This window comes from Periplaneta americana, chromosome 3 (genome assembly GCF_040183065.1).
Source record: "Periplaneta americana isolate PAMFEO1 chromosome 3, P.americana_PAMFEO1_priV1, whole genome shotgun sequence".
Classification (NCBI taxonomy): Eukaryota; Metazoa; Arthropoda; class Insecta; order Blattodea; family Blattidae; genus Periplaneta; species Periplaneta americana.
The window spans coordinates 86688055-86825573 of NC_091119.1; the positions used below are offsets into that span (position 1 = coordinate 86688055).

General features: G+C 36.1%; 1 protein-coding gene and 1 long non-coding RNA gene across 4 annotated transcripts; both read right to left on the minus strand.

Annotated features, from left to right (window-relative positions):
* Positions 1-15096: 15096 nt before the first annotated feature.
* Positions 15097-114936, minus strand: LOC138696234 (uncharacterized). 3 transcript variants are annotated; one of them, XM_069820908.1, is made up of 5 exons: positions 114740-114928; positions 51571-51810; positions 37592-37723; positions 21256-21343; positions 15097-21215 (listed from the first exon to the last, which is right to left on the minus strand). In XM_069820908.1, the coding sequence occupies exons 1-4, from the start codon at positions 114851-114853 to the stop codon at positions 21266-21268; spliced, it is 564 nt and encodes a 187-aa protein (XP_069677009.1). In that variant the 5' UTR covers positions 114854-114928; the 3' UTR covers positions 15097-21215; positions 21256-21265. The 3 variants fall into 3 exon arrangements, with proteins under 3 accessions (XP_069677009.1, XP_069677010.1, XP_069677011.1); XM_069820909.1 differs by having other exon boundaries at positions 114729-114853; XM_069820910.1 differs by lacking the exon at positions 37592-37723 and having other exon boundaries at positions 114740-114936.
* On the minus strand, positions 70731-77046 carry LOC138696236 (uncharacterized). Its single transcript, XR_011331292.1, has 3 exons — positions 76928-77046; positions 74737-76820; positions 70731-72667 (listed from the first exon to the last, which is right to left on the minus strand). It is a non-coding gene; the product is annotated as an uncharacterized lncRNA (long non-coding RNA).
* Positions 114937-137519: the final 22583 nt, after the last annotated feature.

Genomic DNA, 137519 nt, shown 5'->3' on the forward strand with positions numbered 1-137519 from the left:
TTCTAATATACAATTTTATCTCTAATATATCAACGATATTATTGGATTACGGTTTTCATATTCACTTCTGTACAACTACCTTCACTCGTAGGTTTATATTGCCACAGGCCAGAGTGATAGAACATAGAATCCTGGACTTCTGGGTAGGTATAAGCTTGAGGATTAAATTAAATTAGATAGGCTTAATTTAATAAAGTAAAAGAAAGTAATCTTCAGTTTAAATATGAGTACTGAATTAGGCCTACATATGAATAGATATGCTTATATTCTTATAGCCGGATTCTTAGCCAGAATATGGAACACTGGACCTCTAGATATGTAAAAATTAGATGATAAAATAAAATTAGATGGACGTAGTTTATCAGAGAAAAATAAAATAATCTACAGTTTCAGTATGAGTACTGAATTATATATGAACACACATTATGATTACGTTGCATTATAGCCAGATTCGTAACCAGAATGTAGAACCCTGGACCCCTAGGTATGTATAAGCTAGAGAATTAAATTAAATTATACAGGCTTCATTTAACGGAGGTCCAACTTCAATACTAAATTACGTATCTACAGATATGTTTTCGTTTTGTTATCGCTAGATTCTTAGGCTGCCCCTACAAACAAACTGTACCTCATCTTTCCTCTGGAGAAATAAACAATAATAAATTCAGCTTTGCTGTACAAGGAAGTCTGAGTAAGAATTAAAACATTCTTTCTCAGACATTAGCGAAGGAAATTTCTACATATCTATCACTTTATTTCGCAAGTCAGTGACTCCAAGAGCTACTGATCTATGAAGCGAAGAAGTAATAAAATTGAGATGAGAATTACTTCAGTAAAAGTAATTATATTTAAACATTACACACAATGAAGAATCGGGTCTCGACCCGCTCGCTCAGCGAGAGGGCTGCAACTGATATGTTCTGTTCTTATCTGTTGTCTCTGTCTTCCAAGTCTCGTGCACCGTGCACCGTGTGACAACGTCGAACTGTTGCTAGCACTCAATTGGCTTAGGCCATATGCCTTCTTATTCTGAAACCGCTATAGTGATCAAAATGTGGTGAATCTAGCTTCGTAAGTATGGTAGTTTTGTGAACTCCTAAAACTAATGAACTTCGAGAAATTTCAGTACAGTGTCCACGTATATGCGGAAGTCGGAGAGTTTGCACGAGGAATGCAGTTGGAAATTTTTAGATTTATTGTTATTTTATTTGCAACATTGTTGTTTTCATTTGTTACTTGTAATTTATTAAATTCATGTTGCTGTAATACCTATAACTGTGACGTTTATGAAGGAGCGTATTGAACACTTAAATGTATATTTATGCTGTAATAATTATTAAATAAAGTTTTTATACATTAGTATGTTGACTGACAATAATGTTCTAAAATGTAAGAAGATCCTTTAGAAGTTTTTGCCCTTCAAATTAAAAATATCTGAGTTTTACTTTAAATAGGACACTGTTACTAATTACTATTCTTCTACAATTTCTTAAATACATCTGTAATAAATCTGTGAAATTCCGATATGAATAATATTCACGTTTTTTATATTGTTATCGTTCTTTAGCGATATAAATAATATTCAAATTATCATTTATATTGTTTTCCTTCATTAGTATTATAAAATAATATTCAAGTTATTTATATTGTTATTCTTCTATCTGTATTTTATGTAAGTAATTATTATAACACAAACATCTTTCTTTGTAAAATAGGTTATTTTATTTAGATAATTAAATACGTATTATATAATATCTTATATTAATTAAACAAACCGATATTTATCATTTATATTGTGTTATCGTTCTTTAGTGATACTGTATAAATAATATTCAAGTTATTTATATTGTAATCGTTCTTTAGCGATATAAATAACATAAATTTAATATTAGGTTTGGAAAAATCCAGTTGCATAATACTGCTATTAGTTTTTCTTTTTGTATTATTACATTATACTATCTTGAACCACAATAAAATGGAAAGGAGTAACGAGGAATTGAACCTGAGACGTTGACATCTAAATTCAGACGTTCGTCCGCTGAGCTACGAGGCAAAAGTGTGGAAACATTTTCGGAAAAATTGGCCCAATCACACTCTAAGATTTTCTGATGATTCGTAGAAGCTAGTCCAGGATGCGGGGAGCAAAGGCTAATTGAGATTTCCCGATCTCTGATCGGGTCGAACATCCTGATAGAATTAATATTTAACCCTTGCCGTGACTTTCGGTGAAGTCCGGAGGGCCCAATTAGTCAAATCCACTCTCCTCATCTCCACGCTTGGACCCCCTGGAATTTAATAAGATGCGAAAGAGATAGTGGTGTGCGGAAAGCAAGGGGATGTTACCGCATTTAAGCCTATCCTTCCCAAGAAAAACTGCAAACATGAAAAAAAGGAAGCTTTTAATAGAAGAAGAAGGATCTTCTGCGGACCTCTGGAAAAAGAACTAAGAAAGAGACTAGTGAAGTGCTTTGTGTGGAGTGTGGCATTGTATGGGGAAGGAACATGGACATTACGACGAAATGAAGAGAAACGAATTGAAGCATTTGAAATGTGGATGTGGAGAAGAACGGTGCGTGTGAAGTGGACAGATAGAATAAGAAATAAAATTGTTTTTGAAAAAGTGAGTGAAGAAAGAATGATGCTGAAATTGATTAGAAAGATAAAAAGTAATTGGTTGGGTCTCTGGTTGAAAAGAATAATAGACGACATTAGGATATGTGGATCATATGCGGAGACTAAGAGGAAGGCAGAAAATAGGAAAGATTGGAGATTGCTGGGTTTGCAATGAAAGACCTGCCCATGGACAGAACACTTATGTATGTTCAGAATGCCTGGAATATCGTATCTAAAAACAGTCGCTATTTGCAAAGACTAGTCAATTCCATGCCCACTCGACTGCAAGATGATCGAGATAAGAGGAAGATAGACTAAATACTGAATTGTGGCTTTTTGTTTTGTTTTTTGAACGCTTAATTGTTTGAATGTTTTAAGGCCGACGCCAGTAAATTTGTTTTGTTTATACCACGAAAGATATTTTTATTGAGAATAAAATCTTTTTTCTTTCCATTTGCAGCCGCAATATCATAATGATAAAGTCATGGCGTAATATATTAATGAACCTGATGTTAATTACTAAAATAATCGTAAAAGAGAAAGGAGCCATTATGTATAGTTTGTCTCTCTCAAAAACAGAACAAAAAAGAACATAAAAAGCACGTGGTTGTAGTCGAACGCAGGACCTAATGAATAAGAGGCCTGAACGCTACCATTATGCTATCGATAACACACAGAATACTTCAATTATAACTGTAGATATCAGGCAACGTGGTCCAACAACATGTAACATCGCCTGTCTCCGAATTGTAGCGAAGATACCCGAAGGACACTTTGTTTCAGGAGAGCGGCCACTTTTTCTTTTGACAGCTGTACAGTGACATCAACATTATACACTGGATACACAAATCCTGTAGACAAATACTGAAAAAACCGTGACGTGTAACTTCCGTACTATTGGCACATCTGAACCGTAATCTCCAACGAGTTAGAAAGAGAAAGATATTCTTCTCTTTCTAACTCGTTGGTAATCTATCTCTCTCTCTCTCTCTCTCTCTCTCTAACTCACAAGAGAATGGTTGTTTTGTTGAAAGAAGTGTATCTTTTAATTATATTTCTTTAATTTTGCCGTTATGATGGTGAAATACTGTGCAGCACACGGCTGTAAACAGTTACAAACACAAAGAGGTGAAATTCAGTTTCACAGATAAGCTATTTGCATCAAAATCGAAATTATTGTATTGGCCACCTATCTAGTCAAAGATCTGACCACGATGTGATATTATATCATTATTACATTGCGGTATATTATATTATATTGTTTATAGGTGGAACTTCGACATTTCCCCACGCTACATACTGTAGATAACAGTGCAAATATTATCAAAAGTCTTCACACAATGAGTCCACTCTTTGTTAAATGAATCTGAATGAGAATCAACATCAAACTTTTCTGGTAGGCAGTTAACAGAGTAGGATTATTCAACGTAGTTTGAATTTAGAAAATAGACAGAGTTAGAAATGAAGTAGACAAATACCAACTATACTTTTTTATATTTATAATTACAAGATTACCTCTGATTGAGGTTCTGGTTGATACCCCTGATCACAAATACGTACTGTGCTTCAACCACGAGAAAATCTTTGCGGAATGAAACGGAGCGGGGTAATGCTGTGAATGAATGTTGATGTCATAAGGTCACACACGTGGGTACTCGTATCTCTATTGGCTCGCTCTCACAGCACAAACAATAATATTGTTACACACATCTTTATTTATATAGATTTTTACGTTATTTATTTTTAAAAAACATCACTTGTCATTTTATGACAAGCAAATTTCATATAATCAGTTACTTTTTGAATTTAATTATAAAACTTTAAAATCTCGACGATTAATAAATAGCCAAATTTTACTCTATAAGACTGTTAACGGTATATTGTGATTTTCTTAAATTCCTTCAGTTCAATGTAAAAAGAACAGAATTACGTCATAAGCAACCTTTTATTATTCCTATTCCTAGAACTGTTTTCTTCAAGAACTCTCCAGTGTTTGTTATGTGCAATACTTACAACTCTCTGTCTTTGAACTGTGATTCTCAATTGGATTTCAGTTTAACAATTGAAAAATTTCATACAATATTAAAAAGAATTGTATTTCCTTAGATATTTAAATTATGAAGAAGTGTATTATAATGTTTTTACTCTAGTTTTTAAATAATTTTGCATCATTATGTTGACATTTGGCACTATATTAACTGTAATATTATATTCTAGCATCTATTATCATTATGTATTTTCTTTCTTTCGTTTGTGTTGTTTGTTTTGTTGTTTTTTTTCTCTTATTATGTATTTTGTGTATATATCTATGTAAGCCACCTGTAATTGGAAGCCTGCTTCTGTTGGTGGTGTATTTAAAATAAAATAAAATAAAAAAAATATTAGATCACTGTCAATCTCCTGGTCTTTTAATCTCTCCATATAGGAAATAACATATGCAGGAGTGCGCATGGTTTTTAAACTGACGTTATAACGATAATATTATCTATATACTTCGCTCCAATAGATGACGAACTAGTAAGCACATTCCTTTCACGGTTGATCTCCTGGTTGGAGAACAATAATCAGGATTGATACGTGTATATATATATATATATATATATATATATATATATATATATATATATATATTGTGAATTTTATTAGTAACAACAATGTAATTTATTCGTCACAACAATGATTTCTTTCTACAATTCGCCTTGAACGCTCTCGTCAACAATTGGATCTTCACTCAACACAGTATTCGTTATAGCACTCCACCGACGACAATGACAATTTACTTGGACTATTACGCACAACAATGAACTGTTAATCTTAACTAATATTTACAAAGCACTATTTACAAATCAGAACTATCAGTTCTCAGTTCACAGTTCTTCTAGCTCAGTCACTCGAGTTCACAGTATCTCGAACCACAGACCTCCAGAGACAGTTCACTGTACTCGAACTCAGGTCCCTCCAACTGCGGTCCACAGCACTCGAACTCAGGCCTTCGGATGCTGACGCAGATGCGGACGCACACTCGAGTCGAACTCCGGTACACAAGACTGGCTTGCTTGCTCTGGCTTTCTCACTGACTGGCTGACTAATCAACTGAAAACTGGAAAACTCTGCCGTTCCTTCGCGTCCGTAATTTATAACCACAGCGACGTAGCCTCGAAGGTTCCACGCGTCTCTAGAGATGGCACTCCAGAAAAAGCCAGAGCCCTCTCCTCTCTACCAGCACCAGATGCGCGCGCACTCTCGCTCCACTCTCTCGCCGCGTTGGCCCTTTCCCCTCTTCGCCGCAAGCCTGCTTTCTTGCGGGACGCTGGTCGTGAGTTCGAATCTCACGTCGCTGTCACAATATATATATATATATATATATATATATATAATTCGGTAGTACATTCCACTTGATAACTTATAATGTCAGAGTCCACACCTGTGGAGTAACGGTCAGCGCGTTTGGCCGCGAAACCAGGTGCCCCGGGTTCGAATCCCGGTCGGGGCAAGTTATCTGGGGCTCATTTCACCGGCATTATCACCTTCATATCATTCAGACGCTAAATAACCTAGGTGTTGATACAGCGTCGTAAAATAACCCAGTATATGTCAGATGAAGAACAATTCTGCAGTGCTTGGGAAAAGTGACGTAAGTCAGTTTCCACAAACATTTTAAAATAATTTATTGACAATTTACGGAACATCTGCTCGCTTGGGAAAAGAGACATAAGTATTTCTCCCATTACAATAATTCCTACAGAAGAAAATCAAATCAACATAAACCAGTGTGAAAACAGTTTTTCTCCTTCTCCTGTAAAATTAACATTTTTGACTTGTGCCACTTTTCCCGAGCACTACAAAATTGTTTGTCTACATCTGAAGTCTGATTAGTGAAATATGTTACTAATCAGCGATGTATGCAAAGGAGAGGGAAAGGAGATTGCCATCCTATCCCGTTATCTCCTGGCTTACTTGCTTCATGAGTGATGCCTCATTGGTGTCACTTATGAGGTACAAACCTGTCTTTGGACTAAACAATTTATTAGAAAATTATATTGCCACGCGAAAGCTTTACTGTCCAACAAATACCACTATTATTATTATTATTATTATTATTATTATTATTATTATTATTATTATTATTATTATTATTATTATTATTATTATTATTATTATTATTTTCCCTGGCTCGGGCCCCCTCCGAAGTTGGGGCCTAAGCAGCTGCTAGTTTGCTTAGGCAGAAATTCGCCGCTGTACTTACATAACGTTTCTACATATATTTCGTATTTTTCAAGTATACCCTTTTAACTATTGACCTTTTGGTGCAATAGCGATATGATGTAATATTTCGTGTGTATTGTTATTGTGATAAATTTGAATTTTTCTTCTAGTGCTTATGTACTGTTATTTTGTATTTGTTATGTTTATGCCTGGCTTTTTTTACTGATACATATTTCTGTTAACAAGAGAATAAATTTTAACAGGAAACTCAGCTCTTATATCGCATACAATTAAATATAACAGGTTTTTATATTGTAAGGTCAAAATATAGATACCGATATGTACAGAACCTATAAAAAACGGTAAATTTAGTTGCATTATTTATAGCAATTAAACTCGCGACAAAGCCAAAAATTATAGAATTTTAATGGCAAATAAATCTTTATACTTCAAAATGTAACTTTCGGTTTACTACCAGTACTACAGTATATGTTTAAAAACTCTATGAATATAATTGTGTGCTTTTCTTGTACCGTATTTAACTTTTATTTTAACTTAATCTTCACTATTCTTAACCCATAATTATCCTTCTGATCGGGAATAGTGCATGTAAATATGTGGCCTAGAAGAGGTAAGAGATTTCTTTTATATATTGGCTTTGGTTTTGATATGTTTACATTGGTATGTATTTTTTTAGTTAGAAATAATGTAGAGCACTTTATAGGCTTACTTAATTTCATTTATGATGTTTACGTTCAAATTTAGAGAATTCATAGCCCATATTAAATTGATTGGCAGTTCATGATAACCCACAATATAAATAATTTCAATATACATACATGAATTTGAGCGGTAAAAGATATTTTATAATATTCCCTCACCAACATGGCGATGCGCGAACTCAGTAGCACGATATTTTAACATACAGTGTTTACTCCATTTTAGTATAGACAGAGTTCAGTTCTGCGTATGATGATGCACCAGCAGGGTTACCAGATTGGGCAATTTATCGCAATTTAGGCTACATAGAAGGGGCAATCGGCGAGTAATAAAACTGACAAGTCGCCGAGTCGCCCTTTAGGCTATTTAAAAAATCGGAACGGTGAAGTTAACCCTTAGCTGGTAAGGTGGGGTTTGTGGAAACCCAACGAAATTACAAACCGCCACTGCTTCTTAAATATTGAGGTGAGGGCTACGACAGACTAGGTAGCTTTCAGTCGGTCTGTTGGCAGTCTGCGAAAAGAGTGGACGTGTTATACTGCAGCTGGTGTAAGAATTTTCGTCATTGTTGTGCATCAGCGGTTCACCAAACCCCATCTCACCAGGTACGTAACTATTGTAGGTCTCAGCATTTAGATGCATTTTTGCTTATTGTACGGGAATGGTACTTCAGTTTGCAAATGTAATTAGCAGACATCGGATTCTAGGGCAAATGCCTATTTTGTTTCTTTAGGAGAAAAGTAAAAATAATTATTAATATTTGTGTTTCATGGAAATTGAAAGGTATTTAAAGAGATTTATAGTGCCCTAAAATGCCCTAAAACGGTTATTAGAGCCTAATTTGTTAATATTCGCCTAAAAATGCCTAACTCACTGTAAAGTTTCGCATTTTACTCTTACTTTTTATAATTTATACATGCATTCACTGCGAAATTTAAGGCATTTAAAAAGTGGAAAGTTTGCTTCACACCGGCCATGAAACCATTGATAAAGGAAACAAAATGTTTTGAATCTCACGACACTCGCAATAGATTTCACCGAATTTAACATGTTTCGAGGCATAAATGCCGACAAAGAACCAACCTTAGTTTTGAAGCAGGCATCAATCACAACATGTGCTGCTACCGATTCAGAGATATACTATACTATAAAAATGACTGTTTTCGGTCTGAAACCGATTAGCTGTACTGCCCTTCAGAGTGTCATAAAATCACAATTTTTGGAGAAAGAGTGTTTTTGAAATATTTATGAAAAGTCGTAAAACTGCGAATTAATAGGGTAAACCGTTACAAAATATTTAAAAGAATGGCCCTCCTAGTGTTAACACTACCAGGAAATGCAACAATAAGTGGAACTTTGTATTTTTGTCCAATTGAATCTCAATAACAACGGTTGATTTGAATGCTCGTTAACAGTTGCTCTTTCCCTCACCTTATTTGTGTTGAGAAGTTTTGAGCGGCAGGACGTTTTCCTGTGAAGTTTTCCTGTGAAGTTTAAAGCGATAATGCCGAAAAATATAAGTGCAAAATCTACATTGATCCGGCAATGGCTAACAGAATATTCAGAATTCACTTATGATGGAAAAATAATATTCTGCAAGATTTGTAGCAAACAGGTATGTAACAATAGTTGAAATATATAAATTCCATTAATTTTAATGAGTAGGCCTATAATATTTATACATTTACTGAGCTATCCTGAGGTATAATTCTTTTTAAGACCACTACACTTTAACCTTTTAAATTCCGATAGTTAAAGTATTTGCAGGTCATTCAAATTTTGATTGTTCCAACCCACTAACTTTGTGATAGAAATACGGTAATACAACAATTAGGATTTTATTTTAATTCAGTTTAGTTTACATTTTTAGATTTCGCAAGAAAAGAAGTGCCACCTAAAGCAGCATGTGCAAGGAGCGGCTCATAAGGCTAAAGCTCAGCAGAAAAATCAACTGCAACAAACTTTACTAACACAGCCTACTTCATCCAATCTCAGCAGCAATTTCTATGCTGATTTAACCAGAGCGTTTGTTGCTGCTAACATTCCCTGGAATGCAATTGAAAATCCGGTTTTAAGACAGTTTTTTACAAAAATACTGCAAACAAAATATCCCATCTGAGTCGACCCTAAGAAAAAATTACTTGGACAGAATATACAATGAAACTTTAGCTTCCATTCGGGAGGATATAGGTGATTCTTACATATGGGTCTCTGTGGATGAAACCTCAGATCCTATGAATAGGTATATAGCAAATATGGTAGTAGGAAAACTTAGTCCTGATGGACCTTCGATTCCACATCTCGTATGTGTTAAGGAACTTTCGAAAGTGAATAGCCAAGCCATTGCTTATTTTGTAAATAAAGGTCTACAGTCTTTATACTCAGGTAATATAGACGATTCTAAAGTTCTGTTGTTTTGTACTGATGCTGCCTCATACATGGTTGCTGCAGCTCCACTTCTTAAAACATTTTATCCTAACCTCACGCATGTAACCTGTCTAGCACATGGCCTTCACAGGGTTTCTGAAACAATCCGGAATGAATTTCCTCTTGTCAATTCGTTTATTTCTAACACAAAAAAAAATGTTTTTGTAAAGCCCCATCCAGGATTTCAATATTCAGAGAGAACTTTCCAGATATCCCACTCCCACCTCAGCCGGTTGTTACACGATGGGGAACCTGGATTCAGTCAGTGGTGTATTATTCTAAGTATTTTAAAGAAGTGGTCACAGTTATTGATAAATTACCTGAAACTGATAGTGCAGCGTGTGTGAAAGCAGTGAAAGATTGTCTGAATGACTCACGAGTGAAAAACGATATTGCCTACATAACATCAAACTTTTCTTTCATACCTGCAAGCATTGAACAATTAGAACGTGAAAAACAATCTCTTTGTAGCCAAATAGCAATAGTAAAGGAAGCTAAAGTGAACATACATTCTGCTTTGGGCGAAACTGGGAAAAAAGTTAAAAATTAGTGGGACAACGTATTAAATAAGAATGTAGGATTTTCATTGTTGGAAAAAGTATCAAGAGTGATATCGGGGGAAAGTGTAAATGTTCCAGTAAGTATTGGTGTTTCTATTGTACCTAATTTAAAATGTGCGCCTCTCACATCAGTTTCGGTTGAAAGAAGTTTTTCTGCTTTCAAAATGATTCTCAGTGACAAAAGGCAAAGGTTAACTGTGGAGAATTTAGAAAAAATTCTGGTGGTGTACTGTGCAGATAATTATAATAAAGTCTGAGCATGGAACTGAATTTCAGTAACTTAAAATGAGTAATCTTGATATCAATAATCATTATTTCATTAGTTTCAATATATTAAATTTGTGCAGCTCTGTTTATAAATATAATATAGTATTCTTTTTTAATGTTTAAACATACTTTTTTGTGCGTATTTTAGTGTATAACTAAAAATTTCAGTGAAAGAAATAAGTATGATATCTTGATGTGCCTAAAATGCCTATTTTCATTAAAATAGAGCCTAATTTTACAAATTTTGAGCTTATTTTAGGCGCCTAAAACTGGCATTTTTATTGCCTAAAAATCCGATGTCTAGTAATTAGCGCCGACGTTTCTTCGTGTTTCGTTAATGACGTCCTCAAAAGCAACTGTGAATGTGAATGATCCTGGGTTCGAGGACTGGGCAAATCATATTGTTCACAATGACGAGAGTGATCATAGCGGTGATGAAAGTGATAAAGTTGCTCCAGATTTTCAAAGTGATCATGACAGTGAGACAGAACAAGAAATCTCTGATACAGAGAATAAATCAGGGGAGAAATCATCAGTTGCCGAAAGTAGATCACCTCAGCTGAAAAGGACTAAAAAGGATCTGAAATTCTACCAGGGGAAAAACAAATTCAAATGGTGAGCGGAATCTCCTAAGGAAAACGTACGCACAAGAAAACGCAACATAGTTACACATCTCCCCGGCATAATTGGACCTGCTAAGCAGCTTGGAACATAATGCACTCATCGTTCATCTGGGGGGCTCTTGTTCAATGAAGAATTATTTGAAGAAGTGATTCTACGGACAAATGAAAAGCTGGCACAAGTCAGACAGAAATTATCTGATCAAAATCGATACGATTACAGAGATATTGATATTATTGAACTCAAAGCTTTCCTAGGAATATTGATGTTTACATCAATCTTCATATATAACAATGAGGACCTCTAAGCATTGTTTGCCACAGACAGTACAGTACGGGACATTTTCCGTTGCACATGTCTTTGAAGCATGTCTACGTTATTTTATTGTTCCTCCGATTTGACAATGATTGTGACAGGGAAGAAAGAAAGAAAACAGATCCCTTTTCTCCCGACAGTCTTCTACAACTTGACCGGCAGGTGAGATGTGGCAAATGTCCCAGGACAAGTGACAGGAAAACAAGGTTCAAGTGCTCTTATTGTAAAACACCAATCTGTGGTAAATGTACAGTGAAATATTGTACTGATTGCGCTCTGTAAATTTGCCTTCATATAAAACATTGGCGTTCTCTTTCACTAAGATACTACACAGATGTTCGTTACTTGTTCAAAAACAGACAGAATATTAGAATGTATTATAATAATGTGAAAAAGTGTTATATTTATAGACAGAAAGTCATTTTTCTGTCAATTTTGTAAATAGATATGTAACATTATGTTTATGATTACTGAGATTAATTTTGTAATTGTTTTTGTGATAGATATGAGCATTAAATAATACATTAACTATAAATGCCAGTTTGTAAATTTTTATTACTGTCACTTTTCTTAATAAGCGCAATTTCCATTGGGGTGTACCAAACCCCACCTCACCAGATACGTCACAAAAATATCACCTCACCAGTTAAAGGTTAAGCTACATTTTATTTCCTCTTACTACTCTTAGTGTTTACACAATAAAATGCCCATTTTCTGTAGCAGACTGCTGAAAATAATGAAGCTCTAGTCGTTCTTCCCGAGAAAATTTTCGCTAGATTTATATTTACATATTGCCCGGTAGTTTTTGATATTTTTTTTATAGTTTTTTCTACAACAGATTTTCCTTTCTGATGTGATTTCTTCCGCATATTACATTTCCACGATGCTGGTTTGGCCATAACCTTCTTTGGTGCATTTTGAGGTGATTCAAGATTAGTCTTAGTTTCAAAATTCTAACGGTACCACTTTCTTCTACTTTATTTTCAACAGCATACATGTTAAAAAGTTTGTAATGTTACTTTTATCTTTTGCTGTTTTTGTCGCAATTCATGTTCCATGGTCCAGAATAGAATCTTCACATGGTATAGAAAATTTTAGTTTTTTTTTTTTTTCGGCATAAAGTCTTTTTTTCCTTTCTTTCTCTTATATCTGAAACAACATTATAGGTTACTTCATAGGCCCACAGACTTTCTGGGTTTTATATATCTGTCAGTCAATAAGTAACATAAAATAATATTAAAATAATTTATTCAATACTCTGTTTATACAAAATTTTAAATAACATCATAATATTATGTGATATGATAAAAAGGGCTTATTAAGGTTACTCTAAAAAGAAAATTAATTCCGGAATGTGGTATGTGGCAACAATGTCTAAGGAGGTAACTATGACACTCATGAAAATTTAATTCTTGCGTATATTAAATGGTTCGATTTTTTGGAAATAGTGTAGTTACAGAAATAATTAAATTTATTACTGAATACTAGAATTATTTAATGACCTATCATTCACAGTATTTTCATCACTACAGGTGGTCTCGAAAGAAGTACTAGGTAGGACGAGATCATCTGAATCACTGTTCGAGAAAATATTATATTGCTCGGATTTATTTTCACTCATGATTCATAAGATTCAACTAACAGAACACAAACTCACTTCAGTAAGCCATTTAAGCCACCGGCGTGGCTCAGTCGGTTAAGGCACTTGCCTGCCGGTCTGAAGTTGCGTTCGAGTGCGGGTTCGATTCCCGCTTGGGCTGATTGCCTGGTTGGGTTTTTCCGAGGTTTTCCCCCCAACCGTAATGTAAATGCAAGGTAATCTATGGCGAATCCTCGGCCTCATCTCGCCAAATATCATCTCGCTATCACCAATCTCATCGACGCTAAATAACCTAGTATAATAGTTGATACAGCGGCGTTAAATAACCGACTAAAATAAAAAAAAATAAGTCATTTATACAAGTATTCGACAATGAACAGACAACCAAGACTGTTTCGTTAACAGGCATGCGCTGTTAAACCACCAAGGTGCCAACACTGCAGAACAAAAGAGTGAGCTGTGATTTTGTAGTTATAACCTTGTCAAAATTAAAAATAGAACTATGGTACAGTACTAATTTCTTTGTTTGTCAACAGATAGCAGCAAAAGTCAGTTTCCTATAAATAAATGATTGAATGGTCTCCTCCCATTTCCCCTCTCTTTCAATTTAATAGTCAATAGAAGTTATGAGCACACAACCTCAATTTCGCTGATTTTGTCAGTTAGAACCTTGTCAAGCCAAACTAGCGATTTTTAGAGCTTATTTACAACTGGACTTAAGCATTTTCAATAAGCTTTTTTCCATTCTCTGTGCCATGCATTTCTGATGAACGTCTCTTTTTAAATGTTTAGAAAATATCATATTCACCATTGTATTCGCTCTCACAAACCTTACAATTGCCAAAATATTAGATTTTTTCTCCAATTTGCAAACCTACATTGTTAATTTAAATTTAATGTAATTATTTAGACCTAGAAAAAAATATAGTTAACTCGGTAACGATACAATTATACAAATGATGTCAATTTTCTAAAATAAAAAAAAAATATATACGAAAATCGAGATATGTTCCGCCAAATCGGGACATCTGGCAACCCTAGTTGAGCGATGAACATGTATGTATACAATCGAAGAGTTCAATATTCCTCGTTTGTGACACTGTTAACAGCAAACAGAATCAATTTGAGGCGTGTCAAAGGGCATTTCGGACTACTTACATGGTATAAGAAGTGCACTTTGAAAAAGTTGTATAAGAAATTGGTAAGGAAGAGATAATCTGAAACTTTGTCAATCAGCCTTTAGGAAAACGGAGACCCTGAAAAGACGATACACTGAGGATATAAAGATCGATTACATCACCATCAACATAATTACGCACACTTTTGAAAGATACTAATCTTTAATATTCTGCATGTCAAAGAGCAGCCAAAAAGTTGACACTTTGAGAAAATTAGTCCGAAATTTAGGGGGAGGAATGAGTAGAAAAGTGCTTGGATGCCGGTGGAAGTTATTCTCAGCAACAGCTGTCAGCAAGTCGAATTTTATATAATTCAAAGTAGGTAGGCCTAATAAATTTTTCTGAACTACAAATAGGGATTGTGTTAACAAAACATTGAGAATTCTAGCAAGCAAAATACATTGTTTTACCTAACCAGATTTCTCTCATATCAACATTTATTACTCTAATATTAATGCCAAATGCATATTAGCCTATATGAATATTGATGAAAATGGTATTAATGAACATGCAATTAGAGGAAACCTAGAAATTGGTGCCTAAGAGTAGGGATAACTGTGACCATCTGTTGTTAAAATAAATTAACAGATACAGTAATAAAAAGTTTTATTAAGTCCACTTTTTAGTACACGATAAATTACAAGACGACAGGAAGCAAAACTTATTGATTATTACTTTTATCGAGGAAGAAACATTGATATCGTATTCAAGAAAAATTCAATCTTCGAAACGTCGCGACGTGTGTTATGTATTTCACTGGCAATGAAAAAAAGTCAAATCTTAACTTCACTGAATATTATTGTATTCGAAAAATGTTACATGATCAATAAAATTTGAAATTGCAGTACTGTACATATCCATGTCCATTATTCCGATAATAAAACGGATAGTTCTTAACAACTCAGCTATAATCTAACTCATCTCTGTTGTAATTGGGTACCGGTATATCGTAAAGTTTATTGTTTATTACGTACTCGAGAGACCGAGAGAGCTACATGGAAGACGAGGCTAACGAGTGATTTTGTTAAGCCAGATTCACATTAAATTTATCAAGTACGGTAGCTTGAATCAAGTCCGTTGAATTTAAGCTTTAAAAGAATCTTATAATAAGGGCCGATTTCACGAACATGTTATTAATCCACAATTAACTGTAATTTAACTTAAAATATGGAAGTTAAATCATATTTAATTCGTCCGCATTTCATCAAATTAATACAAATTTAAATTAAAGCCAATTAATTTAATTCCCAATTAAGTTATCATGGCCTTCGGAATCATGTTAAAATCATAATTTCGAAGGCCATGTGCCTTGTTAATACAAGCAATGATCTTTATAGCGAGTTTCATTTGTTATATTACAACTATAAAATGCAATCATAAACAGAGGCAACCTGGGGGACAACCTCAAAACACAATTATTAAAATCATCGTAAACAAAGACACGGATGGGCAGATTTCAGAAAAAAAGAATAAAGGTTGGAAATAAGTACAAAGAAATTTCAGTGCAAAAATCCTCATCCCAATGTCTTCAGCAATATTGAAGACAAAAAGGGATAATATGAAAATAGATGTAAGGGAATATGCAACAAGCAAAATCGAAAGACTTCGTGGATTTTCGCTATTCCAATGCCTTCAAATGCAATATTAGGCTTACAAGATAAATTTGTCATATTACTTTAGTTGCCGTATTTTAGGCAATCGAAAATTGATTAAATGTTTCTTCAATAAATGTATAATTTAAATAATTAGGAAGTACTTACCTATCAGTTGAAAATTCTAAATCACCTTCTATACTATTCAAAATATACAATGCTGATGTTTTGCTTAGCCTAAACCGTATTTTTCGCCCATTGTATTAAAATAATCTTCTCTTTCGGAAAATACTCGTATCTTCGCCCGTATTGTTAAGAAATCGACATATTCAAATATCAAGTCAATCATTGTCCTCACCATGATGAAAATTATCGTCGATAATGCAGAATTAATTATTTAAATGATCAAATATTGACCAATTAGCTTAAATGTAGTTTAATGAGAGCTTAAAGCCCAATTTTTGTTGGTGAAATGCATTGTCCCTTTACGTGTCAATTGAAAAGAATTTAAGTAATAATTAAAGTTAAATAATATGTTTGGTGAAACCGGCCCTCAATTCAGTATCATATAGTGTAAAGTTACAATAATTTCTAGTTTTTGCTTGATTTGATACAGTACCTGAAACTACTTTAACAGTTTGAATTGCACTTGAATTCAATCTCAAATGGCGCAAATTCGAAAACCAGCTGTCTTCAGACGGGATATGTTACACTGTGCTATAAAGTATTAGATTAGAAGTCTCAAGGACTAAAAAAGTATCTCATTAAAATTAGTAAAAATTGGAATAACGAAACAATATGTTTCTGAATATATATCAAGGTAATGACACGACGTTATATAATGTAGTTTATATCCGGATAGAAATGCTCAAGATATTACAACGAGGAAACTTATCTGAGTGTTAAATTAGAACGGGGTATAAGTTTTCAATATTTTCCGTAGTTCACTAGCAATAAGCATTACTGGAACTGAAATTACAGCAAGCTAACTTCTATCGAGTCAGTTTTCCTAACTTGATACAAATATGACTTGACAAATTAAGAACCAACCAAAACCTCACTAGAGGATTTATGAAAAGTGGTAAGCTCCGTCTTGTGAGCGAGGAAAACGGATTCTACCACAGGGGCGATGAGAGTGAGGCTTTCCTGTTCTGCGTAGGTCTCAGGTGGAGAACAGTAGCTTATGTGTTGACGGATTATACTTAGAAATGTCCGTTTGTTTATCTGATCGTTATCCGATAGCATACGATTCGCGAGCGCATCTCTTCTGTAAGGTTGTTGTCAAGTGACATCTCGACCAGTCAAATAATTAAATGACTGTACATAATAAATTACCCTCCTCTATTAACCCTTTCCAGCCCAATGATTCCATATGGCATCATACACTTTACCTGCTCTGAGAATGCATGTAAAATGCCAAATGACTCCATATGTTATCATAGCCATATTCTTAGTTATTTTTAAGAAATCCCGAAACAAAACACTATCGGGCAGCGTTTCTCCTTCATGTCAAAATATTTTTTTTTTAATTTTCAATTTAATTTGGGCTGGAAAGGGTTAAGAGTTTGATAAGATTTAGCCCATCACAGACGACAACGAATTTAATGGCAAATATTATTTTCAATCTTTTATATGATCTTTTCCTACTGTTGATCTAGAGAGCATTGACTGCTATCAGAATCGGGTAGGGTGAAGAGTTGCCTTGAGTTGTCCAGTGTTTTCAAGAGATGAAACAACATTTTTGGGAGGTATCTTACTATGGACGAAACATGCCTTAACCACTTCGATCCAAAAATGTTTCCGGCGCAGAAATTAGTTGGAAATATTATAGTTTCAGTTTGCTGGATGCAGGAAGAAACAATATGGTTGATTTCTTGCTTAAAATTCATTATTGTTTTCTTGCAAAAATGGAGTCAATCTCCATTAGAGATTAAACTTCTAAGACATTTCGAACAGAAGCTCACAGGACGAAAGAAGTTGAGATAAGAAGTCAGTCTTCAACAAAGTGTTTGCAACTGGACTGATATTGTAAAATTGTGGGTTTGAACTGTTGTGTCATCCGCCATATAAACCAAATTTGGCTCCTTCAGATTATTTACTGTTTCCGAACTTCAAACCGAACTTAAGAAAAGGAAATTCGATCGCGTTAGTAATATGATTTCAGTCATACGTTAAAGAATTTTATTTCAGGGGAATAACATTTTTCTGGATCGTGCCAATAAATGTGCGTTAAAAAGGAATTATGTTGAAAAACAAATACTGTCAATGAAATCTTACCAATTTTCTGTTGCGCACTAAAATTTATCAACATTCCACTCTACTAGTGTATAGTAAACTCATCATCCATTCATAGTTTTCTGTCTAAGAGAAAATCTTTCACTGTAAACTCACAAGCAAACCTTCTCATGGGGGCAGATAAAGTTATTTTTTTCCACCATGTTAATGATGTCAAAACAAGTGTTTATACAAATTTTGGCCACTCGAGCGCAATTACGAAAGCCGTAAAAATAAATTTCCCTGGGGCCGTTTACAGAAAAAAACAAAAGTTCATGAACAATTTATTGGAACAGATACAACTGTTCAACTATTTTTCAACATATTCTCCGCTGAAATTGAGACATTTGTCATACCACGGGATCGAAAGAGAGGTGCAGACTGGTTCCGAACCCAGGCGACAGATTTCTACGACACAGAGATTCAAACGTTGATCCCACGGTATAACAAATGTCTCAATTCCGTTGGAAAATATGTCGAAAAATAGCTCAACAATTGCAGTATCTGTTACAATAAGGCTTTCCATGAAATTGTGTTTTCTTTCTGTAAACGGATCCAGAGAAACTTATTTTTACGTCCCTCGTAATTATGCTCGAGTGGCCAAAATTTGTATAAGCACTTATTTTGACATTACTAATATGGTGAAAGAAAAAAAAAAACTTTTTTATCTTTGGGTTAAAGTATTGTGAAAGATTAATTTGGTAAAGTATTAGTCGCCGTGCAATATGAATATGGTTGTATTGATAATCGTTGAGGATAATATGTTATTATGAAGGTTAATTTGGTAATGTAATACCGGTAGTCGTCGTGGAATAATATGAAAATACTGTGAAGTATATATTGCATGAAATTAATCGTCGTCGGTTTGTATTGGAAGAATATACTGAGGATCATAGTGTCGGTATATTGATGATTATTGTCGTCGGGTTTATATAGTGTGGAATAATTGAGCATTGACGATTGAGTGAATACAGCGCCGCGTGTAGAATTAGAGTGCAGATAGAATGCTACATAGTTTGGCAATAGGCGGAAGTTTCGTGAGTGTTGTCAGTCATAATAGAGACAATTCTAGAGCTCAAAGAAGTCATTGTACTTGAATTGAGTTAGTTAAATAGGAACAGATTGACTGGCTGATTTTAAAGTATGGGTATTCTTTCCTCCTCTTATTACGATACGCCAGAGTTTTAAATCTTTATTGTATAGATGTATAGATGTGTGTTCATAGTCTATGAATGGTCGTGGTTAAATAAATTGTATGAGCGGTATTATAAGGAATATTGAAGAGTGGCGGTCATTGAGTATATCATATTCAGTATTATTATTATATGTTAACATTGCATCATATGCATCTTTCCTCTTTCATCGATCAACTCATTGTACATTATTATTGTACTTGTTATACATTCAGTCAGATTATATATCATGTTGTTTGAACTATTGTATTTATTAATTCTATTGCTTCCACTGCGCTAACTGACCAACCAGTTCACCATTAGCAGCCATAGGAAGTACGACGTATTTATATGGTAATCGATTAAAATAAGTGGTAGAATAGGAGAAAGCGGTATTCGTTTCATATGAGGCCATTTCGTTTATTAAAAATTCCTCGGGTAATGCTGACCACTTATTTTAATTTAGTTCAATGTTAAGGAAGCACAGAATTATATCTCCTTTCCCATTATTTACTTGTATTCTCTGCCATGTATAGTTGCAACTTTTGAAAGTATGAAAGTAATGTCTTAAGATTCACCTATCTAACTTACTTCATCTCTTGAATCTTTATAAATACATGTAGGCCTATTATATTTCATCATTATGAAATTTCTCGAATCTTTGTTAAATTTGCTGTTCACATTATTAAGGTGTGTTGGGCAGGGAACAGCATTTCTACACATTATTCTCATTTAGGTTGTTAGTCTGCTTTCAGTTAATGAAGGGCAGATCGGAATGAAGTTTGAATGTCTCTGTGTAACATTTGAGCAATTAAAGAAGCTTTCAATTTTTTAAGTAATTTGTTTCTGTTAAAAAACTATGAGTCACAATTATACAATCAAATTCATATAGCATTCTGTATTTCACTACTCATTCTAAATATCTTCAGTAAACTGCTTGGCTTTAACAAAGAATCACTTGAAACTTCAGTCGTTATTTTATTAAATTCAAGTACAGGTCTCTCAACTGAAAGTTCACAAATGTCTAAGATTATGTAAATTGCATACGAATTGCTCAGCCAAATCAACTTAAGCTTCATTAAGTGACATTTGTACTCTCACATTATCACAGATGTAAAATGGTGAACATTCAGTATGTTTTCAGTTGAAATAATTTTTGAAAAAAATTCAGTCAGTCATTCTTTAAAAAGTGGAAACTTTAAAAGGAAGCATAGGCACGATATTTTAACCTTCGGTAAATATAGCTTAAAGTTTCTTGTTTATGCTGTAACCTTAAAAGGAATACGAGAGGACTCTGAAACATCTATTTAAAAATTGTTGAGCAATGAACGGTTATTACGAAACGACACTATATGTTGAAAAAGATTTTGAAAAAGCAAATTCTTTTGGAAGTCTTTGAAGCAAATAGTCACTTAAGCCACTTTATAAAACCAGTAAGTTACTAATAAATGCTAAAGACAATAATTCTTCTCTTGACATGGTGCAGATACCGGAATCAATCTGACCACTGGTTGATCTCGCTTCAATTCTCTTCTGTTGATGCTCGGTTGAAACCAGAATTCTTCAGGTGTTGTTTCTGTAGCATATATTTATAAAGCCTTCTTTCTTTACAACCGAAGAAAAAACTTTACCATCATGTCAGCTTCTCGTTTGTTTTTCCATTGTTTCCTTATATATATATATATATATATATATATATATATATATATATATATATATATTATAAAGTCCCTCTGTAAGATCTGTAGGACAGGATCGTGCCCAGGAAGTAGAGAACTGAAATGATGGTCCCAAGGATCTGGAAATAATAAAAACCAAAAGATACAAAGTAAATGCCACATTCTTCCTTTAAACAAATATAGCCTACTGGGTTTCTATTGAACAAACAATACTGCATTGCACTAGAAACAATAAACTTTAAGTCACTCTGATCCCTGCTAAACACTGAATATTGCTTGTGCCGGCGTATGTGATGAGTAGGGCCCGGATATATATGCACTGAAAATACCTAAAATATGCATGCAAATATGCACTAAAAATGTTGAAAATATGCACTAAAACAAAACAATTTGCACTAACCAAATCTTGCAACTGTACTGTGGTTGCTTTTTCCAACACTTTGCATGAAAGTAAATGAGGTTTGCTGGGTTCTTTTGGACATAATTTACCCACTATGAAGTTCGCTATGTATCTGCCACACGAATCTGTTGATTCATCAACCAAAATCCATACGCAGTTCCCTACTATGTCAGACTGTTGGATTCATCTGGTGTCCTCTCATTAAGACAATATTTTTGAAGAAATGATCGTAGATGTGGATTATTTAATTTATGCAGCGGAATGTTCTGCATACAAAAGTTTTACAAAGGTCAGCGGAAAATATACTAACTTCAGACCGTGATTTCGCCTCAGTTAAAAGTACTTGTTGCGTGTTCTTACCGGTACCCTTTTGTTTTGACCTGAGATGTGCAGTTGTTTTCGAATGCTGTTCTAGTTACTTAAAACGTTTTCTCGCATTTCACAGTTTTCGCACATACTTGACAATACACTACATCGCCATCACTTGAATAGTCACTATTGCCTGAAAGCTACTGTTTAATTAAAAATTATTTAGTGGACTTAGCTTTAGGCATTTTTAGTTTAATCTCACAGAACACCGCATAAACTATTAGTAGATGAAAAACAAGTCAACAGATGAACACCTGCGGTCCTGTCGACACAAACTTTGAGAGGATACTGCATTGAGAAAGGAATGGAAGAAATAACTTTTGTGAAAAAGGTCTGCAACGTCCATCTACCTGCATGTATTGTGAAACTGGAAGTATGGTCCCGTTAACATTTCACTTGAAATAGGAAGGTTATTGTGGCGCCAAGAGATGTTCGACATAGAAATTCATTACTAGATTTACAGTTTGTTTGTTCAGAAATGTCAGATAATTGATCATACATAAACTAAATAAATGCCTAAACATGCACTAACCCTCAAAATATGCATTTGCATATGCGCATATATGCATTTTCGAAAAATCCGGGCCCTAGTGATGAGTGATCACGTTTACAGACGACGCAAGCGACGTTATCACCACGCTTCACTTTGTAAGCAGGCATTCTGTATTTATGCACCTTCTGTGCCTGTCACTAAATGTTTTGCACGATGAAAATTTTCATCACAAAATACTACCGGCACCACATATTACAGAAAAGGAAAATAAACTGTTTCAGTGAGATGATCATTTGGGTCTCCACGCTTATGATTTATATTTTCCTATACCGATTCTTCTGAGCAATGAATTTCTAAAAATGTGAACAAAAATAAATAACGCCCAAATGATTTTTTTTAACTTACTGATAATAATATTCCTAATCGTTTTGTTTACGGAATAAGATAATGTATAATAGTGTGCAAGACTATACTAAGTTTGCACCCGGTCTACACAAAATTTATGGTTGCCAGGTTTTGAAAACAAAAATAGGATACTATCAAACAAAACAATGCTTTCATTAATAAATTCAGTTCTATACTTTCCCTTGTATTCATGCGCTTAAAAAAAACACTCTCCGAACACATATAATCGACTCTATAATAATTATGACAAAGCACAAAAGAATTTGCAAATTCATTCTTTAGCTGTAGGTTCAGAAAACATCCCAACCCATTCTTAAAAATTACCATCAAAATAAACTTTACAATATAATCTTCCACACATCGAAACTCATTGCATAAATTATCCCCCTTTAATTTTAGTTCAAGCAACTCAATAATATCTATTATTTCATTAATAGTGTATTATGAAACAAGTTTATAATGTAATAATTGTATAACATTATAAATGAGTTTCATACGCTATTTTTGTACGACAGCATTATAAAACAATTAATCAAGAAATTACATCAGATTTGTAATGATGCCGTCGTAATAGAAGTCATGACTAGGGCCCGGATTTTTCGAAAATGCATATGCGCATATGCAAATGCATATTTTGAGGGTTAGTGCATGTTTCGACATTTATTAATTTGTATATGATCAATTATCTGACATTTCTGAACGAACTGTAAATATAGTAATGAATTTGTATGTTGGACATCCCTTGGTACCACAATTGCCTTCCTATTTCAAGTGAAATGGTAACGGGGACATACTTCCAGTTTCACTTCCAGTTGCACCAACGGATCTATGCCCCTTCAGCGCTGTCGTCGTTCTTGGAAAAGTTAACGCCTCTACTCACCCCATTCTACCCGTTTCTCTCCCACTACGTCAAACAGCAGGCCACGATCCTTGCCGAATAGGGATGTTGCCAAACTTCCGTCAAACAGTGTCATATCCCTTGTATATTGCTTGTAATAATGTAATGTTAATTATTACTTATTCATAATTTAATTTAAGTAAGTCTAATGACGCTGATTGACTTACGATTGTTTGCAGATAATTATATTATTACAGTGGATATTTATTGGTTAAATGGAAAGTACGCGAAGGGAATCTATTTCGTTTTTAAAGAGAAGTGTTTTCGTCATAAATATTTCTCCTTCACCTCATTATCTTATTTTGTTAGGTTTGGAACGTGATCTTGAAGTCCTAATGAAATTGTAAAATTTTTGGGAATGAATGAACACATAGTCATGTACCCTCCTTCTTTCTCATCCGGGCTAGGGACCGGCCATGGCGAAGTTACTACATCAGTGGTTCCCAAACTTTTTCAGCCACGGAGCCCTTTTTGAAGGAAAAGTTTCTCGTGGAGCCCCAAGAAATGTTTAGTGTTTAGTTCTATCTGTATATGTTCTATGAAGCATAATACATACGATATGTATACGAAAGTATACTTATATGTATATACATATACATATACATATACATATACATATACATACAAGGAAATAATAGTAAAAAAAGAACTGGAGACAATATTATTTAAAATTACAAAATGATAATTATAAGTAGTACCGGTAGTTAAGGTATGTAAAAAATGTTACAATGTTACATTTACACCCGAATTAATGTGAAGAATGTACTGTTTGTTGCGACAGAGTTTGTCAATGTCCGGTGTCACACAAGTCAGTTGAAGACGCATATCGTCTTCTGCATCCAAACGAGCTCGATATTATGTTTTTATAGCCGTGTACTTCGAAAAGGCCGTTTCACAGAGGTATGTAGTACCAAAAGGCAGTAAGAGCAATTTATCTTTTGATCTTAATATCGAAAGATCCTCCCCTAACTGAACCCAAAATTCGGGAAGTGGTTTGCTTTTATATGATGCCTGACAGTGGCTGTAAGCCATGTCTATAAGGACCTCATATTTGCCGCAGTGAAGGCTGCTGGTTTTGAATTCACTGACAATGGATCTACAATCCACTCATATTTCTTTCGAATCGATTCCTGAGTTTCGCTTGGAAAGTATGAATTCATATTTTTAAGCAAATTATCATGGTGCTCTTTTATTATTGCTATGGATGAGTTATTCATTGTTATGTTATTTTCTTCTGTAAAGTTTGAAGTCAATGAGAAACATGTCAGATCCTTATTCTAGACTCTTTCTATGTAGAACGTTATTTTTTTTTTCTTCATTGCGGCAATTTTGTCATTAGCATTGAATACAGTCTTCTGTTTCCCTTGTATGGATGTGCTGAATTCGTTATTTTTTACAAAATGTGTGCTAAATAACATAATTTGCACAACAATTCCAGATCATTCAAATTAATCTGCTAGCAAACTCTTTTGGTCATTCAAAACTCAAGACAACGCTTATCAAGCGACAACCATGTGTAATAAATAATTAATAAGAATGACTTATGTATACTTTCCTATCTTAATACAGAATTTTGAGTAGCCTATACTGCAAAGGTCGTGCCTTAACAAAGTTGATAATTTAGACGACGTTGTCTAGTACATGCCTTAATAACGCTGGTATTTTTTTTTTCGTTGCGAGGGTGTGTCGGTGTAGTACACAATGACTACTTGTGCAGTTTTTTTAAACTTTCTTGATCCTTATAACACCGCCAGCAACAGGACCTACCACGGTCTTTGCGCCATCTGTGCATCCATTAATGCAATTGTTCCATGGTATCGATGAAGGATGGATAGAACAGAGAAAAATTCTCTCCGGCACCAGGACTCGAACCCGGGTTTTCAGCTCTACATGCTGACACTTTATCCACTAAGCCACACCGGATTCCAGTTCCGATGCAAGAACGAATCCGCTCAATTTAAGTTCTACCGCTCAGTTTTCCCTTTGGTGGCCTACCCTCATGTACTGTGTCACAGAATATGTGACAGTGGCACAATGTCCAACGCACTATGTACAGAGGTGCACTCATTACGAGTGACTAAGTTGCCGGGATCCGACACGATGAGCGCCGTCTTGAATGACTAAGTGATTATTCACGCATATCATAATATTATTATGATGTACTTCGGTACATCTTAATAATACCATGGTACCGGTATCAAGTTTTCAATGAAGACATCTATCAGGGAAAAAAAATTCAGAACCGCTTGTAGAGGATGGCAATGGCTTGCAGTACAAAATATCTTCATGAAAAGAATCTGAAAATTCGTACTGCACAAATGTCATTAGCACAGCTAATCCGGCAACGTCCGTGGATTCGTCAAGTTGTAGCAAAAATTGCGTTTCTTTGATACAGGAAATTATGATATTTTTAACATTTTTTATAGATCCTGGATCCCATTATGCACAGTGTTATTTGATAAGGGCACACTGGAGATCAACTTTGCAATTCTTTCGTCCACCATGCACTTCATTGCCTTCACTAATAGTGGTTTTATAAGAATTCCGGCAAAGGTGTGAGGTTTACCAGTAAGACCCAGATCATGACTAACCAAATACGACGTTTCCAGTGCTTTATAGTTATTTGTCTTTACATGAGATAAAATTTTTGTCTGAACTGCATGGAGTTCGTCATATTTTCTTTTGATGTAGTCTGCAGTTTCATTTGTGAAGTCAGGATGAGTTTCGAAAAGCTGCCTAAGCTTGGCAGGGAGCATAGAATGCAGTTTTATTTGTGAAATCAGGACGAGTTTCGAAATGCTGCCTAAGCTTGGCAGGGAGCATAGAATGCAGTTTTATTTGTGAAGTCAGGTTGAGTTTCGAAATGCTGCCTAAGCTTGGCAGGGAGCATAGAATACAGTTCTATTTGTGCAATCAGGTTGAGTTTCGAAATGCTGCCTAAGCTTGGCAGGGAGCATAGAATGCAGTTTTATTTGTGAAGTCAGAATGAGTTTCGAAATGCTGCCTAAGCTTGGCAGGGAGCATAGAATGCAGTTTTATTTGTGAAGTCAGGATGAGTTTCGAAACGCTGCCTAAGCTTGACAGGGAGCATAGAATGCAGTTTTATTTGTGAAGTCAGGATGAGTTTCGAAATGCTGCCTAAGCTTGGTAGGGAGCATAGAATGCAGTTTTATTTGTGAATTCAGGATGAGTTTCGAAATGCTGCCTAAGCTTGGCAGGAAGCATAGAATGCAGTTTTATTTGTGAAGTCAGGATGAGTTTCGAAATGAAGGAGCATAGAATGCAGTTTTATTTGTGAAGTCAGGATGAGTTTCGAAATGCTGCCTAAGCTTGGCAGGGAGCATAGAATGCAGTTTTATTTGTGAAGTTTTTTTATTGGGTTATTTTACGACGCTGTATCAACATCTAGGTTATTTAGCGTCTGAATGATATGAAGGTGATAATGCCGGTGAAATGAGTCCGGGGTCCAGCACCGAAAGTTACCCAGCATTTGCTCGTATTGGGTTGAGGGAAAACCCCGGAAAAAACCTCAACCAGGTAACTTGCCCCGACCGGGATTCGAACCCGGGCCACCTGGTTTCGCAACCAGACGCGCTGACCGTTACTCCACAGGTGTGGACTTGTGAAGTCAGAATGAGTTTCGAAATGCTGCCTAAGCTTGGCAAGGAGCATAGAAATATTGGGCAAAACTTTGTTACATATCACACACTGTGGACGACGTCTATCAGCAAACTTAGTGAATCCCGTATCCAAATATGAATCACAATATTTTCGTTTTTTACTTCTTTTTCTGTACCCCTACACTAGGCATCGTAAATTCTGAACCAGGATCATGTGTAGCATATTCTGAACTCAATCCAAAGAATTCGCACTATCTTCTTCGAAAGTAAGGTTGCAGCTGTTGTTATCCTCCTTTGACCGAGCACTGGGTGATGACTGTTGACTAAGGAGCGGATTCCTATGTAATTAAATATTTTTCTTGCGTGTGATAAAACACAATTAACAAAGTTAAAAATTCCGAATGTCAAGTTTCAAGTTTAAAACCCGAATTTTATTTCGCATAAAAACACATATTTTCACAAAAAATTATGTAAATACATATTTTCAGGAAATCTATTATAAACACATAAATCTTGGAGTTTTTTTTTTACTTAAACAATTTTTTTACAAGAACTTTTAAATATTTTAAAACTAAATCAATTATATCACTCAGAAATACGTTATCTTTTTTAAGAATTCTTGGTTGCTTCGTGTTTCTATGGGCTGTGTGGTGTATCCGTGATCCATTTTTGTAATAGTATCGCCTCAAGTTCTGAGGAACTGCTAGGTAGCATATCAAGTGTTATTTATTATATGAGAATAAATTAACATAGACAAGAAGGAGAGATTTTGAAACACATAATTAGGAATGTTTATTGTTGCTGAAGATGATTTCATTCCCGCGTTGTTTGTGAAACACAACGGATAAGAGCTCCGGTATAAACATTATTTAATTTAAACAAATCTCTCGCCTCTCGCTCATGCCTATGAAGTGAGGAAATACATCTTGTGATTCCCCGTTATCGGACCATAAGCATAAGCTGCGTAGCGTAGACGTGGTGGCGTCGCTATAGGAAGCTTTTCTCCGACATTGTCAATCAGTAGCCAGAAACATGTTTTTATCTTAAGACGTGTGTATATTAGCCTCTTAAGATGCCTAAAATCAAATCGAGTTTAAGATCGCGTCTACAGCAATATGTAGATGAATTTAAAAACATTTTTACTACCGACGGAAAAGTGTTATTTTGCCAACCATGTGATAAATCTGTAAGTGCAGATCAGAGCTCTCGGGTAACGCAACATTGTCTGGAAACAAGCACATTGCCGCTGCTTCACGTGTGCATTAACTGAAAAACGGTGGATATAAAAAAATGTGCTCAAGTATTGGAGGGTGTCGAAGGGTGTGCCTGTAGGTGAAATTGACGGTGTAGGTGTTTGTGACATTCCTCTCTTTAAATATGCTCGTCTGATGTCCTGTGATATGGAAAGATCGTTTTCACAGTATAAGTCGTTGTTCAGAGATAATGGGCATGCATTTGTGATAGAGAATTTGGAAATGACCTTTGTTGTTCACTGCAATTCTCGGACAACTACTAGCAACTGATACTCAAGTGTGATTGGTGAGTACCTAGTAACTTTTGTTTTTCAAGCTAAGTAAGGTATTTTGCCATATAATTTTTTTTTTTATTTTAACAAATATTTTCGTACTTTTTAGCACATAAAAATAAATATATTTAAATTTTTTAGCACACAAAAATCCGCTCCCTACTGATGACTATAGTAGATCTATTATTGCTGCTTCTATCTAGCAAGAAGAAATCAAACTACTTTCTGAGAAAGCACTTTTCGCTTGATGGAAGTAGCTTACGCTTTTCGCACTAGAGACTAGATGGAAGCAGAAATTTTTGTCATCAGCGGTCGGAGCCCCTGAGACTTACTTGCGGAGCCCCAAGGGCTCCACGGAGCACACTTTGGGAACCGCTGTACTACATGATAGACCTTATTTACATATTTACATACTATATAACATAACATACTGATAATGATAATGTGCAGGAGTTCTGATTTATGCTTATGAAAATAATTGACAATTTACATATTTACAAAAGACCAAGACTTGAATTAGGCCTATACATGAAACTACAGAGGGCATATCCCGGACATATCTGAATCTGATTCACTACTATTGCTGCTGCTGTCTTCACTCAAATTGATAACAAATCGAGCCACTTCCTCTTCTATTAATCCGTCCTTCTCTCTATATTCCGCCTCTAGCTTCTGTACAGGTTCACATTCTTTTTTCCATACATCACTTGTTATTGATGAAATAGCATCTTCTGTGATAGTTCTTATCTCGCTTAAACTAGGTTTTATGTTTTTACTTGCAACTTTTTGTTTTACCAAACCCCACACGTACTCAATAGGACTATGATCGCAATGATACGGTGGCAATCACAACACTGTATGACCGTGTTCGTGGAGGAGGCGGTCAGCTCTATAAGTCGGCTCAGGTTTATTCCTTTTTACAATTTCCAACAATTCTGCTTTTGTCACATCTTCTTCGAAGGTTATAGCATTCATTCGCAGCCATTGTTGAATTTCTGCCTTCTTGTTTGCAGTACACGGTGGCTTATTTTCTTGAACTGTGTGATATTTTGCATTGTCCATCACCACAATGCAGTTGGGAGGTAAATTTCTTATCAGTTTCTCCAGGAGCCACTTCTGAAAGTTGGTGCTGTTCATTTCGTCGTGATAATCATCCGTTTTCCTTTTTGACTTGAAAATGAGTAGCGCGCCATCAATAAAACCTTCCCTGCCTCCAGCATGAGTGATTATCAGCCGTTCGCCAGGACTTACGCCAGGACGTAACGCCAGAAACATCATCACTTTGCCAGCATTTTTTAACAGTATAATGTGGATGTATCCATGTTTCGTCTAAATACACAATATACTTTCCTTCTCTGCGAAATTTCGCAATTTTTCTTAAATAACTGGCCCTCCATGCTACAATATCATTTCTTTCAATCAAAATACATCTTGTATTTCTACATTTTTTAAATCTAAATCCCATGTCTCGAATCACTTTCCGTAGCGTTTCTCTCCCTCCTTGGAAATTTATTGCTTCTCTCGCAACCTTCAATAATTTATCCAATGTCGGAACTTCTTTCTGCATCGTATAAAATTCTTGTATCTTTCTTCTTAAAATACATATGTCCATATCATCTACAAGAATTAAAGGTTCCCTTGGTCTGTTCTTCCCTGGCGACTTTAGCTTTTCATCTCCTGCACAGACTCCCTCTCTCCTGATTTTCTTTATTAGGCGCTCTGACCTGCCTATATAAATTACATTAAAAAGTAGTATTGTATTAGTATTAGTTAAGTAAGTAATTTTAATACGTAATCAATTGAAATAAAATAAGCCTCACCTGTGATCGCAGCTGCTCTTTTTGTTGCCTGATTTATAGGAAACAAATATTGACCTGTTTGTTTCTCTTCATCGCAAAATGCTATTACTTACTTAATAATATTTCTTTCACCACTCCGTACTACAGTATTCATGTTGAGTTGACAACACTGGACTGCAAGTGCAAATAAACTATCCTCAAGAAGGCTCAAAATTGTGAGTAGTATGGGAGAGAAAGAGAGAGGGATAGAAAAGAGAGAAATAGGAATACAGGGACAGAAATGAATTGCCGAGGCTGAAAAGGAATTAAGGTTCAGTTCGCATATCTTACGGGGGCACAGATCCGATGGTAGGACTATACATGCAGGTAGATGGACGTTGCAAACCTTTTTCACAAAAGCAATTTCTTACATTCCTCTCTCAATGCAGTATCCTCTCAAAGTTTGTGTCGACAGGACCGCAGGTGTTCATCTGTTAACTTGTTTTTTATCTACGAATAGTTTTATGCGGTGTTCTGTGAGATTAAACTAAAAATGCCTAAAGATAAGTCCACTAAATAATTTTTAATTAAACAGTAGCTTTCAGGCAATAGTGACTATTCAAATGACTGCGATGTAGTGTATTGTCAAGTATGTGAGAAGATTGTGAAATGCGAGAAAAAGTAGATCAGCATTCGAAAACAACTGCACATCTCAGGTCAAAACAAAAGGGTAAGAACACGCAACAGGCGAAATCACGGTCTGAAGGTTTTGTATGCAGCAACATTCCGCTGCATAAATTAAATAATCCACATCTACGATCCAAATATTGCGATAGAAAATCTGAAAAGGTACAAGTCTCCAGGTATTGATCAAATTCCAGCAGAATTAATACAAGAGGGTGGAAGGGCAGTATCTAGCGAAATTTATAAACTTGTACTTGCAATTTGGGAAAAGGAAATTGTACCAGAACAATGGAAGGAGTCCATAATCGTACCTATTTTTAAGAAGGGGGACAAGACTAACTGTAGTAACTTTCGAGGAATATCACTTTTCTTGACGTCGTACAAAATTTTGTCGAATATCCTTTTGAGAAGATTAACTCCATATGCAGATGAAATTATTGGGGACCATCAGTGTGGTTTTAGACGTAATAGATCGACTATTGATCAGATTTTTTGTATTCTACAGATATTTGAGAAAAAATGGGAGTATAAGGGTACAGTGCACCAGTTATTCATAGATTTCAAAAAATCGTATGACTCGGTTAAGACAGAAGTTTTATATAATATTCTTATTGAATTTGGTATTCCCAAGAAACTAGTTCGATTAATTAAAATGTGTCTTAGTGAAACTTACAGCAGAGTCCGTATAGGCCATTTTCTATCTGATGCTTTTCCAATTCACTGCGGGCTAAAGCAGGGAGATGCACTATCACCTTTACTTTTTAACTTCGCTCTAGAATATGCCATTAGGAAAGTTCAGGATAACACAGAGGGTTTGGAATTGAACGGGTTACATCAGCTTCTTGTCTATGCGGATGACGTGAATATGTTAGGAGAAAATCCACAAACAATTAGGGAAAACGCGGAAATTCTTGTTGAAGCAAGTAGAGCGATAGGGTTGGAAGTAAATCCCGAAAAGACAAAGTATATGATTATGTCTCGTGACCAGAATATTGTACGAAATGGAACTATAAAAATTGGAGATTTATCCTTCGAAGAGGTGGAAAAATTCAAATATCTTGGAGCAACAGTAACAAATCTAAATGACACTCGGGAGGAAATTAAATGCAGAATAAACATGGGAAATGCCTATTATTATTTGGTTGAGAAGATTTTGTCATCTAGTCTTCTGTCAAAAAGTCTGAAAGTTAGAACTTATAAAACAGTTATATTACCGGTTGTTCTTTATGGTTGTGAAACTTGGACTCTCACTTTGAGAGAGGAACAGAGATTAAGGGTGTTTGAGAATAAGGTTCTTAGGAAAATATTTGGGGCTAAGAGGGATGAAGTTACAGGAGAATGGAGAAAGTTACACAACGCAGAGCTGCACGCATTGTATACTTCACCTGACATAATTAGGAACATAAAATCCAGACGTTTGAGATGGGCAGGGCATGTAGCACGTATGGGCGAATACAGAAATGCATATAGAGTGTTAGTTGGGAGGCTGGAGGGAAAAAGACCTTTGGGGAGGCCGAGACGTAGATGGGAAGATAATATTAAAATGGATTTGAGGGAGGTAGGATATGATGGTAGAGACTGGATTAATCTTGCTCAGGATAGGGACCAATGGCGGGCTTATGTGAGGGCGGCAATGAACCTACGGATTCCTTAAAAGCCAGTCAGTAAGTAAGTAGTACATCTACGATCATTTCTTCAAAGATATTGTCTTAATCAAAGAATACCGGATGATTCCACTCTTATGAAAAATTATTTACTTTCGCTACATGCTTCTGTCTTGGATTCAATACGGTCTGACATAGGAGGGAACTGCGTATGGATTTCGGTTGATGAATCAACAGATTCGCGTGGCAGATACATAGCGAAGTTCATAGTGGGTAAATTATGTCCAGAACAACCCAGCAAACCTCATTTACTTTCATGCAAAGTGTTGGAAAAAACCAACCACAGTACAGTTTCAAGATTTATTAACGATTCCCTGCGACTTCTGTGGCCTACTGAATCCGAGAGTCATTGTTAGAAGGTGCGTGTCTTAATCACAGATGCAGCTTCATATATGTTAAAAGCTGGTCAGTTCCTTAGAGTATTTTTTCCAAATCTAATCCATGTGACATGCTTAGCACATGGGTTACATCGCATTGCTGAAGAGATACGTACTCTCTTTCCATGAGTTAACAAAGTGATTTCAAACAGGAAAAAAGTCTTCCTAAAAGCACCAGCTCGTGTACAGTTGTACAAAGATCGTCTGCATGACGTTTCTCTTCCGCCAGAACCTATTCTCACAAGATGAGGAACTTGGTTATCTGCAGTGTTGTTCTACCAGGAGAACTTTAATCAAATGAAAGATGTAGTTACAAGTATTGATGGTCGTACTGCATGTGTTCGTGAAGCAAAGTGCGCATTTGAGTGTGAAACTGTATATCAAGATATCAATATCATCCATGTACATTATTTGTCACTTTCAAAGGCTATTAAGGATCTAGAAACTTGTGGTGCACCCCTACACGAGTCTCTTCAGTTGATTGACAACACAATTTCTTCTTTAAATGCCGTCCCCGGTGAAACTGGGGAAAAAACGATAAATAAACTAAGTGCGGTGTTGGACTCAAACCCCGGACTGAAAAAGATCCAATCAATTAACGAATACATAAGTGGAATCCAACAATCTTTGCCAGAGGAGTGTTCGGAGCAGTCACTACCAGTGTAGACCTATAAGTATTGTCCTATCACATCCGTTGACGTGGAAAGATCATTTTCAGCTTATAAACTAATTTTGTCCGACAATAGGAAATATTTAACTCCTGGAAACATTGAGAAACTATTGGTAACATACTGTGATTCGTCATTTTGCAAGGACTGAAACATATATATAATTGAGTTAAAATAAAATAATTTCTTTGGTTAGTGCATATTGTTTTGTTTTTATTGCATATTTGCATGCATATTGTAAGTATTTTCAGTGCATATATATCCGAGCCCTAGTCATGACGTTTTAGTTGACATGGTAATATTTTATGGCTCTGGTACAACAATGTAGCATATTATGCACGATTTTCACCGACAATAAAGACTGTTTATAATACTGAAGTACAAAAAAGACTTTGTGCGAGATCGTGCGTATTTGCTTGTTTTCCGCACAGAACCAATACGCGGTAAGTGTGAAATACCTCATTCAGTATTCCCAACGTAACACACATAACAATTTCCCTCTTCTTACCGCTTAAGCGCGACATTCATTTTACTGCTTTAGGCTTTTAACATATTATTTTTAGAGACGTTTAACATAGTAATAATTATAAATTGGAAACTTACCACTGCAATTTCACCTAAATTGCAATGTTAATTATTGTTTTTATATATTTGCAAAAATTAAGTAAAGTCTACTACTCCACGAAACTTATTGCATTCCTGATACAAGTAACATTAAGGAAGCCGTGAAAAAATCAACAAGATTTCAGATGCCGATGTTATTACTGCAATATGTTATATAAATAATATTGTTAAAATATTAAAATGAAAAATAAATCATTACATAACCTTACCGTTTGTTTTAAGTTCGCATTTATAGACTGGGGGAAAAAAAGACAGACGTATATCACGGCCTGCTGGAATATAGTAAACACAGAAAACATTTTATAGCAACAATGTTGAAGAAAGATATTTTGGGTTTCCGAAGTTGCCGTCATTAAACAGAAACCAACATGGAGATTTCATTGCAACTAATTAGAAATTCGTCTTTCAGGTATGTAATAAACGATTTTCGCACAAAATAATGTACGATACACGAGTGGTATGTTTGTTTTCATGTTCTCGGAAATTAAAAAAGCTCAACTACGTTTCGCTTTTTCAATCTTTTCCTCGAACACGAAAACGTCAACATACCGCTCTTGTAACGTATATTACTATTATGGTATTTTGAATTGTAAAGATTGTTTAACAGAGGTGCATCTATCTATGTAAGTAAAGTACGACTTAACGAGCTAGCACCTTTTATTTTACACTTTACTGGCTAAACAACCGTTTAACTTAACATCTCACTCACCGCCTTCTTTTTTCGCCACTCATTAAATAGTGACAGCTCCTTATAATATCGATCTCGCGATTTTCCTGCTATAGCTCTTTGGCTTGCTTGTTCTGCTGCTACCAATATTTCGTTAGGAATTTCAATGCAATCCATTTCTACAAATTAATATCAGACAAAACCATTTGTAGTAAACACTTTTGTTTTATTTTCCTACCATAATAATCGATTATGACGTTTTCCCTATCATAGTAACTGATTAAGACGTTTCTCAATTGTCATTTTATCTATAAATTTTCAATAATTTCTGTTCCAACAACATGCAAAATACAATTATTAATTTATTTTCTATTAAGATATACAAATCAAAATACCGTAAAACGTTGTACAATACACGACACATACTCGCATACTCGCATAACGGTCTTGTAACGTAAATAACTATTATAATGGTGATGTCCAAAAACTTAATTTCTCTCTTTAGATAAGAAAAACAAGCGCATTAATGGGCAAATTCTCTAATTCAAAGTCTTATTTAAAAGGAAAGCAAGAACCATAAAATTCAGTGAACTATTTTAAGTTTGCTGTTTATATTATTAGTGCCTAATAAATTTGAAACCTTATGAATAGTACCTCTAAAAAGATTTGCCATTCCTCTTATTGGACATTTTATCAAGGAAATTCCTTGTTGAATTTAAAGGTTTAATTAGACTTAAGTATGCAGTTTTCTAAATACTGCATTTGGTATTTGGAAGCCTGGAGAAGAATATTAGATCGTAATAATTATGAGAGAAAAACTTAAACGGTTATCATCATTAAAATATTTCTTTAACACTTGTAGGAAAATTACCACGATCTTTCAAGTAACTCCAATAATAGGCATACTATCAAATTATTTAATAGCCTATGTGCAGAAATATTACAACTAATATAGCAAAAAAGTATATTTTTACGAAATATGAAAATATTGGAGAATTCAGCCTAAATACGATAGCAGGAAGATTTAAGAAAGTACAGTGGACTCTTTTTAATTCTAACTCTAAGATAAATTTGAAAAAATTCGAATTGACCAAAATTAAAATTAATCCATAAATAAATATTTTCTTTGTAGAAAATCATACATAAAGGAAGTGTACACTCGCGTACAGTAATAAGTAATAAATGTGCAGTGTAATGTATCGTAACTGCTGCCATATTTATCCATATCCACACAAAATGAGGCTACCAATAGAAGAAAACTTTTTTACTCTAAGTAGAACGTTTAGAAGCTAAATAATAATAATAATAATAATAATAATAATAATAATAATAATAATAATAATAATAGTAATAATTTTTTTCTGCCAGAGTTAAAGCCGTGAGGCCTACTCCTCCACTCAACTAGAGGATAAAAAGGAAATACATGATAATATGCCGGTGGAAGTTATTCTCAGCATCAGCTGTCAGCAGGTCGTATTTTATATTTTATAATATTTTATATAATTCAGTGGATGTAACGCCTAAAAAGTAAAATTTATCTCGTGAGGGTAAAGGTTTGTGAAATAATTCACTTAATGTCTCAGTTTTAGTTTCATTGTAAATTTTAGATGCTGGTTTTGTGAAGCAATCATTAAGACTGACAAGAGGAATGTTACAATCAGTCTGCAAGTTTTTTTGTATCAGTCCTAAGGAACATGTATATTTCCACATATCAGACGAACTAGCCGCAGGATCGAGGATCTTACTGCGTACCGAAGCTTTGTGGGTCACCCACACGTCAAATATGGGAGGCATGTCAACCCTAGCAAAATATTTTTCCTACAACAGGGAATGGTTTCCAAAATAATAACTATATAAACACAGAAAACTAAAATTATTAGATCTTCTTTCCATTAATACCATTACGGTGAGGCAAAATGTTACCATACTTTCTTAATATGATGCAATTCTTAATATTAGCGAATATCAGAATACTTTTCATGTAAAATTTTTACATCGAAAATATACACATATGCGGTACCGAATACATCTGAAATCATAAATCAAGATACAAATTGTACTTTTCCATATTTTTTAGAATGTTACACGCAAAATGCATTTCATGTAAATTCAGACTTCAGTTAGGCCTACATTAGTATCATCATGCATTAACTTTATTCCTCCTGTAAAACATATAGCAGCAGTGATATACACACCCCAGCAGCCATGAAGGGATCGTAGTAGTAACCGTCCTTGTATGACTGAATTTCTCTCTTCTTTACGGAAAGAATCAGCGTTATGGATGAAGGCAGGTACAGCGCGAATGCCATGAAGTTGTATAAGACTCCCTGTAACACAATAATAGAAGATAAATCAGTACTCTCGATTTTTGTTTGAAACCTTTTTGAAAGAAAGAAAGAAAGAAAGAAAGAAAGAAAGAAAGAAAGAAAGAAAGAAAGAAAGAAAGAAAGAAAGAAAGAAAGAAAGAAAGAAAGAAAGAAAGAAAGAAAGAAAGAAAGAAAGAAAGAAAGAAAGAAAGAAAGTGAACAGAACTTCGATTTCGAAGCTTTCGAAAATTCAACATTACTAGTAAACTTCAGTTTCTACAGTATTTGTAATAATGGGGCTAACATTAATATTGCCACATTACAAGGCCCCTAGTGATTCCCTGTGTTTAATTCTGGCTTAGTAACTTTATTTTTAAAATTTATGTTCGATCGATATGTCCAATAGGACGGAGATTGGTGAACTGTTAGTATATCTTGCATTCTGAATGAGTTTATACTTTTTAATAGAATTTTATGAAGTTAAAATAATAAAATATACAATCTACTGACATAGGTAGAGAGAACACGCCACATCGGTTTTATGACTTACTGCAACGAAAGTAAGTATAAACGTAACCAACTTAGTGATTATTGTGGGACATTTAAATGCCAGAGTTGGAAACAAACTATTCTAATTCAAGGTTGTAGGTAACATTTGATGAAAATATAATTAATGGTGATTGAAGATAATTAATCTCTTAACTGATGGTCATTTAAAACCCCGCGCCACTAGTACGTTGGCGAATAGGGATTTAAACCCTGTGTAGGATTTAAAAACGGGCAGTATATAGAAAAATGCTTGTATCTCCTATAAATTTCAATATTTTTTCACGGAATAAAAAGTGATGTGTTACAGGACATTTTTCACTTTAAATTAATTAAACATTGCTCTTCTATGTAATAGAGTAAAGGGTATATATCGCAAAATAATTTTCAATTCTTTTCTAAAACAGACTCTGATGTACTCGTATGTAAAGTCATTTGCTTATAAGTGTGATCAACTTTTCATGTCCCTTTGACTGTATTCTAGCCAAGAGCGAATGTTTACAGCGAGAGAGAGGGGAAAGGGACAAAGCGTGTGTCCTGTACAAGAGCACTTTGAAACAAAGATTTCTTTCACTGACTTGACACAGTCATAGTATTTATCAGCTCTAGCTATTCTTCCCCAAATGTCTGCTTACATGCCGTTGTGTCATAAAGCCCAGGGTCATGTCTGCATGTGCAAGTCTTTCAAAGTTCCAAAGTGATAAATGTGTGCTAGCAGAAAATTTAACAGCGAAAGATGTGGAAGAATTTTAGACGCAAACAGTGATTTCGATTATAACTCCAGTGATGATGACCTTGAAGAACCAATAAATGCATCCTGTCTAACATTGAAATGTATTGGTCTACCGATAAAAACCTTGCCACGCCCTTTTTGGAAAATGTATATCTGAAAATAAATTCAGGTCAATTTTTAAATTTCTCCACTTCACAAGCCAAAACGCAGAGGGAAATAAAATGCGCAAAATAGTACCGGTTTTTGACCACATAATAAATACATTTAAAGACGCATCCAGTCCTGGACACAAAATTACTGTGGATGAAAGTCTTATATTATGGAAAGGCCGACTTGGCTGGAAGAAATTTATTCAGACCAAACGGGCTAGGTTTGGCATAAAAACATTTGATTTGTATGAAAGTGGGACTGCATACCTATACAAAGCACTGTATATACAGGAAAAGACACAGACAATACAGGTAATAAAAATTTGGGACTTTCTGGCTCAATAGTAATGCACCTTCCAGACTCGCTGCTGGGTCAGGGAAGAACTTTATATTTAGACAACTGGTACAGTTCACGTAAATTATTCATAGAACTGTACAATAGCGGAACTAATGCGTGTGGGACATTACGCACGAGTTGGTTTACCGAAGTCATTCGTACTCAAGTCCTCAAGAGAGGAGATATGGAGGTAAAGTAACTCCCTCCCCTAACATACGTTGCGTGGTGTGATAAGAGGGAGGTGTTAATTCTATCAAACTGTTATGCAAGGGTAAATATGACAGAAACAGAATAGGAAAGGCCACAGTTCAAACCTGACGTAGTGCACGAATAAAATATGAAAATGGAGGGCGTGGACTTGGTGGACCAAGTGACACAGGCCTATCCATCTATGCGTAAAACAATAAAATTGTATGAGAAATTGCTTTTGCATATGATGGATTTACTCTATACAACAGTCTCGTCATATAGAAAGTCCTGAAACCAGGGGAAAAAGATGTCTTACTTAGACTTCCAACTGGCCGTTGCCCGTGTACTAATTCAAAAGCACTACATAAGGCCTATAGGTGGGAAAAAGTCATCAAATCCCGCAATTCCCCGTCACATGAATCCCCTCCACAGGAAAAAAATAAATATGCAGCCCGTCGGAGTCCAAGGAAATCCGCAAAGAAGTGCGTATCATGGGTGCCGCATGTGGCGATGTTATCTTGTGTTTCCAATTCTTTTTCGAAATTTATCATATTCGACACAACATTTAGAGATAAATTTATAATATAATCAAACTCAAAGGATGTTTATAAAATACATTTATGAAGCATTTCCTTGTAAAATAATCTTTATCTGTGCACACTTCTAGTCCATCACAGCCAGCGTGCGCGCGCAGATTCTACGCCCGTAACAGCCAAGGGGTTAGGAATTGTGTAATAGTAATAGTTGAAACATATGAATTGGAAGCACATTCAGTAGTAAGCTAATGTATTATACCGTATATGCGTGATCAGCTCGAGGAAATCTATTACTGATAAACTGTGTCACTGAGAGCAGGAGAGTTCAGCTATTGAGCATGAAATACGTAGATTAGGGTTTGAGTTTAACCCGTACACGAAATAAAAGCTGCGTTAAAGGATCTTTGTCTGAAGTGCACACTTGCGAATTACACACTCATAATATTATTACCGACGCAAAAGATAACTCACTGCTTAATATTATTTAGCTCCCTATTTATTTGAACAATTTCAAGGAAAAAATTGTTCCGGAGCCGGGTATCGATCCCGGGACACTTCGCTTAGCGCACGAATGCTCTACCGACTGAGCTATCCCAGGAACTATACACACCGTCACAATTCTTCCCTTTTATATCCATACAACTCAAATGGGCTGACAAGACGCCAGAAACCCAACTTCGAGTGCACACAATTCTGTGTGACAAATTGTGGCTTTCTGTTAACGTACTTCCAGTATATTATGCAAATCTAGTTTTCAGGTAGAAGCTCCCTGTAAAGCAGGCTTGAACAATTTTTCCCTTGAAATTGTTCAAGCCTGCTTTACAGGAAGTTTCTACCTGAAAGTCAGATTTGCATCCCTACTTATATATTTACAAGGTTTTGGATTTGTAATACACATCCCGCTTGTAATATCTATAACCTGGTAAGGTTTATCTTGTCTCAGTAGCAATAAAACCAAATCCCTTCAAATGAGGGTTGTAAATTTTCAGAATTCCTTTCAAAACCTTGTTATTGTACAGGCTGCCGGAACTCAGTTTCTTGAAAGACAAGCTCAGTGACGGAACTACACAGTACGAAGAGAGATATTTTGTAAATTTATTTTGCGCTACAGAATGTATGAACTAGTCCCTTCCGACACTGGATGGATGGACGGCACCGCTTCACTCCCCCATCGCCATAACAATATAGACGAAGTAAGACATATCTCCTTTCTCTCTCTTTTCACAGTGAGACAGGATACATCACACAGACTCTACCTTATAACAAACATAACACACTTTTTAAATTTAGTTATTTCTTGTGATACAAGTATGCCAAATCTTGAAGATTACACAAAGAGGGAGATTATTAGAGCAGATTCCGAATGTCTTTATTTTTCATCAGTAAATTTCTTACCTCTGATACGCATTCCTACACTTTAAATTGACGTTTAGATCTATTGAATACCAACAAATTGACATAACCAGTTTGGGAGAAGAAGCTGAATGCAACCACTTCTCAGATAAGAGAGATTCTCAAAATACACATTCCTTTGACAAATCTTCGTATAATAATTAAGCTAAACTGTAGACCACTAATAGGTTGCGAAATTCAGCGGCTTAATTAAATACCCAAGCAGCCTCCATAATATCGTCCAGTTTCGAAGATGCCTAGAGAAAAAGAGAATCGCAGTGGTATTCGGATAATAAGTGGAGACTATCGGTATTCAAAAGTACTTTCCATAACATCTAACATAGGTGGAGCTGGAGAATTTTATTAAGGGTCGCTACTCATGCCCAAATTTTTGTGACCTGGAAATACAGCTGTGGGATTTCCCGTTTTCTTACATATTGTATTTATCCATTTTATATCCAACAAATAAGAAAACAAGTTATATTTTCAGTAGGCATATACAATAGCATTAGCAACCTTTACATTCAAAGAAAATATACCTAAATATTTGTTGCATCTAGTTCATCTCTTATTGCGTTATTTGAAACATGACATCAGTAGTGATTGTATTGTTTTGAAAACCGTGGAGTAGCCTATATTGATTACTAGTCTACGTTTAATTAACGTTTTCTAGAATTTTAGGCAAGTTTGATTTAAGTGCAATGGGTCTTTAATTATGATTATTTTTTTTCCCTGATTTATAAATTAGAACTATTGTATTCTTTATATTATTTGGATAGATACCTTCAGATAAAGATAGATTAAAAATTAAAATTAAGATAAATAAATTACGCACAACAAGAACATAAGTCTTTGTGAAAATTATTTGGTTAGGCTATTAGGGGTAATAACGAAAGACGCCTCTGGAAAGAAAGCATGTTCTTAAATTCACCAATAACTTCATCTGCACTGAGGATGGAAAGCATTCTGCTTAGGAGAGGAGAAAAAGCCGAATTTGTCCGAAAACACACGAGCTATACTACCAATCCGGCCCAAAGTTACTTTTGACTATAACCATATGTTGATTAAAACAAGTTATTTACAGAATATTTTCGAGTTCAGTACATTTTTGGAACGTTTCTTACAATGTACGTATTTTAAGGGATCCACAGGTTCATTAGAGGAGGCACTCCGGTACCGCCCGTAGTGCTGCCTATGCATCTAACCTGCCTCATCTGAAACATCCATATTAGAGATGAACAACGATCCAGAAAGCAAGACTAACAGCTTCCGCAAAGCCGAAAACCCGCAAGACAATGTTGTCTACTTCGCGTCGTTGACGTAAAGACTGCTTGTGAGTGTTTCAAGACATCGGGACTTCGGGAGTGATTAACTCTCGAACGTCAAGCAGCCTTGAATCGTCACAGTTGTTTATACTCATACCAGACTGAACTTTTAGCTGTTTTGGCAACTTTATATATGTGTAAACAATCAATTATCCTATTTGAAACATCATCTCTACCTTTCAGTGTATAATAATCCGTTCTCCAATCTTTAAATAATTACTAGACCCTTATTAAAAGGCTAGGATTGTTCTTTTCGTATGTTTGAGATCAAGTATACAATCTCAAGTAAATATATATACTTACTTACTTACAAATGGCTTTTAAGGAACCCGAAGGTTCATCCGCCAGCGGTCCCTATCCTGTGCAAGATTAATCCAGTCTCTATCATCATATCCCACCTCCCTCAAATCCATTTTAATATTATCCTCCCATCTACGTCTCGGCCTCCCTAAAGATCTTTTTCCCTCCGGTCTCCCAACTAATACTCTATATGCATTTCTGGATTCGCCCATACGTGCTACATGCCCTGCCCATCTCAAATGTCTGGATTTAATGTTCCTAATTATGTCAGGTGAAGAATACAATGCGTGCAGTTCTGCGTTGTGTAACTTTCTCCATTCTCCTGTAACGTCATCCCGCTTAGCCCCAAATATTTTCCTAAGAACCTTATTCTCAAACACCCTTAATCTCTGTTCCTCAAAGTGAGAGTCCAAGTTTCACAACCATAAAGAACAACCGGTAATATAACTGTTTTATAAATTCTAACTTTCAGACTTTTTGACAGAAGACTAGATGACAAAATCTTCTCAACCAAATAATAATAGGCATTTCCCATGTTTATTCTGCATTTAATTTCCTCCCGAGTGTCATTTAGATTTGTTACTGTTGCTCCAAGATATTTGAATTTTTCCACCTCTTCGAAGGATAAATCTCCAATTTTTATAGTTCCATTTCGTACAATATTCTGGTCACGAGACATAATCATATACTTTGTCTTTTCGGGATTTACTTCCAACCCTATCGCTCTACTTGCTTCAACAAGAATTTCCGCGTTTTCCCTAATTGTTTGTGGATTTTCTCCTAACATATTCACGTCATCCGCATAGACAAGAAGCTGATGTAACCCGTTCAATTCCAAACTCCCTGTGTTATCCTGAACTTTCCTAATGGCATATTCTAAAGGGAAGTTAAAAAGTAAAGGTGACAGTGCATCTCCCTGCTTTAGCCCGCAGTGAATTGGAAAAGCATCAGATAGAAACTGACCTATACGGACTCTGCTGTAAGTTTCACTGAGACACATTTTAATTAATCGAACTAGTTTCTTGGGAATACCAAATTCAATAAGAATATCATATAATACTTCCCTCTTAACCGAGTCATATGCCTTTTTGAAGTCTATGAATAACTGATATACTGTACCCTTATACTCCCATTTTTTCTCCATTATCTGTCGAATACAAAAAATCTGATCAATAGTCGATCTATTACGCCGAAAACCGCACTGATGAAACCCAATAATTTCATGTACGTACGGAGTTAATCTTCTCAAAAGGATATTGGACAAAATTTTGTACGACGTCAACAAAAGTGATATTCCTCGAATGTTACCACAGTTAGTTTTGTCCCCCTTTTTAAAAATAGATACAATTATGGACTCCTTCCATTGTTCTGGTACAATTTCCTTTTCCCAAATAGCAAGTACAAGTTTATAAATTTCGCTATATAATGCACTTCCACCCTCTTGTATTAATTCTGCTGGAATTTGATCGATACCTGGAGACTTGTACTTTTTCAGATTTTCTATCGCAATTTCGACTTCTGAAAGCGTGGGTTCGGGTATAAATGGCTCAGCAGTTTATATATATATATATATATATATATATATATATATATAAACGCTTTATTTAGCGTTATGTTTTATGTTTCTTAGAAATGCAAATTTATTGGAGAATTGTTTTTTTTCTATTTATATAACCTTAGGTAATATCTGATAATAGAACCAGAACATTTTGATAACTACAATACTGTTTTGTTTTGTCTTTTTGTCTGAATTAAACATTTCTAATATTGTTTATTTCAATTATGTCATTCAAAGTTACGAAATCTTTCCACGTCAGGTGCTATTTCGAGAATGATGAGCGAGACTGGAAGCGCATGAGAGTTACGAGACGAGACTCGAAAGACAACTGCAACGAACACAGCGAGCGAGAGCGGCATTTAGTTTTGTTCATCATTAATCCATATATAGCAGTGGTCGTCAGCAGTCGCTTAAATGGATAAAGTATAACGAGTGCATAGTAATATGCTCCTTCGTGCAGAAGGGAGAAGTAGAAAGCACACCTACCAGCAGCCAAGAATGCACGCCAGTGCAATGTCTTATGCACGAGGAAGAGATGCTAGCCCGAGGGTGCACTGTGTTGATGACCGCTGATATATAGTATACATATGTAGGCTACCGCAACACCAGCAACTTGAACTCTGCCAGTAAAGGATAAAATCAATAATATTAATTGAGTGAAAAATTCAAAGAGATTCGCCGCTGATGATAATATGAGGCATTGTGAAGATGAAGGCCCAGCTCAACATAGGACGAACATTTTTATTTGCTTATTTTCGTGAACATGGAGAACAAAAACGTGAGGCAACTTTATTGAATTCACACTTCTTCCAGTTTGATAATAAGGACTGAAGAAAACCGATCAAAACTTTTGAGCGATATGGCCGCGAGTATGAAGGGCGAACTCAACAGCTCTCCTGCCCGTTTAAGTAAGCGTCTGTGCTGTTTCGAGCTTCACTGAAAAATGTAGCACAAAAACACCTTTTCACTTCGTTCGCCTCTCACAGGATTTGACAGAAACAAGTTGCCAAAGCTCAGTTGATGGGAACGAAATTTAAAGATGGAATAACCTTTCAATTCACACAGGATTACAAACAAGGATTCTGCATTGTTGTTTAGTCAAATGTCCAAAGACAGGTTTGAACGTCATAAGTAACACCAATAAGGCATCACTCATGAGGCAACTAAGCCAGGAGATAATGGAGTAGGGTGGCCAGTTCCTTTCCCCCCTCTACAATGCATACATCGCCGATTAGTTACATATTCCACTAATCACACTTCAGATGCATACAAACAATTGTTCTTCCTCTGACACATATCGTCAAGTGAGATATACTGTCTGATAATAGATATACATATATCAGCCAGAACCTCAATCAGAGGTAGATTCTGCATTAACAGAAAATATAATTTGAAAGTAAAAACACAAGTTAAACTTCACAAAGAAAATGCCACAAATTACAACCCTGCAAAATTCTTTCTTGCAAAGGAAAATCTGCAAAAAGTTGTTCTAATCACCTTGACTCATGCAAAACCAAGGGAATTATTGCCGTATGTTCCTTTGCCATGGAGCAGGCTTTTTGTCGACGTAATCGACGCCCAAACCCACGGAACGCAGGAACAAGAACAAAAGAATGACAACAGTTACGCCATCATTGACTATGAATAAGTAGCATCATATTTCTTTTTTGTTCTAGAAGAAAATTTTGTTGTGAAAAAATGTGTTGTAGCTCTATAATTAGTTCATTAGAGACACTGAGTCCTTGAAAATATTAAAGAATGTGGAATACAAAAGGTAAAACATAATTAAATTGTATTTTTTTAATAAATGATATTTCTGCCAGGAAAAGTACATAATCTGTGTAAGTACTTTCTTGTTGAGTTCGCCCGAAGGAAATAATTTCACATGCATTTTCCTCAAAACGTGTATTTGTTGAGTTCGTCCCTTGTAATCGCACGCCTTATATGTGCGTGAAGCTTCCATCCATTATAGTGCATAACCTACATCAGTGGTTCTCAACCTTTCAGAGATCGCGGTCCGGTAAATTATTTTTCCATAACACGAAGGCTCGTTCCCAACAAATTTACTCGTAAATACCTTTCCCTTTTTAAGTTAATTCATTTAACTAACATAAGTATTAATAATTAAATATGGCGTACGTAATCTCAATATTTAAAGAGTATCAGTGGTTGAAACTTTGGAATTAATTTTCTTTTCCATTTATAAGTGATCTCATTTGCACATGAAGAATTCAATAGGTTTGTTGACTAAATCGGAATGTTTTGAAAATCTCGAAAAAGTCGCGATGGCTTCATAACTTCATATCCCAGAACAGTAGCACAAATGACATTGTCGGTCATTTGTTCTTATTTCAAATAAATACGCATTAATATTATATAGTAAAAATGGTTATATTTCGCGTGTATCATTCCCACTTAAATTAACCGCATACAAAACAATTCGTTCAATAGTTTAGGTTTAGGAGATACCGGGACTGCTTTACGGAGATATTAGATATACAGAATGAAAGGGGACTAAACAGAATCCTTCTGAGAGGACTCAGGACAGTAAGTTAAACAGAGAAGTCTAATAATCACTGTGTGTGTTTTATTTTATGTGAACGTGTTTTAGGAAAAATAGCATTTTAGCTCAATTTTAGAATGCGTATTCCAGGAAAACGGAAGCCATGCGAGGCGATATTGGTATTTTTGGAGCATTTACTAACAAATGCGTCCTTCATTGGTATACTGCGTAACATTGACTGTTTGGCAGTAATTTCAGTGAAGATTGGTAACAAAGTATGTGATAGGAAGACGTGCCAACCGTGCATTCAGTGACGGTAGAAGAAAGTCTAGCAAGGCTACAGCCACCAATATCCCTCTTTGACGCGTTGGTTACTGAATCTTTCTTGCAGTTACGTACTAGAAGTGAGATGTGACAGCGTTCTGCCAACACAGCTCAGAACTGTGACACCTCCGGAGAAATCGCTGTGAGATAATAGCGATTTTGTCGCAGTGTGATTTTTTGGTTTCGGATGAATCTTGATGATTGTGAATGTTTCTCATCACGAGCCGACAGATGTTTACGTTCATCGCTCTTCTGTGAATTTATATTCGGATGTCATGTCTTATTATCAACATTACTAAGTAGCGCGGCAAGTATAAACATACATGCTCTGCGCTGCGTTATCGTGATGTGTAGGCGCATATATTCGCCCAAGAACGTCTAAATGATTGGGTGAATCATTCGTGGAAGAATATAGCGAGTGCATAGCTTCAGTATCGAAGAGTTGCCGACGTTAATCTTTCGAGTGGAACGAAAATGGATTAGATCCCAGTTATGTTGTTCTAGTCCTTCTGACTTGCAGTTGTCTGGACTCTGGAGCTGTCACATATACGTATAGCCAGTGACAGCATTTTTGGCGCGTGTCCTTGAGTAAAAAGCCAGTCAGTGAGCACTTGTTGCTTGTGCAGCTGAGAACGGCACCACCCAACACGTCACGTCAGCAATCTGCCAATCACAGTTGTCAGTCTTATTGTTCACTGTCTGCGTAAAAGGCAAGACACTCGCACTTTGCGTTTCTGGGGTGTGTCCTTGAGCACACTGTCCAGTCAGTGGCTCTGTTGCCGTTTCGGCTGAGAATGGTACCACCTCCTAAACAGATGTGACGTCAGCAATCTGCCAATCATAGGCTAGTTGTTAGCTCTCTCGTTCACAGACTGTGGCAAAGATAAGATACTCGCTCTCAACGTTCCCATGACTTATTTCATGCGCCAGAAACCGTGGCTTTGGTTCTATATAAGTCGCCATCAGTATGAGTCACACATCGGTCGGAGATGGCGATTTCTCGGAGCTGTGATTTTGGAACTATAGTCACAGTCGGAACCAGCGACACATCTGTCACAGCGACAAATAATCCTACTGGTTTAAATAGAAATATTGACAAAATCTCATTCCAGCAATATTTCACAAATAAAGATATTGTAGGATTTTTAATCTTAACTGTATTATTAACAATCTTATCACTAAAAGAACCTTAGTAACCCCAGACCATATTCAACCAGAATGATACTTCCCATTCGCGTACGCTATTTTACGATTAACTCCCAAAAAATTAGGAGGAGTAATTGCCCTAGCAGGTCTAAGTACACCCACTACTGTTACGTACAAACTTTGCGACTCAACTGCTACTATTACGTGGACACTTGTTGGAATCTTGCCATCTGTTCGCTTCTATTTGTATGAATATCTCAAGAACCGATCACAAACAATCACAATGACATCAGACTTTTATGTTTAACTCTCCTCTCTCATTTATCTCCCAAAAGGACACTATTTAGTTGCCTTCCAACCGGTATTTTATAGTCGGTATTTTCAAAACCACTTTTCTGTGTAATTACGCGGACATTTCTAAATAAATCTTTTACAACAGCATAAAACTTCTATGTATTTCGTTTAATGAGGCAGTAAAAACAAGAGAGATGTCTTTGTCGGTGTCATAAAATCAACTTCTACAGTGCACTGACTACACGCAGGATCAAAGACGAATTAACCTACATTATGTCGGCCACTAAATCGCTTGTGTCTGGGCAACTATCTCACGCCAAGTATGATTGAGCCATAAGTAGGAACGAAATTGAGCTATAAGAAATAAGGGTCGAAAAAGGTGACGTAGTGTATCGATAGACGTTAGAAGATGAGTTCGAAAATTTTATTTATTTTAAAATTTACGTTACCTAACAATACAAGGGTATAACAAAACCGACCCGTGATGATGGTGATGGCGACCATAGCTCTATTGGTAGTGATGGTGCTAATGATAGTGATGATTGTAGTAGTGTACTACTACTGACGGTTATGGTAGTGGTAATAAGGGTTGCTGCTGAGTAGTTGATCATGAAGGTTTAATTTTCATTTTCCTTCGTGAATGTTATGTTTTTGTTTAAGATGTTTTTTTTTTTTTCCTTTTTTCAAATTAGACCTATTTTGACCGCAAATGTTTGTGTGTTTACGTTCGAAATAGCTTTACAAGTTACAATGAATATTATGAAAAATCTAGACGACTTAAAATTGAAGGGTTCAGAGCCATAGTGGGTCAACCGCCATTTATTAAAAACGGAGAAAACAAGAGTTAAAATTAATGATTACCATAATTTAACGAAACATATAGCAAGTAATATAAAGTATGCACATTAAAATTAAATGACATGTCAATCTTCATTAAATTATGGTATTTACTTAACTTTATCTCTTGCTTTCTCCGTTTTTAATAAATGACGCTTTGCCCGCTATGGCTCTGAACCCTTCAATTGTATTTTGACATTTATATTTAGGTTCTCCACAGCACACATCCATATTCTGTATAGAATCAATATGAATATACAGGGTGTTTGAAAAGGTTGTGAAAACCTTCGTAAGGTTGTATGACAGAACATTTGGAGCAGTTTGAGATAGGGAATGCATGTTCGCCAAAGCCTCCTTTCACACCTAGGTCATTGTAAACGTGCTAACTCCTGCAGGTAGGCAAGTTGCTTGAAATCAAAGGTCTTATTGGTGCCTGATGACTGTGTCCGTGTTTCAAATAGTTGTAAAAAAAACTTCGTTGATTTGTACGGCAGGACATTTGAAGCCAATTGAGAATTGAATGCAATACGCCGAAACATGTCTATGTACTCCCGCCACATATATCGTTCCATGTTATTGGGATGACCTCATTGTGCACTGTCAACTAGTGTCCTGCAATGTTCCAACATGAGAGAGGCAACCATTATATTAGAAAATTCGTCAAAACAAACGTAAGAATCACTCTGAATATTTGTTGTACGTAAAGTACTGTACAGTCTTTGCTTTGAATTATAAAACCAACAGTTGAAATTTTAAACACATTTAAAGTGTCCCGATTCATAATAAATGAAATGTAAACAACCCACCGTGTTTCGCTCTTCTCTTGTCGCCGCTCCACTAGTTATTGTCCTGAAGGAGGAACGAGCAATGATAATGCTTTCAATGTGCGCTGTTAGCACAGATTACAACTCAGGATAAAAAATGACGAGGTCGTATTACCCTACTTTTGACTCACGGGGGAATGCTAATTACCTACTACAACTCAAATGTATCTAATTGTCGACTACAGTATTGCTTGCTTGTTTCCTGTACAGACACATTACCAGGAACCAATTCATTTATAATTTTCTGCCCAAGGACAGGTCTTTCACTGCAAACCCAGCATTCTCTAATTCTTCTTATTTTCTGCCTTCCTCTTAGTCTCCGCATATGATCCATATATGAAGAGTCCACTGCAAGAATGATGGATGTCACTTTCTTGTCGAAAATGAACCAAGACTGTCAATGCATAGCTTAAGACATATAGAATGTACATAGAGAGTTATATGGCATTAACACTGATAGTCATTGTCCAGTAATGATCGGAAAATCACAGTTAAGCTTTGAGCGCTAAGCATTTCAAACTTTCAATTGCTTCTCCTGCAAAATGTATTTCAAATGACATCCATCATTCTTGCAGTGGACTCTTCATATCTTAATGTCGTCTGTCATCTGGTATATTCTAAGACCTTCAATTTCAAGTAACGTGCCTGCAGTGGTTAGCATAAGGACGTACCTCTGACATGCATTCCCTATCTCAAACGTCTTCAAATGTCCTACCCATAACCCCACGAAGTTTTTACAATCTTTCTGAACACTCTGTATGCAATATTGAAATATCTACAGATTCGTAAGATGTTGGTCTGCAGAGGCATTTATCAGCGAAACAGTGAGCTTGCTGGGTAAGAAATGGCCGTTAAGAAGAGTGGTATTTACTCACGTAGACAGTCTTGGACATGAAGGTGGCCGTGTTGAAGGAGAGCACGCACGACAGCAGCACGCAGAGCGTGTTGAGCAGGAAGGTGGTCACCACCAACATGAAGAACATGACGGGCTTCCACACGTCCAGCTGATCCTTACTGAGGAAGAGGTTTATCCACTCGGCGGCCTGCGCTCCCAAGTCATAGTAATAGCGGTTCCCATAGAATCCCACGAGGCCCAAGCACACAGCTCCCAGCACCTGTACACAAAGAAAGACAGTATTGGCTGTCATCTAGAGCCACAGATTTAATCAGGACGCTCAAAAGTGCCGGTTGCTTCCAATAAATGAGACGTGATTATTCGACTAACAAGATCGACAGATAGCGATACGACAGCTAACCGCAATTCCGAACAATACCTTTACCTCGAAACCTAACACAATCAAATGCTCGCTGTTTCAAGTGTATGACACAGGTTATATCGTTTGGTTACAATGATCGTCATTACATTCGAAGTTACCGTCTTGTCAGCTCAGTTGGCTTACGAAGACCACGGAACCGAATTTAAACCTCGGCGATATCGGAGTTGTATTTGTGGTGGACAAAACTAAGGTTGTTATTGTTTTCTCGTTTTTCCCTCTCGTCATTCCAGCAAAACTTGTCCGAATTCCCCCTCTTTTATCAGTTGTATCGACCGATAGGACATCAGTTGTGTTTGTGTGACGACGAATCGATCGTCCACCATTGTGAGTGTTCCTCAGGCTTTGTAAAATGATGGTAGATGACAGTGGTGGTGCATTCTGGATGACTCACAGATTTACATAAGTGGCACCGAAAACCTCCAGATTCTTTACTATCTGACAGGAACATGACGACTCATTTCAATACGTGAAGTATGGCACACCACCTTCAAAGGTATGGTATATGAATTTGAAGGCTGCAGAGGAGTGCGTAGTTAGAGGATGATGGAGCGGCTTACCTAGAGAGCGACATGCAACTCATTCCATCACACACGTGCAAAAAAGCCTATTTGGAGTGAATAACTTAGAGACGCTCTAAGTCTCGCCCGACAAGTAGCTCTATACCTCTATAATCCGAAGTTCGCGGATTTAGATCCGACTGATAGTGATGGTTATTGTATTGTTATTAGAACAGCTTCTTCAGAAGCGATGCAAAACCTGGGGTCAGCCGTCCTCGGTGGTGTAGGAATTACATGATTGATATTAGACCATAATATAAGGAAGTTCTTAGAAGAGAAACATCGCCAAAATGATTTCCTTCGAAAGGGGGAAAAAAGAATATATTTCGCATCATAAATTTATAATAACCAACGTAAAAAACCTTTCCCCGACAATATTTACCAGCAACTGTTTTCTGATCCACAAAGCGCCTTAATTTTGAGAGTAGATGTGTTTGTGGACGAAATTCTGGATTCAGATCGCTGATGACTTCGCAACACAATGTCTCGTGAGACAGTAGAGTATCTCTGAAGGAAAAAGCGAGAGAAAAACTACAATACACAATAGGTGTTCCAAGTGCTCGAGGTTTAGTGGTCTGAAAGGGTGTCATTACTGTAAATTATATTTAGATTTTGAATACTGGCGTAATATCGAAACACAGAAATAACAGCAACAATTTTCCATAGTAAAAGTTGGGGCACATATACGTCGAAGTACTCTCCCCCCCCCCCAAAAAAACAACTAAAATGAGTACATATTGTTGCTAAATTGTGACACTTTTCTCTCTCTTCACTTCTCACTTTGTTCTAACAACAAGAATTTATTCCTCTTTACTTTAGCCCCTTCGTGTACTGTAGCTAATGAGGAGTGACTAACAAGTAGACCTCTCTAGTTCGCCTGTGCGTTTTCAGAATGAAACATACTAACACAGAATATGCATTGGTAGAGTTTATTGATATACTTTTCAGCTGCTAATGGTAATGGGAAATGGAGGTACAAGTTCGAAGTGTGAACTTCAGACATAAATATGCAGTATATGAATGTATTTGCTTATTTATCACTCTTAATGAGAAAAAATGCGGTAGTGGGCAAAGTACAAGTCACCAGCATTCATAAAATGATCACAACAGAACTTTACAGTGCACCATGAGCACCTGATGTAGAAAGAACCTCCGCAAGTTAACTCCTGGTATGTGAAAAGCGTGCTGTTTCGCACTGCAAACCATTCAATGGGATCATTAATGTATTCTGATTTATAAAATGCATATCGAATCACGTCTTTGAATCGCGGTGACTGTAATTGATTGTAGAGAAATGAACGCAGAGTAAGAATGGTATCTCTGCCATGAAGTTTCAAATGAAAATCGGTCGTCCTTGATTGCATTATCCGATATAGTCCTCCAATATGTTTTGTATTGTCTGAAAAAGAATACGTCCAACGCTTGAATCATACCGGTAGTTCCTTTTGGAATTTGTCGGACTTCCACTGTAGGGCTGGGGACGGAGCGGTTCGGTTCGGAGCAATTATTGTGACGTCATTACTCAGTTGAACCGAGTACAAATTTGTGGCGGCATATTTAAAATTTAGATAGATTGAGTCTATTTTAGAATGTACTTTGAAAGTGAAACCAAGCGTGTTTTAAAAGCGTTGTAGTAAAGCGCTTTCGCTTTGCCAATTGACGAGAAAAAAGTGCTTCTCCTCATTGCAAAATGGCGGTTGCAAATTTCATTTGCGTGATTACAATTATTTGCGGAGTTATTTTGTATGAAAGGCCTATTTAACTTTCAGTGTTGTTATATATGACAGACGAAATAAAATTGATAAAATAATTTATAATACTAACAGCTAATAAATTAACATGAGGTAAACAAACGCTGCAGCTAAATAAAAAAGAAGATAGAAAGAAACGGGCTCCATGAAGCGCTGCTTAAGAGAGTTAAAAATAACACACACAATTATTTACTGTTACGGAAAGTGGGTAAAATAATCAATAAAACGTGGAATCTTAAACTGAATAACATAATGTTTATTTATTTTATAACATTACTAGCCTTCAATATAACCATGTTCTCTTTGGTGAAGAGCAATATTATTGATAAATTAAAGTAATTAGGTAACATAAATAAATACAAATAAAATGATGACTGATGAGGTAACACAAATCCAATAAACACAAATAGAAGAAAAATATAATGCACTTCCTTTTTAACATATTTTAATATTAACCAAACACTCTAATATGATGATTATGATGATATTATTATTATTATTATTATTATTATTATTATTATTATTATTATTATTATTATTTACAGTAATATGTTCGGACTGTCAGTGTTTATTAGGCCTACCTGACAGGTCATATTATAATAGGATGAACTCCTCTTCAATACTAGAGGCCTGCCAGCCCGCCTTGGGGATAAGGAAATAATTTGTCCTGCAGCAGAAAATATTTAAATACAACAGTACCTACGTTGTTGTCTGCTGGAATTAAATGAAACACGTGAACTCTGTTTGAACGTTTGAACTGACCGGTAACGGCTACAGTTAACCGAGTAACTTCGGTGCTCCGCTGCCAAGCACATAAACCGATAGAACCGAGTAACTCAACAGTTCTACTCGCTCCGTCCGCAGCTCTATTCCACTGACTTCCCAGCCGGAGCTGCTGGTGTTCGCACTTGTTCATTGTAAAACGATATCCAGCTAGCCCATAAGCAAATTCCTACTACCTGCATTTGGCCAAAAGCAATTAAGGTACCATACCATTTTACCAGATGTCGATGCATTAGTAACATGAACAAGTGCGTACAACAACAGTCCATGGAAGACCATGAGTTCCAAAAGGAACTACAGATATGATTCAACCATTGGACGTATTCTTTCCAGACAATACAAAACACATTGGAGGACTATATCGGATTATGCAATCAAGGACGACCATTTTTATCCAAAACTTCATAAAAGAGATACCATTGTCATTCTGCATTCATTTCTCTGCAAATTTCTCTACAATTAATTACAGTCACCGCAGTCAAAGACATGATTCGATATGCATTTTATAAATCGGAACACATTAATGACCACATTGAATGGTTTGAAGTGCGAAGCAGTACGCTTTTCACATACCAGAAGTTAACTTTTGCGACATTTGTGGGGATTCTTTCTATATCAGGTGCTCATGCAGGACTGTAAGTGTCTATTTTGATCACTTTATGAATGCAGGTGACTTGCACTTTCTCCACTGACGCATTTTTATCAATTAAAACTGATAAATCAGCAAATATGTTAATATACGTATATTGACGTTTTTGAAGATTACACTTAGAATTTGTATCCCCATTTCTCATGACTATTAGCAGCTAAAAGGAATATCAATAAACTCTACCAATGCATACTATGTGTCAGTATATATTTCATTCTGAAAACGCATAGGTGAACTGGAGAGGTCTACTTGTAGTTATGACCTACCCTTCCTTTATTGTTCAGTCCTCCTACTCTTCGCGGCATGCTTCTTATAATTTCATTGAGAAATTTCTGTGGCTGACACAATAACTTCCTGAAAGCTGTGGAGTGGATGTGGACGCTAAAAAAATTCCCTTTTTAAGTATCATGTATATTCGACAGGATTTATGTCGAGCGATTGGGAAGGCCAGTCCACTCAGAAGGTGTTATTTTATTGAAGACAGCATAGGACATCCGTATGACAGCGAGATATAGCATTACCGTGAGTTATCATGAAATTATCCCCCATTCGTATTCTGACAATATAACGGGTTGTGGAAGCTTTATGACGTATTGTGGACCATTCAAGTTGCCAGAGATGGGAATTAGAGGTGTTCGGCGACTCATCTTGATTTCACTCCAGAACACGAAAGATCCATTACTAAAGGTTCGACTTCTTGCACATGGTTGTACTGATGGCGGCGCGCCCAGAATGTCTTCAAACCCCTAGTACGCCTTGTATCAGACCTTAATTTTTTTATTTTTTTTATTGGGTTATTTTACGACGCTGTATCAACATCTAGGTTATTTAGCGTCTGAATGATATGAAGATGATAATGCCGGTGAAATGAGTCCGGGGTCCAGCACCAAAAGTTACCCAGCATTTGCTCGTATTGGGTTGAGGGAAAACCCCGGAAAAAACCTCAACCAGGTAACTTGCCCCGACCGGGATTCGAACCCGGGCCACCTGGTTTCGCAGCCAGACGCGCTGACCGTTATACTCCACAGGTGTGGACCCAGGCCTTAATGATACCCTAGTTTCGTCACAGAATAAAACTTAACGCCACTCTTCTATCACCCAGTTTTGGTAGCTAGAACCCAGTTCCTTCTATGGGTCTCCTGGAGTGAAGGCCCACTTATTGTTAGTGAAACCTACTGCATATAGTTTGATCAGAGAATTTCACTCCCGTGGCCCGGGCGGGATCACTCTGTAGATCTCTGGCGGTGTGACTGTGGAGTGTATAGGACTACGTGCTGCGATCTGCAGACAGCAATGTTGGAGTGGTGTTGTGACAGGGGGACGAACTGCCCGAGGTCCGTCATTCACACTGTGTATCTGTGTTTATCTTCTCAATACCGGACACATCACTTTAACATTAACCCTATGAGCAATATTCTGCCAGGTATGACCAGCCTATAGCAGAGTAACTGTCTTGCAGACCCTACATCAGGGGTTCTCAATCTTTTGAAGACTGTAAGCACCGCCCACACGTAATATTAAGTGAGCGAGCATCATGAAACAGAATATGTTTTGGTTAGGACTATTATAACTACATAAATAAACAAATACAATGATGTCCTTAAATTTGAATGTTACTCAGAATTTCAGTGATGCCCAAGAAGAGGTAGCTTGTAGCTACACATAAATAGTCCTTCAAATGTGAATTAGTTATTCGTGATCGTGATTGAGTTATTTCATAAGCTAAGAAGTTTTTTTTTTTTTTTCATAGATAGGTTGTCCCGAACTTAGACATTTGAGACAAAACATTCCGCAGTATTTGGAGCGTGTTAGTATCTTCTGCTCCTCAAAGTTATGCATTTTTACTTTCAAAACAAATATTCCACCGCTAAGGAGGACTGAATATCTACCAATTGAAGTTCCGCACGACCAACCATATTGTTCTCTTGAATAATCCTGATTTTTCTGATTAAGTCCACATTGAATTGAAAGGGGTTATACACCATATGAGAGGCCTCTTAAGTTTCTAAGATATTATAATGGGTGGATAGGAACGTTATTTGTTCCACCTCATAGAACAAAGTTTGAATTGAGAAAAGGACTCCAGGAACGTTCGTGCTCGCGAGCACTTTTTAACTCGCATGACGAGAGCATCAAATGTGATTAAAAGAGCACCAGGTTGAGAACGCTTCCTCTACACTGTCAATAATAATGTCAGTATTAACAAATACAGACAAAATACTGATGGTAATGATGATCATGTGTGGTTCGGAACGATGGAATAACGGCAAGTACTGAAGGAGATCCGGATTTCCTAATATCGAGCATCAATATGTAATTTATTTTATTCCGTAACTAATATTTTACCAATTGTTACACAATTATTGAAAACATGCAATAATATTTTGGCTCAGTCCCCATCTTATCGCTTGCCACGTTCAAGTACAAGAATTGCATATACTGCAAGTGTAATACATAAGTATACATGAGCTTTTCAAATGTGTATTCAGATTTTATCTAGCTTTTATGGTTTAAAAATTGTCGTACAATTTGTTAAGCTTTGTTTATCGAAGAACACTGTTACGTAGTCCACTATGACATCATCTAGGCCTATAAATAAGACACGAACATCATGTTGGCGCTTCGCAGAGTGCATGCGCGAATATATATATATATATATATATATATATATATATATATATATATATATATATATATATAGAGAGAGAGAGAGAGAGGATTTCACTTTAAGAAAATAGCATTGAACACAAGGAGGCTGTTCCATCAACTATTTATAAGTATTTTTCTTGAGAACTGGGAATTAATTAGTTTCATTTAATTCATAGAACATAATTTCATTGAGAACAAGATCGATTTCGTGTGCACTTAACTGCGGAATCCCGGCCAAACAGTCACTCAGTTGAGTGCGTCCCTTGTACAATGGCAGTTGATTTGGACATAAAACGTCAACATATATGCCTAACTTCGAGTCAGGCCACAAAGGGAAACAACGAAGGAGGAGAGTGCGGTCCGGTGCTGTGGATGGGATTTGGCGTAGCTCAGTGGTCATAGCGCTTGGTACGTAGAACCAAGGACCTGGATTCGATCCCCGGCGCAGGAGCGAATTTTTCTTCTCAAATATTAATTGTCAATATTACTGATATTATTCTGTAGAACAAATTAATAAAATCTTTAATATGTTTTAGAATTAGTTCCAGATTACATAATCAGAGTAGGCTAAAGTCCTAAAGAGTCACCTATTTTGTTTTATTCGTTAAACAAAACTGAGTCAGTCGGCAGGCTACTCTTCATGTCTTTGGAATTATTACTCTGATCATGAAATCTGCAATTAGATCCGAAACGGTTGCAGCCGCTGAATCTCAACGCAGATTAAAAATCCAAAATAAGAACTTCTCTAAACATAATGTAGAAGCCTAACATCTCATAATATATTTCATATGGAGAGAAAGTACATGACAAGTAGCAAATATGAACAATTTCTTTCGAAAGGGACAGAGTATGCGAGCCTTCAGGTCATGGGAAATATGACAGGACCTCAAGTTGTTAGAATTAGGGAAATCCCTGTGATTGCGTGTAACGTCTATACAGGAATTAGGATAGTGAAATTAGTACAAATAAATATAATTTGCTGTAAGATTTAAGCTAAGTGTGTCTAATAAACTATAATTGCCACACCCACGGACTACAATACACTCTTCCAAGTAGGTTATGTATAGGCCATTCGTTATCTCGTGGAAACTACTTGCACGTGACGGGAAGAAAAAGTGGACTGGTATGTTTTCCTCCCTCGCTACGTTGAATTTGTATTTACACTTACCCCCACCATAAGGTTCTTACTATGAGCTACGGCGCACACATCCATTGCGTTTCACTAGATAACGAATGACCTATAGGCTATATGTATATGTGAACTCCCTTGGGTGTAGGAATGGACTCGTTCACATTGCAGAGTTTATCGGATATGGCGTAAGTATTTCTATGGCAAATAAAATCGAACGATATCGGTATAATTTCCGTTGCACCAAATCCTTTAATTTTTTCTATTAATGTTGTTCGAATATATATTACGTTACATGTCAAATCAGTGGAGACGCCGAATCTTACACGGCTGAAACGCCAAAATAATAATCCCTCTGAAAATAATCACTGTGAAGATACAAAATCTCGTTTCAGTTTCTTCTGCTTTATTACCTATTCTCTGTTTTGTCTGTTTAATACAGTGTTAAGGAGAGTTGGAAACACAAGACTGATGCTTGCACCATCGTCATAAAAAAAACTCTCTTTATGTAAGCTAATACAAAAAAATTTATATCATACGCATTCCATCACGTGGACTGTAGATAAACAAAACTAAAGTCAATAAATAAAGAGCTACAAGTACTATTACAACAGAACTCTATTGTATAAACAAAGAATGAATGAATGCCAGTAAAAAAAAAAACTTTCGAAACTGTAAAAGGTACAAACACGTCAACCAATGCAACACTAATGAGAGAAATAGTTGAGACAAGGTGACTCTTTACATATTTTGTAAAAATGTCTTGTCTTGAACGGAAGACGACTTCCCAGCTCAGCTGGCAAGGCGCTTGCCGTCAGTAGTCCACATTAAGCACCGTTTCAAGTCATGTATGAAACAAATAGTTTTTATCCCATATGTTGCTTTCATGAAACTTCTATCGTGAAGTAGACGCCAGAGAAAATGCAGTATCTATTGATCAGGAGGTGCTTGAGCAAGTTGAATTCCCCATACCCTGCCCATGGCGTCACTGTGAGACGAAGGGTTTTGAAGGCATTTTCGAGCTAATTGTAATAATTCTTGTTGCTCTTGGTTTCTCTGTTTCATGCAAGGGTACGTTTTCGACATGAGACTCTTGCCAGAAGACATGCCTTCTTCATTTTCACCCTGTGACAGATTAAAATTACTTATATACACTAGCGAGAGGAGCACCTCTAGTGATATAAGGATGGGCGGGAAGTAACTAGGTATTAAAAAAAAGTCTTATAAAATCTACATTTACAACGCTAATTTATTTAATTTCATGTTTACATTATTAAATGGAAATACGAATGCATACATGAAAATTCAACGTAGACACATGAGACGTCGAACAGTTTCCTCAAGCGGCCGGGAATGGAATCCAGTCTCCTGGAGGAAGTTGCGTGGAACATCGCTAGTAACAAGGACAATCTGTCTATAAAATTATTCCTCTGCAGTGGGTTTAGTTCAGCCGTGGCGGAAATGTGATCGTGCGCCGAGCCACTGTGGAACCTGCAACGTGCATAGCACCTATGGAGGGAGGCCAACACCCGAAGGAGAAATGAAGCAACAGTCTGACTTATTAACGGATTTTCATTTTTCTTACGTCAAGCACTTAAGTATAATTTTATACAGATAAGGTTACAAACTAATGTTTAGTACGTGTAACGAAGAAATGAATAAGAAAACTTAGGACACATTATCACAACATTGCGGCAGAGTTTCGAAATCAGGAATTATGACACTTACTGCCAGTCGTAAAATTGATCACGGAGGTATTTGTCTGTCAGTCGTGATATAAATTTGGTTTTAATATTTTCATTGTTGAAAATAATTTTTCACAAACGTAAGTTGTAGCGAACATGGCTTCAACAGAGCAAGCGAAAGAACGAAGCTTCAGATATTTATTTTTTTGGCAAAGATTTGAAAAGTTCAACATCTGCAAAGTCCTTACATCTAGCTTTCATTGTAACATCACAAATCTGTTAATTTAAATTTAAGATCTAACCGCATTATTCGTACATCTGTTGAAAAAGAATCGAGTAAGAGATGATGATGATGATGATGATGATGATAATAATAATAATAATAATAATAATACTTAACCTCTTAATATTTCATGAGTGACCTCTAGTATGTCGTTTTATGTTATACAACCGTTTTCCTCGTAATACTTGTGAACAAATCATACATTTAATATTCTCATCATATTGGCAGCAAGAAAATGTGTCCTCCCATCCTACTTGAAACTTTCGTTTTTGTAGAGGTACATGGTTTCGAGAGAGACATTGCAACGATAAGCCACTCGCAGGTCAGAGGCAAATACAAGTGGAACGGAGTTTGACTCCAGTGAGTGAGAGGGTGGGGGGTTGGAGGAGGAGGTAGGAAGCAAGAGAAATGCATAGCTATCATTGCGAGCTACAATGTGCTCGTGAGTCATATTTTCGCCACGGCTGCTTTAGTTATAGCGTTTCGAAATTTTTGTTCGATTTTCCACATGAAAGTAGTAGATTTAGTTAGGTATCTTCCATAGGAACTTATTTTATTCCTCTTGTATTTTATTTGCCCTGTGCTATATTCAGTTATGGACTTTCGTAATACGGGTTATGCAAGTGGAAGCCCCGCTACTTGTGATGTCTTTTTTTTGTAATTCTCACAAGAGTGAGGACAGAACGAGCCAGTGATGATCGTGACACGATCATATCCACTCAATTGTCTACTCAATCAATGAGACAGAATTGAGTGTGAAGGTCATTCCTTCACAAACACAGCAGTACAGAGTCCGCTGTAAACATTTACAATATTACGTCAAACAACTGATCTTCAATTCAGTGGCGTATACTGGTTTAAGGGTCTGGGCTACCACTGACCCTATTATTACACAAAATATATTTTAAAAACCCTATAATAAAATTCCTTACCTATTTATATGTGAATTCCAGACGTCTTGATTGGGACGAAAATACTTTGATGACTTCGTCATTGAAATTACAGTTGGGCCGCTTGCGAAGTTTCTGTAGAAATGACTTTTCAATTGACATCAGTGCCAAGCCGGATAAACGTTCTTGTGTATGAGTTGATCTACAGTAGGATTTTATTCTCTTCAACGCAGAAAATGTTCTTTCTACCGATGCTGACGTAGCTGGTATTGTCACAATTAATGTTGCCAATTTAAGGACTTCAGGAATAACTTGGTTCAGCTGGTTTTCATATATGGCAGATAATATTTCATGGATAGGTTTGTTCGAAAAATCAAAGACTTCTGCTGAATATATTACACTTAATTCATTTTTCAAACGTACTTGATCAAAGTGACTGTTACAGGACTGAAATAATTTGTTTAGTGCCTCATTCGGGAAGTTTTCTCTATAAGCAGAAAATTTTTGAGAATATAGAAGATGTGTGAACTGAAGCTTTCCATAATCAGAAAATCTGTCAGTAATTTCCATGTGCATACGATCTAGTATGATGTAGTACAGCTGCCTGTATTTCAATTCATCATCTCCTTTTCTTCGCTTTAATGGTGGTTCCATTGTATTGTCTGAAGAATTTTCATTTTCCATATTACTCCATATGGACGGAAACCCACTACGTCTGAACTCGGATATAGTATTTTTTAACTTTGATACCTCTTGCAAGCAGTATGCTATGTCTAGACTTTTTGTCTGAAGAATATTGTAGAGCACATCTGTATGTGCGAACACTCTAGCATAGACTTCAAGAAGAAATATATTCTGAAACTGTGTGAAAAAATACAAATATCCTTGAGCCTGCACAATTACATCATCATCATCTCAGTTTTCTTCAGAGTCATTACAAATGATATTTTCAAAGAAAGCAGTCAGTTGTTCTCTGTATTACTTTACTGTATTTACAAGCCGAGATGTAAAATTCCATCTAGTTGGTGATACTTTTGGAAGTTTCTTTTTCATAAATTCCTTGAGTTTTTCTGATATTTTAGGAGATGATGAGAAAAATGCAGCTAAACCCGACAGTGTTTTGAAAAAAATGCGGCATTCTGGAATGGATAAAGTAGTTTGTTGCAAAACTAAATTGAGAACATGGCTGTAACAATGGACAAATAGTGCTTGAGGATACTTTTCTTGAACTTTTGTTTTTAAGCCATTAATATTTCCCGCCATAACTGAAGCACCATCGTATGTCTGTGCAATTAACTTATTGCCGACATTGTATTCTGCTATAACACCTTCCACATGCTGAAACAAAGCAGCAGCAGTTTTGCCCGAACTGACATTTGTGAATCCTATAAACCGTTCTTGAACATTGGCAGTACTGTCGACGTATCTTAAAACAGTGGACAATTGACTCTGATTAGAGCAGTCACTTGTTTCATCAACAATAATGGCCACAAAAGGTGCTTCTTCCATTTCAGAATTTATGTTCTTTATCATAACCCCACTTATAGCAAATATTAAGCCATTCTGAATTGCGGGAGAAGTACCATGGAATACTGTTGAACTCTCAAGATGATTGGCCAGTAAATGGTCAAATTCACTTAAGGAACTTAAATATTCAATATAATTTCCTCTATTGTCTGATTCCACACTCTCATTATGACCCCGAAAAGCCAATTCTTGTTTTCCTAGAAAGCAGACTGCGTTAATAAGACGCAGTAAGATCTCCCGATTTTTTTTCACAAGAGCATTGTGTTGGTTGATGTGTAGAGCTTTTTGCTTATCTACCTGTAAATCAATTCTTGTCTTCCCAAAGTTTGCAAAGTTCATGCTACTATAAATATGAGCTTTTGATTTGTCGTGTTTTAGGACTGCCGTTCGAAGGAAGATCATATTAGAAAACCCCTCTTTTGACCACACATTAGTTTCGCGGCTAAATAAAAAACATGGCCAGCAAAATAGTTTAGACAGTTTAGAACTACCACACAACCAATTCCACTTACCATATGATGTTGAAGTGAAATGGCGTGTGTACTCACGCTGTTTTTCTTTTACGTCCATGGACAAATTTAACTCAGGAGTTGGTCTTTCCATTTTCACAATTTCAACTTTCTCGTTGTATGTACGACGGTTAAAAGGCACTTTTAATAAACCTTCTATTACACAATCATTTTCAACACAAACCTCTCCAGAAACTTGTTCTGCCATATTTTTCACAATATCACTTGATTGGGAAATTAAAAACTTAATAATTCACAATTAATATAACTCTTAGACACTCGAACAAATCACAAATTTAAAATACTGTACTGCAAGAACACAATCACATTAATGAGCTAGCGTACTAAGCATATTGTTGCTTCGCGCCTTCCAAGAAACCGATCACGAGAGCGGCAACTCACCCACCTACAGTGCACGATGGAAACAGGAGGGAGCGGGGGGACGGGGAGTTGTGCGACGTGAGCGGAACGGTCACAGGCTACCCTTCGTAGCAGCGGTTTCTCCAGTGATGCCGCCTTGACAACTTGTTTCTTTTCGAGAGCAGAGAGCGCATATAAATTTAACAATTACTTTAATTTTAATTACTGTGGTAAAACTAATACGGTAATACAAAATTATTACATTATGTTATATTATAAACTTTTTCTTTTGTAATTTCCTTTGGGCTACCGCCGGTAGCCCCGGTAGTCCGCAAAATACGATCCTGCAGTTCAATTAGGATTTCCAAGCCGAACTAAAGGGTGTTATTGAATGACATGTACTTACTCATTCCACATATTATATTATGCAGTCATGGAAACAATCAGTTTTATATTTGTGTAAGTGCTAGTTTTTCAAATTATCTGCGAACAGATTCTTTCATTTTTCCTTCTTTTGCATTCACAACGTTCTCAATGTACAGTTATGTACCTGATATGTACGTTTACAGGAACTTTCACTTTCTTTCCGCACCATTAACCTTTTATTCACGAGCTTGCTAGTGATGGCAAAACTCCTTTTTCAAGTAGCGCTCATTCGTGTTACGATCTGTAATTTCATATAGGGTACAGCTCTCAATTGGAAATAATGCCATCGTTTTATTACCTTCCACACTCGTGGAGAATAATATAATGATATAATTGCTTCGTCCCATTGATCATTCGTATATCTTACATAGAACGTAGATGTACTGTACACATAACTTACAATATTTTTTATTTTACATTATTTATGAAGTTCTTTATAATTTTGGTTATTAGATTTGTTCCAGCAAGCAATTCAGAACGCGTTACGAACTAATATCGAACATCTTTCGACTCATGGCCTAGTTGAGTACGTTCTCAGATCTACTTCGGGACTTTACGTTGGAACGTTTCTTGAACTGCTTTTTCACGGACTTCGAAGTTCCTTCTCATATTAACATTATATTCAACTTCCGAACTTAATTCGTCATAAAATATAGGCCTATCACTTTCACCTTCCAAATCACTTATGATGGACTATTTTTTTTTATTTTAACCTGTCCAGTCGAATCATTTTAACCTCAAGCTCAGATTAAACCATCTGCGCATGCGTCAGCAGTTCAGAATTCCCAGTTCCTGCTCTTAATCGAGAACTAATTGCACTCGTTCCGAACGTTGCACGATGGAACAGGAAACTGGGAGTTCAGAATCAAGTCTTGTTGGAACGCACATTGAGATACTGTGCATGAGCAGGCAGTTCAGAAACGATTCTGAATCGTGCTGGAATAAACCTATTACAGTATAAACTAACATTTTATGTTACCTATTGGCTTAGTTTTACAACGAAGCCACAATTATGAGCTTCAAACTTGTACTTACTAGTTATCAATTTATTGAACCCATGTTCAATGGGTGTTCTCAGATGAAAGTGTCATACAGACTTCTCGATGATAGAAAACTCATTATGCGTCCGTCCAGTGCAGGGATGCAGAACTGGGGAAAAGAGGGGTGGAAGCATGGTGAAAGTCTTTGTTTCCTGTCCACAATCCCCTGGCCTTGAATTACGTAGCTGTGACGTCCGCAAGCACACTGAATATATATTTCCTCTCCCCCTACCATATCCAATGACGCGTGGAGGTGAAAGGAAGGGATGAGTCACGTGTTCCGGCTTGTGACGTATGTCTCAATTGTAGCACAGTTTTGCATCCCTGGTCTAGTGTCAGGTCGACAAAATTCAGGTATGAATATAGAACAATAATCTTAAAAGACTGTAGAACTATGGAGCGATAGTGATGGATAGTGGTAATGGTAGTTGTAGGAGAGGAAATGGTGGTGGTGGTAATTATAGGAATGGTAATGGCGATATTGCTTGGAGGAAAGGCAATTTTGTTAATTATAGCAATAATGGTGACGTTATTAGTTGTAGGAGTGGTGGTTGTGTTGGATGTTGTAAGACTGGTGGCGTGTTTTGAGGATTATACTGTGAAATGAATCACTTAGAAATTTCCTGGCACTACCGTTTAATTAATGGGTTCAGGAAACATTTCCGGAAAATCATCAAGTAAACAACTTGCCCAAAAGAGATTGTATCCCAGGCCCCTAAATTCATAGTCGGACGTTCTTATCACTACTCCACAGCGGTTAGTGGTAACACCCGTAATATACCTAATGGTATACTAGTTTTCCGACAACAAATTGAATTTTCTCAAAACTGAGATCACATTTCGGCGTAATCATGGCCGTGTTAACATAAATACTGACAAGCTGAGAGGGCGGAGCTATTAATGGTTGCTTCTTCAGTAGTAGTTTAGAAAGCACATTTTCCATTACTAATGAATTATACACAGAAAACATGACCTTCGGAAGACTGACCCACTTTCGTCTTCAGAAGGAAAGCCGTAAGGAAGAAGAAATCCTTGTTAGGGCCGTTTTAAATGACCTTCCTCCTTTTCGTGTGAAGATGTCGGTAGAACCAACCTTCTAAAACATTGCTTTCTGTAATTCACTAGCAATACATACAAGATGTGTTATATTAACCAGCGGAATGCAGATTGAAGCTCTCCTTTAAGTTCATGACTACATCAATCACTTGACAAATGTTAAGATTAAAATATTCATTCGCAAATCGTTGGATTAATTTTATCTTTCTTTGAAGAAAAGTTAATAATCGGCTGTATTTATTCGCGATTTTAGTATTGTTTAACTATCCATTGCTAATCTTATTTCTACAAGTAGCTGTAACAGTTCCATGTAATATTATGTAAATCTTTTTCATTTCAGTGCTCCAAAGCACAAAGAAAATCGTTTTAATTTCAGAACATAAATATGTACAGTACCAGAAACAAAAATGGCCCGGCTCTTAAAGCTCCTTACAGAGCACGATTCACACCACAACGATTTAACGATGGTTTTCAACCTAGTATTATTTGAACATTATTATAGGAAAGCATTTCACAACTAATGCAAAAATTACGAAATAATTTGAAAATAAGATCAAATTAATGCCTAAGAATCATTATGTAACAATCACGATACAATATGACAACCACGATTATGACAATTCATGGCAAGCATTCCGATAGTAGTGTGCTAGCGTGCTTGCTCGCAAACTACAAAGTTTCAGGGTTCAGAGACTGTTGAGGAAATAGTTTTTTTTTTTAATTAATTATGCAGATTACTTTTGTTTACCATCATTCTACAGATATTTTATTTCACGATTTACAGTAGGCCTATAAATGTTCATCTAGTGTATTAAGAATAGATCTCGTGTGTACCACTGCTTTGGAGTATTAAGTCTGCGCAGTGCGTTGAATCTGGACCATATAAAATTCAAGCGGGCCTTTTTTTATTAATAGAAAATTCAAGTTGGCTTCTTTTTCTTCTCTTTCTTTTGGAACTGTACTTTGTTTAAACAAATCGTCATCTTGAATAAAGTTTACAAAGCGGTATTAGTAAGCGCTACAGAATACATCTTGACAGGAAATCCAGTAACCAACCACAACGATTGATACTCAACATAAAAGACTGATACACAGGCGTGATGCTAACAATATTGTACAGTATTCAGTAGATTAGTGTCTGTCAAAAGAATCTCTGCCCACCTTTCTACCGGCCCAACGTCACAGAAATACTGAACTGAAACCTGTTTCAAGACACTTCCAATCCAATTTACTTTATTTGTCATGCTTATCTCCTCCTTTCATACACACTTATAATCAATGCGTTGTAGGGAGTAAATATGTAGACTAATACTTGATATATTTGCGCACATTGCGGGCCTTCTAGGATCATGTTTGACTAGTGACAAGTACAAAGTTGTCAGAAATTTATGTTTTCTAAACACAGACAAGTTACTTATGATCAGGGACAAGTACAGTAGAACTTGGTTATAGCGTCCTCGTTTTGTGCGACACCTCGCCTATAACGTCAAATATTCTGTGGTCCCAACTAATTCCCCATAAGACATACGCTTTTCTACCTTGCTTAATACGACAAACTCATATGCGTCTACCTCGCATATAACTTCATTTTCAACCTCAGTTTGGAAGAAGATTTTCTAAGAACCAAAGTATCTTAAGAAATATTTTGTTGAAATCTGACCCTGACAAATTCTTTACAGTATCCTTTTGTCATAGACCTCTGGAATGCAGGCGGATTCCCCACCCTTTGTAACCTGCCCGAATCCATGCGGTATTAGGTCAGTTTCGACAGGAAGTTTTTACTAAGTGCACGCATTTTAACGCAGTATGGGCACTAAAAGAAGTGAGTGACACTTTAGAAGTCATTAGAATTGTGAACATGTTCTATGAAGCTAGGGAAGGGAGCATTGAAATTGCAACTGAAATTATGAACATAGAACGTAATTTAGCCCTAGAAAATGTGTATTGGGCAAGTAGAAGAGATAACAGAGTAAAATGACTGATTACTTCACTTCTAAGTAAAGTAGTTTGGTGAGTACTGAACAAACTGTTTTAATACAGAATACTGTATTTATAATTGTAGGCCCACGTGTATTTTATTATGTTCATTGTAGGCTTAAAAGTCAATACATAAATCTAAAATAAGTCTAATTAAGTTTGTTATTTTTCATTTTCCACCTCACTAGAATGATAATGTGAATCTCGGTTACTACGACACTCGTTTATAACAACATAATTTTTAAGGTCCCTTGGATGTCGTTACAACCAAGTTCTACTGTAACTAGCAAAGTAGAAGTGAATTTTATTAATCTGACCAGTGTTCTGTTTCTTGAAAGATTTAATTGTCACGTTTGATTATAACTTTTATGTTATTCTGACAAGTCCAAGACGTATGGCCAAATCTACTTATTCTAAGTCTGTACATTTGGAGCAGTGAAGAAAAATAATAGTATACAAGAAATGTGGTCAAATGATTTAAAAGGGAAAATTGTAATACAAAGTTCTAAAAGGAGAGGAATATACAGAAATAGAGTTGTATATTGTGGTATGGAAAGTACACATAAATTTAATGGAAAGTTCAGGTTAACTTCAATAAAAATAGAACAACTTTAAATTGTAATTGGAAGCGAATTTAGACGAAACATTGGTCGAATTAATGCCTTATCATCTAAGACAGGGATCGTCAGCGCAGAGCACCCTGGGGCTAGCGTCGCTTACCCGCAGAGAACACAGTCTGCTAGCAGGTATGATCTCTACCTCTTCCTGCTCCACGACGGTACACACGGGACGGCACCGCTTACCCGTTGCACATTTCAGCGAGTGCTGACTACCATTGATCTAAGAGAACAATATTCTTTTCTTCCATTTTTTACTTCATTGTATCCCTTGTTATTAATGGTGAAATGCACCAAAAATATCACCTTTTTTCCCTTCTGATTTCATGAATCAATGTTCTGCCATCTTGACTCGTGAAATTTGTCAACAATTGACAGTCACTTCAACAAGCTTCTCAAAAAAGTTTAAGAAACAAAATCTACTCAAATTATCACTTGTCTCTGATTTCCTTATCAGTTTTCTTTGGAAAATGAATCGTATTGTCGACCAACGAGGAGAAAATCCTGTGCAAGAATATGCCGAGATTAAGTCATCTACTGGAGGGAAAGATGAGGAGGAGAATAATGACAATTAAAAAACATATGCCCTCAGGGCGCAGGTATATTAATTGTTATACCAAATATTAAGCAATAAAATGTTATTAAGCGGGTAGTACGTTTATGTATTATTAATTATGCTATGTCAGATAAGATGCACTTAGGACCGCGTGAGAATTCGAATAGCAAGAAATTACCCCTCAGACCACTGACAAATGAGACTTTCTCATGCGTGGTGTACAGTATGCTAGTCAGTACGAGCCTTAACTAGTAACAATTAACTGCTTGGCGTACAGTATGCTAGTCAATACCAGACTTAATCAGTAAAGACTTAACCAGTAAAAATTAATCTATTATCACAATTATAATGGTGTGGGACACAAAGGAAGACAGTTGCCGACCTTGAATAAGTTCTGTACAACCGAATGAACCCCCTCTCCCTCTCCCAAGTGAAACATTCTGGCGTAGCCACTGCTAGTAGATTAGATTTGAAGGCAAATCATCGCAATACTAAGAGCACATTTTGCTTACCACTTTGATATAGGATACGTAACACTATTCACAAAGTTTGCCGATAGTGTTCGTAGGAATATTACGAGCCGGATTCGAGGGTAAAGATCGATGCAGTCTTTAGAGTAGGGTTGGCAGTTGGCTTCCCGTATGAGCGTTTTACCCGCACTGGAAATGAAATCATTTTGTTCCCTCGCGGGCAAGACTGTAATTTGAGGAATATTTATTAAGGTCCACTAATCTGATATGTAATTTGAAGAAAAATCATTCAAAGTGTCATTGTAATTTGAGGAAAAGGCGCGAAATATTTAAAGGCAGATCATGCAAAATTTTACACGAAACAAACAATTTCTTCCCACTTTTCCCAGACTTAGAACTGGCATATTGCTGTGGTTAAAAATGTTGCTTCTGTTTTTTGCAGAACAGTTTTTAACTTTGTCCCACTCCTGTCGCTTTAAAAATATTGTTCACTGATCTAGGGGTGTTACATATTACTGACGTATTTGACTAACAAATCTATTCAGTGTTCCACGTTCATATTATTCCAGCCTTAGTGCCAATGTTCGCTGACATCTGCAGACAGCGATACGCGTCTTTTGACCTTGTCGATGCTTTGCATTTTTACGTAAGTTTGAGTCTGAACATTAAAAGCTGACTGAAACGATTCACATGCGTTCGTGGTGTTTTCCAAGGAAGCTGTAGCTCTTGAGCCGACATTTCTGGAGGGGAATTTGAATAGCTCTCTATGGCTATACTATAATTTTCAAGAAAGTAATTGGACGGTTCTGTTAATTTTGAACTAGATGACTGATACTCAAATAGTCTACCGAAAGCAAAGCAATCACCAACGTCTTCAGGTTTTAGAAATGTTAACTCAAATAACTCAACAACTTACCTTCTTGGAATTTACTTTCCTGATAGGTTGCGCTTAGACCAAGCTTTTGAATTTTTCTGTACCAGGTCTGATGGAGATGGAACCGGCAACTAATAAGTCTTGCATTAGGCCATGATTTATGGACGGCTTTATGGATTACTACCTCGAAATCACACACTATTGTTTCTGGTTCAAAACGTCATTTAAATCAGAACACTTTTCTTGCAGCAGATCAAAGAGATTGTATTTATTTTCCTCAAATTACAAATACATTTTCTGTGTCAGTATATCTGTAGGCTATTTATTTTCCTCAAATTACAACTATACTCCATTTTATTTCATGAAGTGCAGTTCGGTGGCTCCTTTGAACACCCACTTACAGATTTATGACTTCCCACACAAACACCTAACAATTCCATCCTGTCCCCTCGTCCCAACATTGCATAGTTGCCACAATTCTGGTGACCCTCGACATGAGACAGTGAGACTGACGGGATTCTTGGATTTCGGAAAAGATGCGGCAACTCTGCCTCCACGTGGATTTGACGGGAGCCTGTCAATTCTTCTGAACGAGGGTTGTGATTGGTTACTGACAGGAGAAGACAAGATTTCCGTCACAGTAAGGAAGATATTTATTTATGACAACCAATATAGTAGGGGGCAGTAGAAGGTCTGTCGGCAAAGTCCTTCTATGAAACTGCACTCCATGAAATAAAATGGAGTATACCTTTTCTGTGTCAGTGAGCGCAAATCCTCTGCTGTTCCTCAAATTACTGTCGCCAATCTAAGGTAGCGGAGAAGGGGAAAGTGGGCACTTTGTTTCGTACCTACAGATCAGGGATGAAGTATGTACTACATATATTCATGGATGTCTCAAAGCGAAAACCTGGAACAGAGTTTAACAATGACTGGACAGCGTCTCATTTGTAAAAAAATGTCAGGTGTAGACAATATAATTTAAAGCGCCATTGTGATGTGTTCCATGCTGAAAAATATAAAGACATCGTTAGTGATGAAAGGATGAATTTACTCACTGTACTAAGTGAGGACGTAAGTGATATTATTTCAATTTGTATTTAATGTGTTTAACAATCTAAAGTTCTATCCTGAAGCATAATATCGAGAACGAAAATAATGGCGCCAAGATAAAGAGCAAGCGTGACGGTTTGCACTTCGTAGGTTGAGAGCTGTAGAGAGGCTTGCTGTAAAAGCCCATTACACTGTCCATTGAAAACATTATTACAAGAGAGGGGAAACAAGTAATCAAAGACCTTTGTAAATCTGTGTGTGTGTTTTTTTTGGCATTAAGATAAATTTATTATTTTGTATTCTGAGTTTAAAAAATATGTTAGCGTGTATGAAATTATGTATTCGTTTCTGTTACGTTAATTAGTTTCACTATAATGCGCTTGTTTGCTAGGTACGCCTATGTTGTTTATAAAGTTTTATATTTACAAACTGTGATAATGATTTCTTTCACAAGAAATTTAACGTAAAAAGCTGTGATTTGCTTACTATAATTTCATTATTATTATTATTATTATTATTATTATTATTATTATTATTATTATTATTATTCAAACTTAGCAAAGAGTATTATAATTTAATACGAGTAGAATAAACATGTTTAGTTACTGTTCATTTAGTTTATTTCTCTAGTTACTGCTTATCTTATTACAATTTATTTACAATCGCATATTACTGATAAGAAGTAAGCATGACCTTCCATCGCTACGCCGCTAATGTCCGCAGTACAGTCGGAGGCAACGATTTTGACAGATGATCTCGATCACATTTCGAATAGGCGAGCCAATGTTTTGAGTGAAATGTATGAATGAGTGCGATAACGATGTCTGGCATTGTTTATATGTTCACACCCGCCTCTCGTCTCGTCATTATTAATAAACACACCACAGTACAGTCCGATTCATAGGAGTGTCGTAAATGACTTTCGTTCGCCTTTTACATTTCCTAAATTAAAAGGAAAAAGCATTGCATAACCAGAACCAAGAAATTATTGCAAAAAATGTTTATTACTTCATGAAGCGATAGGCGAAAAATAGATATGAATCGTGTCGAATTGTCTTCATTAGTAACAAACATTCATAAAGTATGAAAATGAGTTGCAGAAGCGATAGGGTTCGATTTGAAGAGCGATAAATAACCGAAAGAAGAGGCATGCTGAAATAAGAAAATACGTAATTCGACAAACCAAGCATAAATCAAGCAAGAAATCTCATGTTCCAAATGTTTAATGGAAACAGAGTAATATAAGAACTTAATTTAATGAATTAATTCATATGGGCTATTCCATCTCAAATCGACCGAAATATAGAGAAAATTAACCTTGCAATTTTTAAATACAATGAAACTTTTTCTGTCCGTAGACAACTGTGATACAATGCTTTGTGCAAAGTTTGAGGCATCAGAACTTCATAGTGTTTAAATTAAAAATATTTAAATTTATCGTATTTTCATAAAATGAGCAACTTTAAACTGTTGTGGCTACGAAACCCTCTCACCAAATGATCAAAATCATGGTTTATTTTGATGCTGAGAAGTTAAAGTTTATATTGACATGTAAACAGTTTCTCTTACTTTTTATGGAAATGGAGAAATTTAGATTTTTCTTCATTAAGACGCCTTTGCCCACGAAAAAATATTTAAAAAATATATGGTTAGATTCCGCATTGAAAGTACAAATAAACACATATTTTTTACTGGTGCAACGTTGATAAAGTATTGAAAATATCAAATAAAGAAAATAAATAGTACGCACGTGAACTAACCAGCTGACTGTGATGCGGGAACTAGCCGAGGCAAGCAAGGCCAGGAGACATAAATACGTGATGTGTCGTCTAGTAGCGCATAGCTGGGCTAGCTTTATCACAGGTTTTCATAAACAGGGGAGTAAAATGACGAAAGAAAGAAGACTGCATCCAAACATTTACTCACCAAAATGTTGCTATTTCTTGCAAAGGACTTCCACGCCCCCTTCTGCGGAAGAATATGTTTTTGTCACAAGTTTTGACTTGGAGACAGGAATGCAGACATGTGTCGACAAAGTCCCTTGTACTGTGCGTGCGCGTTCGAATCTGGGAACCAGCTCCTTAGCCTCCCTTGCATAATCTTCTTTGCTGACGTAGCAGAATGTTATTGTGGTTAAATTCGCTGCTGCCCACTCAAATAATTCAAACGGAGTGGTGATTTGGTTGTGAATTGGACGTTGGAGACTGGCTCTGGCTGCCTGTCGTTTTATTGTTCCTCCAATTCCGTCACACAATCCCTTTCCATGAGAAGTAGCAAAGAAGTGCCACTCTGCCTTTATGCCAAACTCTTCTTCATGGCAGCACAGATTGATAAAGTTATTTTTGTTTTTATATTGAGAAGGAGCGCCGTCACTGAAATAGAATATTTTCTCCACCTTGTCACACTTCTGTTTCAAAAAATTAATTAATTGTTTTTGAAAGAGATGGACTGCAACAGTGTCATGTTTCGGGCAATCGGATATAACTACAAAATAGTCACATTTCTCAGTGTCATTGTTCCTATGATAAACAACAAACGTTGCCTGATTGTTGTTCCAATGGAAACCAGGTACTTCATCTTGAATAATGAATGCACAATTTTCAGAGAAGTCTAGTGTCACTAAGAATTCCCAATGCTTTAGATTAATTTTTGTTTCTTCATAAAACATTATTTGTTGCCTCGCAATAAATGAATGAGTGCCTCTAACTTTCCAATTAACACATTTATAAATTAATCTGTAGACTTTTCCAGTCTTTCTAATGTTGTTTTGTCTGTAGCTACCCACTGAGTCTATCAAAGCTTTATCAAAAACAGATTGTGATTGTGTTTCCAAATCTAATGTTCCGGGACACTCAGCACACTTATCAAAATAACATGACGGTTGTGGTGGATTGCAAATGATTCTTGCAATACAGTCTTGGTAGGATTTTATAGGTAGGCCTAATTCTCCACTTTTGGTTAATTCTGGAAGTTTTGCACTATCTATCATTAACTTTACATTCTGATACAGCATGCAAACGCAAACCGCTAAAATACAATGCTGTGGCCTTAATTTGGCGAATTTAGAAAATCCAATTGTAACACCAGGATGTTTGTCCTTGAAGTTTCTGTAGAGTTCCGAAAGATTACAAAGCACCACTTGTTTTTGTACCTGCTTCTTTTTGCCATGTTCTCTAACTGTTACAAAATCCCTTTTTCCAGGCATAGTTCTACTAAATTCTTCTGTTTCGTAAAACTTTTGAACTAATTTTGTTGTCATAACCGGAAGTCCGTGACCTTTTTTGCTTTCTGGAGTACACATAATTAGACCTCTTATGTTAAAGTCCTTCGCGATGGAAATCATATGTCTGGTTGCTGCGAAGATACTCTGGATCTTCATAACGGACCACGAAGAAGGGAGAATAGTGAGGATTTGAATTTTGGTTTTTCTGTCCTGGGCCAAGCAGAACGCTGTTTTAAGGTTATCCAGGATTTCATTATCTGGTTCGTTTGTAGAATCAGTACTTGTATCACACTGTTGGAAAACCTTCCTTTCAGTGACGTCTCTATCTGTTTTAGTTTAGTTTGGGGATATTTTTTCTGATACATTTTCTTCTTTTTCACCGGACTCACGCCAATCACAGTGAGTGTTTCGTTTAAAGTAGTAAGGGTTGCCTTGTCAACACATTGCGTTTCACTCTTACCCGATTCTTCACTATTACTGTTGCTGTTACTACCACTCTCTCAACTGTAACACTTTGAACACTACAAGTTGGCTGGACACTTTCTTCTATGACTTCTCTTGATTGAACTGCATTATCTAAAGAATGTGATTTACTTACTTTCGATCTGCAATATGTACAGTACATAATCGAATTATGTTTTAGTACTTTTCAGGTACGCCAAATTTTTCTGCAATCAAACGGGGTACTTTCCAAAGCCCTTTAACATTGACCCTTTTGTGACGCGTATGTTGAAGGGGATTGAAGCAGCGGTCACCTGAGTAAGATTTGTCCTCCATTTTAAGCAACCTGTGAAATAAATTTCGTTACAATGTAGAAAATGTTTATATTACAGAAGCGCTCACGAAAGACACTCAATAATTTGATCGATATTGTTTTGAAATACTTTATCTTACCGTAATGGTTTCACAAATATGCGTTAACGAACACCTTATATTAATAAATATAAACTTGAAAATACTGAGTCACAACACTTGCACTTACAAAATGCACACGCAACTTTGCTACCTTTGCTCGCATACTGGAGACTAAACATGTCACATCGTTGTCTCAGAGGATGGCATGACTCATCCAACGCTCGTTTATTATCTCTCGTCCAGCGCGTACGGTACTGCGCCGTTCAAGTTCAGGCGTGTGAAAATAATTTATTTAATACCCTCGAAACTTATTGCCCTGTCACTAAGCAAACAATGCCGAATCCCTCTTAAGGTACGGTCACACGTCGCTACTTTTGCAGTACAAAAAACTGCGCAACTCTCGTACTGCGACGTGTGAACAACGCCGGTACAACCCGAAAAGTAGCGGCTGCCGAACCTGCTGCTCCCTACTTTTCCATGCTGCGCGCAGCTTAAAAGTAGCGACATGTGAACAGGGTTCTCAGGGTTGCAGCGGCAGCATTTTTGATATCGGTTTTGTTGAAACTTTTGCTGCGGTTGCGACCAGTGTTGCCACCCAAATGCGCCAATGATACTTTCATTGCTTGGATGTATTTTAATGTTGAATGTGATGAAAATAAATTATTTGTAACAATTATTAAATGCACAGCGCAGTCTGAGCATATTTGCTGACGATATAATTCACTTTTTTTAATTTTCTGTAGCGTAGTTTCAAACAGGAGGGTTGCCAACATTGATTACGTGAATATACTGTTGGTTATCATTTAAGTATATAGGCGTTTTTAAAAGCTTTATAGTAAAAACAATGCCAATTTCTGAATACTAGTTAGGACATAAAAGCAAATAATAGATAAGTAAGCTTTCGCATGAGTTTATTAATAATGCGAACATAACCACAAAATGTATATTGAGAAGTCAACACGGAGATGGAAACCTGCAGCATGACTGCGGCTGCGGCTGCGGCTGCAAAGTAGCGCCTTGTGTGTGAACAGACTCGCAGCCTCCAGGTGCAACTTTTGCTGCACTCGGGTTGCGCAGGACGAAAAGTAGCGTGCAGCGCGCTACTTTTAGTTTACGTGTGAACACGACACGCAACTTTTGCAGCTACAGTACAAAAGTTGCGCAGCAAAAGTAGCGACGTGTGACCGTACATTTAATAATGCAAGGTTTTTTCTCAATATTTTTTTTACATTTTTACAAATGGGCAAAAAGCCTAAAAGTAAGTAAAATCAGATTATCTGTCTCTCTGTATACAATAAAAATAAGGATTACTTCTTATCATAACCTACCAAATGTCAGCTTCAAAATGAGCTCTCGTTCAATGTTCTGCAGTAAATGGTTCCAGAGTTCTGAGCGCTGAAAGAGGCTTGTTTTTCTAAAATACGCTACATTTGTCGCTCAACAATACGAAAACCGTTTGACTTTCGATAGTGTATTTTTGCAAATGCACTCTCCTCAGCATCTTGTATAAATAGGGGAAACATTAGAGTACGTATAAAAATTGCGAGGTTTTTTACTGATCGATTTCATATGGAATAGTCCATATATGTAGCATGTGTTTACAAGGAATGGTAATGTTTACACAATAAGGCGGTCTCTGAGCAATAGATCACGAAAAATGTATATTTTTGCAAATGCACTCTCCTTAGCATCTTGTATAAATAGGGGAAACATTAGAGTATAAAAAAATGCGATGTTTTTTACTGATCGATTTCATATGAAATAGCCCATATATGTAGCATGTGTTTACAAGGAATGGTAATGTTTACACAATAAGGCGGTCTCTGAGCAATAGATCACGAAAAATGTCGTCGTTTCTTGTATTGTTTAGTCTGAGTCTGATAGTACTGTCGAACTTGATGATTTTTTACCATGGTAATTCCTACACTTGTCGCATCCGCCGGTAACAGATTTAAATATTTCTTAAGACGTCCCCAAACTACGGCACGCAAAAAATGTGTGACTTTTTGACCATCTTCATAGTCTGTGATAGCAATTTCGCTTCTTCTCCAATAACAAGGTTATTTTTTCATTGTGGTGGTCTTCTGAAACGAAAGGCCAGGACTTGAATTATCCTTTTCGTTTTTTGCCTCGTAAACTTCAGCACCACAAGAAAAGTGATGGGTGAAAACTTGATAATTTTTGGTTTAAAAAAATCACATTTGCAGTTGAACTAGTTACTATAATATACACACTGATTGTGAATGCAAATATCAATATTCATATGTGCCTTAGAAGAACAGGACAATTTTCGGTTAAGGAGACATTGTACACCTAAGGAAATGGAGGAAATTATCATTTTTTTCTTTTTATTGAATGAACTTTCCTAGAAAGTATTGTGAATAAAACAGAGAAGAATGCATTTAGAAATATTCAAAATCGTAAAAAATATCGGGAAAACTATTTTTTCTGCACAAATTATACCAATTGAAAAATACAATTACCATTCGCAATAAATATTTTATGGATTCTAAAAATATGTTTATTAATCTAGAAGTATTGGCTGATGACTAGCCTATACCAAAATCCTGCACAAAATTCATTCAGGATATGTAGAAATTAAATGTTTGGATTTTACTAAATTTATACTTTCGAAAGTTTTTACAGATCCCCATAAAATGCATGTGTTAACTGTGTTTTTGTTTGTCTGCGCTATCAGATGTTTTTTTTTTAATATAATTCATAGTGCTGAATCTGTCATATTGAATTCGTATAAATTTTGTTATTCGTATTCCTCGCCCATTTTTGTGCCATTCCACCACTTCAGGGATAAATTCGGACAAAATAGTACCATATCCGTATTCTGTGATCCCAAAGATCCCTAGATATATCGACTTTCGTTGAGATCGGATGACATGAGAATGCTCACTTCCTTCTACCTTTTCACCAGTATCTTAGGAGATGGTATTTAAAAAAATCTAAGAATGTTTAACCAAAATTGTAGAGAGTAATATTCATTTTAAATTTTAAGTCTCTACGGCGGCTAGTTCAAAATACTTTAGTGAATTTTAAAAGCATTAAATACTTTCTCTCTCCTCTCTGCCCCGTTAGGGGATAAAAAAACTCTCAAAAGTTATTTGAAGGGGGTACATGGAGTTAATTTTTTTACATTCCTTATACGTTTTAGAAACACTTCTGAGAATATTATAGATTTATTAATTTGTCATATAGAATAATACCTGTAATATTGATAATTAATATTTATTTTCGGCGTAGCTCAGTGGTCAGAGCGCTTGGTACGTAGAACCAAGGACCCGGGTTCGATCCCCGGTGCAGGAGCTAATTTTTCTCTTCAAATATTAATTCTGAGAGACAAGTAGTCTAACCCAATTTTATAAAGGGGACTTTGTTTTAAATTTAAAGGCTGCATGTCTGCTGGTTCAAAAAATAAATCAGTATAATTATTTTGATCATTACTACCATTTTCCATGCCTTAATGTTCATATTTCGTAAAACTCCGCCTTATCTTTAGATTAAAGATTAACAGAAGCCACACATAGGGTATAAAGGGATTTAATTCATGAGTCAGTCAGTCTGTTGATTATAGAATAGTTTTTTTTATTAGGCTATATAGGTTATCTTTATACTTTATAGTAACGAGGAAAAGATTATGCAACGGCAACTGAAATTATCTCGAAAACTGTGAGTCGGGAACTGATCCCTTTTCATATGCATACAAACATGATAGATTACCGTAGTTCTACAGTTTAACTAGTATATGTGCATAGTTTCTGGAGGTGACTGTCCATCGAGTCCACTTGGATATGAGCCGTTAAGAGCAAAAGTGGTGTAAGTCAGAATTGAGTAATGAGGTTTAAAATTAAAAATTCTGTAGCAATTAATATATCCTTCTTGTTATCCACTGGCTACTAATAGTTTAAATAAATTGAATATTAATTGCTACTTTGCGTTGTATTTTACAGAATGTTTACTTTAACCCTCATTGCCCATTTTTGACTTACACCACTTCTGCTCTGAACGGGTCATATGTTTTACTCTTATGTCCCACCCGTTGCTTGTGACAGAGATATCAGCCGACCTTGCAGCAGTGAGTAACTCACTCTGGAGTTCAGATTAAGAAAATCCATCTGCCAAAGTCTCTGGCTCCCACTGTACTGCACAACTGTACAGCCCTAAGCCTAGCCGTCCACTGGCACCGTGAACGGCCGAATATTTGTTAGGCCGTATACGGCCGAATACCGGACGACCGGCAGAAGAGCCGATCGATCGTCCACTGGAGCCGAAGCTTCGGCCGTCAATTACCAGTTGTATGTCCTCGTGCTACATGCTTATACTTAATACATACATACATACATACATACATACATACATACATACATACATACAGCCAACGGCGTGGATCAGTCGGTTAAGGCGCTTGCCTGCCGGTCTGAAGTTGCGTTCGGGCGCGGTTCGATCCCCGCTTGGGCTGATTACCTGGTTGGGCTTTTCCGAGGTTTTCCCCAACAGTAACTTGAATCCCAGGTAATCTAAGGCGAATCCTCGGCTTATCTCGCCAAATACCATCTCGCTATCACCAATCTCATCGACGCTAAATAACCTCGTAGTTGATACAGCGTCATTAATTAATCAACTAAAAATTACATGCATGCATGCATGCATGCATACATGCATGCATACATACATACATACATACATACATACATACATACATACATACATGCATACTTACTTACATACATACATACATACATACATACATACATACATACACATAGAAATGGCTTTTAAGGAATGACGAAAATATAGGGTATATCCGATGCTTAGAGAAAGGTGTCGCCTGGGTAATTTTCATCATCTACGCCTACACAATAAACTTCTAGAGCATAGTGCTATGTTTTTCGATACATTTCAATAGCTATATTTTAAATATAATTCGTCCATCAATCTCAAAATGGTCAAATTTCAGAGAAGTTGTATCACCTGAGAAACGTTTGTCAGTGATCTTAAGGTAAGCAGTACATGAATAATAATTTGTTAAGCCTTAAAAATTTTATTTCACTTGTTTAACGAAAAAAAAAAAAAAAAGAAACACACAAGAACTAATTAATTTTTCGGCGTTCATGGCGAAATTTATGGAAACAGTCATCACATGTTGCCCTGTTCGGCCGATTGAGGCCGGAAAATCCCATCTGAATTGGATCGAATCGGCATTCGACTGTCTTCGGCCGCAAACGGCCGAATAGGACGAGTGTAATGGACGAGCGCCAATGCATTCTCTTGTTGTGGGATCATTCGGTCGTGTACGACCGTAAACGGCTGAGTTGTTATTCGGCCGAATTCGGTTCCAGTGGACGGCCAGCCTATAGCACAGAAATCAGCTACTCAGCTGTGTTACCGTACGGGCACTCTCCAGTTATGTACTGTATTGCCAAAGCGGGGAGTACTTCTTGCCGGCCCTGGTTTAGAGCCACTACATACGTATAATGTACAATATAGGCCTACAAAGAGTCAGGGCGCATACGATATACGAGATCTATTGGCTGGAACAAATTATTATATTACCTACCTTTATGTCACATACGTTTTGATTCTTTTAAGCAAAACAAGGAAAAAAGTCTGCATTATGTATAAAGCAATACATCAAAATTCTTTGTAACTCTGGACAAATCGTTCACGAATTTGTTATAACTCAGTTGGTAGAGCAACTAGCTGCGGACTGGAAGGTCCCGAGTTCATTTCCGGGTGGTGATGGGGTTTTTCTAGTTTCCAAAACTTCCAGAACGGCCCCGAAGTTCTCTCAGCCTCATATCAAATTGAGTACCAGGGTTTTTTCTCGAAAGTAAAGGCGGTTGAAGTGTGGTACTGACCACACCACCCCATTCTAGTCCCGGGGTGGTGAAAGCATGGAGCTCTACCTCCACATGCCTGCCAAGCGCATTCAGAGGATACCTTTACAATTCAATAACTTCAGGTGTCGCGGCACTAGTAATACTATGTTACAAAACAATGGAGATTATGGTTTCTGAACCTACATAGACCAAGCCACAGAACATAGGAAAGATCGAAGAATGCTGGGTTTGCAGTGAAACCCACCCTTGAGCGGCAAACTATAAAGGAATGAAAATGTTCTAAATTATTGTATGTATTATACAGTGTACATGACTGTCTTACATGCAGGCACTGATTTCTATCATATATAAGGGTGTTTAAAAAAGGTAACAAGAGCTCTAATGCACAAACTTTATCTCACAGGCAGATATACTGATACACTTTTTCCAACGGCAGACCAAGATATTGATGCCGGCATAGAGAAATTCTGCGCCAAGTCCCTGAAGCCAAGTCATGACGGCTTAGTGAACGGCCGTATCGGTGTTGAATGGCTTACTACCCAGATGCTTCTTAAACAGTCCGAAGAGATGGAAATACTGGGCTCCAGGTCAGGGCTGTAGGGAGAATGGTCTATTTCTTCCCACCGGAAGCGCCACATTCGTATCGTAGGCCTACACCTCGACAAATTTACGATTTTCTGCTGGTAAGGGGAAGAAGGAGAATTAAATAGAATAAGAACAAGGAAGAAGACAAGAAATAAATAGTGGAAGAAGGGGAATAGCGAGTAGAAGAACAAGGAGGAAGATAAGAAACAGAGGAAGAAGGGGCATTGCGAATAGGAGAAGAACAAGGAGGAAAACGAGAAACAAACTGGGGAAGAAGGGGCATTGCGAATAGGAGAAGAACGAGAAGGAAGACGAGAAATAGAAGAAGAAGGGGCATTGTGAATATGGGATGAACAAGGAGAAAGATGAGAAACAAATGGGGAAGAAGGGGCATTACGAATATGGGATGAACAAGGAAAAAGATGAGAAACAAACGGCGAAGAAGGGGCATTACGAATAGGAGAAGAAAAATAAATACGACGAGTAACAAACAGGAGGAAAAGGGATATTACGAGTAGAAGAGGAAGAAGGAGGAAGACGATTTTTAAGTAGCTAGGTTATTTTACGACGCTTTCTCAACATCTCAGGTTATTTAGCGTCTGAATGAGATGAAGGTGATAATGCCGGTGAAATGAGTCTGGGGTCCAACACCGATAGTTCCCCAGCATTTGCTATATTGGACTGAGGGAAAACCCCGGAAAAAAGGTAACTTGCCCCAACCGGGAATCGATCCTGGGCCACTGGTTTCGCGGCCAGACGCGCTAGCCGTTACTCCATAGGTGCGGACGAGGAAGACGAGAAGCGAACTTGAGATGGAGGGTCATTGCGAATAGGAGATGAGAAACAAACAGAGTAAGAAGAGGCATTACGAATAGAAGAACAAGGAGGAAGACGAGAGTCAAACAGAGGAAGAAGGGGCATTGGGAATAGGAGAAGAACAAGGAGGAAAACGAGAAACAAAATGGGGAAGAAGGGGCATTACGAAAAGAAGGTGAACAAGGAGAAAGACGAGAGAAAGAGGAAGAAGGGGCATTGCGAATAGGAGAAGATCGAGGAGGAAGATGAGAAACAAACAGGGGAAGAAGAGGCATTACGAAAAGAAGAGGAACAAGGAGGAATACGAAGAGGAAAAGAACGAAGAAGAAAACTAGAAACAAATAAGGGAAGAAGGGGCATTACGAATAGGAGAAGAACAAGGAGGAAGACGAGAAACAATTTGGTGAAGAAGGGACATTGCGAAAAGGAGGTGAACAAGAAGGAAAGGCGAGAAATAAACAGGGGAAGAAGTGGCATTACGAATAGAAGAACAAGGAGGAAGACGAGAGACAAACAGAGGAAGAAGGGGCATTGGGAATAGGAGAAGATCAAGGAGGAAGAAGAGAAACAAACAGGGGAAGAAGAGGCATTACGAAAAGAAGAGGAACAAGGAGGAATACGAAGAGGAAAAGAACGAAGAAGAAAACTAGAAACAAATAAGGGAAGAAGTGGCATTACGAATAGGAAAAGAACAAGGAGGAAGACGAGAAACAAACGGGGAAGAAAGGCATTGCGAATAGAAGATGAACAAGGAGAAAGACGAGAAAGAAACAGGGGAAGAAGGGGCATTGCGAATATGAAAAGAACTAGGAGGAAAGCGAGAAATAAACAGGGGAAGAAGGGGCATTGCGAATAGAGAAGAACAAGGAGGAAAGCGAGAAACACACAAGAAAAGGGAAATTGCGAATAGGGGAAGAATAAAGAGGACGACGACGAGAAAAAGGACACGGAAGAGAACAGGGAGGAGGCAGAGGACATAGAGGAGAACAGAATTGTGTCGTAGGATAAAAAGAAGGAAGATATCGATTAGGAGAGCGGCGAGGAGGACAGTAAGGGGAGGATGACAGCAAGGGGAGGAGGGCAACGAAGATGAAGACAACAAGGAAAGAAGAATAGGAAGGGGGTGATAGTGATGTGCGGAGGACAACAAGGGGAGGAGAATATTAAGGACATATAGGTACAGGATATAACCAAGGAAGCGGAAAAGGATGAATAGAAAAGGAGGGGGGAAGGATGATAGAAACGAGGATTGATAGGAAAAACAAAGTAGAGGAGCAAGAAGAACAAGGGAAAGATGAGAATAGTAAGCAGAATAACGAGTAGAGAAAAGAACAGGAAGCAACGAGGAAAGAAAGATAACAGAAAGGAGGGTAACGATAAGGAGTAAAAAGAGAATAAGGGTGAGGCGGATCGGAGAAAATAATGAGAGGCCGTATGTGGATGTGAAAAAGGAAAGTAGCAAGGAAAAACAAGGGACAAGGGGGTTGGAAATATATGTAAGAAGAAAAAGAACAAAACAAGGTTTCGTAATTTCTCAATCGTGTGTCTGCCTGACGTGGTTGAAATTATCCGAGATACAGCTTTAGGTAATCCAACAGGGAATGAAAATCGCCCAAAGAAGAAGATGATAGTTGCCGACTTTCGAAAAAATTGTGCAAGAAAACAAGTCTATAACAATTTAGGCCTTACGACATGCAGTTTAAGATACAGGAAAATATCTCATTCACTTTATCTTATTAATGGAATTATTATGAAGAGGATAATGCTTGGTTGAATAACTGAGATAAGTAAAGATGGACTTGAATGTCGAAATATTGAAGATCAATCAGTCGCCGGACTTTGTTTGAACAGGGTGATGCAAAAGGTTTGCTGCTACCGGCGTAAACAAGCGGTAGCGACTCATGATCAGATACTAGGCTCGGGCGTTAGTTCGAATCCTGCATGGGTTTATTACTTGGTTGGGTTTTTTCTGAAATTTTCCCCAACTGTAAGCCCAGTGATAAATAAGATCATAGCAAATTCTCGGACTACCTCGTAAGGAACTATTTCACTATCATCAATTGCACTAATTCTAGATAACCTCGTAGTTAATACAGCGTCGTTAAATAATACATTTGAAAAAGAATTCTGGCGAAAACTTAGGACCTTGCAAAATGCTTTATATGGATTAGGATTTTAATAGCAATCCATGTCCATCGGTTGCAATATGTAGTGTTACTGAATCTCTGAACACCACCTAAACCAGTCAATTTTGCGAATATGATAATGATAGCGCAGCAATGAAATAATAATCGGACATTGTTTTCTTGAGTTATCTACTATTTGCACATCATATCTCATCTAATATTGAATGAGAGTTGACAAATTACCCAGAAAAGATTAACTACAAAGCCAACATAGCCTACATGTTTCATGCAGTTATTAGCAACACAGTCGAGCGTTGTGTGTTGAATTGTCAAAGATAATAATTTATTTATTAAGAAGATTAAAACAATTGTTTCCTATCACAACTTTTTTCAGTCTAATTTTAATTACGGAATTTTACTGTGGGGAAATAGTGTCACTGCAAAAGATGCTTTTCATCTTCAGAAAAAAATCTGCGCATAGTCTTAAGGGTTGTGGTCAAGAGAACATTGTAAGCACTTATTCAGTGAATTTGGAATTCTCTTTCTTCATTGAATGTTTTTGATAACATATTCGTATATGAACATTTACATGATACACGATACACTTTCATGACTAGAAATAACTGCAACCTATTCCTAAATGCAGATTAGCCAAGGCTTGTAACGGCCGTATTGTTGTGGGCGTGAAATTTTTTAATAAAAATTTTCTTAACATTAGAAATATTAATAATATTAGTTTTTCAAACTAAATTACAAGACACGCTCTTTAGTGAAAGTTTTTGCACAGTGCATGAATAATTTGAATGTAATTTTAATTAATTTGTATGTAAATAATTTTAGCTCTGACTAAGTCTATTGTAATTTTGTATTATTTAATGGCTTTTAAAATAAACTAAACTATGTTCTCTCCCATTCTTTCTCTTTCCCTATGTATTTCCCTTTGCCCAAGTGTAGAGCTAAGACTCAGTCGCTGTCAGTTATGCTAAATTAAATATTACATGCGTCCAGACAAAATAATGTAGTCACGAAGAATATGAGACTTATGGACTAAGTCGCGTGAAAAGAATAGGGTCTACTAGTAGTAGTGATGATAGTAGCGATAGTGGCGAAAGGGATTCAAATAAGAAGATGAATTTTCGTTTTCTGGATTGAACAAAAGGCATTCTTTTTAATTCCAAAATAGTTAATTTTAATTTGTAGTTTATACGTTTTAAGTTTATATAGAGATGAATACAATTAAGTCATTTTTCACAATATTTACATAAAATAGCTAGACTTATAATGTAATAATTTATAGATTTTTTATTTACGAAAACCACCATTCGAAAGTTATGTAACTGTTAACGTGCAGGGTCTTTCTGTGGGACCTACTTCATGAGTACACAGAAAACGCAAAAACAATGGAAAAGTTATCCCATGTATCCTTATTGCCAACTGAACTGTGCATATGCGCCGTCTTTGGACCTATTAACTAGGCATTGAACCTATTAACTAGGCATTTGTGGGACTACCTGAAAAGAATGGTTTATTCACAACCCATTCCCAACATTGAAATACTTCGTCAGCGTATCCAAGACGGTTGCCAACTTATCCGACAAAGACACGGTAATGTTTAAAGAATACGGTATTCTACGATCAGGGAGGAAATAAGATACGGTATCCTCCCCTCCCTGTCTACGACATGCAGTCTGCAGGCTTGCATTCAGGGTGAAAGTGGCCATTGTGAGCACTTCCTGTAATGATAAGCAACTTCACACTACTGATGTACAAATACGACTGTAACGTGGAACCGAGTTCAAATCGAACAAATGTTTATGTAAACTTTTTGCATTATTTTCGTGTCTCCCGTGTACCGACGGAGTGGGTTCCACATGTTACGAAACACCCGTATATTAGACCTTGCTTCAGTGGTTTAATAATAAAGCGCTATCCAATATTCTTTGTGCTGAATTCGGAGCAAACCGAGGAAATGATAGTAAATATAGGCCTAATTAATTTTTGTTAGAAAAACATTTTTTCCGCAGATGCATACTAACTTGATTAACTTTCCTGTCAGTTTGTTTCACACAATAAAATAAATCACGAAAAACATTGTAACATGGTCTAATGATTCTTGAAATTGATCGCCTTAATCATGTGTTACCGATTTTAAATAAAGATCCGTTAATTTTTGGCTAAAATTATATTTCAGGTAAGTAATTCCCAGACAAACTGACTCGTAGGTACTGAATAGCAACAAAATCTGTCCAATAGAAGAAATAATTGCACACAGGAAGACACACGGAATGCGAAAATCATTTTTTTGCTATCATGAGTGCCGAATACATGTATGTCCGTTAAAATCTAGACATCGAAATTTTGTAGAATTACAATAGTTTCGTATGATGGCAAAGTAAAGCATGATGTTTTAGGGTTGATTCGCATTACACGTAACACTTCCTTTCCATTTACCTTCCATCCCATATCTGTAAGTTATAGTTCCTTCAGTTTTAAATATAGGCCTACTGCATGTATAGACACATTTTACGTTTGTTATTTTTTTTTATTCTTAAGCTTCTATCCAGAGACAAAAATTAGGTTGAATATTGGTTCTTAAAACGCTTTTAATGCCATACTTAAAGATATGCCTCACACAAATAATCAACTGTGTAGCTGTTCACACGAATGAGAACAGTGTAACCAACTGCGTAGCTGTTATTACGTGAGACACCGGGACTTCCTCGACCGAGCGATTAATATTCCCGCGCTCTACACCGACGATCCAAGTAAAGTTGTGACAAACATTAAAATGAATTTAATATCTAGTAAAAAATATTAATGATTAAATATATTTTTATTTTAAAAAATCAAACTGTGCATTTTTATGCAACTAACCAGCTTTAATGAGTCTAGACGCGAAAATATGCCGTCATACATGATATAGCACAAAAATATGATCCATGTGTAAAATATACAAAATATATGCAGCATAAAATCAGGTTTAATAGGCTTAAATATTGAGAATTCGTGAAGATAATTAATCAGCAATGATTCACATCCAATGTAAAAAATGCAACTGCATGACTGCACATGTTAGAAATATATATCGTGCAAACGGCGTGCCCCAAGCACCTAAGCCATTCAATGAAGATGAAAACAGTAACCATCTGCGTGGCTGTTGTTCAACTGCACAGATTGTTTCGGGTCCAAGGAATATGCACCGACGCTCTGGAGTGAACAAGGCTCTGAAATCAGCTACAAGGGTTGGTCCGGTTTTTTTTGCCACTACTGTACATAAGAGACTGTGCTATTACTGCGTATTGACTCTCGACTGCGCTCTCTAGTTCTAGCAATACACTGTGGTTGTTCTTTAATCCTCTGAGAATGTTCAGAGCTGTTTTCTTTCTCGACTCTGGCAAGTTCGAACTCGGGTATCGGCAAGTCGCCCAAAGTTTTCGATGCTACTTTCTCTTCGTCAAGCCACTGAACTGTTTGTATTGTTATTTCGTAAACGATTCTCCTTTTCTTCCAAACTCTTATAAAGTCTTCGAATTTTGTTTTGTCTTAAGGCAAAAGTGTTTCGGAATAACCGAGAATTTTGTTTAATTGGCATTTTGAGGTATGTGAAAAGCAATAATTAGCCTAACGTTAACGTAAAGAATCTTTTTCAAGGTATACTACCCGAAATTATTAATGTCGAACTTAATACTTATCCGTTAAAATGAACAAAGCACAAATAAAATTCAAAGCCATACCACAGTCTAGTATATACAGTAGCGAAGCTCAATACGTAGTAAATATGCGAACAATAGATAGTTGCTCACCACTAGATCGCTAATATCCCCTCATTATAGGCAATGCAAAATAGTACCGTCACAGTCTATTGTTTCTAGCACCCTCAAAACTCAAGCTTCGTGACTGTATATATTAGACTGTGGCCATACTATCCTTCAGCAGGCAGCGGAGCCTGCGTGTTCTCTGACATGAGTCTCTGTAGAGCAAGACACAACCGCGCAGTGTCGTCTACATAACATAATATAGAACCTACAAAATGGGACACATTTATTATTCTCCAACGTGCACTACAAAATAAGGTAAAACTTAATATTCTTCCACACCACAAAAGGGAAAAACGTATTTAAATAATTAAAAAAACCTGAAAATTATAACAAACCACACTAGAGACACGATGTAATAAATTACAAGTTTATATACTTAATAGTTGAGAGTTCTATATAGTGCACAACACTCCATATTGGATAATTAGCAAAGCAACATCTTAAGCATAACTTGTAGGTTGTGGGCCATCATTCCAAATCCCAACTTCCACCCTTCTGAGCGCAACTCCTATTTACACGGTCATTTATGGCCTAATGTTATAAATAAAAACAATTAACAATAGGTAACAGTCACAACAACCTCATACAGTACCAGATGAAACAATGGCTTAATTACATATTTAAATAATAATTAAAAATAAATAATTAGAATATAATCATTTTGTCATTGGGGCATTCGTATTTGATACAAATAACTACTTTTAACATGTTTCTTATTTGAAATTATATTTAAAGAATTAAAATTTGATAATTTTTGTCCAGGGCGCATACATCTGATGCAAGGATAGTTCCTTAACGTGTTTCTTAATTGCTATTGTATCAAAATAATTGAAATACTATCATTTGGCTCAGAGAGCATCCGTTTTTGGTGCAAGGATAATTTATTTAACAGGTTTCTAAATTAGTCTTTAATACATCCTTTAATAAATTACCTCAAAACAATGTCAATGCCGCATGGATTGTCTACAAAGATTATTTTTGTTTATTTAATTTTACCGGCAGAGACCGTTTTCCCAAAGGTTTTTTCTTTGTTTTCTTTTTCTGTTCTCCTTTTCTTAAAATAATATGAACACAACATCCATGTCCAAGGTGGGAAACAAACCCACAACCCTTCGGTCCAAGCGGTAGAGACATTCCGTGCCTCTACCGCTTGCGCCACTCAGGCTGATTGTGTTGGACCCATTGTGCACCATTGTTTACATAATTAAAAACAATTGAAAATTAAAATTGTACATAGCCTATATATTATTTTAAGAAACACAGGGAACAAATACATATATATATATATATATATATATATATATATATATGGAAAAATGATAATAGGAAATCCATTTCGTGGACTTTGTACAGATTACCTGACATTCGATTTACAGTTGGAGAAAACGTCGGAAAAAACCCAACCAGGTAATCAGCCCAAGTAGGAATCGAACCCACGCCCAAGCGCAACTCCAGATCAGCTGGCAAGCGCCTCAGCCGACTGAGCTACACAGGTGACTTCCTTATTTATTCTTAGTTAAGTTAAAGGTTTCATAGGTTCTGGCTGATACGTACACTTAACGGCAAAAAGAATGAGCCGACTCTTGGTCGATAGAAATGCAAAGTTCTATCATGCGGTTCACTCGTGTAAACGCACTACACCTCAAGGCATTGCTGTGGTGTCTCTTCATTGTAAGTCGTCCGTCTACAATGAACTCAACATTACGAGCTGTGTGTGCCCCAGTGGTAAGATGTCTGACATCGATACCAGAAGTTGTGTGAGTTCGCCTCCCGTTACAGTAGAATTATTATTATTATTATTATTATTATTATTATTATTATTATTATTATTATTATTATTATTATTTTAATTTTTAATTAATTTATTAGTTTAAATGTGAAAAATTCTTCATAAACTTCGTTATAACTGCCTTGTAAAAAATATTATTGCCCAACACCTGTGGGCTATTAATAGGCGAGTAGTTTTATTTTACGTCGTTTTATCAACCTCTTAGGTTATTTAGCGTCTGAATGAGATGAAGGTGATAATGCCGGTGAAATGAATCCGGGGTCCAGCACCGAAAGTTACCCAGCGCACAAAATTGTAAATTCCATTAAATGAAGCTGAAAATCTGCATACTGATATTTAACAAGTCATCAATAAATCTCAAATAAGACTGTAATATGCTTGTTATGTTTATAATCTTCGTACTCGATCAGTAATGCAAAATTAATCAAAGAATTTTCACGATACACAATGCTTAGTAATGGAACTATTCATCATTTAACAGGACTGCGAGGCGAACCTAGCGGCAGAAATTGTCATGACGCTCAGAGACCCACTCTCGATCGTGCTATGCGCTAGCTTGTATATAATCTCGTAAAAAACGAGTACATCTCACTTGACAACGTGTGAGAGAAAGAACAATTTGTTTGTATCCATATGAAGTCTTATTTGTATAATATGTAACTAATCGCCAATGTATGTAATGGAGAGGAAGAAACTGGCACCCTACCCCATTATCTCCTGGCCTAGTTGCCTCATAAATGGTGCCTTGTTGGTATCACTTGTGAGGTTCAGGCCTCTCTTCGGACAGATGACTAAACAACAACAACACACACTGTAATCAAACAAGCAAGAATTTAAGTTAGCCTACATACATATTGCCTTTGTTGTTTTGCTGATAGTTAAATTTTGTTTACTTGTAATAATAAACGCAGACAATGTTGCAGTACGTGTTTAGCAGTATGAAAGTTTAGCCTCAACTGTACCGCCCCTACTTGTTTATTTATTTTGATAGGTATTTTACGACGCTTTATCAACATCTTAGGTTATTTAGCGTCTGAATGAGATGAAGGTGATAATGCCGGTGAAATGAGTCCGGGGTCCAGCATCGAAAGTTACCCAGCATTTGCTCATATTGGGTTGAGGGAAAACCCTGGAAAACCTCAACCAGGTAACTTGTCCCGACCGGGAATCGAACCCGGGCCACCTTGTTTCGCGGCCAGACGCGCTAACCGTTACTCCACAGATGTGGATACTTGTTTGTTAAATTTCTCAGCGGGGATGTTAGGCAAGAAAGCGGAAGGTTATTCTACCTATTTAGCTGTTACCCCGTAATTATATTTGTTTTACATTTTGATTTGATGCAAAATATATGCTACTTTGTTATTGAAGACTGAAATGAATGCTTCAACAAGTGCCTTATGTATTGATAATTTAAATTATAATTTCAATAACACCATAAACAAATACAAAACAAGATTAGATATAATTTATTTGATTTTTATTATTGACAACATATTTTCTTTCTTTAAATATTTAATTTGTCAATAACTTCATTTAACCACCAGCATATCTCAGGCAGTCGCGATTGCCTGCTGATCCAGAGTCGCGTTCGCGCATGGGTTCGATTCCCTCTTGGGCTGATTACTTGGTTGGGTTTTTTCCGAAGTTTTCCCAAACTGTAAGTCGAATGTCAGGTAATTTGTAGCAAATCATCTGCCTCATTTCGCCAAATACCATCTCGCAATCAATTCCATCCACGCTTAATAATCCAGTAGTTTTCCTTCACTCAAAATGGTAAACTTTTCTTTTAAATACCTACAGAAAACCACACCCTTGCTTGTTCATTGCGTAGACTTCACTTTGAACTGTTATGAAATTTACTGAATAGAAGTGACCAATATCTGTTTATTTATTAGAACTACAAAAGAACATGCCAACAACTATAAGAAACAGGAAGTAAGTCATAAACTCATAAAATGCATTACCCGCGCCAGATGTTTCCTGGGAGCGCTATCGAAAAGTGAAATCATAGTATATCTTAAAAACTTTACGTGATATGAAGAAAAGAGATGCATTTTCGGATTTAGCGCACACCAAACCATAAGGGACACATTGTTTCAAGTCGGAGCAAAATTCTTGTTCTTCAGTGTTAGCTACTTAGTACACTAATCAGACTTCAGATGCATACAAACAATTATTGTTCTTCGTCTAACATATATCGTCAAGTGAAATGTGCCTGATAACAGATGTCCAAATCAGTCAGAACTTCAATCAGAGGCATCTCAGTTTTAATACGGATAAAAAAAAATACATAAATTTTATACCGGTACTCAAGTAACATTAGTGAAAATCAGGGGCGAATTTTGCGGACTACCGGGGCTACCGGCGGTAGCCCAAGGAAATTACAAAAGAAAAAGTTTATAATATAACATAATGTAATAATTTTGTATTACCGTATTAGTTTTACCACAGTAATTAAAATTAAAGTAATTGTTAGATTTATATGCGCTCTCTGCTCTCGAAAGAAACAAGTTGTCAAGGCGGCATCACTGGAGAAACGGCTGCTACGAAGGGTAGCCTGTGACCGTTCCGCTCACGTCGCACAACTCCCCGTCCCCCCGCTCCCTCCTGTTTCCATCGTGCACTGTAGGTGGGTGAGTTGTCACTCTCGTGATCGGTTTCTTGGAAGGCGCGAAGCAACAATATGCTTAGTACGCTAGCTCATTAATGTGATTGTGTTCTTGCAGTGCAGTATTTTAAATTTGTGATTTGTTCGAGTGTCTAAGAGTTATATTAATTGTGAATTATTAAGTTTTTAATTTCCCAATCAAGTGATATTGTGAAAAATATGGCAGAACAAGTTTCTGGAGAGGTTTGTGTTGAAAATGACTGTGTAATAGAAGGTTTTAAAAGTGCCTTTTAACCGTCGTACATACAACGAGAAAGTTGAAATTGTGAAAATGGAAAGACCAACTACTGAGTTAAATTTGTCCATGGACGTAAAAGAAAAACAGCGTGAGTACACACGCCATTTCACTTCAACATCATATGGTAAGTAGAATTGGTTGTGTGGTAGTTCTAAACTGTCTAAACTATTTTGCTGGCCATGTTTGTGATTTAGCCGCGAAACTAATGTGTGGTCAAAAGAGGGGTTTTCTAATATGAACTCCCTTCGAACGGCAGTCCTAAAACACGACAAATCAAAAGCTCATATTTATAGTAGCATGAACTTTGCAAACTTTGGGAAGACAAGAATTGATTTACAGCTAGATAAGCAAAAAGTTCTACACATCAACCAACACAATGCTCTTGTGAAAAAAAAATCGGGATATTTTACTGCGTCTTATTAACGCAGTCTGCTTTCTAGGAAAACAAGAATTGGCTTTTCGGAGTCATAATGAGAGTGTGGAATCAGACAATAGAGGAAATTATATTGAATATTTAAGTTCCTTAAGTGAATTTGACCATTTACTGGCCAATCATCTTGAGAGTTCAACAGTATTCCGTGGTACTTCTCCCGCAATTCAGAATGACTTAATATTTGCTATAAGTGGGGTTATGATAAAGAACATAAAATCTGAAATAGAAGAAGCACCTTTTGTGGCCATTGTTGTTGATGAAACAAGTGACTGCTCTAATCAGAGTCAATTGTCCACTGTTTTAAGATACGTCGACAGTACTGCCAATGTTCAAGAACGGTTTATAGGATTCACAAATGTCAGTTCGGGCAAAACTGCTGCTGCTTTGTTTCAGCATGTGGAAGGTGTTATAGCAGAATACAATGTCGGCAATAAGTTAATTGCACAGACATACGATGGTGCTTCAGTTATGGCGGGAAATATTAATGGCTTAAAAACAAAAGTTCAAGAAAAGTATCCTCAAGCACTATTCGTCCATTGTTACAACCATGTTCTCAATTTAGTTTTGCAACAAACTACTTTATCCATTCCAGAATGCCGCATTTTTTTCAAAACACTGTCGGGTTTACCTGCATTTTTCTCATCATCTCCTAAAATATCAGAAAAACTCAAGGAATTTATGAAAAAGAAACTTCCAAAAGTAGCACCAACTAGATGGAATTTTACATCTCGGCTTGTAAATACAGTAAAGTAATACAGAGAACAAATGACTGCTTTCTTTGAAAATATCATTTGTAATGACTCTGAAGAAAACTGGGATGATGATGATGTAATTGTGCAGGCTCAAGGATATTTGTATTTTTTCACACAGTTTCAGAATATATTTCTTCTTGAAGTCTATGCTAGAGTGTTCGCATATACAGATGTGCTCTACAATATTCTTCAGACAAAAAGTCTAGACATAGCATACTGCTTGCAAGAGGTATCAAAGTTAAAACATACTATATCCGAGTTCAGACGTAGTGGGTTTCCGTCCATATGGACTAATATGGAAAATGAAAATTCTTCAGCCAATACAATGGAACCACCATTAAAGCGAAGAAAAGGAGATGATGAATTGTACTACATCATACTAGCTCTTATGCACATGGAAATTACTGACAGATTTTCTGATTATGGAAAGCTTCAGTTCACACATCTTCTAGATTCTCAAAAATTTTCTGCTTATAGAGAAAACATCCCGAATGAGGCACTAAACAAATTATTTCAGTCCTATAACAGTCACTTTGATCAAGTACGTTTGAAAAATGAATTAAGTGTAATATATTCAGCAGAAGTCTTTGATTTTTCGAACAAACCTATCCATGAAATATTATCTGCCATATATGAAAACCAGCTGAACCAAGTTATTCCTGAAGTCCTTAAATTGACAACATTAATTGTGACAATACCAGCTACATCAGCATCGGTAGAAAGAACATTTTCTGCGTTGAAGAGAATAAAATCCTACTGTAGATCAACTCATACACAAGAACGTTTATCCGGCTAGTAGTAAGGAAATGAAGCTGACGTCACAGGATCCCCAGGCTCCCATGGGCGTGGCCCAAGGAGGGGTGGGGGAAGGGGGCGTGACCAAATGAGGGATAGGGGAAACGGGGTGTGGCCAAAAGAGGGATAGGGGAAAGGGGGCGTGGTCAAAGGAGGGATAAGGGGAGCTGGTTTGTGATTGGTGAATGGGTATTTGCAAGCGAGTAGTGTGGGAAAGCGATTAACGAATGAGCATGGAGAGAATGTTGAAATGAAGTGAAAGCTGTGTTACATAAGTTTCAATGTCCATTGTTTGTTAAGTTGAAAATGAAAGCTCTTGTTACGTAAGTGCCAAGGTAAATCACTCGATATGCGTGGATGTTTCGAATACACATGTTCCTATAGGTCTTATTTGACACTTGTATTATTTTTTTCGACCACCGCCTGTTCCCTGGCCAGTTGAAAATAATTTTCTGTTGTGAAATATGTATGAGTATGTATTACGCAGTCGGTTTAGCCATCTGTGTGAGAGGTGAATCCCGCACGTGGAAGTGAAAGTGAGTCCTCGACTATATGACATTGACTGGACGCAGCTGTCTGAAGCAGCACCCAGCCAGTTCACCGTAGTTGGAAGAGAAATTGTATCACCTTGGTGGAAGTAAAACAATGCATCAAATCGAATTCAAAAAGATGAAATAGCGGAATGGTGAGTAGAAATAAATAAAATTACTGAAATATGTGGAGAAAACTGAATTCTCACTTCAGAAATTACGTATGATTACTAGAAGTGAATAAAATGTACAGCATAATAACTAGACATAGGATTTTTAGGCACTAAAAATTGCAGTTTTAGGCGCCTAAAATAAGCTCAAAATTTGTACAATTAGGCTCTATTTTAATGAAAATAGACATTTAAGGCACATCAAGGTATCATACTTATTTCTTTCACTGAAATTTTTAGTTATACACTAAAATACGCACAAAAAAGTATGTTTAAACATTAAAAAAGAATACTATATTATATTTATAAACAGAGCTGCATAAATTTAATATATTGAAACTAATGAAATAATGATTATTGATATCAAGATTACTCATTTTAAGTTATTGAAATTCAGTTCCATGCTCAGACTTTATTACAACTATCTGCACAGTACACCACCAGAATTTTTTCTAAATTCTCCACAGTTAACCTTTGCCTTTTGTCACTGAGTATCATTTTGAAAGCAGAAAAACTTCTTTTCAACCGAAACTGATGTGAGAGGCGCAAATTTTAAATTAGGTACAATAGAAACATCAATACTTACTCGAACATTTACATTTTCCCCCGATATCACTCTTGATACTTTTTCCAACAATGAAAATCCTACATTCTTATTGAATACGTTGTCCCACTTATTTTTAACTTTTTTCCCAGTTTCGCCCAAAGCAGAATGTATGTTCACTTGAGCTTCCTTTACTATTGCTATTTGGCTACAAAGAGATTGTTTTTCACGTTCTAATTGTTCAATGCTTGCAGGTATGAAAGAAAAGTTTAATGTTATGTAGGCAATATCGTTTTTCACTCGTGAGTCATTCAGACAATCTTTCACTGCTTTCACACGCTGCACTATCAGCTTCAGGTAATTTATCAATAACTGTGACCACTTCTTTAAAATACTTAGAATAATACACCACTGACTGAATCCAGGTTCCCCATCGTGTAACAACCGGCTGAGGTGGGAGTGGGATATCTGGAAAGTTCTCTCTGAATATTGAAATCCTGGATGGGGCTTTACAAAAACATTTGTTTGTGTTAGAAATAAACGAATTGACAAGAGGAAATTCATTCCGGATTGTTTGAGAAACCCTGTGAAGGCCATGTGCTAGACAGGTTACATGCGTGAGGTTAGGATAAATTGTTCTAAGAAGTGGAGCTGCAGCAACCATGTATGAGGTAGCATCAGTACAAAACAACAGAATTTTAGAATCGTCTATATTACCTGAGTATAAAGACTGTAGGCCTTTATTTACAAAATAAGCAATGGCTTGGCTATTCACTTTCGAAAGTTCCTTAACACATACGAGGTGTGGAATCGAAGGTCCATCAGGACTAAGTTTTCCTACTACCATATTTGCTATATACCTATTCATAGGATCTGAGGTTTCATCCACAGAGACCCATATGTAAGAATCACCTATATCCTCCCGAATGGAAGCTAAAGTTTCATTGTATATTCTGTCTAAGTAATTTTTTCTTAGGGTCGACTCAGATGGGATATTTTGTTTGCAGTATTTTTGTAAAAACTGTCTTAAAACCGGATTTTCAATTGCATTCCAGGGAATGTTAGCAGCAACAAACGCTCTGGTTAAATCAGCATAGAAATTGCTGCTGAGATTGGATGAAGTAGGCTGTGTTAGTAAAGTTTGTTGCAGTTGATTTTTCTGCTGAGCTTTAGCCTTATGAGCCGCTCCTTGCACATGCTGCTTTAGGTGGCACTTCTTTTCTTGCGAAATCTAAAAATGTAAAGTAAACCGAATTAAAATAAAATCCTAATTGTTGTATTACCGTTCGAACAATCAAAATTTTAATGACCTGCAAATACTTTAACTATCGGAATTTAAAAGGTTAAAGTGTAGTGGTCTTAAAAAGAATTATACCTCAGGATAGCTCAGTCAATGTATAAATATTATAGGCCTACTCATTAAAATTAATAGAATTTATATATTTCAACTATTGTTACATACCTGTTTGCTACAAATCTTGCAGAATATTATTTTTCCATCATAAGTGAATTCTGAATATTCTGTTAGCCATTGCCGGATCAATGTAGATTTTGCACTTATATTGTTCGGCATTATCGCGTTAAACTTCACAGGAAAACGTCCTACCGCTCAAAACTTCTCAACACAAATAAGGTGAGGGAAAGAGCAACTGTTAACGAGCATTCAAATGAACCGTTGTTATTGAGATTCAATTGAACAAAAATACAAAGTTCCACTTATTGTTCCATTTCCTGGTACTGTTAACACTAGGAGGGCCATTCTTTTAAATATTTTGTAACGGTTTACCCTACTAATTCGCAGTTCTACGAATTTTCATAAATATTTCAAAAACACTCTTTCTCCAAAAATTGTGATTTTATGACACTCTGAAGGGCAGTACAGCTAATCGGTTTCAGACCGAAAACAGTCATTTTTATAGTATAGTATATCTCTGAATCGGTAGCAGCACATGTTGTGATTGTTGCCTGCTTCAAAACTAAGGTTGGTTCTTTGTCGGCATTTATGCCTCGAAACATGTTAAATTCGGTGTAATCTATTGCGAGTGTCGTGAGATTCAAAACATTTTGTTTCCTTTATCAATGGTTTCATGGCCGGTGTGAAGCAAACTTTCCACTTTTTAAATGCCTTAAATTTCGCAGTGAATGCATGTATAAATTATAAAAATTAAGAGTAAAATGCGAAACTTTACAGTGAGTTAGGCATTTTTAGGCGAATATTAACAAATTAGGCTCTAATAACCGTTTTAGGGCATTTTAGGGCACTATAAAACTCTTTGAATACCTTTCAATTTCCATGAAACACAAATATTAATAATTATTTTTACTTTTCTCCTAAAGAAACAAAATAGGCATTTGCCCTAGAATCCGATGTCTGATAATAACAATGAAGAAAGCTCACTTCAACAGTCACCTGGTTGCTGTATTTAAAGAGGCATAAATACATAAAGTTAACATGATTTATACTCTATCTATGGCAGGAAGTAAAATCTTTTGAGCTAACTCCCAACAGGGAATGATTACTAGAAGTGAATAAAATGTATAACATAATAACAATGGAGAAAATTCACTTCAACAGTCACCTGTTTGCTGTATTTAAAGAGGCATAAATAGCATGATTTATACTCTATCTATGGCTGGAAGTAAACATCTTTTACTTGATTCCAGACATTCGCGGAGCGGACTGTAATTTCTCACATCAGTTGTTAAAGTACAAAGGGATATACATAAAAAGACTTGGACTTTTGAAGATAGATTGACGCATAACCAGTCAGAGGAAGTAAAATCTTTCACCTTACTCCTTCCTCAGAAAATTTAATAATAATAATTAAAAATAATAATAATAATAATAATAATAATAATAATAATAATAATAATAATAATAAATCCTTTTCCAAAAATAAATGGTGTTTACATTTATAATTACACGTCGTGATGCATAAATCTAACGCATGATTCTTATCAAAATGTACATCATTAATTACATTAATCAGTGCATCACATTCAGTTTTTTTTTAAAAACGTGACATTCATTTTTTAATATTTTTTTTTATGATCCGCGGTTGCTCTTGCTCTAACAAATGTTACTTTACTGTTATTATTTCATTGTTGTGATTATCACGATAGCGTTATTAATAATGTGATGCATAGGCCTAAATCTAACCATGATTCTTATCAAAGTGCACATCATTAATTACATTAATCAGTGCATCACATTCAGTTTTTCAATCATTTAACTAGATTGTGGGCTTATTTTCATTTAATTGTTGTAATTACATGACGTTCCTGCACTCATAATTTACCCATACTATTCGTTTCCCATGTTTCTTAAAATAATATTTATGTACCTAATTTCATCTTAATTTATTTTATTTACATAAACAGTGATGCAGAATCGAGAGAGTTTGAGACTCGCATTGAGGTCATGGGTTCAAATTCTGTGGCCGACCATAAAGACAACTGCCAAATTGGAAATTTACATGTCATGATTCATCACCACCTCAATTGCCAATACGATAAACATTAATCAAAATCTATAATTAGTTACATGAACACAAGCCATCTATGCAAAAGGATGAGACAGGTTGACTTTCATGATAACAGTTCCAGAGATTCAAAGAATGCTGTTTAACATGTCTGTTTCGTGTGCTCATTTAATAACTGAGGGAGTAGCTCAATTGGTAGAGCGTTCGCAGTGCATGACATTCAGTTTTTTTTAATCATTTAACTAGATTGTGGGCTTATTTTCATTTAATTGTTGCAATTACATGACGTTCCTGCGCTCATAATTTTCCCATACTATTCGTTTCCCATGTCGCTGTAAAAACAACTCATTACGAAAATGACTCCATCTATTCAATGTGGCCTTGCACAACAAACAGGGAATATTATCCATTTAACACTATTGTTATATGATATAATTAGTACAATAATTAATGCAAGGTTTCATTAAATGGATCATTGAATAAATATACGCACTTAAAGAGGAAGTGCTAGTTTCCTCCCGCGAAGGAGATAAATTGTGTAACGTCATCACATCGATTGTTAAAAGTACAATACAATAATTAATGCAAGGTTTCATTAAATGGAAAATACTATCACCATTAATGATTAATTAATACAATTTGTTAAAACTACAATACAATAATTAATGCAAGGTTTCATTAAATGTAAAATACTATCAGCATTAATGATTAATTAATACAATAAAACTAATGCCAGGTTTCATTAAGGATCTACCTGCCGCGAGTCAACAACCTATAGTGCATGCAAGTAAACTTATTGTATCGGGTCCAAAGTCTCGAAGCCTGCTTATAAGTGAATCTAACATTGAAACATACGATTAGCTGTGTGTCTTTTAATGTTGCAATACTCTATCAGTCATCTCACGTTACAATAAGCTCAGTGATAGTATGTGAAAACTACATCACAATAATTCTCGTTATATTTAAAATGGTATTTTAGTTAAATATAAAAAAGAAGCGGATCAAATTCTCCCTGTTGGCTTAAAATATAAGTCTTTAAATGGAAATTATTGAATTATAAATAGATTATGATACACAACCGAGAGAGTTTGAGATTCGCTTCCGGGAGATCATGGGTTCAAAGTTTGTGGCCAACCAATCTGACTGAACTTTTTCATGGTTTCCTTAGATGTATATTACTATTGAGCTCACTGGAGCGGAGTTATTTTACAAAGGACTAATTTTATCTATATGAGTCGGGTAGAAGTGAAGATTGAATTTACAGTACGTAAGGTACTCTTTTATAAAGTGGAATTATTTCAACCTGAGTTACTAGTACGAAGGACGAAACTGGTAATTGGAATTAGATGCAATAGTCTGTAGTGCGATAATATGCACAAAAGAACTGAAGACTGTATCGAAATGAAAGGTCACAATTTCCAAAAATTTGTTTAAATACCGGTAACCATATAATGATTATTTTTCAATTTAACTTCATATCTGTCTATCGGGATGTTTGTTACCTTTTACACACAATACTGGCCGAACCGATTTCTATTAACATTGGAATATTATTTCGTTTTTGCACTGTCTTTGTTGATTACTCCGAGTACACATATAACAGATTAATGACTGCTGATTAGATGTAATGAACTTACATTAGCCTACTGCATAATCATGTTGAAGCTCACATCCCAGCCACTCGACTGTGAAAGAGACACGTGTGAGAGTACCACATAACCCATGACCTTCCTTTAGATTTCTCAGTATGGTATTGAGTTCTCAAGGTCCATGTGTGCGTTGACTTTTACTTTCACCGCGCTAACCATGATTGAGAAATGGATAGAGAAAGTAAAATAACGAACTGTTGCATTAGCGACAATTTTGAATGCTATCGTTAAATATAAAAAAGAAGTGGATCCAATGCAACAAGTTGTTTATAGCTAAGAATAGTTGGTTTGATGAGGATGATGTATTGAAATAAAAACAAGTTTATGCACAAGTACTGTAAGTTTATTATGAGTAAATAAAAATTATATAAAATATACTATTATTATTCAAAGATCTCTTGCACACGTCTTCTTTTACATGGGGGTTCATAAAATCCATGTGGCACTATATTAACACCATATTGTAATACAACACAATCACATATCCAACTACCACAATTTAAATCTGATTATTGTTTCATGAAAATAAAGTCCCCACCTCTGTTTGGGGATTTTTTGTTAAGACTAAAGTACTTTAAGTAATTACAGTCACATTTCCAGCTATCACAACCACAATTTATCACAGTTCTGGAATTTGACGTTTCTTCTTTCTCATCCTCCTCCACATTCCAAGTACGTATAATCATATTACCCTTTCCTACATTCCAGGTATCTGATACAACATTCGCTTTTCATTTCAATGCTTCTGGTTGACACCGACTGTATCTAACGCTACTGAAAACACTGTGGTAGCTCCTTTATTTATTGCTCAGGTGTTTCCTTAGATGCATACGATAATATATATGTACCTAATTTCATTTTAATTTATTTTATTTACATAAAAATGATGCAGAACCGAGAGAGTATGAGACCCGCATCGAGGAGGTCACGGGTTCAAATTCTGTGGCCGAGTATAAAGACAACTGCCCTTCCGCTCCACTCCTAAGATGTTAATTCCAACATTATCGAATACAACCATCATCTACACCTTATTACCTATGTTAAAATAAAACATGTCTGACATCGATTGTATCTAACGCTACTGAATATGTACCTAATTTCATTTTAATTTATTTTATTTACATAAACAATGATGCAGAACCGAGAGAGTATGAGACTCACATTGAGCAGGTCACGGGTTCAAATTCTGTAGTCGAGTATAAAGACAACTGCCCTTCCGCTCCACTCCTAAGATGTTAATTCCAACATTATCGAATATAACCATCATCTACACCTTATTACCTATGTTAAAATAAAACATGTTTGACACCGATTGCATCTAACGCTATTGAAAACACTGTGGTAGCTCCTTTATTCCATTTTCGCATCATTTGCAATGATGGGGACAGAGAAACTGGGTGTGCAACTAACTTCTTCCCCGATTACATATGATGGAGTATCTCGATATGATTGTATAAATCATTGGGTTCAATATATCCCATTGAAAGGGAGGAAGAGATGTGCTCAAAAAGGGTGTAAGAGCATTGTTCGAACACAATGTTCAAAGTGTCTTATTGGATTATGTATAAAGTGCTTTTACTCATATCATATGTTTAAAAATGTAAGTATATGTGTTAGCGTTTTTCTTTTCTGTGACATTATACAATTTACAATAGGTATCATGCTACGCCGCTTTTATTTTGTTTCAGGACGTCCATTATGATAACTGACGTACAAGGTTTCCAAGAAGCTTTAATAAACAACACTGTATTTTAAAAGAACTTCCCGTCAACACGGGAATTTACAGCAAGGCTGCTGTTTTGTGCTGAAACCACCCCGTCACTGGACGCCGTGAAACTAATCGTATTGGTTATGTTAATTACAATGATGCTGATTCAGTGTATTTATACAAAGGGTGTGGAAAAGAAAGAATTCTTGGAACAATTTATCACCAGTTATGTGTATAATTTGGAAGAAATGGATTGTCTTGGAATTCACTAACTGAAAAAGTATTTGAATACTAACTACATGTTATTTTTTTTATGAATCAATATATACATATAATGTTATTTTGTTACTATTTTCTTTTACCAAGCACATCCCCATCCTCAATCCACAATGACTAGGTTCAGTTTAATCATTAACATTCACACAATTGTGACATTCATGACTCTCAATCATGCTTCCATATCCTCAGGTTTTATACCATTCGTCATACAAACATATAATGAACTTGTGTATTTCAAATCCAAAACTCTCTATCATTACTAATGTATAACAAAGCCCTGTGATTTGGTAATTCCATTTCGCACATCCTGAGAGGAAATACATAATCATTCTCGTCAAGTGCAAAAACATTTATTGAAATATCATTGCGTTTTTTATATTTTGCTCAACAAATATGTTAAATTTTAAAGCAGAGTACTCACTTAAATGTCTCTTTAAAATGTCTCGGATTTAATCAGTGATGCAGTCTCAAATATCTTTTAATTCACTCTCATGATTTGTTAGATTTAGAGCAATATAAGTCTTCAAACGATTTTTGAAAGCTCTATCCGATAACGCAAACACAGATCCAGAACAAACTTGACTGGATGTTGGCGCCACCATTGGGACAGCATCCGCTCCAGAGGTCGGTTGTGCAACCATGCCAGATATTCATGTTGGGATAGCAACCAACCCCGAGAAAGGTGACGTAACCATAACTAATTATAGATTTTGATTAATGTTTATCGTATTGGTAATTGAGGTGGTGATGAATCATGACATGTAAATTCCAATCTGGCAGTTGTCTTTATACTCGGCCACAGAATTTGAACCCGTGACCTCCTCAATGCGAGTCTCATACTCTCTCGGTTGCGCATCATTGTTTATGTAAATAAAATAAATTAAGATGAAATTAGGTACATATATATTATTTGAAGGAACATGGGAAACGAATAGTGTGGGTAAATTATGAGCGCAGGAACGTTATTTCGTGACACGTTTTAAAATAGTGAGCTCATTGCTGAATTACTCTTATGCATCTAAGGAAACACCAGAGCAATAACCATCATTTTTTATCTAAATAAAATGAATTAAAATGAAATTATGTACATATATATTATTTTAAGGAACATGGGAAACGAATAGTTTGGGTAAATTATAAGCGCAGGAACGTTATTCCGTGACACTTTTTAAAATAGTGAGCTCAATGCTAAATTACTCATATGAATCTAAGGAAACACCAGAGCAATAAATAAAGGAGCTACCACAGTGTTTTCAATAGCGTTAGATACAATCGGTGTCAAACATGTTTTATTTTAACATAGGTAATAAGGTGTAGATGATGGTTGTATTCGATAATGTTGGAATTAACATCTTAGGAGTGGAGCGGAAGGGCAGTTGTCTTTATACTCGACCACAGAATTTGAACCCGTGACCTGCTCAATGTGAGTCTCATACTCTCTCGGTTCTGCATCATTGTTTATGTAAATAAAATAAATTAAAATGAAATTAGGTACATATTCAGTAGCGTTAGATACAATCGGTGTCAGACATGTTTTATTTTAACATAGGTAATAAGGTGTAGATGATGGTTGTATTCGATAATGTTGGAATTAACATCTTAGGAGTGGAGCGGAAGGGCAGTTGTCTTTATACTCGGCCACAGAATTTGAACCCGTGACCTCCTCGATGCGGGTCTCATACTCTCTCGGTTCTGCATCATTTTTATGTAAATAAAATAAATTAAAATGAAATTAGGTACATATATATTATCGTATGCATCTAAGGAAACACCTGAGCAATAAATAAAGGAGCTACCACAGTGTTTTCAGTAGCGTTAGATACAGTCGGTGTCAACCAGAAGCATTGAAATGAAAAGCGAATGTTGTATCAGATACCTGGAATGTAGGAAAGGGTAATATGATTATACGTACTTGGAATGTGGAGGAGGATGAGAAAGAAGAAACGTCAAATTCCAGAACTGTGATAAATTGTGGTTGTGATAGCTGGAAATGTGACTGTAATTACTTAAAGTACTTTAGTCTTAACAAAAAATCCCCAAACAGAGGTGGGGACTTTATTTTCATGAAACAATAATCAGATTTAAATTGTGGTAGTTGGATATGTGATTGTGTTGTATTACAATATGGTGTTAATATAGTGCCACATGGATTTTATGAACCCCCATGTAAAAGAAGACGTGTGCAAGAGATCTTTGAATAATAATAGTATATTTTATATAATTTTTATTTACTCATAATAAACTTACAGTACTTGTGCATAAACTTGTTTTTATTTCAATACATCATCCTCATCAAACCAACTATTCTTAGCTATAGACAACTTGTTGCATTGGATCCACTTCTTTTTTATATTTAACGATAGCATTCAAAATTGTCGCTAATGCAACAGTTCGTTATTTTACTTTCTCTATCCATTTCTCAATCATGGTTAGCGCGGTGAAAGTAAAAGTCAACGCACACATGGACCTTGAGAACTCAATACCATACTGAGAAATCTAAAGGAAGGTCATGGGTTATGTGGTACTCTCACACGTGTCTCTTTCACAGTCGAGTGGCTGGGATGTGAGCTTCAACATGATTATGCAGTAGGCTAATGTAAGTTCATTACATCTAATCAGCAGTCATTAATCTGTTATATGTGTACTCGGAGTAATCAACAAAGACAGTGCAAAAAACGAAATAATATTCCAATGTTAATAGAAATCGGTTCGGCCAGTATTGTGTGTAAAAGGTAACAAACATCCCGATAGACAGATATGAAGTTAAATTGAAAAATAATCATTATATGGTTACCGGTATTTAAACAAATTTTTGGAAATTGTGACCTTTCATTTCGATACAGTCTTCAGTTCTTTTGTGCATATTATCGCACTACAGACTATTGCATCTAATTCCAATTACCAGTTTCGTCCTTCGTACTAGTAACTCAGGTTGAAATAATTCCACTTTATAAAAGAGTACCTTACGTACTGTAAATTCAATCTTCACTTCTACCCGACTCATATAGATAAAATTAGTCCTTTGTAAAATAACTCCGCTCCAGTGAGCTCAATAGTAATATACATCTAAGGAAACCATGAAAAAGTTCAGTCAGATTGGTTGGCCACAAACTTTGAACCCATGATCTCCCGGAAGCGAATCTCAAACTCTCTCGGTTGTGTATCATAATCTATTTATAATTCAATAATTTCCATTTAAAGACTTATATTTTAAGCCAACAGGGAGAATTTGATCCGCTTCTTTTTTATATTTAACTAAAATACCATTTTAAATATAACGAGAATTATTGTGATGTAGTTTTCACATACTATCACTGAGCTTATTGTAACGTGAGATGACTGATAGAGTATTGCAACATTAAAAGACACACAGCTAATCGTATGTTTCAATGTTAGATTCACTTATAAGCAGGCTTCGAGACTTTGGACCCGATACAATAAGTTTACTTGCATGCACTATAGGTTGTTGACTCGCGGCAGGTAGATCCTTAATGAAACCTGGCATTAGTTTTATTGTATTAATTAATCATTAATGCTGATAGTATTTTCCATTTAATGAAACCTTGCATTAATTATTGTATTGTAGTTTTAACAAATTGTATTAATTAATCATTAATGGTGATAGTATTTTCCATTTAATGAAACCTTGCATTAATTATTGTATTGTACTTTTAACAATCGATGTGATGACGTTACACAATTTATCTCCTTCGCGGGAGGAAACTAGCACTTCCTCTTTAAGTGCGTATATTTATTCAATGATCCATTTAATGAAACCTTGCATTAATTATTGTACTAATTATATCATATAACAATAGTGTTAAATGGATAATATTCCCTGTTTGTTGTGCAAGGCCACATTGAATAGATGGAGTCATTTTCGTAATGAGTTGTTTTTACAGCGACATGGGAAACGAATAGTATGGGAAAATTATGAGCGCAGGAACGTCATGTAATTGCAACAATTAAATGAAAATAAGCCCACAATCTAGTTAAATGATTAAAAAAAACTGAATGTCATGCACTGCGAACGCTCTACCAATTGAGCTACTCCCTCAGTTATTAAATGAGCACACGAAACAGACATGTTAAACAGCATTCTTTGAATCTCTGGAACTGTTATCATGAAAGTCAACCTGTCTCATCCTTTTGCATAGATGGCTTGTGTTCATGTAACTAATTATAGATTTTGATTAATGTTTATCGTATTGGCAATTGAGGTGGTGATGAATCATGACATGTAAATTTCCAATTTGGCAGTTGTCTTTATGGTCGGCCACAGAATTTGAACCCATGACCTCAATGCGAGTCTCAAACTCTCTCGATTCTGCATCACTGTTTATGTAAATAAAATAAATTAAGATGAAATTAGGTACATAAATATTATTTTAAGAAACATGGGAAACGAATAGTATGGGTAAATTATGAGTGCAGGAACGTCATGTAATTACAACAATTAAATGAAAATAAGCCCACAATCTAGTTAAATGATTGAAAAACTGAATGTGATGCACTGATTAATGTAATTAATGATGTGCACTTTGATAAGAATCATGGTTAGATTTAGGCCTATGCATCACATTATTAATAACGCTATCGTGATAATCACAACAATGAAATAATAACAGTAAAGTAACATTTGTTAGAGCAAGAGCAACCGCGGATCATAAAAAAAAATATTAAAAAATGAATGTCACGTTTTTAAAAAAAAACTGAATGTGATGCACTGATTAATGTAATTAATGATGTACATTTTGATAAGAATCATGCGTTAGATCTATGCATCACGACGTGTAATTATAAATGTAAACACCATTTATTTTTGGAAAAGGATTTATTATTATTATTATTATTATTATTATTATTATTATTATTATTATTATTATTATTATTATTTTTAATTATTATTATTAAATTTTCTGAGGAAGGAGTAAGGTGAAAGATTTTACTTCCTCTGACTGGTTATGCGTCAATCTATCTTCAAAAGTCCAAGTCTTTTTATGTATATCCCTTTGTACTTTAACAACTGATGTGAGAAATTACAGTCCGCTCCGCGAATGTCTGGAATCAGGTAAAAGATGTTTACTTCCAGCCATAGATAGAGCATAAATCATGCTATTTATGCCTCTTTAATTACAGCAACCAGGTGACTGTTGAAGTGAGTTTTCTCCATTGTTATTATGTTATACATTTTATTCACTTCTAGTAATCATTCCCTGTTGGGAGTTAGCTCAAAAGATTTTACTTCCTGCCATAGATAGAGTATAAATCATGTTAACTTTATGTATTTATGCCTCTTTAAATACAGCAACCAGGTGACTGTTGAAGTGAGTTTTCTTCATTGTTATTATGCTGTACATTTTATTCACTTCTAGTAATCATACGTAATTTCTGAAGTGAGAATTCAGTTTTCTCCACATATTTCAGTAATTTTATTTATTTCTACTCACCATTCCGCTATTTCATCTTTTTGAATTCGATTTGATGCATTGTTTTACTTCCACCAAGGTGATACAATTTCTCTTTCAACTACGGTGAACTGGTTGGGTGCTGCTTCAGACAGCTGCGTCCAGTCAATGTCATATAGTCGAGGACTCACTTTCACTTCCACGTGCGGGATTCACCTCTCACACAGATGGCTAAACCGACTGCGTAATACATACTCATACATATTTCACAACAGAAAATTATTTTCAACTGGCCAGGGAACAGGCGGTGGTCGAAAAAAATAATACAAGTGTCAAATAAGACCTATAGGAACATGTGTATTCAAAACATCCACGCATATCGAGTGATTTACCTTGGCACTTACGTAACAAGAGCTTTCATTTTCAACTTAACAAACAATGGACCTTGAAACTTATGTAACACAGCTTTCACTTCATTTCAACATTCTCTCCATGCTCATTCGTCAATCGCTTTCCCACACCACTCGCTTGCAAATACCCATTCACCAATCACAAACCAGCTCCCCTTATCCCTCCTTTGACCACGCCCCTTTCCCCTATCCCTCTTTTGGCCACACCCCGTTTCCCCTATCCCTCATTTGGTCACGCCCCCTTCCCCCACCCCTCCTTGGGCCACGCCCATGGGAGCCTGGGGATCCTGTGACGTCAGCTTCATTTCCTTACTACTTCGGCTTGGCACTCATGTCAATTGAAAAGTCATTTCTACAGAAACTTCGCAAGCGGCCCAACTGTAATTTCAATGACGTAGTCACCAAGTATTTTCGTCCCAATCAAGACGTGTGGAATTCACATATAAATAGGTAAGGAATTTTATTATAGGGTTTTTAAAATATATTTTGTGTAATAATAGGGTCAGTGGTAGCCCAGACCCTTAAACCAGTATACGCCACTGGTGAAAATTCAAATTAGTCATTTGTGTTTTAGTGCAATGTACAATGTTTTACACAACTTTCAACAAATTGTGCATGCACTGTTTAAAACATTGAAATCTTTTCATTCCATATAACAGTAAAACATTTACAAGCTGCAATTTTTGTTAAATTTATATTGCATATTACAGTTCATATATTTTATAATTTATAGATCATAACTAGACATCGGATTTTTAGGCACTACAAATTGCAGTTTTAGGCGCCTAAAATAAGCTCAAAATTTGTAAAATTAGGCTCTATTTTAATGAAAATAGGCATTTTAGGCACATCAAGGTATCATACTTATTTCTTTCACTGAAATTTTTAGTTATACACTAAAATGCGCACAAAAAAGTATGTTTAAACATTAAAAAAGAATACTATATTATATTTATAAACAGAGCTGAACAAATTTAATATATTGAAACTAATGAAATAATGAATATTGATATCAAGATTACTCATTTTAAGTTATTGAAATTCAGTTCCATGCTCAGACTTTATTATAATTATCTGCACAGTACACCACCAGAATTTTTTCTAAATTCTCCACAGTTAACCTTCGCCTTTTGTCACTGAGAATCATTTTGAAAGCAGAAAAACTTCTTTCAACCGAAACTGATGTGAGAGGCGCAAATTTTAAATTAGGTACAATAGAAACATCAATACTTACTCGAACATTTACATTTTCCCCCGATATCACTCTTGAAACTTTTTCCAACAATGAAAATCCTACATTCTTATTTAATACGTTGTCCCACTTATTTTTAACTTTTTTCCCAGTTTCGCCCAAAGCAGAATGTATGTTCACTTGAGCTTCCTTTACTATTGCTATTTGGCTACAAAGAGATTGTTTTTCACGTTCTAATTGTTCAATGCTTGCAGGTATGAAAGAAAAGTTTGATCTTATGTAGGCAATATCGTTTTTCACTCGTGAGTCATTCAGACAATCTTTCACTGCTTTCACACACGCTGCACTATCAGTTTCAGGTAATTTATCAATAACTGTGACCACTTCTTTAAAATACTTAGAATAATACACCACTGACTGAATCCAGGTTCCCCATCGTGTAACAACCGGCTGAGGTGGGAGTGGGATATCTGGAAAGTTCTCTCTGAATATTGAAATCCTGGATGGGGCTTTACAAAAACATTTGTTTGTGTTAGAAATAAACGAATTGATAAGAGGAAATTCATTCCGGATTGTTTCAGAAACCCTGTGAAGGCCATGTGCTAGACAGGTTACATGCGTGAGGTTAGGATAAAATGTTTTAAGAAGTGGAGCTGCAGCAACCATGTATGAGGCAGCATCAGTACAAACCAACAGAACTTTAGAATCGTATAAATTACCTGAGTATAAAGACTGTAGGCCTTTATTTACAAAAGAAGCAATGGCTTGGCTATTCACTTTCGAAAGTTCCTTAACACATACGAGGTGTGGAATCGAAGGTCCATCAGGACTAAGTTTTCCTACTACCATATTTGCTATATACCTATTCATAGGATCTGAGGTTTCATCCACAGAGACCCATATGTAAGAATCACCTATATCCTCCCGAATGGAAGCTAAAGTTTCATTGTATATTCTGTCTAAGTAATTTTTTCTTAGGGTCGACTCAGATGGGATATTTTGTTTGCAGTATTTTTGTAAAAACTGTCTTAAAACCGGATTTTCAATTGCATTCCAGGGAATGTTAGCAGCAACAAACGCTCTGGTTAAATCAGCATAGAAATTGCTGCTGAGATTGGATGAAGTAGGCTGTGTTAGTAAAGTTTGTTGCAGTTGATTTTTCTGCTGAGCTTTAGCCTTATGAGCCGCTCCTTGCACATGCTGCTTTAGGTGGCACTTCTTTTCTTGAGAAATCTAAAAATGTAAAGTAGGCCTAAACTGAATTAAAATAAAATCCTAATTGTTGTATTACCGTATTTCTATCACAAAGTTAGTGGGTTGGAACAATCAAAATTTGAATGACCTGCAAATACTTTAACTATCGGAATTTAAAAGGTTAAAGTGTAGTGGTCTTAAAAAGAATTATACCTCAGGATAGCTCAGTCAATGTATAAATATTATAGGCCTACTCATTAAAATTAATAGAATTTATATATTTCAACTATTGTTACATACCTGTTTGCTACAAATCTTGCAGAATATTATTTTTCCATCATAAGTGAATTCTGAATATTCTGTTAGCCATTGCCGGATCAATGTAGATTTTGCACTTATATTGTTCGGCATTATCGCGTTAAACTTCACAGGAAAACGTCCTACCGCTCAAAACTTCTCAACACAAATAAGGTGAGGGAAAGAGCAACTGTTAACGAGCATTCAAATGAACCGTTGTTATTGAGATTCAATTGGACAAAAATACAAAGTTCCACTTATTGTTCCATTTCCTGGTAGTGTTAACACTAGGAGGGCCATTCTTTTAAATATTTTGTAACGGTTTACCCTACTAATTCGCAGTTTTACGACTTTTCACAAATATTTCAAAAACACTCTTTCTCCAAAAATTGTGATTTTATGACACTCTGAAGGGCAGTACAGCTAATCGGTTTCAGACCGAAAACAGTCATTTTTATAATATAGTATATCTCTGAATCGGTAGCAGCACATGTTGTGATTGATGCCTGCTTCAAAACTAAGGTTGGTTCTTTGTCGGCATTTATGCCTCCAAACATGTTAAATTCGGTGAAATCTATTGCGAGTGTCGTGAGATTCAAAACATTTTGTTTCCTTTATCAATGGTTTCATGGCTGGTGTGAAGCAAACTTTCCACTTTTTAAATGCCTTAAATTTCGCAGTGAATGCATGTATAAATTATAAAAAGTAAGAGTAAAATGCGAAACTTTACAGTGAGTTAGGCATTTTTAGGCGAATATTAACAAATTAGGCTCTAATAACCGTTTTAGGGCATTTTAGGGCACTATAAATCTCTTTGAATACCTTTCAATTTCCATGAAACACAAATATTAATAATTATTTTTACTTTTCTCCTAAAGAAACAAAATAGGCATTTGCCCTAGAATCCGATGTCTGATCATAACTGAAGGCATATTTCAAACTTTATGAATGAATACACTACAAATCCGGGATCTCTTATTAAGTTATTACCTGCAGGCTACACTAACCTAACTCTTCAGTCCACTGTCTCTCACGCGTTCGTCTTATTTATATTTTATAGCACATAATATGTTCTGGTTACAGCAGGTAAGATAGGAATAATAACCTCTTTCATACCGTTTCCGCAATCTGAATGATGCCGGAACCGGATGACATGTAGCTCCCATTGCAGACTCTGTTGGAAGATTGCGAACTGGTGAACCTGAATGTTTTGGTTACTACCTGTGCCATTCTCACTCACACGAACTACAATATCACTTCACAGAAGTCACCACATGACTGGCAGACTTCACGTTCTGTCTTATCTCTGCGCAGCCGCGATACACAACTGTCGTCTGCAAGGACGTATGAGGCTGCAGACTATCGACTTTTCAGTCGATCGATTCTTTGTCGAGTCACGCACGGAAGATGATTTTGGAACGCTAGAATTTGTTTAAGAGACACTAGGACTGAGTTGTTACAAAAATGGTCAAAATAGTATATTACGATACAAGGTTGGGAAGTTCTTTTTACAAAATCGAGGAAAAGTTTGAAAAAAAAAACGAGCAGAGCGAGTTGTTTAATTTCCGAGATTTTGTAATGCACTTCAAAAACGTGTATTGTACAGGGGCATCATTTTATTTTTACTAACATTTTTAATATTAACTTGCCTATACCTCTGGATCAACGCCGTTTGCTACCCCCTTCCTTCGATGATACTGGCGTAATATACAAACAAATCACTTTACTAGGTATAGGAGGAAAGAAAAGTAGTTCATCCATTTACGTAAACTAGGAAATATTGCGCTTTTGAGTTTGATCATTTTCATTAGGTTTTTGTTTAATTAAAATACAGTACAGTATTAACAATGTGTGTTTTTACTCACGAACTGAGCTATCCATGTGGACGTATTCATTATGCAGTGTACCTATATCATACTGTCTACTGCACATTAGCGAACAATATAGAGAATGAAGTTAAATTGAAAAATAATCATAATATGGATATGTAAACACATTTTTTTAAATTGTGGCCGTTCATTTCGATACAGGCTTCAGTTCTAATGTGCATATTATCGCACTATAGACTATTAGGTCTATACCTAATCCCAATTACCAGTTTCGTTCTTCGTACTAGTAACTCATGTTGAAATAATTCTGTACCTACTCTATAAAAGAGTACCTTACGTACTGTAAATTCAATCTTCACTTCTGCCCGATCCGAAAAGATAAAATTACTCAGACATACTATCTACTGTCCGTCCAAGTGGTTATGTCGTAGGGTCGTAGAAAGGGAGGAAATCACGTGACAATTAATTACTTAACGAGGTCCTTTTATTTAAGTTATTTTAAACAGTTGTAGAAGTCCAATTCCTAACAGAAATTTTATTAATGTTCTCAGAAAAGAACTAAGACAGCCCAGCCACTTGCTGGCGAATAAAAGCTGGTGGGGGAACCGGGATACGGCGCAGGCAATGGACGACAGTACCTGTGCGAAAATGATTCAATATTGAAAGCTCTTTCGTCACTGGAAAACGCGAACATATCTTTGGAACGTACTGTTTACTATGACCGTAAGGCTACTATGACTGTATATGCGGTCTTGGAGGACGGTTGAACTTCATTAGTGGAAGGGGTGGGTGTGAAGTACATTCAAAAACTCAGGTACAATAAAAATTGAAGTAAAAATAAAATGATGTCCCTGTACAACATGTTTCGTACGATCATATTTTTAAAATAATTGCAAATGGAATGTATTTTAGGACAATATTATTCCAAAGTCTTCGCAAAATTACACTGTAATGGTAACTAAGTAACAATAAGTTTTCATTTTTTTTTTTAATTTAATTTATTGTATTCCATAGATCTTACATTAGCACTGAAGCTTTAAAATGTGGAACAAGTCAAAATTTTACAGCATTACAATTTTTTTTGGCGAGATGTAGTGAGATGAGGTGAGTGCAATGTAATGGATCTATTTCAGTATAGTTTTATGTTATGAAGTATGGTTTTGCTAGCAACAAGTTTCTGTGTGGGAATTCTGACTTTCAAGGCCTAACAACAATAGCTGTAAGTACAACAAACACGATCGTGCAAAAAATACATTTTCGTTTTTTATACGAAAATATTCCTTGGGCACTTAGGTACTTGAGAGTAAGAGATTTTTGCCTCTAGTCCTTATACGATGAAAGAGTAATGGAACGGAGAAAAATTCTCTCCGGCGCCGGGATTTGAACCCGGGTTTTCAGCTCTACGTGCTGATGCTTTATCCACTAAGCCACAACGGATACAACTCCGACGCCGGTTAGAATCGTCTCAGATTAAGCTCCAACTCTTGGGTTCCCTCTAGTGGCCGCCCTCTGCATTACGTCATAGATGTCGTATGATGACGCAGATTATATGCATGGAAATATCATATGTACTTCGGTACATTAAAATAATATATATCTAGTCCTTATGTCTTCTTTGAGGCTCATGAGCGATTTTTAAGTAGGCTTGCTCCATACATCAGTGTTGTACAGCTGTCAAAAAAAAAAGTGGCCGCACTCGTGAACAGCGAATATTTTCAAAGTCCACTTCGGGTCGCGGCGATGTTACACGATGCATATGCTTGTACAAGGAGTTCCGGAACTATGAAAGTTTTCAATATCTGGCCTCATAGATCAGCGGTAGAGTGCTTGTTTAATGATTCAAAGGTCGTGGGTTCGGGCCTTCTTCAAGTTTTCATTTTATTTTTTAATCGTTCTTTAGCGATGTAAATGATATTCAAATTATCATTTATATCCAGTTATCGTTCTTTATGGATATCACGTTATTTATATTTTGTTATCGTTCTTTAGAGATATGAATAAAATTCAGGTCATCATTTGTATTCTGTTATCGTTTTATAACGATATGAATAATAATTATTATTGTATGTCCAATGGGGGTTAGCCCTATTTTACATATGTATGTTAGGGCTATAGTTTTATACACAAAAAAGATGAGCATAAAGAGAAGTGGAAAAGAAAATTAAATTAGCTTACGCGATGTAAACAAAACATAACAATCCGTAAATTAGGCATTGCGATTGCAAAACAAATATCAGGTATCAATTTGAAACATACAAAAACATTAACAACACACATACGTAACACTTCTATAACACAAATATGCAGCTTTCCGTACCATACATCATAAATTAATACACAATAGTCACACAAACACAATCAAACTATAATTACGACATTGCGACGACATCAAGCATCCCATAACTGACTCACATACATAACAAATCAAGCATCCGTTACAACACATACACTTCAACATAGTAACCAGACTTTTAAAAGTTACAAATTTGGCTCCAAGAAGAATAAATAGGACACTGTTACTAATTACTATTCTTCTACAATTTCTTAAATACATCTGTAATAAATCTGTGAAATTCCGATATGAATAATATTCACGTTTTTTATTTAGCGATTTAAATAATATTCAAGTTATCATTTATATTCTGTTTTCCTTCATTAGCATTATAAAATAATATTCAAGTTATTTATATTATTATTGTTCTTTCGCAATATGTTAATTAAACAAACCGATATTTATCATTTATATTCTGTTATCGTTCTTTAGTGATACTGTATAAATAATATTCAAGTTATTTATATTGTAATCGTTCTTTAGTGATATAAATAACATAAATTTAATATTAGGTTTGGAAAAATCCAGTTGCATAATAATGGTGTTAGTTTTTCTTTTTGTATTATTACATTATACTATCTTGAACCACAATAAAATGAAAAGGAGTAACGAGGAATTGAACCTGAGACGTTGACATCTAAATTCCGACGTTCGTCCGCTGAGCTACGAGGCAAAAGTGTGGAAACATTTTCGGAAAAATTGGCCCAATCACACTCTAAGATTTTCTGATGATTCGTAGAAGCTAGTCCAGGATGCGGGGGGCAAAGCTAATTGAGATTTCCTGATCTCTGATCGGGTCAAACATCCTGATAGAATTAATATTTAACCCTTCCCGTGACTTTCGGTGAAGTCCGGAGGGCCCAATTAGCCAAATCCACTCTCCTCATCTCCACGCTTGGGCCCCCTGGAATTTAATAAGATGCGAAAGAGATAGTGGTGTGCGAAAAGCAACGGGATGTTACCGCATTTAGGCCTATCCTTCCCAAGAAAACTGCAAACATGAACAAAGAAAGCTTTTAATAGAAGAAGAAGGATCTTCTGCGGACCTCTGGAAAAATAACTAAGGAAGAGACTAGTGAAGTGTTTTGTGTGGAATGTGGCATTGTATGGGGAAAGAACATGGACATTACGACGAAATGAAGAGAAACGAATTGAAGCATTTGAAATGTGGATGTGGAGAAGAACGGTGCGTGTGAAGTGGACAGACAGAATAAGAAATAAAATTGTGTTTGAAAAAGTGAGTGAAGAAAGAATAATGCTGAAACTGATTAGAAAGAGAAAAAGGAATTGGTTGGTTTTCTGGTTAGGATATGTGGATCATATGGATCATATGCGGAGACTAAGAGGAAGGCAGAAAATAGGAAAGATTGGAGATTGCTGGGTTTGCAATGAAAGACCTGCCCATGGACAGAACATTTATGTATGTACGTTCAGAATGCCTGGAATATCGTGTCTAAGAACAGTCGCTATTTGCAAAGACTAGTAAATTCCATGCCCACTCGACTGCAAGATGATCGAGATAAGAGGATGATAGACTAATATTGAATTGTGGCTTTTTGTTTTGTTTTTTGAACGCTTAATTGTTTGAATGTTTTAATGCCGACGCCAGTAAATTTGTTTTGTTTATGCCACGAAAGATATTTTATTGAGAATAAAATCTTTTTTCTTTCCATTTGCAGCCACAATATCATAATGATAAAGTCATGACATAATATATTAATGAACCTGATGTTAATTACTAATATAATCATAAAAGAGAAAGGAGCCATTATGTCTAGTTTGTTTCTCTCAAAAACAGAACAAAAAAGAACATAAAAAGCACGAGGTTGTAGTCGAACGCAGGACCTCATGAATAAAAGGCCTGAACGCTACCATTATGCTATCGAATAACATAGAGTATACTTCAATTATAACTGTAGATATCAGGCAACGTGGTCCAACAACATGTAACATCGCCTGTCTCCGAATTGTAGCGAAGGTACCCGAAGGGAACTTTGTTCCAGTAGAGCGGCCACTTTTTCTTTTGACAGCTGTACAACAGTTTTTGCCTTTTTCTCGAAATTTCATTTTCAGATGGTCAAAATGCTACATGCGCATGCAGTTCTCACCAAATTCAATGAAAATATTTGTACATGTCCATGCATATAATTATTATCTGAGATCTAACGTTGAGGAATCTTAAGTAGGCCTATCTTGAAAATTAGGAGCTAAATTATTATTATTATTATTATTATTATTATTATTATTATTATTATTATTATTATTATATGGAACTAACTAAAAAAATTGGAGATTTATCCTTCGAAGAGGTGGAAAAATTCAAATATCTTGGAGCAACAGTAACAAATATAAATGACACTCGGGAGGAAATTAAACGCAGAATAAATATGGGAAATGCCTGTTATTATTCGGTTGAGGAGCTTTTGTCATCTAGTCTTCTGTCAAAAAGTCTGAAAGTTAGAATTTATAAAACAGTTATATTACCGGTTGTTCTGTATGGTTGTGAAACTTGGACTCTGACTTTGAGAGAGGAACAGAGATTAAGAGTGTTTGAGAATAAGGTTCTTAGGAAAATATTTGTGGCTAAGAGGGATGAAGTTACAGGAGAATGGAGAAAGTTACACAACACAGAGCTGCACGCATTGTATACTTCACCTGACATAATTAGGAACATAAAATCCAGACGTTTGAGATGGGCAGGACATGTAGCACGTATGGGCGAATCCAGAAATGCATATAGAGTGTTAGTTGGGAGGCAGGAGGGCAAAAGACCTTTGGGGAGGCCGAGACGTAGATGGGAAGATAATATTAAAATGGATTTGAGGGAGGTAGGTTATGATGGTAGAGACTGGATTAATCTTGCTCAGGATAGGGATCAATGGCGGGCTTATGTGAGGGCAGCAATGAACCTCCGGGTTCCTTAAAAGCCAGTAAGTAAGTAAGTAAGTAAGTAAGTATTATTGTTATGTAAATAAAGAATGTGAACAAATAAATGTCATTTTCAAAAATGTATTGCGGCTGAACTAACCAAGATGCCATGAGTTTCTCAACGTTAGAATATTGCCCGTGAATCAGGTTTTCACGAAAAAAAATATGAATTTGCTATATTTAAATTGAATACGCATGAAACATTTTGATTATAATACTAATTTGCGTAATTAAAGGAAAATTAACTTTGAAACAGTTGTGAACTTGAAAAAAAATCTTTTTGTGGCATATAGCCAAGAAAAGTAGTACCTACTGAAATGTGATACAGAAGTGTATTAAGTAGCCTATATTAAAATACTAATTTGACGATTTTCCGTAATTTTTAAATTTAGTATCTTCATTATTTTACTGCCTATTTCCTGAATATTAAGTGCCTATTTGCCTACCTATTTTAGCCAAAATAAACACCTGAACTTTCGGGCTCTAATCATTGCATATAGCGCGTACAATGGGCCTAAACGGCCTAATTGCAAGGATCCAGCTCTTGTGAAATCAATCAATCAACACAGGCTCCTTTTCAATTCCATCAATTAAATTATCAGGAGAACTATCAGTTAATAAAAACATATTGCAAAACTCACAGCCTGCAACTCACAACTGTTTAGTCGAGGATGTCCGTGCACTCATAGGATGATATGCTGATGAAACAGTCTATCGATAAATACAATTGTTCAATTATTAAATCTAAAAGAAGTTGTGCAGTCCATTGACTGTTCATCTGGGTCGTTATCAAATCCTTAGGTGTGCATATTTGTATACAGCGACGTATCCAAGAATATGGTTTGAAGGGGCTATTTGTAATAAATTAATCAGTGTCATAGAGTAACATTTAAAGCACTACACCACTACAGAGTAACGTCTGACCATGAGACGAACGAACCTGGGTTCAAAACCTCGTTGGGACAAGTTACCTGGTTGGGGTTTTTCCGGGGTTTTCCCTTAACCAAATTAAGTAGAATTGCTGGGTAACTTTCGGCGTTGAACTTCGGACTCATTTCGCAATCATTGATTCACATAATATCATCATAATATCATCATCATCATCATCCATACCATAGCTCGGGTAACTTCACGGTATAATAATAATAATAATAATAATAATAATAATAATAATAATAATAATAATAATAATAATTATTATTATTATTATTATTATTATTATTATTATTATTATTTATTTATTTAATCTGGCAGAGCTAAGGCCAGTAGGCCTTCTCTTCCGCCCAGCCAGACTCTAATTCTAATTGAATACAATTGCTTACATATAGGCCTGTTTAGAAATGAATGTTTAAAATATCTTACATTTTCCACAATAATTGATACAGACACGACATGATATCGAAGAGCTTACGAGAAAGTCACTGCGAGATGTATTTTAATTAGGTGCGGTGCGGGTAGGTATTGATGAACGGAGCATCGCTCTTCCTAGAACTGACCAGAGGTAAGATAAGTTGTTATGAGTTATGAGTAGAGCCCGGATGTTAGGCAAAATGCCTTTTTAAACTGAGTGTATGTATTTTTTTTTTATTTTCTTGGGTTATTTTAGGACGCTGTATCAACATCTAGGTTATTTAGCGTGGTGATAATGCCGGTGAAATGAGTCCGGGGTCCAGCACCGAAAGTTACCCAGCATTTGCTCCTATTGGGTTGAGGGAAAACTCCGGAAAAAACCTCAAAGAGGTAACTTGACCCGACAGGGATTCGAACCCTGGTTTCGCAGCCAGATGCGCTGACCGTTACTCCACAGGTGTGGACGAGTGTATGTATGAAAGATCTATTAGAGATAAACACGTTTGCACACATTTGGGGACGATAGATCCAATTTTTATTTTGCCTTTTTTCCCTCTTTTAGCTCCCGTTGCCTATTTTAAGGTTAAATGCCTTTTTTTATCCTTTTTACGTTGTTATTGTACGTTTTCTATATTTTTAATTCATTTAAAATAAACTACATAAAGTATATAAAAAAAAAACAAAAAAGAACGCTTTTACAATTTAAAAACATTCACGTCACACAAATATTTGCTGAGAATCTTATTCTCCAGCAATACATATGTTTCCAAGAAATCGTAAACTTTTCTCGCCTACCGATTCCATCTTTTATATCTCTTAACAAAAATGTTTGAACAGTATAACCCTCAGTGTTCAGGTCACTTCAGGGTTTACCAGCGAAAGAAAGGGGATGAAGGAAGTATTAAAAGCAAGTCTCCAGGTCCCGTTACTGTTGTCGCTTGCACGCACAATCACGCGTATTTTGAAGTCTCTAATCCCTTCTCACACCCCTCTTTTTGAGAAAATACACAGTCGGTTTTTCCCGATCTCTAAAAGAAAGAGACAGTTTTTCTGAAATAAGTTGTTTTAAGTTTGCTCCAATCACTTCAGTAGAAGTAGAAAGATCTTTTTCCACCATGAGAAACGTTCTCTCTGACAGGCGGCTCACTATGACAGTTGACAACTTAAAAAATCATCTTGTTGTGACACGTAACCAAGGAAAATGAGTACCGTATGGGATAGTTTATTAAGTATTTTCTATTTTTTGTCTGTTTCCATGAATAATAAATACCTACTTCACGGCCTATTTTTACTAATTTTAGTGCCTATATACCTGCCTATTTTAACCAAAATAAATGCCTAAACATCTAGGCTCCAGTTATGAGTCTTATTACACTAAAGAGATGACATCACTGTCCTCACATGATGTTTAATTATACTGTTGCTGAAAATATCAGATAGTTTGAGACTAGCTTTGTGTGTTTATATTGTATAAGTTGAAACTGTTGGTTTACATTTTAAAAGTTGATCGAATATTTTCACATTGGTTATTTACTATAATGTATTTACAGTAGTAGTGTCCACAGTATTTCTTTCATTTTTTTTATTTGTGGGGAGGTTTGAGCTCCCTTAGTCCCCCTCCCAGTGGGTGCGCCATTACTAAACTGTAACACAGTCATGCGTACGCTACGCGCTATGGACTACGGATCCGTAGCAAATTACCTTACATATTGTATTGTATTTATTTATTCCCTGTACAATCTATAACAGATTATAGGTTCGTCATTAAATACTTACACAAACACACATACAAAATAAGATTTCTAGTATGAATTTAATTTTAACACTCTTAAGTTTTTCAAAGAAATTGTAAAACCACCAAAAGACACAATAAATAAGAATATACCGGTACCTAAAACATTTTCAGTTTACAAGAGATTAAATAAATAGACTAACAAAAATTAAATAAAAACAATATAGACCTACATAATGAGATTTCATTAAACAAGTTTATCATCTGATGTGTTTTATTAGGAGAACGATTGAACCTTTAAGAACGAAGAGACTTCATCTTAGTTATTCTGTATATATTATTTATTGTTAATATTGTTTGGGGAAAAATTATGTGCAACAGTAATGAAGGTAGATGTTCTAATTTATGGCTTTAATGTAAGAAAGCAGAAATTCTGAACGGCATGGACTGGAGCAAATTAATTTTTACTCTGATTTTGAAACCTTTATAATTTAAATGTTTAATATCCCCAGGTATCTTGTTATATAAAAGATACCTGTATGAGAAGTACTGGTAAGACTTTTGGTAATAGTATGACAATTTATATGCAAGTTATTGGCAGTTCTAGTGTTATGGTTATGAATTTCAGAGTTCCTTTTAAGATAGTTAAGATTTTATGAATGAAACAAACTGTTTCTAGAATGTAGATGCAGAGGATTGGTAAAATATTTCATTCTTGGAAAATTTCTTTGCTTGGAGTGCATATAGGAACTTGTTTTATTATTTTCTTTTGAAGTTTAAATATTTTTTATAGCTTCAGAGGACATATCCCAGAGCACTGCACTGTACGAAAGAATGGAATGTACATGGGCATAGTAGGCTACTTTTAAAGTTGGAAGAGAAATCCTTTTCGTAATAATTATGAATGCATAACATAATTTTCACAGTTTTCCAGAGAGAAAGCTTACGTTTTGAGTCTAGAACAAATTGGAATCAATCCATACTCCCAAGAATTTTGTGCACTCAACTTCTTTTATAATTCTGATTGTCAATATATATATATATATATATATATATATATATATCCTATATATGCAAGTTTTTATGAGTTTTATTTGATTATAATTAATGAACACTATTTTGTCGATGTTAAGATTAAGTCTGCTATGTATTAGCGACTCTTTTATTATTAGCTTCATTTATGTTATTCTGTAGGATATTCTCATTTCTACTTCTGAAAATCATATTTTTCTCATTTTCAAAGAGCACTGTTTCCTAGTTGGATATATTTACTGGCAAATCTTTAATACAGTATATAACAGAAATAATATTGGACCCAGTACTGAGCCTTGAGGAAAACCGGTTTTGATAAATTTGAGTTAACTGAATCTATTTGGACAATCTGTTTTCGATTACTTAAGTACGATATAAACCTATCATTTGCTAAACCTCTTATTCCATAATTATTGAGTTTCCTTATTAGGATATCATGATTCACAGTGTCGAATGCTTTTGAAAGATCAAGAAATTTCCCCGAGTATTTGCTCTCTATTGTCTTTTGCTTGCAATATACTATTAATGAAGGAGAATAAGGCATTATTAATGGATATTAATATATGGGAGCTTTCATAGTTCTGCGTACTGTGCGCATCCTTGGGATTCATATGGACGTCCCTCTACATGCTACGGACTAAGGAGATCAGTTGAATACCTTGGACAAGTGTGAAACGCGCATTACACTTAGCGTAGTAGCATAGTGCAGCAGTACCGTACAATGAATGTTTCAACGCATTATGATGTGTGGATATAGAGCTGAGAATCAATAGATAGAAGACAATGTTGTGAAGAATACACAAATAGAGATATCAGGTCGAAGTCGTGGCGTGATATATGTGGCATTTTAGTGGAAAATTTTGCAGAAATGGACAGTAGCACACAATAAAATTCGGATGAGTGATGAGCATGAGAGAAATGTTAAATGTTATGTTTTGTTTAACGACGCTCGCAACTGCAAAGATTATATCAGCGTTGCCGGATTTGCCGGAATTTTTTCCCACAGGAGTTCTTTTACATGCCAGTAAATCTACTGACATGCGCCTGTCGCATTTAAGCACACTTAAATGCCATCGACCTGGCCCAGGATCGAACCCGCAATCTTGAGCATAGAAGGCCAGCGCTATACCAACTCGCCAACCAGGTCGACGGATGAGAGAAGAAATGGCAGAAGTTCGGAGGAAAATAATCTTCCGTTGAAGATGGCCCCGAAAAAAATAAGATTTTTGAGGATAATTTAAATCTTATTCTAAAGAAAACTAAAGAAAAGGAAGAGGATGAAGATCGTTCTTTCCTAATTTCTATATTACCAGCTGTTAGGACATTTTTCAGGACCAGAAACTACATTACTGTGTGGAAGTGCTAAACAAAACATGAACCAACCCCCTTTTAGACCTATATAAATTCCGTCCTTCCCGTCTACATCACTTACTCAGTCTGTTCATTTGTTATTTTCGGTAGGCTAATATTCAAAAAAATCACTATACCAAATACACAAATATCAATTCATACTGTCACACTGGAAACATTTCCCAAACAAAACAATAGTCTTCCTTGATGTCACTTCTCCTATCTCCATCATCCTTCAACGATGCTCTTCCACTCACAGGAAGTTACCAAAGCATATGGGCAACATACTACTGTGTGTATATAAGTTAAGGAATAAGCTTATTTAATTGAGAGTAATCAATATAAATATATTGCCTCAGTGTAATTCATCATCATCCTGACAAGTATTAGGCCGAGTGGCCTGTTACGTTCTTGTTTTCTGTCCTCTCTTTTGAGGTCTGTCAATGGATCTCAGTGTTATTAAAACAGATAATCTAAATCATCGGTCATCAGCGCAGTGCACCCTCGGACTAGCGTCTCTTACCCGCGGATAAAAGAGGCACTAGAGTACAGCAGTGGCAAAAAAACCGGACCGACCCTTCTAGCTGATTTCAGAGCCTTGTTCACTCCAGAGCACGATAGACTGGTAACTAAGACTTTCGTGGTTCGAATCCTGCCTGGGAAGGAAACTCTTTTTTGTTCCTTATTCAAATTTCTTCCCAATAATTTTCTATTGCTGGTAAAATTCATGTTCTGGGAATAATAAGTTAATTAAGTAGTAAAATATCGTTGCAATCGAAAAGTATTGGGAATAAATTTGAATAAGGAACAAAAAAAAGTTTCCTTCCCAGTAAAATATCTCTGCAATCGAAAAGTATTGGGAATAAATTTGAACAAGGAACAAAAAAAAGTTTCCTTCCCAGGCAGGATTCGAACCACGAAAGTCTTAGCTACCAGTCTATCGTGCTCTGGAATGAACAAGGCTCTGAAATCAGGTACAAGGGTCGGTCCGGTTTATTTTGTCAATACTGTAGATCCACGGCTGCTGCCGAATAGGCCTATGCAGTGCAGTCTCCCTCTCCCTTCTGCACGACGGAGCATATTTCGTTACACTCCTTACCCTTTACCAATTTCAGCGAGTGCTGACGATCACTGATCTAAATCATTGATTCTCAACCGTGGACTGCGGCCCTCTGGAGGACCGAACAACTATTAGTGGAAGGCCAATTATTATTATTATTATTATTATTATTATTATTATTATTATTATTATCATTATTATTATTAGTATTATTATTTTAAAAGTTGTTCTATGAGAATTTTAACATCTGACTATTTTATATTAAATCAATTGTTTTATTTTTTAATTGATACCAAATTTCACATTATTACTTTGTATGTTCTGCATTCTACTTTATACCTCAGGCCTGAGGGCCGCACTACCGCACTGAAGTAATGTGAAGAAAAGAGGAGCTAAAAATCAAGAAGTTTGAAAAACACAGACTAGGGGACCGCATTAAAGTGAGGAAAAGAGATGTTCACCATCAAAAAGGCAGAGAAACACTGATTTAGATTGACTATAACAAAAAGTTAATGGCTTTATTGTAGTGAACATTTTAAAGAAATACATAAAGTGTCAATTATTATCAATTATTTATTAATATGAGTAATTTTTATTACCTTGTTAACGGTAACCGTTCGGTAGGGCATAATTATGTAGATCCGGTTGAAGCTGCATTTATTGTAATTTTCTCAATTGTTATCAAACGATTGAATATACATGCGAAATTAGTTAAAAGAACTTTTTTTCGTCCTCACGCAAGTCACTGTATACTAGATTTATAAATGCTCCCTTCAGGATTCTTAGAACTAATAGTAGGTGAACACAATATTGTCTACTATACCCTACACTCTTTTTTTATACAAATAATGTGCAACCAAAAGCTTTCCTTGAAGCACGCTCTTTTTGAAACAAACAAGCCGATTGATGTATTAATCTGCTACGGATTTGCTACGCATGACTGTGAAAACAAACTGCTTACCAGGGGCGGCTCTACAATAAGAACTGCAGAGCTGCAGAACCGCCATTTAAATGGACCTGAAAAAATTAAAAATCTAAAACGTGCTTTTATACTTCACTGTTTCATTTATTTTTCCAATTCATTCTCCTTCGATTCGAGATTTTATTGTCTGTAGGAGCCTTGAACTGCTAGAGAATTTTAGCTGTAATGTACTTTTCGGATCTGTGATCGGCAGTTCCTGAAGTTCAACGTAGGGTAGTCGGCAGCAGAAAACTGGTTTTCTTCACCGTCCCATAAGACTGCATTAGAGCTGCAACCGAAGCAGCTCTCTCCGAATATACAAAAGAACAGCCAACACCCTCATCTGTTTATGACCTGCGTTAGAACACATAGGCTTCTGGACTACTGTATATCATTACAGTTCCAGTGTGTTATAGTACTGTGGGTGGTGTGATGTGATTAGTCAGTGTGTCTAAGGAAATATTTTATATTAAAAATGAATGAAATGAAAACCTAATCGACCAACCCTTTTCGAAATTAAAAGAGAAATTGCATGTTAACTCAAGAAATTAGGACGTCCTACACAAAATTTAAATATTGAAATTCCTGGAAAAAGTCGAGGAAATCATGTAGCCTACTAGTCATTTTAATACCGAAATGTGTAATGAAAACGATTGGTTTTTTGCTGCGCTCATGAAAACGCTTTCTGTATTCTGTTTAGAGGAGAAAATACATGGACAAACACCGGAGTGAAGGATTTAGTTAATTTGACTTAAAAAACTAGAAAAGCATGTGGGGCACATCTCCACTACGTGACTAGTTGTACCAGGTGGGAGAGGTGTAGCGCACGGGTGGTTGAGTACAATTTCGGGTGCACAGTCAACTTCGAGAAGGGGCTGTAATTACACGCGTTATCCGATTTAGATGCAATAAACAGCATGCGTTTGCTAAATACACTACTTTTCATGCAGAACTGCCAACCTTTGTAACCGCGGGCCGCTACTGCTGCTTACGGATCCGTAGTCCGTAATGCATAAGCATACGCATGACTGTGTAACGGACCTTTATGTTACACCAATTGCGAAATCGATAAAACTGTCGACAACTAAAGTTGATAGCGTATGCCGCCTACGGTAGAGCTCTATACAGAGTGATTCATTATTATGTGTAAATACTTTGTGTGTGTGTATTGTAGAGGTGAAACTAAGACTAAAACGTTCTATACAACTTTTTCTCAAAATCTTTAATTCCAGAGTTCCAGTAGATGGCACCTATATCGCAGTAACTGCATAGGCATTACTGTGTGGTATTGTGGGGAATCAGTTACTCGGACCTCGAGTTCTACCTCCGCGGTTGAATGGGGAAATCTACCGCGAATTCTTGGAACGCTAGTCGCATGGTCTGCTACATGATATCCCTCTTGCAACGCGAGTGAACTTATGATTTATGCAAGATGGTGCTCCTGCGCATTACTGCCTCAACGTAAGAGCGTATCTCAATGTTGCGTATCCAGAACAATGGATAGGCCGCACAGGGCCAACTCCTTGGCCAGCCTCTGGACTTCTACCTTCGGGGCCGCCTGAAGTCGTTAGTGTATGCCTCTGCTGCACCTAATGTAGAAGTACTACAACAGCGAACTGAACATGCGTGTGGAATTGTTCGTAATGAGTTGAACGGGCTGTGTAACGTTCAGAGATCACTAAGGCGGCGAGCACAGGTATGTCTTCAAGTTGAGGGACAGCACTTTGAACATGCATTACACTAAGAATTGTGCAAATGTGTAAAGTCTAGAAGAAATTGCTTTACATTCTTTACTGTGTTTGGTTTTAGTTCACAAAACGTGCATAAGTAGACTACCGAGGATATGGGTTTAGTGACTTTGGTTGTTTTTGTACTGAAGTCCACATGCACAGTACGAAAGTGATAATTAGTTTACATTTGGTGTGTTACCCTTTCTTTGTTTGGGAGCGCAAGTTCCACGCACAATGGCGTTAACTCTGGAATTAAAGGTTTTGAGAAAAAGTTGTATAGAACGTTTTAGTCTTACAAGTAAACCTTCAGGTGGGATAAGAAACAAAATAAATGCCTTTATTACCGTTCGATTAAGCATTAAAACTAATGCAAAATATGTAAGTTTTACAACTCGAACGCAATGAACACCAGAGATCGCGACCAATCAATATGCAAGTTGATATGGGCTACTTAGGATAGATTGCAAACACTTATACCACGCAGCAATACTAGACGCGAGAGCGACGACAGTGTTTCTCTAGACGTGCTGTCGGTTGTAGCCTACCTTGCAGTTTGTGTAATGTTATGTACAGTGAACTGAAGAAGATGAAACCAGAACAAGAGGGTTATAAGGAGACAGACTGTGAAATATCGCGGAAGGAACTTGAAATTGCTGATGATATATACTACTTATCAAAGAAGTATGGATCGGAAGCAGTTGAAGAAAGACATAGGCCTACTATGGGCACTGATGAAAATGAACGACATGATGATGATGATGATGACGACGATAAGTCTCATGTATGAGAATGCGAGACTGAAAAAAACTACGTCACAAGTGGAATCAAGTACATACTTCACAAAATTCCGGTTCTCTGTACGGTCCGTCCTCTTCCAAAACATCCCGAGTCATTGACTTTGAAGAAAAATGTAAGATAATAGTGTATTGGATCACAGATCAACAAAAAGAAAAAGCTTAACCAGGTCATGAAGCAGTATGTAACATAAATTCACATGACTAACACACGAAAGTCAACTCTACAGAATGAAACAAGCTGTCGAACAACAAAACGATGTTATGGATAAAATGAAATAAATGCTCCGAAGAACATTTGAGGAATTTTGTCTCCGTCGGTTATCAAATTAAATTGTAAAAGAATGTAACATAAAAAGAATTGCTCGCGATTTATTAGGAATAGATAAAAAATACTATAACGCAAGTCCTTCCTGGTTACATTGCTTTAAAAATCATTATAAGATTGTCAGCCGAAAAATATCATACGAAACAAAGCGTCAGGTACACGAAAACACAGCTCTTGAACAATCAACCCAAACTTTCAGACGTGATTACACGTCACTTATGGACACGTACAATGATGATCATGTGTTTAATGCAGGTGAATGTAGATTCCTTAAGGAAATGCTTTTCGGCAGAACATTACAACGTCAAGTGAACTAGTGAAGTGTATGATGCCGTGCAATCCAAAGCATCAACTACACATTCCTACATTATAATGCCGATGGTTTCTAAAAACTGATGCCAAAATTACTACTGATTTTTTAAGAACCAAAAGGTATAAGTGCAAGAGTTGCGGAACGCATTTTCCAGTCTGTCAACCTTGTAATAAAATGGACCTCGTCGGGAAAAATGACCAAAAAAATATGGATAAAATTCTTAAGAAAAATATTCCTTCTTAACTATGCAACACGCAATCTTCTGCTGTTGGACTCGTATGGTATCCACTGCGACGAAAATACAATTAAGCAAATGACAGAACAAGAGCACTATGGTCTTGTAAAACTAATGGTGAAAATCATGGGCCTACCACCAAATACGACTTATGAGCTGCAACCTTTGGAGAGGTATTTTTTTCGAATGTACGAGGATATGATTCGATAAATTTCCCATAATGTAGGTCTATATTCTGACGATTCATCTGATATAATACAAAAACGCAACAATATACTGAAACTACAGACGCTTGTTTACCAGTAGTTTCTATTTTATTATGCTGATTCCAACAGGCGCATCGGTATGGCTGGGTGTTAGCTGAATTGGCATCCAAAAGTGGAAAACGTTTACAAAGCAATACGGAGTACTTCAGTACTGTATCCGAAATGTAAAATGATTATATACGACCTGAGCAAAATCAGCTTAAAGTGCGAGTGACGTACTGACAATTTGTGTTTCCAACATTTTTTTCATTAGGTATCACTTTTGTGCGACATAAGTTTCTGGATAAAAACAAACACAGATTCTGGAAATACGATGCATTAAATAACATCATGACCACGTTATCGTTTTCCTACATGCATTAATCACTAGTTGAAGGTGTGTTTCTTTACTGTTTAAAGCCTCGTGTTCTGCGTTGTGTATCGCACTTATTAATTGCATTCGAGTTGCAAAATTTGAGAATTATTGTTATTTTATTATGCTGATTCCAATAATATTAGTTTCATTTCCATTGTTTTTTACCTCAGGTGAAGGTTTACTTGTTAGTTTCATCTCTACATTACACACACAAAGTATTTACACGTAATAATTAATCATCCTGTATAGAGCTGTAGCCTACGGTCCCCAAGCAACAAAACTCTCTTAGAATGGCATGCACTTGAACTTCGAACTAGTAGAGAGTTCCGCATCGTTGTTACCAACAGCATAAAATATCTCACAACTTCACAAGAGCTTCACACTCGGAGATGTCAAATTTATGTTTCCAAGCTATACAAATTATTTATCAATAAACAGAAAGTGAACCTTAGTTTTGCCTTTCTAATATTTCAATGTTAGATTCGCGAATGAGCCCAGTTCGAACTCCGTCATAAACTGGCGTGTACTCAGAGCAGAATCCACTTCGAAAATCAAGTGGAACTCAGGATTCGAGGTTCCGCTTGGACGTGGGCACGATATCCTGTTTGGTCCAATTACTTGGTTTGATTTTCTCTTAATATAAGGCGAATGTCAGGTAATCCCCCGATTCATATCGCGAAATACCATTTCGCTATCACCAAAAATCGCCGATGCTAGATAACTTCGTAGTTGACACGGTATTGTTAATAGTAAATTAAAACAGATCGGAGTGTGATGGTTTCTCCTGTTTTCCTCGGCTTTACAAATTTCATTCCACCAAGAGTCAATTTCACCTAGGGTTGCCAGGTGTCCCGTAATGTAAGGAATGTCCCGTATATGAGGCCTGAAAAACTTGTCCCATACGAAATCCGCACGGGACACTAAATGTTCCATATTTACGGACATTACGTTATAGACTGACAATGTCTTATTTCATTTTTGTATTTTATTCTTTTCTGTTATTGTTTGCACGGATGTTGTAGGAGTACGGTAAACAGTCACTTTTTTAACACAAATGTAACATCAATATATTTAGTAACGTGACAACAGAGCAAGTAAATTTAAACCTCTAGTTGCTTCTGTTTCAGTTAAAAGTAATTTTATTCCCAAGCAATAGCTGTGCATATTAATATATACCAGTACGTACAGTAAATGTTGTGTTATTGGTTTGTGTGTAATGCTATCAACCAGTAGGTCAAAACAGAACAACTACGTCTTCAACATTTTCAGTTATGTATATAATATAAACGATAGAGAGCACGGATATCTTTTCAGTCTTAAAACTCTCCGTAAAGTTCCATTTTGTTCCGCTTCCAATTGACGTGAATTTCAAATGTAATTCATAGTATTTTATTTCGACATAGACGTTATCACATAGTTAAGAGAAAGTCATACAATACTAAAATACATGGTATGTGCATGTCCTCCTTGAGCGGAGGGACACAGACTGGGGACTGCCCTCGCACGTAGGCCGTTTGGATAGGCCCATTGTACTACCCGGAATGGAATGATGTGCATGCACTAAGGCTCCCCGCATTACAGATTTCCCTGCGGGCCGCCCCCGAATTCCCCCTGCAGTTTGCAGAATTCCTATATCTTGCCACATAGGCATCACTACGATCTCTCAACCTCAGGTCTCACAAGCTACCATGAGCCTCAGGGGAAGTCCCACATTACATAGCACTACCACCAGCAACTAATGATCACATACCACAGGGTCCGATTTCACTGGTTTCCCGCAGCCGACTCTACATCGGAGCAAGTCCAAAATAAAGGAAAGAAACGGAGATGATTATAAAGGAGGGGAAATGTAATTATGATGATGAAATGAGTCCGAGGTCCAACGCCGAAAGTTACCCAGCAATTCTGCTTCATTTAGTTAAGGAAAAACCTCAGATAAAACATCAACCAAGTAACTTGTCCAAACCAGGATTTCAATCTGAGCCCCCTCGTTTTACGGGCAGACAAGCTGGACACAGATAATAAAAACTACGTCATTCACTGTTCAATGTTCAAACAACTGAATTAGTCACCACATATTCTTTAGCGTCAATCGAATTGAATTAGTCAGCAGATGTTTTGTACTAAAGTGAAGGAGAAGTGAGATTCTTTAAGCTAATAAACATGCTGCACCCATCATGTAGGCAGATTTTTTTTTAAGTACACACATTAACATTGCGTGTATAAAATCTTTGTCTTTGGGTACCTATATCAGTAGGCCGTTGACTATTGTTGGGTTAATGTTTCTCTTGTTTATTATAGATGGCTTATGTTCATGTAACTGATTTAGATTTTGTTTTAATATTTATGATATTGGTAATTAAGGCGGTGATGAATCATGGCACGTAAAGTTTCAATCCGACATTTGTCTTTGTGACTGAGGGAAATCATGAAAAACCCCAGTCAGATTGGCCGGCCACGGGGTTTGAACCCGGGATCTCCGGAATGCGAGTCTCAGACGTCTCCGCCTAAGCCTTCTCGTTCGGTCAAACAAGATTTATATATTGTATTTATAAAAATATTTTTCATTATCTCCTTTATTTTAGTAACATTGAATGTCATCTCTGTGTTCTGAAAATGCAGAAGAAATAAGTTCGAAGATACTTTTTCATTATACGTTTCACGAGCTTCGCAACAGTTGGATCTTCTATCAAAATTGCCTTTCATATCACTGGTTATAATTATTTTTCTTGAACTATAACTTTATACGACACACGCAATTTACTGCGTATGCAAATAAAAAATAAATTTCCATTTTTCGGATTACATAAAAGGTATTCTTGTGCACTCAGAAGTGAAACACTCGAGTTTATTTTCAAATTGTGAGGTTTAAGTGAACGTACAGGTTAGAATTAATTTTGTACGACTTTACAGACTTAAGTATTTGAAAAGAAATGTAAGAATCTGTATGGGGCGGGGCCTTTAGTAGATTCTCATTAAAAATAACACACAAAAATTTCTCATAAAATGTAATTTCCCTCTTATTTCGCTTGAACACACAGTATACTTCGCATTTTGTACTTCATTTTGCATTTAATGGGAGATTTGAAAAACTACAGTAATATACTTAACATGTTTTTAAACATTTATTTACTCATTTTGACAGCATTTGGGCACATTTCGCATGTTTCGTGGTTGCAAGTATCTAGCGTTAGGTTCTGAGATGTAAAAGTCGTGTTTCACTTCTCTCATAAGAGGCGGCCTGTCTGTTAAGCTAATTTCTTTGGCAATTTTGTTGCGAGAGTTCAAGATTTGCACCATTTGTTACCATCTGTTAAATCTGATCTTCTCCTAGGATGTTCCCGTCTAATACTGATTAAATTTATTCACTGGCATATGTATGGTAGATCTTGAAAGTGGTTTAGAATTAGGAAATTTTTAAATAAACTCTCTACGAACACTTCTAGCAGATGCATATTTTAAATAACTCCTACAGATAAACATACGTTCTTCTATAGACAAATGCGCACCATAATAATTTATCCTTACAAACCAGCATGTGTTTAGTGACTTCGTATAGAAAGCAAGCAAGGTGTATACAAGTGAAGCGGACGAGTTCACGTTCTGAGGGGAAGTTGGTAGATGGAAGCCTCAGAAGCACGATGCTGCATTGGCACGTGCGAGATATTGTGCAATCAATTCTCATAAAAAAGTGAACCGTAAGTAATGTAATTAATTTCAAGATATATTCTTTTTTAGATATTTCAAACAAAAACGTTTAACCTTCAACTGGTATCTATGGGTCAATATAGACCCATATTGCTTGATATCGTAATGTACACTTAAAAAGCGATACCAGTTGAGGGTTAACATAATTTTGCTCGTTTTCCCTTTCTTTTCTAGATAAAAATGGTTTTATATTAAACATTTCATAGCATGTTTTGGGAAAGCCAGTGATTTAATTTCCAATAAGCTTAGTCACTTTAAGAGAGCAATGTATTATGATAATAAATGACTGAAATAATTTTAGTTTCATCCTTTATATGTGCAGAAATTTGATCCGAACAAGTGTAACTCTTCGTTCTGAAAATAAATTTAAAAATGTTGCACTTGTTCGGATCAAATTTCTGTACATTTAAAGGACAAAATTAAAAAACTTTCAATAATTTATTACCATAATATACTGCTCTCTTGGCTAAGTAAGTATATTTGGAATTAAATCAATGTTTTTCCCAAAACACGCTATGAAATGTTTCATATGAACCAATTTTTATCTAGAAAAGGAAGGAAAAACGAGCACAATTATATTATTTTGAAATATCTCAAAGAATATCCCCTGAAATTAATGACATTAGTTACGATTCACTCTGTATAATAATGACCCAGTATGTCATGTGCTAAACATACCAATAGACTTAGCTTCAGTGTTCACTTATGTGTCTGCGACGAGGGATCGATAGCAGTTATTTGAAAATAAAGCGTTGTCAGCAGACCTACCTTTTCTGGATGGAGGGGGTAGGAACAGGTTGAATTTGAACTAAATGTATGCATAACTCTACGTGTAGGCCTACATAGTAATTAATTCCCTTCGGAAAGCGATTTTCCGTCGATACTAATTTCACCTCAGGGTTCATGCTTCACCGCCATAGATAAGGACAGGTCTTGCCAGTGTGTTATATAATTTTATGCTCGATCATGCCGAAATGTAGTAATTATACACCTGGTAGCAGACCTTTAATGCATGTCATTAAAGTACACCTACTCATTAAAGGTCAGGTCTTTCAGCCCATGACGACTCAGGTTACAACTGTTCAGCCAATGACAGGTCAGCTTTCTACCGTTATAAAACCGCAAGTATCGATTATTCTCGGATATGCAATCGAAAGAGAATTAGCGAAAAGTCACAGAGGCTGGAAATCCAATACTGTCGCAGAAGGTTATGTTCTGTTACTGTAATAATTAGCGTTAATTGTAAATAATATTCAAATAAATTCAATTTGTCATCTCGTTTTTCAATGTCTAATTTAATTTCAATGTTATCTCTGTAGGTTCTTATGGCCTAGCAAGGTCAATGTGGACATCTGTTCCTCGGAAAAAATCAATACTTTCGCGTCTGCGCACATCTCACAACATACGGGACATTGCTAAAAAATTAATAATATCAAGTTAGAAATATGGTCGAGCATAAAAAGTCGTATGAAACTCGCCTATAATGGTAATTAAGAAGCTCGTATGAAAATTATGAAACTCGCTTGCGCTCGTTTCATAAATATCCATACTCACTTCTTAATTACCTTCATTATAGGCTCGTTGCATAATGTA

Bases quoted from the DNA above. Each gene is read 5' to 3' on its own strand.
- LOC138696234 (XM_069820908.1), bottom strand. From the start codon at position 114,853: ATGGCACAGGTAGTAACCAAAACATTCAGGTTCACCAGTTCGCAATCT. The intron at 51,811-114,739 runs GTATGAAAGAGG...CTTTGTGTACAG, and splicing joins TCATTCAGATTGCGGAAACG to GTGCTGGGAGCTGTGTGCTT. The intron at 37,724-51,570 runs GTGAGTAAATAC...ATTGTGTTACAG, and splicing joins TCATGTCCAAGACTGTCTAC to GGAGTCTTATACAACTTCAT.